The sequence below is a fragment of the Rhododendron vialii genome, chromosome 6a, assembly GCF_030253575.1.
Source record: "Rhododendron vialii isolate Sample 1 chromosome 6a, ASM3025357v1".
NCBI classification, from domain to species: Eukaryota; Viridiplantae; Streptophyta; class Magnoliopsida; order Ericales; family Ericaceae; genus Rhododendron; species Rhododendron vialii.
Genome location: NC_080562.1, coordinates 8,855,229 through 8,998,953, shown reverse-complemented (window position 1 = coordinate 8,998,953; position 143,725 = coordinate 8,855,229). Strand labels below are relative to the sequence as shown.

Below are 143,725 nucleotides of genomic sequence, written 5' to 3'. Positions count from 1 at the left end.
GGATGTCCCTTTGCCACTTCAGCCACCCCTCGGGGTTTCCGGGCATTTGGATACAACTATTGGTTGGGTAAAATAGGGTTCTTTTTTTCTTCTGTTGGGGCATTTGGTTGGTGGCCGGATTATTGGTGTGATTGTTTTAAAATTTTCACGTGAGTGATTTCAGAAATGATACCGACCAATATCATACCAACGGCCGCGCCGGGCCATCTCCGGCCACCAGACGGCCAATCCGAGCCGTCCAAAAATTTTAAAAAAAAAAAACCGAGTGGGCCTATGCAGGAATCAACGGCATCCGACATACTTAGGTACTCGATTCAAACACCCCATTTTTTCCGTTCATACATGTATATATATATATATATACACAAAAAAATAGGGTATTTAGATCAAGCACCCTATACACATCAAATGCCATTGATTCCCGCAAGGGCCCCCTTGTTTTTTTTTTTTAGAATTTTTGGACGGCTCGGATCGGCCGTTCGGTGGCTGGAGCTGGCCCGGCTCGGCCGTCGGTACAGTTGCGGTATGGAGACCGTCAGTCCCTATAGCACTACTTGAGTGATTTTTGCGCTCCTCTTTTGTCCGCTTGCCCTCGTTTCACGTGAAATGACAAAATTACTCCTTGCAAGTGAAGAGTGAATTAAGAAGCAAGGGTAGTTTAATAATTTCCCGTGAATAAAGACAAGAAGGGGTGCAAGAGATGGAAGGAGAGTGCAAAATCATTTTCGAGTGCCCCAACTGGATATAGTACAACACACGTGGGTCTTGATAAATCCTCATACTAGTAGTCCTGTAGGATCACAATTCACCGGCCTTGGTGTTTTCAGTAGTGTTTATGGGATACCGTTGATTATTATAACATGTGTTCTTTAGTTGAGTTTCTTGTTTAGACATGAATTTCCCTTTTCTTATAGCATCTCCAACCCATACTCCAAATCTCCCTCCATTCCTTCATTTTGGAGGAATTATGCATTCCAACCCATCCTTCATATTTACATCCATTTTGGAGGATTGATTTTCATCCTCCATTTTACTATTCATCCTTGTCATATCCCATTTTAATCATCAAATTGTTTTTGGTACATTTATATTTTGTAAAATTGGTACTAATCAAAATATTTACATTATCTTTAAAATAAGACCTATCTTGAGTATTTATTTATAGAAATAGAAATATGATAACTTGAATTTTGGAGAGAAAGTGATGAAGTTTGAGATTTGGAGTGAGTTTTTTAAAATATAGAGGAAGAAATAGAGTATTGGGTTGGAGTTGTTCTGAAAAGTAAAACCCTCTAAATCTACTTTTTTTTAATTATAAATGGTATTTTGATCCACCAAAATGAAGATTTGGAGGATGTTGAGTTGGAGAAAGATATGAATTTTTCTTCTTATTTTTTTGTGGAATTGAAGCTGAATCTATGACTGATTCTGTGCAAATTTACGGGATATAATTATATCGTCTCGTCTCTAGCTGCATATTTTATTTAAAAAAGCTGTTGTGTGCGTGAGTATGACCAGCTGTACTTGTTTTTATATTCAATAGGTAGAATCTTGGTGGTAGTCTTTGTTTATTATTTTGCAAGTTGGAATATTCATTTCCAGATATTTTCTTGCTTTTGTCGTGAAAAATAATTTCAACCTTCCAGCACATAACTACCATTCCTTTCACAGTATTTGGATTTGTTCTTTGCCCCTGTAATTGGTGGAAAGACAACAGGAAGATAAATGATATAGGGATTTATTATTTTCTGATTGAAAAATATATATAGGGATTTATAGCATTTTAAAGCATCTATATAATGGTTCTGAACTTGAATTCGATTCTTTCGTACAATATTAGGAGCCTCCAGTTGAGTTTGCATCATATCATGTCAATGTTCCATGGTTTTTGTTGAACTTGTACTGTAATTGCTATGTAAATTTGGTCTCTTTGTTGACTAGAACAATTCACGTGCAAGATTAAACTTGTTTGTGATCCGTGAAGCTTGTTTAATTTCTTGGTCACTTTCCATACTGGTCATCATCTGTTTCCATGGTCTTAGTTTCTGCCTTCTGGGTACAACGAAATTAAAAGTATCTCTGATTTACTTGTCTCCTTGTCATAGTTTGATTATAAGTTGTTCTGTTGGAAGTTACTGTGTTGTTTTACATTTAGCAGCTCATACTGGTTGTTTAGTATCCGCAAAGTTGAATTACTTGAATGTCTCCACTCTCCACCCTCCTGCCTAAGGCTTCTAAATAATGATTTTGGTGATTGAAATATTGAAGCAGTTGACCGAGTTCTTCCTCTGTTAATCTATTGGATGCAGTGAACTTGTGTTCTCTTGTCTTTGATATCACAGAAAAATGGCAGCCTGAATGGTATTGCGAAATTGAGACGTCATCATCACATGACATCCAAATAATGTTACTTTGCCATCACTTTTGGACCTTCAGTGAATTGTGCCTTATTGATGCATTATCAATGCTAACATAAATTTACATCCATGTTGATCCCACCCGTGTCTTCCATAAGCAGCTCATTCTGTAGATGATTGTATTCAATGCAGGAACAAGGGGATATTGTTCGTTGCTATTGACCAACACAGGCCCCTTTCAGACCAAGGCCCTTTTGACATTGTTCTACACAAGGTTAGTACTGATTTCATGTTTTTAATGACCTCCGTCCTGCTCTTGTGGTTTTGGGTGTTTCACTGAACTCTACCACAAAGGGTTACAATTCTCTCTCTCTCTCTCTCTCTCTCTCTCTCATGCTCGTGGTTATGGGTGTTTCACTGAACTCTACCACAAAGGGTTACAATGCGCTCGCTCTCTCTCTCTCTTGCGCGCATGCACACCCCAAAAACTGCCACAGGCATGGGCACACACAAGCCCGTGTACTTGCATGTTTTTTTTAACAGGCACATGATGCAGATACATTCAATCCATCAATGCAGCATCATCAATAAAATGTATTTTTTCTTTCTTGTTATCTGATGCAGTTATCGGGAAAGGAGTGGCGTCAGATTCTTGAGGTTGGTCCATTTAAACGTGTTTTTGTGTCTCCGTTTCTGCAAGATTTTAATTTGCTGAAATGGCTTAATATTTACCCAATGTTCGGTTAACACATCTGCGGTTTAACATGATACAATCTACTTTGCGATACATGGGCAGCTTGATCTAGTGCTGCTTAAACTCATTAATGTCTAACATAACTTCCAGACTGTTTGCTTGGTCCTCCTTCATGAATCATGACCTGATAACTAAGGTTGAAGCCTCGTGATTCAAGCAAGAGTGGACCTTTCTTCTTCTATGGCAATTTAGCTGATTCGTTCAGGTTTCTCCCTAGCATTTTCTTTTAAAAGATCCCTGGTATTTTTGAACGGGGTATTTTTTTCAAGGGACATAATGTTAACCATTCTGCTGAATGGGAGAGGGCTAACTTAACTTAGTTACTAAGATCTAGTTTTCCAGATACTACGGCCTCTCTGCAATTTGACCAGGCTCTTTGATTGCCTTCATCATTTTATATTGTTGGATTGCCAGATACAGCGACAACTGACAAGTTATTTGGTCATCCTTCATAATTTGCATGAGATTATTTTTTTTGGTAACAAGATTGAAGAGATGAGGAGGCTTTGTGTGAAAACGATCATCTTGCCTCTGTCATAGACTCATACAAAATAGAACATAATTTGTTATTTATTGTAGAGCACATTTATTTTTTAATGTGCTTATTAAAAAATGAATGATAATGCCTCTTCCTTTGGTGAGTAATAAATGTGCTTTAATGTAGTTTTTATTTCATGGTTTTGCATAATCATATTGACTCTAAATCTCCGCAATTGGAACCTTTACTTGCTGATCCAAAAAAAAAAAAATGGGACCTTTACTTGTTGAATCTGAAGTTGGGCGTACATTTGATTTCGTAGGGTTGTTGTGTTGGCCTTGTGGCATAGGCCTGTTACATTACAGTGTCACTTGTGTTTGAAATTTAGTGGATTTGCAAAATATGCGCTTTCTAGGATTTTACACGGCAATACCTTGTTAGTGATGGTGTTTTCATCGTCTGTGCTTGTAGCATTGACATGATATGTTTCTCAACTGATTTTTTGGGAAGCTAAACCAATGATTGCCTCGAAAAAAGAAAACCATAAACCATATAGAGTTGTTTACCCATAGTACTTTTCAGCAAATGTTTGCCCAAGATATGTATTTTTTACAAGTATAGATATATGCCTTACTGGTCCGTACTAGATGCAAGAGTTGCTTATCGATGAGCCCCATTTCCAACCATACAAATGGATGGCTGGATATTTAACTAATTGCTCTGTAATACTTGTGTTGCATGAATTACAACTGGATGGATTTCTTGATCTTCTCCCTCCCGTGTTAGCATGTTTTGCCTGGAATCATCTGTCTTGTCTCTTTTCTGTCAAGAAATATGATGTTCTATTCTTAGATGCTTCTGGTACTGCTATCTATGTGTATTTCTTTGTTTGCTATGTATTTCTTGTTGCATGTGAGATGTGTATTTGAAGACGGTCTTGGAGAAATTCCGTTTGACCAAAAAAAACAAGAAGAAGACGGTCTTAGAGAATATTAGCTGCATGTCGAAACGTGTGGCTTGAAGGGCAACATGGAATCTAAGATTCTAAGAGCCCTGTTTGGTATCACTTTCTGTTCCGATTTTCTTTTTTCTTTTTCTGTTCTCTTTCTTTTTTCTTTTCTTTTCTTTTCTTTTCTTTTTTTTTTTTTTTTGGGGGGGGGGGCCACAAAACAAATTTGGAAAGCTGATGCAGAAATGATTACCTTTATCGAACGTTGTTTTTATTTCTGGAGACACAAAAACAAAGCGAATAATAGAGAGAAAGAACTAGAATATAATACCAAGCAGACCCTACATTCCTACCTAATAAATTAGAGAATCATTTCTAGTCAGAAGTTTCACTTTGTGGCCTATAGCAGTTAGTGGCAAGTTGGTCTTAGACGTGTGGATTAGATTGTTTTCTAGCCATTGATCGCTAGTTATACTAGTTAGACATTCTTGCAATTTCTGGTTGAATTATTGAATAAGGTATTGATTTTGTTTCTTCACATTGAGGCCATCACTTGTCAATAATTTTATGCCCAAACATTCACGTTTTGATTCTTGTGATGTCATCTTCTTACTCTTGGTTGGCTTTATTTATAGGATTATCGGCAAACACATCCTGAAGTTACAGTTCTTGATCCACCAGATGCCATACAGCAAGTCCACAATCGTCAGTTCATGCTTCAGGAAGTTGCCGATCTGAACTTGTCTGATGCATATGGTAATTATTCTTGTGGATTTGTGCATAAATTGTTGAGATTTAACTTTTTTAACTTGCAATGAACTACTTCACAGGCACAGTTGGTGTTCCGAGGCAGTTGGTCATAAAAAAAGACCCAGCGTCCATCCCGGATGCAGTTAACAAAGCTGGGTTGAGGCTACCACTTGGTGTGTTTGCATTTAGCGTTGCTTATTCTTAACAAATTTTCTGTTTGCGTGGATGATATGCTCTTTAATCTCTGTTTGCATTTGTTATAGATTAGCATATCATCAAGCCATCACAAAGTAGTGACTAGTGCATTCAGAAACCTGTAATGAGATTACATATTTATGATTCTTATTTCTTTCCTGTGTGACATAGGTGTGTCTACTGTCTGCATCAGCATAATCAGTGGTTTACTTTTTCTGCCATCATCTAATAATTGAAAATCCATCTGTATCTCTTTTTCAGTTGCAAAGCCTTTGGTTGTCGATGGAAGTGCAAAATCACATGAACTGTCACTTGCTTATGATCAATACTCCCTCCGGATACTTGAACCTCCACTTGTTCTTCAAGAGTTTGTCAATCATGGTATACCAACTTCCATATGTTAACTTCCTTAATGGATATTGTTGTGACTGGTGTTCTTATACTGTGGAAGTGGCAATTTGGTGATCGTAGGGGGCGTTCTCTTCAAGGTTTACGTCGTTGGGGAAGCTATTAAGGTTGTGAGGCGATTCTCTTTGCCTGACGTTAGCAAACGTGAGCTATCAACAAATGCTGGTGTATTCCGCTTTCCAAGGGTTTCTTGTGCTGCAGCATCTGCTGATGATGCAGATCTGGACCCAGGAATTGGTGGTAAGTTCATCCCTTCTGAGAAACCCTACTTTTATTGTGTACATACTTTTGTAAACGCGCATGTGTGTGTGCTATTAGGGATAGGTTTGGGTCCTCGTGCCACAACACGTCCTTGTAAGGCTGCAGTTTAACAAAGCTTAGCAAAACTTTGTGTGGTATGGAGTTTTTTACCTTGAAGGCTTCAACTTTGAGTTGGTGGGTTCGACTTACCTATTGGCCTATGTTAAGGTCTTAAGAACTTGTGTTTCTTTTTTGTTGATTGAAGTGCCTCACCAATTTATTTTTTATTGCAGAGCTTCCACCACGACCTTTGCTTGAGAGACTTGCCAAGGAACTTCGTCGCCGACTGGTATTAATGCCTAACATTCTGTCTCCTGCACTTTGAGAATTTAACGGGTTTATTTGTAGCCTTGTAGGTTATAATTTTACACTATTTTCATGAAATTTTTTGTATTGTGATATTCTTCTTCTAGGGCCTTCGGCTATTCAACCTAGATATAATCAGAGAGCATGGGACCCGAGACCGCTTCTATGTTATCGACATCAACTATTTCCCTGGTAAGCAGTAATGCACTTTTCATCTCGATATTATGTCAATGTGACACTTGTGTTTTTTTCTTTGGTGTATAATTACTTCAATTCCCATTGGGAAGACTCAGCTCTATGTTCTTGTGGGTTTGCCATCTCTATTTCATCTTTATTCAGCTTCACTAATGCAATACTACGGCTTACCTTTATGACAGGATTTCTTCCTTATATTGTGGTTTAGAACAGAGTTTTTTGTGCTTACAGAAAAACTTAATTTTGCATTTTAATCTTGTTTGGCAAAACCAGAGCCAAAGTTTTCAAATTGTGAATTCAATGGTGATTTGAAACTAACTTCCTGTGAATCGTAGATTAAATTGAATCATGAAAACTTAGAAATCGGTCATATAACATACACTTGATGCCGTGATGGGTGCAAGTTTTGTTGACACTTTTCGAGGAAAAATTGTTTAAGAAACTGGTGAAGATCCTATTACATGCACTAATTGAATGAAACTCAAATAGAACAGAATCGGGAATTTTGAAGATCGGTCACGGTCGAAGGTAACTGATGGGTACAGGTTATGTTGATATTTTTCAGGAAAACTAAGAAAAATGGTTAATAGCCTGGTCTTGATCCTATTAGACAATAATCGCTTAGTGATTAACAAATTAGGCACTGGTATAGGTTAATTTTGTACAAAGTACCAACTCTTCCATGGAGGTATATTCCTGTTTTTTCACCAGAAAAAGAGGTAAAAAAAATTCCAAATGCAGATGTAAATTGTAATAATTTCAATAACAACATGAATCCTGAATTGTTAATCACAACTTGAATGGTAAAGTGCATCACAGAAGCAATCTGAAATTAATATCGTATGCAGGTTCATAACGTTTTTCAAGAATTGTGAATCAAGTCATGAATACTTTGATGTTGACAACCATGGACTACTCTATATATGGCTGTTAATTGATTTGTTGTTACTATGATGCAGGGTATGGGAAAATGCCAGAATATGAGCACATATTCACGGATTTCCTCCTCAGCCTGGTGCAAAGCAAGTACAAGAAACGTGCTGGTAAACCAGTTGAAGAGCCTGTGCGGTAGGGAAAAAGGTGCCATAATATCATGTGTTGCTCATCATGCTGACAAGTACATGCAGGAGAGCTTCCCATGCATATTTGGGATCCCCTACGGTATTGTCACTGCAATAGAGTTTAACCACCAAGTTCGGAGGATCCTCTACTACGCCTAGGGCACTGGAATGTGTATAGGTGTGTGCTTCCTTCGTCTACTTCTAATCTAGTGAGTAGCGGGTGGAATGTGTATGCAAACGTGCAGCAAATCACAATCCATCACTCCCTTCAGAATCTCCCATCGTTAAAAACAGTTCCTAGTTAATAATTTGTAGCTCCTAATAATTTGTTTTCTTTCTCCATTCTAGTACTTCCTTTGTTGTGTATTTCTTGCTTTGTGGTTTGTGCTGTTGGTGAATTCACACAGCCTCATTTTTTTTCAGATAGCTCACACATTCTTTGTCTCGCTTAGAAGTGACATTGTGTATATATTTGCAATTTGGATGGTGTTGATGCCTGTCTACTTAGGTCTGATTATTTCTGTAGTTGTATTGAGAAGATGTGCTTTGAGATGTGCCGTACTTCATAAGGAGACTTGTGTCGATAGGGTTCTTCCGGATGAGATGGAAACAGGTTTTGTAGCTCCTGTTTGAACGTCTAGACGACCCAATTGCCTAGGGGATGCATGGATCTAGAATTTCAGTAAGGTGAAGGAAATAGAAAAGTTTGAGGAGTTCACTGCACACAGCGGTTCGATCCTTCAACTTTATCATCTTCTTTTCCTTTGCAAAATCCTTTCTTTATCCATGGCAGAAAAGATCACAGGAGCATGCCTATACTAGCATATGGGGAGTTCCTAATTTGTCCTTTTGGTGGTTCTGGATTAAAAGAACAAAAACAAGAGGGTTTTGGTGGTTCTTTTCGGACTTAGGCTGGTGTGGCCATCCGGTGCTCTCTCAAAACCGAGGAATTTTTGGGTGCCGTGTGGGTACCATGTCACCTGGCCGACGTGGTGCCCGAGTAACACATCGGGCCGTCCAAAAGTGTATTGGACGGCCTCTCACCCTAACACTCTCTCCTCTCATTCCAACACTCTCTTCTCTTTCTCTCTTCAAATTCGAGCCGTCTAAAATCGAAATGGACGCCGAGTAGGCACCAAATGGTACCCTCTCAGCATTGAAAATCTTCACCTCAAAACCTAGCTTTGAGATGGTGTTTGTCAACTACTAAAAATTGATTGTCCGGAAGAATAGCATTGAAATGTCCTCAGCTAAAGCATTTCTCTGATTTTACTTTTTTTTTTCCAATGACCTAGCTCCTAACATTTCCGCATTTGACAAAGTGTGTGTTTCACTAACTAAAATAAGTACTTAAAAATAAAAACCTTGGTGGAATGGAGCCTTAAGGTCAGTTGTTCAGTAGCCCATGAATCAAAGCAAAGGAAAGTGATTACTTGCTCCTAGGGCTATCCCGATTTTTTTGGGGTCTAAGGCGAATTTTAAGGTTGGGTTTCTTACATACTTCTAAGAGCAAAAAAATAAACAATAAATCTATTTCAAAGAATATATATATATATATATATATATATATATTATAAAGTAGATTAAATTCCCGATGTAGTTATGATTTCAAGAACTTACAAATATCACTCTTGTTGCATTTTTGCAACAAAATAGTACAGTTCTAGTAATTACCCACTATAATCAACTTTTCCCGCGCTCTCCTTTGAAATAATTATGGGCCATTTGGGTTTGTTCTTAATGGACTGTATTTTTTAAGTGAATGGGCTTTTTTATACCTCTTATGATAGACTAAAAAATTTTGGGGTCCCTAATTTTTTTGGATTGGGAGACACTGCCAAGCAAGGGTGCTTGGCAGGGGTGCCGAGCGCATCTCGGCCCGTCCAAAAGTGTTTTGGACGGTCCGGATGTAAAGGTATCGAACGGATTTAAAAAAAAGAAAAGGAAAAGAAAAAAGATGTTTCGATTCGGGCCGTTGATTCCGAGATGAACGGTCGGATTGGCCGCTCAGCACCTGCTCGGCAGGGTCCCCGGGTCCCTAATTTTTGCCTTTCTCGCCTCCACTCAGGGATGCTCCTGGATTCAGGTTGTGTCTAATTGGTGGAAAAGTTAAGTTAAGTCAAGTCTCTGGTTTAATACCAACACATTTGAGGTACAGTGGCTAATTCTCAAAGAGGGAAAAAAAATTATTACAGTACTGTGGCCTTTTCCGCCATTTGAACGGACTCTAAAATAATGGTCCCATTAGGAATTTTCTGGGTGTGGGTTCTTTTCCAGAGAGGGGATTTTTTTTCCCCCATTGAAGAGAGAGAGAGAGAGAGAGAGAGAGAGGCATTTTAAACAAGGGAAAATAGAGTTGGGTTTTTTTTTTTTTTAAAACCTTAATACAAGCCAAAAAGCTGTTATTATCCCAATTGAGGTCGCGAGAAAAGTTGAAAAGGAAAGTAGTTTATTTTCCAATACAATAATGTAATGCAGTAGAGGGATTCGGTCTCGCTTTAATGATCGAAAATGTTCACTTCGTAGAACTCGTTGAGTAGAACAATTATACCAAATATCAGCTTGATTGGATAACATTAAGAGCCTAATTCGAACATTATTATCTTGAAACGAATGGATCCGAAATACTAGATTAAAATCCACTGTTTTTTGGTACACTTAATAATTTCAAGATAATAATGTTCAGATTAGGCACTTATTGATATCCGATCAAGCTGATTTTCGATACACTTGTTCTACTCAACAAGCTCTACGAAGTGAACGTTTCCGATCATCGAAGCAAGACCGGAGCGGAGACAATTTGCCCGCACAGCACGCTGCGCAGCACAGTCCCTCAGTCCGGAAATGGCCTAAAAGAGAAAGCACGGTGTCCTGTCAGTGTCAACTAGGGCTCATTCGACCCGTTGAGCTAAATAAGTCAACTAGCTTATTTTTTTGTTCTTATTTGTTAGTTTTTCGTTAATTTTTTGGGAATTATTACATCGTCATGACAAGAGGAATCTAAAAACTAAAAAATTACGATCGAAACCTAATTTTTTTGAATAAAGACAAAAAATAAGCTAATAAGCCAATTTTTTCGTCTTTATTAAAAAAATTTGGATTGCAATCATAATTTTTTTTACTTTTTACATTCCTCTCATCATGACGAGGCAATAATTCTCAAAAAATTGACGAAAAACTAACAAATATGAAGAAAAAAAATTGAATAAGGACAAAAAAATAAGCTTGTTGGCTTATTTAGCCGAACGGGGAATAAGCCATTTGGCTTATTTTTTATCTTTATTTAAATTTTTTTCGTATTTGTTAGTTTTTCGGCAATTTTTTGAGGATTATTGATTTGTCATGACGAGAGGAATCTAAAAAGTAAAAAATTAATATCGAAATCCAATTTTTTTGTGAATAAAGACAAAAAAATTGACTTATTGGCTTATTTTCGTCTTTTTTCAAAAAAAAAAAAGATTTTGATTATAATTTTTTTTACTTTTTAGATTTCTCTCGTCATGATAAGCAATAATTCTCAAAAAATCAACGAAAAACTAACAAATGTGGAAAAAATCGGCTAAATAAGTCACTTGGCTTATTCTTTTGTTCTTATTCAAATTTTTTTTTAACATTTGTTAGTTTTTCATCAATATTTTGGGAATTATTGCTTCGTCATGACAAAAGGAATCTAAAAAGTAAAAAATTAAAATCAAATACGAAAATATTGACTTATTGTCTTATTTTTGTCTTTATTCAAAAAATTAGGTTTCGATTGTAATTTTTTACTTTTTAGATTCCTCTTGTCATGACAAAGCAATAATTTCCAAAAAATTGATGTAAAACTAACAAATGAGAAAAAATATTGAATAAAGACAAAAAAAAATTGAATGATAATGAGTATGTTTGTTGAAATGGAATTGAATGATAAGATTATTAATATCATATGTGTTTCGCATGGGATAGGATTGGATTTTTTTTTATACATTTTCATTTTTACCCTTATGCAAAACTAATTTAATTTCGGGATGGATATTTTCCAGATCAAACCAATTTTCGAGAAAACAATAAGAACATTAAAAAAAAAAATTACATTATTTGGGTATATTTGGGTATTTTTCCTAAAGCAGAAAATGTATCAAAGCACTAGTGATTTCTGATTGTTTTTTATTTAAGCCAACCAATGACAGGGTATTCATGACCGGGTATATGCACGTTATATACGTTCTATATTCTGTCAATTATTTTTTTCTCTTGAAATTTCAGAAAGTTTTGGTGTAATTTTGGATATAGCAAAGTTCTGGGGTCTGTGGGCAATGTAATTTAAGCTTGTTGAAGGTAAAAATATTACAGAGGAAAATCTTCTGAATAAATGCCCATTTCGGAAGGTTTTAATTAAATTGTGAAGTGTTGGGGTTAACCTGCAGGTATTTTGGTCATTAGATGATTTAAGCAAGGTTATTTTTCGTATTTTTGCATTGGAAATTTGGAATGGTGTGGAGTGGACTATCGAGGGTATTTACAATAAAGTATTGGTAGTCCTTGGGATTGATAGTCATTGCCTAAGGGCTGATAAGATTATCAAACGGGGCCTAAATATTCAGATTTTTTTTTATCGGCAAACAAAAAAAATTATATATCATTGAAGATTATAGAATATTTCCAACCCATCTCTAAAAGTCTGAAATGGAGAATGAATGTGTCATATTGGAGGGAGATTCTGTAATTTATTCCCATTTTTAACACTTTATGAGAGAATTTACGAGGAACCCATCCTACTTTTAGTAATATTCGGAAATTAATGAGCCCTCGAGGTACTCAACTTCATACGTGGTTAACTTCCCGAACGCAGTATAAAATAATTGGGCGACCTAGTATTTGTTGGTGGTAGTTTAGAGGCGACCTAGTATTTGTTAGTAGTAGTTTAGAACCATGCTATATGTAGAAAAATATAATTTATTTTTTTCAATATTGCATATATCAATGGGGTTGGTGGAAGAATTAATTAGTTTAGTTTGCATCGAATTTAGAAGCTATTCGTAAGCCTAAACCCCAATCGTATCTGACGAGGCTCGAACCTTGGTTTTCCTTGTTGCAGGACCAAGAAGAAATAACCACTTGGTTACTATCCCTTGGTTACTATCCCTTTCTTGTGTGTAAATCTTCAAAATGGCATTATTATATGTGAAGAAGCCACGTGCAAGAAGGGTGAGGTGGCATGTAATGGGCCATCTCTTTATCGGTTTTTGTTGTTGATTTTTAAGATGATTATGACACCGACTTAAACTATTTTCATACTTTTGCGAATAAAAAATTGACTTTTCAGAATATCTTATTAAAAAATAAATATTTATTTCATATTTTTAAATTTAACAATAATATAAATAAAAAATGATTTTTTGATTTTTGTAACATCGTTCAAAAGATCTCAATGAGATCTATCAAATAAAATTCATATTGTTAGAAAATTTATTTGCGTAACCACATTATTTTTTAGCTTGAAATTCTCTTATTAAAAAATAAGTACTTATAATGGGTTCTATAACGAGGCCTAGTAATTTTGATCAGCCAAAGCAAATCGTTGTGCATTAAAAGCGGTTGGATTTGGAGGGGTGTACCTCAAAGCTATCTATTGATATATGAATTTGATTTCTATATTCCCTTAATTGATGCAAAAAAAAATTTTATCTTTTACCGGGTGAATTTAAGAAACAGTCTCTGCATGCATTTTTTACAAAATTCATGTTCCGTAAATTCACCCTCTAAAAGATGAAAGAAGAGTGTTTGCATCAATTAAGGAAGTGTAGAAATCAATTTCTTTGATATAATAGGAGATTAAATTTATCATTAATTTGGACCCAAATTACGAGTCAAAATAATAATGTGAAAAGTTATGCACTCATCTCGTAAAGAACAAGGCTAAAAGCTCCGTTCCGTAAAGATTTTATTTTTTCAAATACTTATTCTTTATTTTACGAGATAAATTATTCTCTCATAATATATTATCTTTAATTTAAAAGATAATTTGTAGAAGATGGGTTCGGCTGCTCTAATCATAGGACTTTTCTTTTTCTTTTTCACCATTTTTGTTACGGCACTCGTGAGGACCGGATCACGCTCAGCTGTATCCCACGACCGATAACGAACAATCTGGACGACCCACGTCTCAACGAACCAACGGCCCTTTTCCGTCACTCTCAAATTATCACCTGCACCCCAAGAAGTCTTCCATCGCTTTTCCTCTGATCGAAGCAGCTTACCAAATCAACGGCCCAAAACCCATCCAACCCCCCTCCGGTCCAACGCAGCTCCCATCTCCCACCGCTATCCACAATCCACGTGTAACGAACAAATGGATATACTTACGCCGGGATTCCAATCAAAGGGTCATGATATGAGCTGGCAAGACCAATTCCAGTTTAGTAGTGTATTTAAAAGATTACGAAAAGCATGGAGCAGAGCCTACGTTTCCGTTTGGTCCTCCTGGCAGATTATCGACAGCCTGTCCACAGCTGTTGTCCAACAGCTGTGTGTTCTTTTCTCCCAACTACCCTACTCTCCCTCCCCCAATAAAAAAAAAAAACTATCAGAGCTCCATGGACCATACATACTATACTATTTTGCACAGATCACGGTGTGGGACCTACTATGGGTTCTATACGAGTGATCCGAGTTGTTTATTAATTGTAAAATATTTTTTTGAGGGCCTCCGAGAGAAAACAGCTTAATCTGATGCTATAGGTGCTCGATCCAATTATTTGAATAAAAAATTAGATGATTGAATCGAATATCTATAGGTATTGGATTGAACTGATTTTTCATACCAAGCCTTTGCAAAAATATTTACATTTTATGAACGGTTCGGAGCATTTGTATGAGATCTGTGGTGGGCCTCACTCGGTGATGTGTGCACGATATGTGTTAAAAAAATCTGTGTCAAGAGACTTTCTCTAAACTATAGATACACCATTTTGCATACACCAAATGCATATCGCATTTTATGTTAACTCATCTAATTTTACACAAATTGTCGGAGTTTCTCGATTTTAATTAAAACGTATTTTAGAGGATTGATGTAAAAAATACGCTCAGTTGAATATCTATAACCAATATTCGACTGAGCTGATTTTACGTGAATCGTTAAAAAATATTTTAGACAAATTAAACGGCTTAGATTAGTTGTGTAAGTCCCCGAGGCCGCTCTCATACAATCTTGTGTGCAACTGACGGGAGTGTTCCAGTTTCTAAAAAAAAAACTTTTAATTTCAAGTTCAAAAATTATGTGTTTACGCAAATATTTTTTTTATCAATATGGGCCTTATTTGATAAATCTCATTGAAATCTTTTAAACGATGTAAAAAAAATTTAAAAATTATTTTTTAATATTTAATATTATATTTGAGCTTGAAATTATCCTTTTAAAAAAAAAAAAACGGAACGGCACCACTTCCCTCCTATCTAGAGCGAGAAAGGGGCAACAGCATCGATACATACAGAGAGAGAGAGAAACAAACAGACAAATAGATATATATATATAGAGAGAGAGAGAGAGAGAGAGAGAAAAAGAAGGTTTTCAGTTACCCAAACTCTCACCATCCCTCTGCAGATAATAACAGTTTTAGAGAGAGAAAGAGAGTAGCAGGACAACGAGACGATGATGAAGACAGTGCTGGCTTGTGGAGCCCCTCTGCGTTTTGCGCAACAGTTCATTTCCTTCTCCCAGCACGCATTCCTAGGTATTCCTCACGCACTACTTCCTTAAAACCCTCGCCACATTTCCACCCTCCCTCTCTCTCTAGACTCCCCCCCTTCTTCTCTCTCTCTGCGATCGATTTCGTTTTGAAGTTCTGAACCCCCGCGACGAGTTGACTCAACTGCGGGGGGTTGAAGTAAGCAAACACACAAACAATGGATCCGTGTCCGTTCGTGCGCATAACCGTATCCAACCTCGCCCTGAAGATCCCCGTCGCCTCGAAAGCCGCTCGCTCCGTCGTCCACCCCTCCTCCTCCCCGTGCTTCTGCAAGATCAAGCTCAAAACCTTCCCCCACCAAACCGCCGTCGTTCCGTACATCCCGCCGGAACACCACTCCCCGGACCACTCCCAAGCCCCCGCGGCATCCTTCCACCTCAGCAAGTCCGACCTCACGAAACTTGCCGGGAAATCTCTCTTCGCCGGAAAGCTTCACCTCAAGATCTACATCTACACGGGGCGGAGGGGGAGCACGTGCGGGGTGAACTCGGGGAAGCTGCTGGCGAAGGTGAGGGTGCCGTTGGACTTAACGGAAGCGGAGGCCAGGGCTTGCGTGTTTCACAACGGGTGGATTTCGGTGGGGAAGGACGTGAAGGGGCCGAGCGCTTCTCGATTCCATGTGAATGTGAAGGCGGAGCCTGATCCGAGGTTCGTGTTTCAGTTCGACGGGGAGCCCGAGTGTAGTCCTCAGGTGTTCCAGATCCAGGGGAGTATTCGGCAGCCGGTTTTCACTTGCAAGTTCAGCTTTCGAAGCAACGTTGATCGGAATCAAATATCCAGGTCAGTAAAATGTTCTTGTTTTCATTTCCTTGAAATGCTCTGTCTCTGTTGATTTCTGTTTATTCCAGTTTTCCTTTAGATTTTTAGTAATTAAATGTTACTACGTACTACGTACTATTTATTGTGTTTTGGTGTTCAAAAGTTGAGATGTTGAATTCCAGCTAGCTTTATCGTACAATTCCACCGTTTGTTTGCCGGGAAAAAGTTCGACGAAAAAATTTAACGTCTGAACTTTTGAACACTAAAGCTAGCTGGAATTGTACGATCTCCGTTTGAATTCCATTTTGAACACTGAACAGGAACATCTGAGCTTTACACTTGTTAGCCAAAAATAAAAGTTGGAAAAGCAGCGGCTTATCTGTTCTGCTTCTAATTCAACCTTCGTTCTGTCATTTCAATACGAAATCGTGAAACTTACTCTGTTTTAGACTACAGCCTGGTCACAAACTTCACTAGTAAAGGTTCAATTTAGATACCTAAATATATCATGTACTCCAAAAGGCAATACGGTTCCCCTTTCTATTTTTTAGGTAAAAAAGACAAATGTGTTTGGACTAATGGAATCGTCTGGTGGACATGAGTCTAACACAGTAAATATGCAGTTCGCATACATCGAATGGTTTCGGACTCATCAGGATTTGTGCATTTTGATGTGTTTGACATGTTCGTTGAAATTTTATTTGTCGCGTGCTAAGTGTTTAACCGAATAGGGTTGAATGTACCGTAATTAACTTAAATCCTTTGATTAAATTGTGCTAATCTTTCCAAATTTTGGTTCATGCAGATCGTTGCAATCCGAGGGCCACAGCTCAAGGGGGTGGTTAAGTTCATTCGGAAGCGAGCGCGAGAGACCGGGCAAAGAACGCAAGGGCTGGTCAATCACGGTCCACGACCTCTCCGGCTCGCCCGTCGCGGCCGCGTCGATGGTCACCCCCTTCGTCGCCTCCCCGGGTTCGGACCGCGTCTCCCGGTCCAACCCCGGCTGCTGGCTCATCCTCCGCCCCGGCGACAACACCTGGAAGCCTTGGGGCCGCCTCGAGGCCTGGCGCGAGCGCGGCGGCGCCCACGACGGCCTCGGCTACCGCTTCGAACTCATCCCCGACAACTCCGCGGCCGGCGTCGTTCTCGCCGAGTCCACCCTCAGCTCCACCAAAGGCGGCAAATTCGTCATAGACCCAGGCTCCGTATCATCCTCAACCAACGGGAGGTCGACACCTGTAAACGCCACGTCACCGGGGTGCAGCCCGAGGGGGAGCGGGGACTACGGGTACGGGCTGTGGCCGTATTGCTTGTACAGAGGGTTCGTGATGTCGGCCGACGTGGAAGGGGAGGGGAGCAAGTGCGGTAGACCCACGGTGGAGGTGGGCGTGCAGCACGTGAGCTGCACGGAGGACGCGGCGGCGTTCGTGGCCCTGGCGGCCGCGGTTGATCTGAGCATCGATGCGTGCAGGCTTTTCTCGCAGAAGCTGCGGAAAGAGCTCTGCCAGCCGCAAGAATTGTTGTTCTCGTGATGGGGTGGAAAATGCTTGGAATCTTTTCTTAAGGTTTTAGGAATCTTTGTTAACGTTGTGTTTGTTTGTTATCAGTACTGACAAACAAGTTTTTGCAGGGGTTTTTGTACAGTAGAGAGAGCGGGGAGAGGGGGATTGGCAAGGCACGCCTTGGTTTTAGTTGTGTGGCTTGTGTAATCTTTGTTTTTTTTTTTTGTTGCTACTACTAGTAGTAGTAGAGTAGTATTTTCTTGTAGGAGGGTGATTTTTGGTTAAAGTCTCGTTTCGTTAAAATTTTTATTTTGTGCGTATTATTCGCTTTAAGAGACAGGTCATTCTCTCATAATATATCATCTTTCATTCCCTTGGCGGAGCAGGGCTTAACCCCGTTGTTTTGTTTTTTGGATAATACTGTATTTGTAGGAAGCTGACTCTGGTTAAAGCGAAATTGAAATTGTTTAGGCTGAAAGTTGTTTGGAAGCTTTTCCTTATTTGTTGTTATGCGTTTGTTTGTTTGCTTTTTTTTTTTGTAATTCCTTCGTTTCTCTTGTGAAAAAAGCATTAATGCACTTTATCTCGAAATTTGGGTAAAATGCAGTTTCTGCTCCTGGGTTTTTATTAGGATCCAATTTGCACCCTTGCCAGGATGCCATCCAATTATTTGAGTCAAGTCCTTGTGTTTAAATCATTGGTCAATTTTTTTTTTTTTTTTTTGAACGGCTTAAGTTATTGGTCAATGAAGCAAATTCTTTCTTTTTTTTTTGGCAATGAACAAATGATTGAGTCAAGTCCTTGTGTTTAAATCGTTGGTCAAATTTTTTTTTTTTTTTGAACGGCTTAAGTTATTGGTCAATGAAGCAAATTCTTTCTTTTTTTGATGGCAATGAAGCACATTTGTTCATGTATCAAAATAGAGAAGATTCATGTTTGCGGTATATCTATGAAAACTAGCTTTACACTCACAGAGAACTGCAGAACGGAAGTCCAAAAATTCAAAAGCAAAAAGGCATTCGTACCTATGCATGTCGCTGATTTTATCATATTAACACTAATCGGGGAATTCAAAAGCAAAAAGGCATCAGTACCTATGCATGTGTCGCTAATTGTATCATATTAACACTAATTGGGGATAGCTGACGACCGTTTTAATTTGAAATTTATTTGCAAACTCGACACCTCATTTTAAAATTAGACTCTTCCTCTTTCTTTATTTTTTTTTCTATTAAATGAATCTAAGAACAGGGGAGTGTTTCTCAAAAGTTGTACAATTTGTGACAATTGATTATCGAAATTTAATGTCAAATTAATTGCTTAAAAAATAAAATATTTAAGCAATTGTAAAGTTGATTTATTTTGTCCTAAAATAGGAGTAAAGCGGTGTCAACCACACGAACACAATTGTTGAGATGAAAAAGTGGGTTCTTGTAAACTTATTTGTTTTCTTCGTTTTGTACATTTTGTTCATTTTTTTAAAAAATTTGTTAGTTTTGCATAATATTTTTGGATTAATCATCTGTTGTGATGAGAAGAGTCTTAAAAATAATAAAAAATTATGACCCAAAGCAAAACAAAGTTCACTAAAAAGAGAAAGTATCAAACTATCTTTTTTTTTTGTCTAAAATGTAATCTTAGCTGAACTTTTTTTCACCAGTTCATATTTTTGTACTTTTTTTATTTGTCTCGTCGAGACGAACTATGAATCCTAAAATTTACGACGAAAAACAAAGCAAAAAGTTACGAAAAGTAAAAAATAGTACTAAATAAATTCTTGGCAAATAAATTTACAAGAACGCAGCCTAAAATCAGACTTCTGAAACTTTTGCACAAAATACATGTACTCTAGTCTCTTTTTGCTTCATAATGACCTAGAAATGTAATTTAAAATAGAATCACTCGAAAGTCAGATGACCATGCAAGTAAAGGTGCAAAAGTATCGAAGGGTGGAAAATGTAATTTACGTCTACTTGAGGGATGTTCGGGATCCTGTTGGTATTAAAAAAAGGAGAGGTTGCTGCGGATTGGGTTAAGATATGTGCGTGCACGCAAGGCTTGATAACCGGCATTACAAATATCTTTTTTATAATCAGATGTCGGGCTAATTTGCACATACCTCGATCAGTTTCGGACCCCCGAAGTTAATAATCGAGAAAATCTCCAATTGCCTCAAGGTTTGAAATATGGTCTCCGTAAAATTCGAACGTATGATTTCATGGATGACAAACAATTAGTACTCCAGTTTTCTCATGTCCACTTAGAGGGTATTTTCAGTAGTGAATAAGTTTTGAGAAAGAATTTGTTACAATCAAGTTGTTTGCTATTTTCCAATATTGAATAAGTTGTTCAAAAGTGTGAAGTTATTTTCGGTAGTGAATAAGTTATAGATGGGTATGTGAGTGAAAAAATTATTGAGAAAAAAGTTGTTGATAAGTTGTTAGTTAGTATGAGTAACAAGTTAAAATGCCAAAAAGTTATTGATTAGTGTGAACAAGATGATAAAAATGTAAAAATGCCTACATTTTCCCCTCAAATTAGGAGCTTCTTTTATCTTCTTTTTTTGGCCAATCGATAGAAGAGATCATTTTATACCAGATATGAAGTACATAGTACAAGCCCGAGACACTACATCAATTTGTAATAGAGGTGAGCAAAAAATTCGTCAAACTGCGAATCCAGTCCAAACCAATTCAAGCCAAAAGGTTTTGTTTAGTTTTTTAGTAGTATGGTTTTGTCATAGTTTAAAAAAATTAGAATCCGCGTTATATGGTTTAGTTTGTGAATTCACGTTCACGGTTATGATTCCAAACCGATTTGAATCGTATAATATATATATATATATATATATATATATTGTTTAATTATGATTCACCAAATAAATATAGGAGCCTTAGTCAACTATTTCCCGATTTATTGATCTTATTAAATTCACCGCAATATTTAGTTTTTTTTCTTCCCTGCCAAGATAATTTAGACTAAACTTCCATATAAAACGATTCACAAACTCTTTCCTAATTTCCTATGATTATTTATTCATTATACATAAAAAGCATATTAGATCACCAAATCAGTCAACTTCCACGACCCAGTTCATAAGTTTCTATACATGAAAACCAATTCCAATATCTATTCCTATTATTCTTTCACTACCAAGACTAATTACCCTAATACTTTTTGAAGATAATAGTTTAGTTCAAAGCAAACCGTGATTTAAAATCGAAACCAATCCGCATTTTAATGGTTTGGATTGGTTTAGTTTTATGCCTTTTGTGGCTTGGTTTAGTTCTCCAATTTCACAATCCATATGTATTGGTTTGGTTCTTGGTTTACTATAAAATCGAACCAATTCGGACCATGCTCACTCCTAAATTGTAAGAGTCCACGAGATAACCAAGTCCAACAACTCAATCAATACGAGAAATAAACTCATTATAGGGTAGAAACAAATAAAAAAATAAAAAATCCTCTAAGAAAAGAACACTCACACGCAGATAGAAAGACCCGAACGCCTGACTTTTTAATGAGATACTACAAGAGTCTTAACCAACAGAGTAGTCCCAGTTGGTTTAGGAGCTTCTTTTATCTAATGGAGTAGTTTTGTTGTTATTGGTACTGGTTATTTAACGTGGATGATAGCTGTAAGGCTCTCTTTTTAATGTGGTGAGTTTGCATTAGTTGGCAATGGCATGATATAGGATCATCCCTCCTCCGTTAGGCCCTAGATAGCTGAGTCCATTAATTATCTTCTCTTCTGAGCTCTATTCATTTGACTATAGTAGAAGTAGCAGTAGTATTAATCACTACGGAGATTTGATATACTGGAAACTGTCGGCATGTGGTAGTTTTTGAACGCAGTTTCTGGAGATTTGGTGGGAAAAATCGAACGGGTGGAGTGTGGGGCCGTGAGTTGGTTGCGCGTGCATGGTTACGGGCCCAATTGGTTTTGATGATTTTGTGCCACCGCCTATGGCTTTGACGGGGACTGACCCGGATCGGAATCCTGTAGTGCGCTAAGCCAGTCTTTCATCTTAGCAATTATCAGTTCGGATTAAAAAAAAATTATTCACTATTTTGGAGGAGTTTTTATTTAATCCAAATTATTAGGAATACTTTTGGACGGCTGGGATTCTGGACCGAATCATCATATGGACATCAGCAAGGTTTATAATTTTGAGGAGTACTAGGGACAAAGAAAATTGGCAAAGAAAATATCCTTAAAGTGTACATGAACAGCTCAGATGGACTGTGAACAGCTCAGATGTACTGTACAGTGCATCTGAGCCGTTCATGTACACTTTAAGGGTATTTTCTTTGTCCATTTTCTTTGCACCAAACATTTCTCTATAATTTTATGCTGTGTTTGGATGGATTTTTGAGAATTTTTCAGTTTTGTTTTTGGGGTAATGAGGGGAAAGAGAAATAGAGTAATGATTGGAGATAGAGGTAATGAGTGGAGAGAGATAGAGAGAGAAATGAGAATAATAATTAAAGAGTGGAGAGAGAAATGAAAATAATGATTGAAAGTAGGGAAAATTTTATAAATGGTCCCTCTAGTTTGCACGAGTTCTCATTTTCGTCCCTCTAATATTAATTGTATCAATTTTAACCCTATAATTTTCATTCCATCTCAATTTCGTCCCTCTCCCTGACGCCGTCAATGAAACAAACGGAATTGAAGGGCAAAATTGTCATTTTCTCTCATAGAGGGACTAAATTGAGATTTTATGTAAACCAAAGGGACTATTTTTAAAATTATACATTTTACTTTCGTTTTTTGTAAATGAAATAAAAAAAAAACCATAAGTAATGTATTTAACAACTAAATTATTTTTGGAGAATTCTACCGTCAGCCCTGAAGGCTGACTATAGTGCTTTCCACGCACCATGAAAAGAGAGTCATACACATTTCCATATTTAATGCTTGGCAGGCTTGTCGGCTGATTTACCCGGTTAAAGCACAATGACCATGTTGGCCTTGTGCGTTCTCCACTTCCCCCTTAATTTTGACTTCCAAAATTCCAATTCATGTGCTGAACAAGCGTTCCTCCAAATAAATGACAGCTCGTCCCCAATTGAAAAAGGCAGTGGGCTAAAAGCCTCCGTTCCATAAAATTAGTCGAAACTACGTAAAATTTTTGAACTTAAAAATAATCACTCCTTCTGGTTTAACTTTTTAAGAGTAACTTTTAACTTTAGGCACAGTTTTCAATAAATCTTTTTTTCTATCTCTTTCCATTCATTACCACTTTAACTCTCCAAAATAACTTTCTAAAATATAAACCAAACAAAGCACTTAATGAAATAATTTTTGTATAATATAAATATTATTTAATAGATCTTGATGAGATATTCTGCACTTTGCAAAAAAAATTTAAAAGTTATTTCAATAAGTACATTATTTTTAAATTTGAAAATTTTACGTAATTTTGTATGGAACTAATGGGACATTGGGAGTAATAAAAAGTTTGTTAACACTGATGGTTTACGCCGATCTTGTACATATGTTTTTTGTGTGGCTCACCTCGGCTCCTCGGGTCCCGCAAAAATGATTAGAACAACTCATTTCTTAAAATGATTTTTTAAGTGTTTATGTGAAAACTCAACTGCATCAGATATCGGTATGTATTTTTTCAGAATTCTTAGGGTGAATCATTTTTTTCCCTACAAATATAAAAAAAAACCTACCGATATTCAATTGAATTAATTTTTTACAAGAACACCTCAAAAATTATTTTTATTAAAAATGAGCTGTTGGGATCATCAGATTGAGTTTATTTTTACAAGGACCCAAAACAAATCATTTTAAACAAAAATCAACAGCTCGAATTATTTTTGGAACCTGAAACGGGTCCAAAACACGTATGTACTCTATTTACTTATGTAGTTATGTGTAGGTACTACAACAATAACTCCACATGAAGGTCAAAAAGACAGATGCTACAGTCGCCTTCCTTTTCTTTCTTTTTTTTCCATCGTTCCATGTGGGGGCTCATTCTGAACCCCACAAAAATGCTGTACAAAAAATATCCATAAAATATTAATATAATTTTTTATGGGGTCCTATTAAAATCAGCTCCATTACAGGTCAAAAAACTAATTATGTGCCTTGCTAGTTGCTGCTGATGTTCGAAACACGAGATTTTTTTTATGACTTTGAAGCGTTGAATTGTTTAGTGTAAGATTCTATGGTTGTTCATATTTTTATGCATTTTGTGATTAATTTACAAAAGCAGGTAAGCCGATAAAAAAAAGAATAAAATAGGGGCAAAAATTAATCCCGAGGGGTTAGTTTGGTGGTTAAAGTCTAAGATTTATGATTTGTTTTTTCGTAAGGTTTTAGGTTCGAAACCCTCACAAATGCTATCAACTTCTTTAAGGGAAAATTCAGGACATATTTTAATAATTAATACCCGCCGATGATAAGATAAGAACATTTATTAATGTTGAAAATGTTCTTGGCGGTATTAATTATCAAAACACGTCATTGGCCGTCATTTTCTCCCTCTTTAATTGGGGTCAGTCCATACGAAACTGTGGGACTGAGTTTCCAAAATTAGTTGAGATACGCATAAGGTGACGTGGACACCTAAGTTATTTAAAAAAAAAAGGGCAAAAAGTAGCAACAAAATTTTAAAGGTATTATCCGTGAATATTAAAAAAAGAAGTAATCGTGAACTTGAAACAACAAAAAGTAGAGATGAAGTGCTAAGGGCAAAGTAGGCATTTAGGAAAAATATAAAGGACATCTGACATGTACAAAACTTAAAGTTCAGCCAAAGGAATGAGAATGCGACATGTGGAGGCATTGGTATTTCCCATCATCAACTCAATGGGTTGATTATAGAAGAACCGATTATTTTTTATTGGGTAATTGAACTATATTGAAAAAATTTATATTTCATTACACATTACAAAAATATTAAAAAATGCACAAATCAACCCCTTAGCTAATGTCTTTGTATCATCTTATAATCTCTTTATTTTTTCACCCGTTAAAAAAAATGTTCAAAATTCATGTTTATTTGTTATTTGAGTGATCTTATGAGTAAGTCCCAAAATAAATACACTTGTACCCATATTTTAATGTATTTGATCTCTTAATATTCAATAGTGTTTCATTGCCTAATTAAACACAATTACAAGATTTTTAAATACTACTGAACAACTTTTTCTTTTTAATCATGTGACAAAGAAAATAACGGGAGTGAAAATTCAATTGAAAAAAAAAATACAATACCAGGACATTTAACATAGGGGTTGCTTTTCGAATTTCCTCATTTTTTTTGTGATATATACAAGAAAAACTTTAAAAATTTTCAACATATTTTGATTTTCTATATGAAATGAGATGAGAAATATATTACATATGATGTATTTTAATTTATTTGCAAAAACAAAAGTAAAAAATAAAATTGTAGAAATAGTCCCTCTAGTTTGCATGAAATCTCAATTTAGTTCCTCTGTGAGGAGAAATGACAATTTTGTCCTCCAATTCCGTTTGTTTCATTAACGCCGTAAGCAAGAGGGACGAAATTGAGACATAATGCAAATTATAGGGCTAAAAGTAACACAATTAATACTAGAGGGACGAAAATGAGAATTCATGCAAACTAGAGGGACCATTTATAAAATTTACCCTTGAAAGTATGGATAATAAGTATTTTTTTGAGTTAAAAAAAATAATTTCAAAGTTATTATCCAAGCAAGGCATTATACATTGATTGGTCAAATGAAAGATCCCGGCATAGTGTTCATGGTAAGTTTATTTTGTTGGTCACCTAAGAGCTTTTTATTTACTCTCTCAAAATAGTTATGGGAATGGGATCGTTTGGGACTAGACTGCTGCTTTTTACTCTCTTGAATTAGGATGCTGGGAGCGTGCTGCACAGCTACGTGCTGTGCAGCGTGCTGCGCGGCCGTCGGTGCCCCCTTGCCGGCATCGGCCCGATGATCGGAGACGTCCACTGCGTAAAGCTCGTCGAGTACTATAAGTGTACCAAAAATCAACCCGATCAAATTTTGTTAAGTGCCTCATCGGAACACATATAACTTGGAAAAAAATGAATCCTAATGGATACGAAACATTGGATCAAAATCACTGAATCCATTCTTTTCGAATTATATGTGTTCCGATGAGACATTTAACGATATTTGATCGGGTTGATTTTTGGTACACTTGTAGTACTCGACGAGCTCTACGCAGTGTACGTCTCCGATCATCGGGCCGATGCCGGCAAGGCGGCACCGATAGCTGCACAGCACGCTCCCAGCATCCCTTGAATTAGTTAAAGTGATGGGACCGTTTGGGCTGTTTTGATGATCGATACCGGTAATGTTTTAGAGGTTGTATAGAATGCTTGTAGGGTTTTTATTTTTTATTTTTTTGATTAATTCAATAATCGAGACCGTTCATTTATTTAGAGTGGTGCTATTTGCACCGATAGGATTCCTACCGACGGCCGCGCGCAGCCGTCTCCGGCCATCGGACGGCCGATCCTATACATATATACACGAAAAATAGGGTGTCTAGATCAAACACCCTACACACATCGGATGCCGTTGATTCTTGCGTTGGGCCCCTCGGTTTTTTTTTTTAAAAATTTTTGGACGGCTCGGATAGGCCGTGTGGTGGCCGGAGACGGTCGCGCGCGGCCGTCGGTACGGTTTCCCTACACTTTTGGTCGGTACACATAGGATTTCCGATTTATTAAAGCATATTGGGAATTTTAAAAGGCCCCGTTTTCACTAAAGTTTTTATTTTTTAAGTATTTATTTTCTATTTTACGAGATATGTTATTTATCAAAATACATCACCTTTTAGTTAGTGAAAAATATGAACACACCGATATCGATTAACACATATCGCAACATATTTATCTTGAAATAAATGAGTTTTATGCCAATTAGTTTTTTGCACATAAATGTTTTTCGACGAGAGAATTCAGGGGGAAAAAATTGTAGACCAGGTTTGGGAAAAAAGAGACCGCTCGAGTAATCAGAAAAGTTTGAACCAAAAAATTGAAGAAATTAATAAATTTATTACTAGAATACTACTCCATTTTGTAAGAAATGCCAAACAAAGCTTTCAATGTGTATTTGGGTATTTAATGCATGTCTAGTCTTGGGGCTACAAGCGATGGTTAGTTTGGCCAACTCTAGGGATTCTATCAATGCTTTTTACCCGAAAATGAAGGTTAGAGGCCAGGAGGGAACATGAAGGTCTCTTTCGATGGTAGACACACACCAAATAGAAGTCATATGTCTTAAATTTCATTCCCATTAGTTCATATAGAGGAGTAAGGGAGATCGACGAGACCGACTTTGGGGTACTGATTTCGAGAGTACTGATAATGTAATGACGGAGTGTGGGATCCACACGAATAATTAGAACCTTTTATGAATTTCAGCTCAATAGGATATGTGAAAGTTGAAAGTGGTTGATTCAATTTTCTAACTTCTCATTTTAAAATTGAGGATTCTAAACATGTCGTAATGTAACTATTAACTCATTCGTTGTTTGCGACATGTGTTTATCAATAGAGAAAGAGTACAGTGGTGGGTCCAATTGACTTCTTTACTCTTAACACCTAGAGTTGGGTTTCTCCCATACTTAAGTCATACTTTTATCTAATTTATTGGATCATTCAAACCTAAGAAAATAAATTTGCCTTCAATTTTACTTACATTTACCCTTGATCACAAACGTTCATAACTAAGATGCTTCAAAAGTTGGCTGCCTGTATATTTGCCCAACCTCTCTTCAATGCTTTTGGTCTGATTTCAGAACACTATAAAAACCGGGGCCAGAAGAGAATTTGAGGCTTGTGCCTATATTTTAGCCCTCCTGTCAAACCACAGAGAGGCTGTAGTAGCTACTCTAGCCATATTTGTGATAGCTACCCAACCTAAAGGAGGAGTAGCATTTTTTTGAGTAAGCAAATGGTCCTTTTCAATGGTGGTACAAGAAAAGAAAAGTGATGACCATTAATTTTTGTCTGGTCTAAAAAATGGGGAGCCATTTTCGCATTTTCATATTGTTAACCGCACTTTTTGAAAATACAAAAATCACGTAATATTGATTTTCAATATAGTATTGATTTTCTCTTGAGAGTGCAGTTAACAATTTGGAGAGTACGAAAATCACTTTCCCAAAAAATTTGTATGGGAGTGATTTTCGCACTATGTTACCCGCACTCCGTTGGGAGTGTGAAAATCAAATTTATACAATAGAATAAAAATATATAATTAATGTTGGCACTCCACTTAGTTTGTCTTTAGTTGTTCAAAATACATATGACGACATGAAAATTAAAAGACAAATATTGTAGTGTGATTATCAATATTTGGAGTGTCAAAATCACTTTTCTAAAAAAAAAAAAAAACTTTGTTTGGGCCCGTATGGGAGCCTAATTATTTTTTCATTTTTCCATTTTGGATTGTGAGTTATTAATTTTGGATTATGGCTAGAATAAGTTATGAATCTGGTAGAGTGTTTGAGAGGTATGTGCAGAATAGATTTTGCAACAGAGTAGGTGTTTTTTTTGTCCTCTTATTTTCGGGTTAGGTTTTAGGTGTTGGGTCTTTCGCTTGTCTTTTTGATAGCTTTTATGGCTCTTGTGGTGTTGAGGAGTATTGTTTTTAGGTGTCTTTTTACTTTAAGGTGTGTTGCTTCGGTTGTTTTCTTGTCATCTTTTGGTGTTGGATCTCTTGGGTGGCGTTTTCGCAGGTGTGTTCGAGATCCATTTAATCTTTGTATCCTCTTCAAAGATTAATAAATTTTTTTGCTTTTTCAAAAAAATAAGTTATGAATCTGGTAGAGTGTCTGGAAGATATGTGCATAGCGTTTGAGAGGATAATGCTCAAAATAGATTATGAAATGAATATTTTGAGGATAATGCCCAAAATAGATTATGAATTTGAGAAGATAATCCAAAATGAGAATGAAAAAGCTTCTCTAAGACTGATTCTCAAATTGTGTCTCTAAACCGTAGCTTTCATAATACATTATGAGAGAATCCTTTCTCACAATATACCTCCCAAATGGAAAAAATTAGGAGAATATATGCACAATTTGCATGCCTCCCAAATAGGCCCAAAAACTAAGGTAGAGTGAATGTGTGTGCGAGAGCTTGAAAGCGTCTTTGAATCACATCTCAATCCCTTAAAATCTGCAAGAGCAAGAATTGAGAACGAAAGCGCATGGCATTTTGAGACTAAGGTTTAAATTCCCTCAAACATGTAAGAGAAAGAGCGAAAGTTCATTGACTTAATTTCAGCTGTGGTAAGCAAATACTACAATTAATCAGTGTGTTTGAATTGTATGAGAAAATTTGTGCTTGACATAACAACTACGTACGTAGTAGATGATGAAAAAAAGATGAATGTGTCTTGTTTGGCTAAATGATAATGAAAGCATGTGATGAGCATTTTTAAGGTATATGTATAGTACAGTATTAATTTTGTATTGGGTTTAGAAAAAGAAAGCTAAATTCATGTAAGCTCGTGACAATGCAAACTGTCTGTCAGAATTTGTCCAAATTACCTTTTTGTTTGAATCTTGGCATCCTATGCTGTATGAGGGTTTCCTAAGGCTAAGGGCATTGAGGAGATACCCAAATGTGTTTTCTTTTCCGATAAAAAAGAATAGAGAGAGACTGATCATGTCGTGCACATAAGCAGAATCTGTTGGAGTTTTAATCACCATGATTAGAATCGTTCATTATATATAGAGGTCGTTGAATTTTTTATTTTTTTTGGCATAAATAATTAACTGATCCCGTATCACGTTTGTTTTAAAAAAATGGATGCTCCATATGTTTAGAAAATACACTTTAAGACAAATTTATCTCAATCTTGGTGTTGCCGATTTCCAATTAATCTCCTTCTTTGAACATCTAAAGTGCTTATCGACTTCTATAAAATGAATAGTTTTGATCATGATGTTGAGATCTAGACTCAACCGAGGTGCATTACAATCCTGCAATGCGTTTAGTGCACTGAGAAGGACCCCAATTCTAGAAGTGAATTAAGCGATACTGCTCGAATACTATAATATGATGACACTTTTCATACTTATCCGATACTTAAAAAATTAATTTTCTTATATATTTAATTAGGAAGCATCAGATGGATTTAGCAATTAGCATACTCTACTTTTTAGATAATCATTGTCATGAAAATGACATTGTGATGTTTGCTCCATAAAATATGAGGATCAAGGTGTAGATTTTTTAAGAGAAAATTTCTAGATATATAAAAATCTTAGTTTTTGATGTTTTGATTACTTCCATTGTGGAAGAACAAAATTATAAGATGCAAGTAGTATGAAAGAGAATCCGTCAAATTAATGAATCTTTATTATGCCACACGTAGGGCAGACGCGATTTTCACTCTCTTCGTTTTTTTATAATTTCACTCTTTTTTGCATGTGTTATTATAACGTTACCTTTTCATGTTTGAACTTTATTACAGCTACATCAATCCCCGTATAAATAATCATGCAATTATAAATTTCAACAAAAAAAATAAGATTTTCTTTTCGCTCTTCTTTTTTGTGCCACCTACCCTCCGATCCCTCCATATTTTTATTTCCCTTCTTCTGTTCATTTCAATGTATGATGGAGTATACAGTTTTTTCACCTGTGATAGAGTGAACTCATAAAACACCTATGTTATAAATTTACATAAATAAAATGAAGAGTGAATAAGCGTAATCTTGTGAAAGAGGCTGTAGGAATTAATTCGAGGTGTGCACAAATTGACCGTGACATCTTGCATTATTCAAAAAAGAAGAAGGTGAATACAAGGAAAAAGAAAGAGGGAAAATCACCGCCCTTTCCTTTTATTTGCACACATACGTACTTCGAACTTGATTGGATATGGACTAAGGCTGCAAATGAACCGAACTGTTCACAAGCAGCTCATGGCAAGCTGAGCTCAAATTTTAGGCTCGTTTAGTAAATGAACCGAGTTCAACACTCAAAAGCTAAGCTCATTTGTGTAGACTCGGTATGTTTAAAGAGGCTTGTTAAATAAATTAACCTGACTCAGATCGTTAAGGGCTTGGCTGAGCTCGAGTTTTTGGCTTGCGACCCTTATAGTATATAATTAACCTGGCTTGGCTCGTTAAGGGCTCAACCAACCTTGAGTTTTTGACTCGTTATTTGTGAAGTAAATGAGCCAAGCTAAGCTAAACGAGCTGCCTTGGGCCGAACTCGAATTTTCAGCTTTGTCTAGTTTGCACCCCTAATATTTACCATCCATATTGGTTTGCCATGGCCCAGTCCAGACCATACTTGTTTGGATCTGGGCCCTCTTTCTTAACCCAAAACTCCGTATCCCGTCCGTGTCCACCCACTGGTACTTTACGAGTCAACTCCCCTTTCTGGGGTTTTTCACTGATGAGAGAGAGAGAGAGAGAGAGAGATGAAATTGCTAGGATGGTGGTTGATGGTGGTGGGTTCGCTTCGATTAGCGTCCGTTTGGTTCGGTTTCTTCGATATTTGGGCCCTACGACTCGCTGTTTTCTCCAAGACCCCAAGTGAGCACTCCCTCCTATATCCACACAATAGTACATTATATATCTACTCTGTACTGCGTATTTTAATACTTGTTTGTGGTATTCGCATTAGCTCTTGGGATTCTGAAATTTGTATAGATCCAATGCATAGATCTTTGTATTGCTCGAAGGGTTTTCTGACTTTGCTTCTATGTGCCGATTTAAGGGACAATATTTAAAATCCCTTTTGTGTTGGGAAAAAAGGATCTGAAACGGATAATGGGTGTTGAGCAATAATGGGTTTGTATTACTATGATGTTTGTTAATAAAAATTAGAGCAAACAAAGTGGGAATTAACTCATCTATATAGCTTGAGTGATGTTTGGTACTACTTCCATTCCTCTGATAAGACCATCTTTTGATCATGGTTGCCATAGATAAGTCAGGTTATCCGATTATAAAATCTTGCAGGCTGCTATTGCAGTAATTATTGTGACACAGGACTATGGACAATATGAGCAACGAATGGGGAAAAACTAGTTGTAAATGTTGCTTTGAAGCGACCACATTCCTGAGGTAGGGTGCTGCTGTGGTTGCTTTAAGTACATGGACGAATCGCATCGCGGAGTTATATAACTGCAATCGTGATTATACCTGGCTATAAACACTAAACAATATGTATATGAAGAGAAAAAAAATGCATCCATTTAGCATGAATGCTTGGAGGTGATAACTATCCTATGGTAGATTAGCCCGGGAAACACCAGTCTGATTTTTGCTTTTAGCCGATGGAGAATGGGTTTTTTTTACAGTGTGCTGGAAATAACAGCATTCAGAAACTTATAAATCAGTGGTCGTGCCAAATATCGATGGAGTTATTCTTTTTTGGCAAAAAAGAAAGATGCTTGTGCTAAATGTGGTCTATAAGTGTCATTTTTATGGTGTTGAGTTTCAACTAACTTTCTATTATCGTTCTTTATTCAAAATGTTTTCTAGTGACTGAAGTTCATGGAAGAACCTTTGGAGTATGGACCCTCTTGACTTGCACTCTTTGCTTTCTTTGTGCGTTCAACCTTGATAACAAGCCGCTATACTTGGCCACCTTCTTGTCGTTCATCTATGCTTTTGGACATTTCCTGACGGAATACCTAATTTATAAAACTATGGCAATTGCAAATTTGACGACTGTTGGCATCTTTGCAGGTATTACTTACTGACAAAATCTTGCAATCTTTCTCTTTAGCTTATATAGTCTTTCCTCTTGACATTCCAGATGTCTTTGATTTTATCAGTATGTGTTTCAATTACTCTGTATGCTTCTGCCTTCTGTGTTGAGTTGAAAATTTGGTTTTGGATGTCACACTCAATAAAGTCGCCAATATTGACTGCTGATCAACATAATCGATTCTGTTTCTTTTTCATTTTTTTTTCATTGGTTTTCATGACTGTAATCAAGTTTCATCATTCCAAGTCCTAATAACAAGCAATATATAATGTCGAGCTATGTAGCCCGACACAGACAGTGTCACAGGACACGAGACACATCAACTCTCAAAAAATGGAGACACGAACACTGCAGGTTAACAACTTTTTAATCAAAATTGTTTTAATCATTCATACATACCCTGTAGCCATAGAAGTTTATGTTTAGGGCGTTTATCAAATACATTATCCATTGATGATGTATGTCACTTCAACAGCTAGCTTTTGCAGTTGAATACTACCCAAGACCGTGTAACAGTTGGTGCTCCTGTGAACTTTTGGCAGCACACGTTTTCTCAACAATAGTTGCTATTTTGATTGGCACATCTACTCGTTAAAATATACTGCACCTGAACTATGGTATAGTAGTTTCTCCTCTCTCACTCCACCATAATCCTCTGACCAAAGCTGTAGGCTGCACTTCAAATGCCCCAAACTCCAATCTCCCACAGGGCTCAAACCTTGCCATGTGCTTTTGGATGGGCATAGGTACCATCCACTTTACCCATCATGGTGCTTTTGGATGGGCTCAAACCTTGCCGTGTGTTTGGATGAGTTTTTAAGAAATTTTTTTATGAGAGTAATGATTGGAAGTAGGGGTAATGAGTGGAGAGAAATAGAGAGAGAAATGAAAATTATGATTGGAGATAGGGGTAATGAGTGAGAGTAATGATTGAAAGTAGGGGTAATGAGTATTTTTTGAGTTAGATTTTTTTTTTTTCAAAAAAGGAAACGAACAAGGCAAATGGTCAGTGATTGTATCTTAATGTCCTATAAATCTAGATCTTAGTAATCTTTAATAATCACTGGATGATCACATGCTGTTAAACTTCTATCATCATTGCACAGGACAATGAAAATTACTCTAGCTATGCTTGGTTTATGGAAATTTAACAGACTTCATTTCATTCAGGCACATCCATCATATGGATGTTGTTGCGGTGGAACGCTCATCAGCGTATTGAGATCAAGCGTTCTTAAAAGAGAAGTGAAGCCCGCTGTGCTGTCTTTCCTTGCCTGAAAATTGAAACTGCTGAATTTCTGGTTGCTTGTTATTTTCCAAGCCCATTTTCGGGGCACACACTTATGAGTAGACAATTGTGTTTTGGTGGTCGAGCTTACGACAAAAACGTTGATACGACATTAATTTGCATTGGTCGCAGATGACTAGACGAGGTATTCCTCCTCAACTAGATTGCTAACCATGGATGTAATTCCAGTTTGGCCACAGTTTGTACTTCATTTGGAAGGATTTCTTTTAAGCTGCTAATTTGTTGGAACTTGGCATTGATCTACTCTTTGAGCTGAATCAGTTGGCTGTAAATTCGAAGTCATATGGCACAGTGCAGTAATTTTAGCTTTTGTTTAACCTTAATGAGTAGACTCGACCTGTCAATTTAGGTTATTGTTTGTAGGCAATTTCACTCATTGTTTTGATAATTTTATGATTTCATTGCATTAACCTAAGCCTGATAAACAAGCAAAGCTTCAACATCATTTTGAAGCTTGTAAAAATTTTCAAGCCAAACTTAAACAATTCATTGCTGGCTCTTTTAGCTTGTTTGTCAGACCTACTCGAAAGTATGGTTTTGGGACGGTTAATACAGTTGAAGGCCGTGGCTGAAAGATCTCCGACATACGTTACAATTGTTTTTTTTCTTCCTACGAATACAAATTTGTAGGGTTTCGCTTATGAAAAATGCAAGAACAAGTATCGTTTCCGACGCCTTTGTCTACTTGAACCTCCGGACATGTTTTTTCTTCTCAAACTGGCCTTCAGACAACTGGTCTTATTCAGCCCAGTATATGGCAAGATTCGAGTCCCGGAATTACACTCTTGTTTTGCAGTCTCATTAAGCTGAAGGGCCAAATCCAAGTCCAAATTTGAATTCAAAAAATTACCTGTGGATTTAGAAAATCAAGACTTAATTTTCATTAAGAATGAACTCAATTTTTATTTACCTCTAAGGACAACATCATATGAAGATTACCCTTTTATTCACAATTTATTATCTTTTCAAAGTTTTCATCATTCCCTCCCACCTTCACCCCACAACCACTTCCGGCCGGTGACTATTTCCGGCGAAATTTCACTATTTCCAGCGACCACTCTAGCTAGTGACTTTTTTTGGTGAAATTTCACTACTTCAAAAAATTAGTGAATCTACTACTTAAATTTCACGGGTTTTCAAATTTCAAAATTTTTTGCTGGAGTTCAAATTTCACTAAATTTCATTGAGTGTAGATTTTACCTAGTGAATTGAGGGTGGCTGTGGTCGGCGGCTATTGTGGTGGTGTTATGGCAGTTTTCTTGCAGTGGCAACAGTGGGGTCTCTGTTGGGGGTCTTCGTATCAGTTCCAGTTGGTCTTGCCCGCGTTTCTCTTTTCTCTAGGTTGTCAACGACAGATCGAGGGTGAAGGGAGGTCTGGTCTCGACCTTGGGCCTGTCGGGGCGGTCGCTCCGGTCGTGGTGGTTTGTCCATGGGAGCAGTCTTCCTCTACGCTTGTTTTTGTTCGTTGTTCGATTACATGTATTTTATTGTGTAATGGTTTGTACTGAGATTTCGTTTGAGATCTCTCTGCTTTGTCCCGGACGGGATTCTCATATCGGCACCTCGTGCTGATTTGCGTTTGCAGAGTGTCCTAGGGTCTCGGATTAGGTAGTTTGGTACACTCTTAAATTTTGCGATTTAATCTTCGCCTTCGGGCTTGAATGAATTGACATTTTCAAAAAAAAAAATTCACTAATTTTGAAAAACTCTAATTTTCTATTAAAAAAAAAAAACCGGCTTGCGAACCCTTTGATCGTGAATTTTACTAGATTTCAAAACACACCAACACCCCCGGAAGGCAACTTGGAACTCCTGAATTCTAACCTCGTGAATTTCACTAACTTGGAATTTCACTAGCTTTGATACTACCTATCAGGATTAATCGATTGGGAAAAAAAGGGAAACAGAGGAACACCAATAAATCGGATGACCGAAAAATCATTCTTCATAGAAACAAAAACAGAGCATCGCGGATACTGTATCGGGGAGAGAGAGAGAGAGAGAGAGAGAGAGGTTTTTACGTTAACGGGTTCTGAATTCGTGAAAGCAATGCAAGTGGGTGTTAACTGCTTTAGGGGTATTTCGAGTAAAAAAGTAGTCAGATCCTTATCGATGCAAAATAGCGTTTCGGGTGGAGTTTGTGGGAACAATAATGCTAGTACCACAATAAGTGTATTAGGTCCGCAAATATGGACCGGCATGTCATTCTCCCATTTGAATTTCCGTTCGACTGAAAAAAAAAAAATCCAAGTCCAAATTCAAATTCTACCATGCCACGAGAAATATTGAATGGAACAAAAACATGCATAAAAATAATTGTGTAGATAAGCAATTCATTAAAAAAAAAAAAAAAAAAACTTAATGAGCAATTTTCAACTTGATATGTGTGAGTCTTTGTGACATTTTGTTGCAGTTGTAAGTGTGTGCCTTTTTTTGGGAATTGGCCAACATTATATAAGAAGCAAAAGGGCATTAAGGCGTTCATTTCAGCTTTTAAAGGGTATTTTAAAATTGGGCAAATTTCACTGACCTCCTCTGAGGTTTCTGACACATGCATAGACCACCCTTGAGGTTTCTGAAATATCACCGACTTCCCCTGCTTTTGCTGACAATACTAATATTGCCCCCTCCGTTACTTCACTGTTATAAAAGTTGACAGAAGCTGCTGATGTGTGATGATATCAGCATTCTATAGCAATACGATACCTATTTTATCCTTCCTTCTTCTCTCTCTCCCACCTCACAAAATCTCTTTTTCTTTCTTTTTTATTAGTTAAAAAAATTAACTAAATTGCGTCACCCAACCACTACATCTCTAATTCAATCAAATTTTGAGCTGACCCTTATGACTCACCTTTAGCCCAATCGAAAAAAAGAAAAACACAAACTCGTCCATGAGAAATCCGTTTCAAGAAAAAATTAATGTCCCCAACATTTCTACTTGGGAATCAAAATAAAATACCATAAAGTTAAAATTGGTGAAGTTTAGCTTTGATATTAGTGATGGAGTACTGTTTACACCATAATTTGGTAATTTAGTCTAATATGATCGACTGGGTCAAAATGTTACACGTGTCAGCACGTTTTAGACTAGTTCATTTAAATGCAATGTGAAGCCTATTAAGGAAAATCAAGTGGACTGATCGACGATTAATATTCAACTCCGGAACACGTTTCAGAGCATAAGTTACAGGTAGATCGTGGACAAGACAGTTAATACAGGCAGTTGAAGCAATTACAACATTGGGAATGTGTGAGATCATGGAGAAGTAACCGCCCAATTCAAACCAGAGGAGGGAATTCCATTTGATTTGAATTTCAAGTCGAAGCTACACACATTATAAATACAAAAATTGAAGACAGTTACAGACCCTAAATCAATCGCCCAAAGGCTTCTACTTTTATCTGTACTTTACATTTCTTGCTTTAGTAGTAGCTTGTAACGTAATTGTCTGTTCGATTGTGTTCCCACCGTCGATCGACTTCTATTCTAAAGAATAATAAAGTCCATTTTGTTATTCTTCTTTCATCTCCATTCACTTCATTAAGTTTGCTTCCAGAGAAGTCCTGAAATACGACAAGGAACCAAACTCCACCACCACAAATATCCACATTCCAGCACATACACACGCAACAACTCTTAGTCGATTCGTCGACTGCAAGTGAAAAAAAATAGACAAACAATTTTGACGCTCGAAGGAGGGCTCTTACTAATTTGGAAGTAATGGCACCGACAACAAGAAAGCAAGGCGACCGACCAACAGAGCCTCAGAATGAAGGCTTGGAAACCCAAAACGATGTGATACATTCTGAACAAAGGATGCCAGAGAATAGCCAAGGGAATGGCTTGAGTGCACCAACGGATATACAAAGCCTTTCTAGGCAGTTGGCACAGGTTTTGTCTAACCCAGAAGACGAAGCGGCACAAGAATTGATTACCCTGATGAGAAGGGTAGTTACACCTCCATCTATCATAGATGTTGATGCGAATGGTGTAGTCCATGAACAGTTGCATTCTGGTGATTTACCTAGACAGGCCCCTCAACAGGTATATTCAAACCCAACATTTGAATCAAATATAAATGTGCATAGTCGGCCATTTATAGGCCCAACTGCTCTACGATCCACAGTAAAGCCAACCAGTTTTTATCAGAATGTTCCATCTATATATGAAGTTGGATACAGTAGTGGGTATGGCCAAAATAATAATCTAAATCCTGGTCAGAATCCTCAGAATGGTTTCACAGGAGTCCATGTTATGAACAATGGTCAGCATATATACAGCACTGCACAAACTTTGCCAAATCATGGCAATTACACGTACCATACTATGCCAGCTGTGTCAAATAATGGAAATAATGGCCAATACGTTCACAATCTGCCAAATATTGGCAATGCTGACGGTCAGAATGTTCCTTTCACACAACCTCATGTACCAAATGTCCTTAGAGCCCCGGATCCCATAAATATTAATAGGGCACAAATATTGGAGGTCATCCAAGATGTGTACGGACCAGGGCTACGTAGAGTAGAGAAACCTATGTTTAGGAAGCCTTACCCACATTGGGTTGACAGTGTTCCTTTGCCAAGGGGGTACAAATTGCCTGAGTTATCACTTTTTAGTAGCACAGAGAACCAATCAACAATCGAGCATGTAGGCCGGTTTTGCCTTCAATTAGGCGAACTTGGTTCTGATGATGTTTTTAAATTGAAATTGTTTCCGCATTCGTTAACAAAAGCAGCATTCACGTGGTTCATAAGCTTACCTGCAAATTCTATCCATACATGGCAAGATATGGAAAAACAATTTCATGCTCAATACTTCAGGCACGAACCAGAGGTGTCAACCGCTGATTTGGCTAAGTTAAAATAAAAGCCAACTGAAACAACAGAACAGTTCTTGACTAGGTTTAAGAGATTAAGAAACCAGTGTCATTGTAATGTGCCAGAAACCGAGATAGTTCGAATAGCTCAGGATGGTCTCGAGTTTAACTTTAAAAAGCAGTTTAATGGATCTAATTTCAAAGATCTGTTTGAACTTTCTATGAGAGCATCTCAATTTGAAGCTATTCTCCAAGAAGAAGAACAATTAAAGAATATATCTTTGAGAACATATTACTAAGATGTAGAAGGGGATATTGAAATCGATGTAGCACAAGTTGTTGGAAAGTCCCCCATAATTTATGACACTTTGGTTAAGGCAGAAAAACCAATGAATATGCTTTCATCCCAACCCAATAGACATGGGGGGCAAGCAAATTATAGACAATATTCGTATGATTTAGCACAAGCTGACCAAATATTTGATGAACTGTTAAAACAAAAGTTTATCACCTTAAGTCCTGGGCATATTATTCCTTCTGATAAAGATAGAAAATGAAAAGAATATTGCAAATGGCACAATTCGTTTAGGCATAATACTAACAATTGTGTTACATTTCGGAATTGTGTACAGAATTTGATCCAAAAAGGGCTGCTGCAATATGCTAAAGGGGATAAGGACCCAATGGGTATTGAATCAAACCCTTTTCCAAAGATTGAAGTGAACATGGTGATAGCCGACCTGGCTAAAAGGCTGGGTTCTACTATTGCGAAACAGAAGCAAGGGGATGAAGATCAGATGCAGACTAAAGAAGAATCAGCAAAGTCTCATTCCTCTAGATTTCCAAATGATTACCTTTGTATCAAGTGCGGACACGAGATCCAGTATGGAGAAGCGATTATAGCAGAAAAGGAGCAGAAAAGTGCATTCTCCAAATCCAGAATAAGGTTCAACACAATGGGTGGAAACGATTTTCAAATATATGTTGGGGCTAAAATAATTTATGAAGGAATAGACCTAGGGCTTTTCAACAGGATAGAGTCAGAGCATTGTTATAGGCTAGATGATGGACCATTCTTATTCAGAGGACATCCATTGGTGCCTGCAAGGCCTGGGGTACCTTCTTGCCGAGACCTTGAAGCAGTGGGGTACCAATTTCCCAATCAAGGGAGATACCTCAATCAAAGGGGTGCTGGCTTCAGAAGAGGTATTGGACCACGAGGTGGAGGACCTTATGGACGTGGGTGGCACCAACCTAGGATGGTAATGCCGCCTAATCACGATCATGAGGATTGGAGCGCGCTTAATCACCTTAAATTCCCAGCAGATGGTTGGTATACCAAAGTTTCAAGTTCACAGAAGAGAAGACTTTAAAGGAAGTTTGCAGCCAGGGCTTATAGTGACCCATGGGATCATGTTTTCGAACCAAGAGAAAGATTGGAACCATCAAAGGTTTCAAACATGGTGTGGACTCAAGAGCAGGGAGAAACAAGTGGTCCGAAACAGCCAATTCTTAAGCATGGGGGGTAAGAAAGTAATGCTGAAGTTTCTTACCAGTCGACTGCTCAACCAAAGGGAAGAAAAGAGTTGAAGCAGAGCTTGAAGAAGAAGATGGAGGAATTCCAGAAACTCATGGAAGCTGTAACGACCCTGATTTTCAGTAAATAAAAATTTCGTTAAATATTTAAATTTTATTTTAATTACTTGGTATTACTTTTAAAAGTCCGTTTTAATTTCTTATAATCCGTCATAATTAGATTTAAGTCCTTAAAAATATTTTTCTTGACTAAGAGTCTTACGTGGCAATTAGAGTTAGCTCCCAACCGATTAGTTGGAGGAACCGGACCACCGATTCACCTAGTTACATTACCCTAACCCTAATTGGACCTTTTAGACCATCTTGAGCCTTATGAACCCCTCCAAACCCTAATTGAACTCTTAGACCTTTAGGGGTAATCATTATACCTCATGAATGATCATTAAAGCCCATACCTATCAACTTTATTTCTTTACCTATTGGTCCATAATTATTAGGGGAATTTTTATCCCTTGGTTAATAGACCTTTGACTTGCCAATAAGCATGACAAGACAAGTCATACAAAGGGAGTCATCATTTTGCTTCCAAAGGAAGCAAAACTAGCCATGTCATGCATGCAAACTTAGTTTTTAGCCATAAGCCTATTTCCTATTTGCCAACCCATTTCTAGTCAATTTTCTAGCATAGAATCCTAGCTTTTTATCATCCTAGACCTAGCTCTTATTACCCTAGATTTTGACTACAAACCTAGACTAGAATTGACCATACATGGAAGGCTATACCTTAGCCTAATCAAACCCTACCTTAGACTTGTAAGACTTGCCATGATTACCTAGATTTACCCTAGAAAGCATAAGATCCTAGTTAGTTTATAGCCTTAAGCCTAAAAAGATTGGACAAGATAAGACTTGGCATGCTTTCAAGCTTGATTGGACATGACAATGGAGCAAAGTCCATGGAAGAAAGGGGGGGGGGGGGGGGCGGGGGGCATAGAGGAGGGAGGGGGAGCTCAAGTTTTGGCTATAAATAGAGCCACCCTCATGCCATTCAACTCACACCTTCACTCCTTTGCTCTCACTTCTCTCTAGAAACCATTCCATTTTCCAGACAGCTTACTGCCCTTCACAAATCTTCATTTTTCTCCTGCTTAATGTAGTTTTTAGAGCCAACTCCTTTCAAGAAAGTTGTAGAGCACTTCAAGACCTTCAAGTTAGACCCAAGAACCACCCCAATCGGTGAAGAAATGATAAAGATATTGGCATCCAAAGTTCAGTAAAAAAATCTCGGATTTCCATTTCCTGACAGCATACTGTTTCTTTCTTTATCACCATTTTTCTCCTACCTAAAGTAGTTTCTAGGATCAACTTCCTTCACGAAAGTTGTAGAGCACTTCGAGAGCTTCAACTTCGACCCAAGAACGATCATATTCGGCAAAATATTAACCGAGTTACTGCCATTCAAAGTTTGGTCCAGATTTGCAAGTTTCACCGCCCGTAGAAAACTTCCAACTAGCTTATTCGGCCCCGACTAGTTTCGGATCAAGGTAGATAAATCTCTACTCATTCTCCCTTGTATAACTTTAGTTATTTTTGTCTATGATAAGGCAAGTTGAAGTATTAGAAGCAATTAGCAAGCTCGTTTTACTAATATGTTGAAATGCATGATAATTAGTAAATTTGCTTGATAAGAGTAATAAGAGCATGTTGAGTGTTTGATTTATGTTTACATATGTGATATGTCCTACCGCGGAGTCGTTACATGAAAATGAGACACAAAAATCAAGGAAGTAGAAACATGACGCCTAGGGTGTGTTAATGACAAGGTGTGTTTTGAAAAGGAGAAAAAGTTTTGAAACCCCAATGTGGCCAGACTTACCCATTTGTGGGAATGTGTGTGTGTGTTCCAATGGGAATCCGGGAAAAGCGGAACCATTGCGAGGTTGTGTGTGTTCCAATGGAGATCCGGAAAAGCGGAACCATTGTGAGGTTGTGTGTGTTCCAATGGAAATCCGGGAAAAGTGGAATCATTGTGAGGTTGTGTGCGTTCCCATGGAAACCCGGACCGGCGGAACCATGGTGAGGTATGGCTTGGTTATCCGCGGAGAGAAGCCAATACAAGATTTTGTGTGCCAATGGGAACCCGGTGCAGCGGAACCATTGTGAGGATACTCAGGAACCCGGAACGGCGGAACCGAGGTTGGGTGTGTTAAAAACTATTCTGGAAATGTTGATTTGGAAAAAGTAAAGTGAAAACAACGACACGGTCTACGATGAGTCACGTAGGAGAAACCAAGAGAATCATGGACACCTACGATAGCTTGAATAGCGAATGTGGATGTGTTATTGTTACTGTTTGTTGTATATGATTTATTATTTGTAAGTTATGGGTTAGCGGGTATGGGATTGTTCTACTTAGCTTTTATAGCTCATGGTGTAACCTTTGGTGACCCTGACATATTATATCGGTGGCGGCGCTGGTATAATGTGTCAGACTTTGTAGATGATCGAGGTGAGCTGTAGTTCTTGGAGGCCTTTGGAGCTGAAGAGCTGGCTCAGATGGAGGAACAGGCGGAGCTGTAGTTAAGAACCTTAGTTCCCTTCCCTTGTGTAATAAAGATGCTCTCATGAGAGTTATGATGTAATAATGAGCCAGACTCCATTTAAGTTTTCAATAAAATTGTCTATTTAACGTACCCAAAATTCGGAGCGTTACAGAAGCGGACGATGATGATCTTTTTGACGAAGGATCAGAACAAGAAGATCTCATCAAAGATGCTTCCCCGTCTCCACAGAAATCTGCAACATTTGGCGAAATTCTGGCCGCAATCCAATTCGGGTCAGTACCTATAAACTATCAGTGTAATATGATCTTAGTTCTGCCAAAGCAGTTCAAGGCGAAACCAAATCAGCCCATGAACTTGGCAGGTGATGTTGAGGATACCACTCAATCAATTGTGAAAATAATGGATAAAGAGAAACATCCTCAGTCACAGCCCATTAACATCAAGACGGATGAACGTGGAAATAGTATCGTAGTTCTTAGAACCCCTGATGATGCCTCAATAAGGCATTTGAAACCACTATATATCAAACTTCATATGAACGGCCAACCTATCTCGAAAGTGTTGGTCGACAATGGGGCAGTAGTCAACATTTTACCCTCTAGAATGCTGAAAGTCCTGAACAAACCAATGATGATTTGATCCCAACAGAAGTTACAGTTGGCAACTTCGCTGGAGGATGTTCTCCTGCTAAGGGGGTCATATCTTTGCAACTGCAAGTTGGGACTAGAAGGATGAATGCAACATTTTTTGTAATTGATTCTTCATCTAATTACAATGCCTTAATAGGCAGAGATTGGATCCATATAAATAGTTGTGTGCCATCTTCTTTGCATAAGGCTTTGATCTTTCTGAAGCAGGGAGAAGCAGCAGGAATGGAGGTCTTTTGGGCAGACCGACATCCATTCAAAGCGGAAACCAACAATATCGAAGCGGATCTCTACAACGAACATTTGTGGCCAACGAAGATAGAAGACTCAGAAGTCAGATCTACTCAAGTTGGGGTAACTGAGAGTCAATTCCTCACATACATTAAGGAAGGATTCCAGGAGTTGAGCAAAGATTTCACCAGGCCTAACATTATATCAAGGCCTGTCAAAGTGGACCAACAAGTTTTTAATGTTTAAAAACCTATTAAATACAGGAAGTGAAAAGTTGGCTACCGTTAAAGCCACTTTTAAGAGGTTATTTTCTTTTCTTGTTGACAGGAAGTTATAGGCAAATGAGCCTATTTCTTGTAATTGGGCTGAGTGTGTTTTCGATGATAGCCCACTAAACATGAAAGAATTAGGTTTAGCAGACTTGAAACCAGCACCGGCTAAGCTGGATGATGATGGGGCCCAGGTTAAGGATTCCACGGAAGAGGTAAACCTAGGAACTCCAGAAGATCCTAAGATCACATATATAAACGCTACTTTGCCTGACGAAATAAAGAAAAAGTTTTAAGTATTTGTTGTGTAAATTTAAAGATTGTTTTGCTTGGAGTTATGATGAAATGTCGGGTTTAAATAAATCTTTAGTTGAGCACAAGATACCTATAAAAGAGAATTATGTACCTTTCAAACAGGCACCCAAGAGAATGAAAGATGACGTTCTTCCTCAAGTCAAAAAAGAAATGGAACGTTTATTCGAAGCGAAGTTCATTCGACCGGTCAAATATGCTGAATGGGTTTCAAATGTGGTCCCAGTATTGAAAAAGAATGGGAAAGTTAGAGTTTGCGTTGATTTCAGAGATCTCAATACAGCATCACCAAAGGATGAATATCCAATGCCTGTTGCTGACTTGCTAGTCGATGCAACGGTAGGGTACCAAATGCTGTCCTTCATGGACGATAATGCCGGTTACAATCAAGTATATATAGCAGAAAAAGATACGCATAAAACAGCATTTAGATGTCCTGGGTACATAGGAACGTTCGAATGGGTGGTTATGGCTTTTGGATTAAAGAACGCAGGAGCAACTTATCAAAGAGTTATGAATTTGATTTTTCATGATTTTCTACATAAATTCTTAGAAGTTTATATAGATGACGTTGTGAAGTCAAATTCAATCGATGAGCACTTACATCATCTTGAACAGACTCTAGAAAGGATGAGGCGTTACAATTTAAAAATGAATCCCTTAAAATGTGCGTTTAGTGTTATACTAGGAAACTTTTTGGGATTCTTGGTGCATCAAAAAGGGATCGAAGTTGATAAAACTAAAGCTGATGCTATTTTGAAAGCACAAGCCCCAACCAATAAAGAAGAGCTCCAACAGTTCTTAGGAAAGATTAATTTTCTTCGAAGATTTATTGCCAATCTATCTGGAAAAACAATGGCATTCTCCCCGTTGTTAAAATTGAAGTCAGAAAAGGATTTCAAATGGGAACAAGAGCATCAGAAAGCTTTTGATATTTTAAAATAATCATTGGTGACGCCTCCTGTTCTGATGCCCCCAATAAATGGAAAACCACTGAAGCTATATATATCAGCGACACACTAATCAATTGCAAGTTTGTTAGCTCAGGATAATGAACAAGGCCGAGAGCAGTCAATTTACTACCTAAGAAGAAGGTTAAATGATTGTGAGGGTAGATATTCATGTGTTGAAAAGATTTGTTTGGCATTATATTTTTCAGCAATTAAATTGAGGCATTACCTTTTGCCAGCCAGGGTAAAGATCATTTCCCAAACAAATATAATAAAGTACATCTTGTCTAGGCCCATTTTAAGGGGAAGACAAGGGAAATGGATATTAGCCTTAATCGAGTATAACTTTGAATACGTGCCTCAAAAGGCAGTGAAAGGACAGGCTTTGGCCGATTTCCTATCTGAGCATCCAAATCTACCTTTGGAAGAAGATACCTTCGAGGTGCATTTTGTGGAGCTTAAACCTTGGAAATTATCTTTTGATGGTTCAAAAACAGACAATGGAGTTGGGGCAGGTGTTGTCTTGACATCTCCAAAAGGAGAAATGTTCCAGTTCTCTTTCCAACTCAATGAGAATAAAGTTCTAATAAACAATCAAGCAGAATACGAGGCCTTAATCATAGGCTTGGAAATAACAAAAGATTTGAATATACGATATTTGAAAGTCTCTGGGGATTCACAGTTGATCATTCGACAAATTACAGGGCATTATAAGTGTTATCACCCCTTATTGAATTTGCAGCTTGAAAAAGTTCGATGTCTTGCTCAAAACTTTGATGAGATACATTTTCAACATATTTTGAAACTTCAAAATGGTGAAGCCAATCAAATGGCTCAAGCAGCCTCAGGAGTTGAAATTCCTAAAGGGGACACTGAGAAAATAATCAGAATTCAAAAAAGGTTTTTACCCTTCTCAATGGAAAGGGAGAAGAACCGATTGGACGTATTAGTAATTGATGTTTCTGATGATTGGATGGTTCCAATAAAAAAACTATTTGATAAATCCTAATGAGAAAGCAGAAAGGATTGTCAAATGCAGATCCGTCAATTATGTTTTGCTAGGATGTGATTTGTATAGAAGAACTTCTGATGGCCTACTATTGTTGTGTGCCAGCAAAGACCAATCGATGAGAATCATGGGAGAGGTCCATGAAGGAACCTGTGGTGCCCATCAAGCTGGTGATAAAATGAGATGGTAAATTAAGAGACACGGATATTATTAGCCAACCATTCGGGCTGATTGCATTCAGTATGCTAAAGGCTGCCAGCAATGTCAAAAGCATGGACCTATTCAAAGGATACCTGCTCATCAATTGCAATCGATTATTAAACCTTGGCCGTTCAGTGGTTGGGCGGTCGATATGATAGGAGAAACCCACCCAGCATCTTCATTACAGCACCAATTTGTTGTAGTAGCTACTGATTATTTCACAAAATGGACAGAGGCAATACCTTTAAAAGGCGTTTCACAGAAACAAGTGATTGACTTTATTGAGGAATATCTTTTATGTAGATTTGGGATTCTTGAAACCATTACTGTTGATCAGGCATCCATATTCAATGGTAGAGAAGTTATCCAATATGCACAAAAGTATGGAATACAGATCTTGAATTCCATTCCGTACTATGCCCAAGCTAATGGGCAAGTCGAATCAACCAATAAAATTATAAAGAATACCTTGGTAAAGGTAATCGATGATAACCCAAGAGAATGACATGATCTGTTGCCTAAAGTGTTGTGGGCATATAGAACATCACAAAGAGAGAGTACTAGGGTAAATCCTTTTGAACTAGTTTACGGGCACGCAGCAGTTTTGCCAGTCGAAATTAATGTTCAATCGTTAAGGGTGGCATGTCATTATGATCCAAACTTGCAATATGAGGAGGCAATGTATTTGGACATCGATGGTTTGGAAGAAAAAAGGTTACATGCCCTGAACCAAATTCAAGCCCAAAAGAAAAGAGTGGAATGGGCTTACAACAAAAGAGTGAAACAAAAATCTTTTGCAGTCAGAGACTTAGTTTGGAAAACAATTCTTCCAATCGATTCAAAAAGAAAGAAGGGAAGATTTGGAAAATGGTCTCCAAATTGGGAAGGTCCTTTCCGTATTGCTCGAATCTTACGAGGAGGTGCATATCATTTAGAATCAATCGAAGGGGTTCTTCACGAAAGAACTATTAATGGTAAGTATTTAAAGCATTATTTTTCGTCTATGTGGGAAAACATGAGTTAAAACAAACATATTTATACCATAGTCAAAAGCTACCCATGGGTAGGGCAGCACTACAAGAGGCAGTCAATAAACAAAAAAAAAAGATCCCATGAAGGATCTAACAAAAAAAAAAAAAAGGAACCCAAAACGGGAACCTAGTAAAAAAAAGATCCCTGCAGGGACCTAACCACAAAAGAAAAAGATCTCAAACGAGATCTAGAAAGGAAAATACTAAAATCGACATCAGGACTACCCCACAAAAGAAGGCCTATTCTTTAGGCTGTAGGGGGATGAAAACAATTGATGCTTCGGATCAACTTGGATTGCTACGGCTTATTCGTGCCTTTTTACCGGAACCCTAATTCGTCGTCGGTACCCTAATCTGCAAAACAAACAAGGAATGAGTGCACCTTTGCCTCTTGTGGCAAAGGCCCTCCGATGCCAAAGTAAGTATCACGTACTATAGAAACCCTAATTATCAGTAGGAACAAGATTAGATCGTAGTAAACTGCGTACCTTTTGCCTCTAGGTTTACCTTATATTTATAGATTTGCGTATGCTTGCTGCCCAAGCATCCCTGTTACCCTAGGGTTCCTAACTCGTATAGGAAATCCTGGATATCTTGGATTCTCGTTCCCTTATCAGTTTATTACTAAAGAGTCCTTTTAAGACCCTTTTCCATAACTGGCTGAACATCCCATTCTCGTTGGGTATCTTTTCTAGATTATATTTCTTCGGGATCTCATTCCTTTTACGGGACATGACTTCTCTGGAATCTTCTAGAGTATTCCCTCTGCTCTCACTCTTTAATTGGAGCTCTTTCCTTGTTCGGCTATCTCGTAGCCGAACAAACTACCTGGACCTAGTTACTTTACGTGTAACTTGGTCCTTGTTTAACTATTTGGACCAATATAACGGTATGTCTCTTCTTGCCGTACAGTCAGTTTACGCCAATGACCTCTCATGCCATTTGTTCGTATCGCCGACCACCGCTCATGGTGGTTTAACCCGTGATCTCTCGTATCACGTGCTTGGTTATTACTTTATCTGTTCGGCAATACCTCCCAACATAGGCCATTCTTTCCACTGACCAGAGGTGCTAGCCATAGAGGACCTGATGTCAGCATGATCGATTGGAGGAGGCTTGTAGTCGATGGTGTCCCAATTTGCCATCACGAGTTTAATGGCAGACTCCATCTTCTACATACGAAGTGCCATACCCTCCACTCGATCGTGGATAACTTGAGTCTTTCGTTTACACTCGTTGTGATCTTCCATTAGAGCCCATGAGAGTTCAGTGGCTAACTGCTTGATGTGAACAGGAGTGATTTGGGCAGAAAGAGGAGTAGAAGAACTGTTGTTAGCCATTACGTAGAAACACAAGTGGTTGGATCCTGTACTCAGTGTTGGTATTTATAGGCCAAAGAAGGTCTAAAGACGTGGGTTGTGGGCAGTTGCCCCGAGGGAAAATTAAAAGACGTGACAACTGATAGGGGTACTGTGCACTCAATTGTTGTTTTCCAAGGTAAGGCGGTTAGTTTACTGCAGAACGACATCATTTGCTGTACTTAACCGTCATTAATTACTATGCATGTTCCCTAAAAGTAGAAGGGAAACGTCGCCATGAATCATGACGTGGTGATGCCATGATTATAGGCGCCCACGATCCAGATATATAGGGATCAAGAGTTTTGATCGTGTGAATTGCATTTAATTGTATGTAAGAGGGATACGAACCAATTATGTGGGTTTATTCCTTAATTTGAGCATTCACAAAATTTTGTAACGGGATAGTCATTCCGAACAAGAAGTAAGAGAAGGGCCATTGAAGGCCTAACACCCATTCGATTGTCATTCATAGTTTTTTGGCATGTCACCTGCTGAAAGGTAACAAAAAGCAAACAGTATTTACAATTTTGTACTGATAAAGCTAGTCGATGACTGCAAAACTAACATCAGTCACTCATGAAGAAAAGAAGACTTAAAAGCCTCTCATTTAGTTACAAGTTCATCACATTTAATTTTATTCCTTTGTAAGTCCTCACGAGCGGCGGAAACATGGACTGAAATTCCTTTGCCTTCTTCTGCTAGACGTTTGAAGTCCTTATCAAGTTGGTTTGCTGTTACAAGAAGATGTTCTTTCTTAGATTGCAATTGGCCTAGTCGATGTAACAATTCCCGTTCTTCCTGATCGATGGCCACAAGTCTCGACTTCAAAGTTGAAGCATCAGTATGCATAGTCGATAACTTAACCGTTAGGGTGGAAAGGTTACCAATCAACTCCTGCTTTTGGCTTATCTCTTTTTGATAATACCGAAAAAGGCTAATGTTTTCACCCAGTGATGATGCATAGTTTTCCAAAATAATTTGTTCCCTGAGGGGAAAGACATGCCTTTGAGACAAAGATTCAACACAGGCACTGAATTCTGTAGACTTCGCCATCATCAATTCTTCAAAAGGAAGTTGTAAGAAGTCAAAGAAACCTTGAATTTCTTTTTGAGTTTCTTCACTAAACTGGAGGAAAAAGAAGGAACTACTGGATTCTGAAACCTCAGTTAGAGATCGAAAGGCTTGAGAAGTCGACTCTATTTCTTTCATCAGATGGTCTAACGAATCACTTGAAGACTTAACCTGAGCCGAATTCTCCATGCCTACGGGATTTGTTGTAGCCTTGTTCACTGAACGAGGGGATGTATTTAAAGCAAGAGCCTTTGGAATACCTACAGGGTTAGGATTATTCACATCTGCTGGTGATATAACTTGATTACCAGAAGGACTAGAGGCTACATCTTCTGCACCCTGACCACCTCTTTTGTTAGGACTGGTTTGGGCAATGTGAACGGGACCCTCTAATGGTCCCTTCTTTTCCAACTCCTTTTCGTTTAGTGCTGGTGGAGCCTCTAAATTAGGCACATCCGTCATCCGAGGGGAAGCCAAATCCTCCATACTGTCACCCTGCTGATTCAAATCAATCTTGTGGGCTTGCTGAGAAGTTGGGTCAACAGTGGTTTTTCTGAGCTTTGGTTAAGCATCATGCCTAGGTTTAGCATTGGTTGAATCTAATTCAAGCTGGTTTGTTGTGTCAACGCATTGTTGGTTGGTATGTACATCAAGCTCAGTATCAACTGGCATCAAAACCGTGCCCTCACCAATTTGTAGAAGGGAATTGTCGTCCTGCAGCAAAGGATTTTCTTGATGTAGAAGTTTTTCCTGCAATTCTGGTAACCAATCAGCTTGATCCAAAGGATCTGATACTGCTGTATCGAAAAACTTGAATTGGTCAATCGCCAATTCAGTGTCAACCGTATTTCCTACTGAAAGGGAAGACTTCTGAATTTGTGAGGATTTCGAAGAATTTTCATCCTCCTCCATTTCTTCAAAGGCATTCACGATTTTTGTTCCCTTACCTTTCTGTAAAAGAAAGAAAAGATGAGAATATAAAGGCTTACGAAAGAGCATGAATCAATAGAGAAAAGGTGAAAGTGTACCCTTGGAGTCAATCCTTTATCACTCAAATTTTGTTTCTTGGTGTGCTTTCTCGTCGATTGCTTCGTTGGGGTAGAGACTTCGTCAACCTGTCTTTTGGGTCTATCAATGGAAAGGCTTTTAGAAACTTTCTGGCTCAGAACACCCGACTTGATTCTGAGAGTCTGCGTTCTTGGCCCGGTTTCAGAGTCCTTGATTGATTCTGCTTTTCTTTTCCTGGTATTCCCACTTGGTACAGATGATATGGGAATGACTACTTCTGCATGGGGCACAACGGCCTTGGAAGGCTCATCAGGCAGTCGAGCTGTTTCCTCTGCTAAGGAAACAATGTTAGTAGAAGAATAACTAATTGAATTGAAATCCAATGAACAGTTTTGCTTACCAGCCTTGTCCTAAAGATGGTTGTATTCCGGGTCAAGTTTGTACCGGCAATCCGAAAGTGAAGCACTGAAGTAAAGGGCTTTCATAGTCGACCACCATTCATCAAAGGCGAGCGAGGTCCCACCATTGGTCTTGAAATCAGTAAACTTAAAGGCTTTCACACGATGGTGAAAATTGCTAACCATCAAGGATATCATTTGCGAGTCCTTAGCCTTAATCGTTAGCCTGCTTAAAGCCATCTCAGCAATTTTTGGATAAACGAAAGGCATGGGAATGCCTTGTGAAAGGCCAAATTGTCTAGCAAATTGACAGGGAGAATAATTTTCAAAACTACAATTCCCAAAAGGAGTGTTATTCAGGGCAAAACCGACTGGGATAAGCCTTGGAAGGATGATGCTAGCCCAGAATAACCGCTTGGAATGTGTCATTTTCTCTACTAGTTGAGGAGAGGCTGATGGAATGTCCTCAAAATATGGCCTTAACCGAGACATATTCGAATTTACCGATTGGATAGAAAACATGCCAATTCTTTCTTTTATCTTCGTAGAAGAAAGTAAAATACCTTTGAAAGGATGATTCCTCTATTTGAGTCAGAAAACCTAAGAAATGTTCAGCATAGCTACGACATGTTTACAAGGCTTCATCTGATCGAAGAGGATTATTTAGCTTAGGTTTCAGTTGAGGAAAATATGCATACAACCAAGCTTGGAAAATCCAAAAAGGACCACCACAAGAGTCTGCTATCTTCTTGTCAACAAAGATAAACAGGCCTTTATATAAGGATCTTAGAATGAATGGAGCAAGGGCCAACCTTTTTACTTGAGCCAAACAAACGGCCAAATTGAGATATTCTTTGGTAACCCTAAGCCCAGGAACTACCATAAGAAATCTACAAATCCAAAATAGATAAAATGCAACTTTCTCATGGAAACAAGGTCCAAATGCTTTGGCTCTATAGTGAGTCTTTAACCATTTTGAATAACTAACCCCAGATGATGGAACAATAAACGGGGGATCATATGGATCAGGAGAAAGGAGAGCATTTACCTCACGGCCTAAGGAAGGAAGGCCAGTCAAATGAGAAATATCCAAAACTGTTGGAGATAATAAACCACAATGCAAAATTAGGGCATTGGATGATTTGGACCAGAAACAAGCGGCAGCGGTTAGAAGTTCAGAGTTCATTTCTAATGGAAATTGTGAGAGTTCGATTGTCTCACGAATTCCCATTATCTTCCAATCCTCGAAAAGAAACTTCATCATACTCCTTACCCAATCTACCCATCCCATTTCGACGGTATAAGGCCAGGAACGAAGGTAAGTGTTCTTACCCCAGCCTGACCATTCAAGCGTTGGAAGCTGTAGAAGAAATGGATCACGTTCCACCACAGGGTAAACTTCTGGAAGGCCATTCGGAATGGCCGACGAAAAAACTGGACCCAATATACAGTGAGAACTGACGTTATCGTCGAGAATCAGAACTTGGGTGTTCTGGTTAATTCCATTTCGGTACGAATTAGGAAATCGAAGAGAGTCCTCCGTTACTGACTCGGTAGTCGGATCTTCAACAGGATTGCTTGAAACCTTCAATTTGGATTTCGATGCCATTCGGGATTGGGCTGCTTCAGGGTTTTGGTGTGAGAAGAAACTCAAATTCGTGCCATAAAATTTAAAGTACTCTGCTTTATATAGGCGATGATTTACTAAGGGATTATTTACCCGAGTTAATCCTTAACTCAGGTAAATAGGGAGCATTGTTTACACCATAATTTGGTAATTTAGTCTAATATGATCGACTGGGTCAAAATGTTACACATGTCAGCACGTTTTAGACTAGTTCATTTAAATGCAATGTGAAGCCTATTAAGAAAAATCAAGTGGACTGATCGACGGTTAATATTCAACTCCGGAACACATTTCAGAGCATAAGTTACAGGCAGATCGTGGACAAGACAGTTAATACAGGTAGTTGAAACAATTACAACATTGGGAACGTGTGAGATCATGGAGAAGTAACCGCCCAATTCAAACCAAAGGAGGGAATTCCATTTGATTTGAATTTCAAGTCGAAGCTACACACATTATAAATACAAGAATTGAAGACAGTTACAGACCCCAATCAATCGCCCAAAGGCTTCTACTTTTATCTGTACTTTACATTTCTTGCTCTAGGAGTAGCTTGTAACGTAATTGTCTGTTCGATTGTGTTCCCACCGTCGATCGACTTTTATTCTGAAGAATAATAAAGTCCATTTTGTTATTCTTCTTTCATCTCCATTCACTTCATTAAGTTTGCTTCCAGAGAAGTCCTGAAATACGGCAAGGAACCAAACTCCACCACCACAAACACCCACATTTCAGCACACACACACGCAACAACTCTTAGTCGATTCGTCGACTGCAAGTGAAAAAAAATAGACAAACAAGTACCAAGAATTCATCGACGCATTTCCCAATTTTGGAAGCTACGTTTGATTTTCAACGGGCTTTGACTTGAATGATTTCAAAGCAAGATCGGTGGGTTGTGCCTTGTCACGGAGATTGGGGTGGTAGATGCGTATGAGTCTTTGCTTGTGCAAATTGAAAGAGGAAATCACCCGCGGCGACGAAATGAGGTGGGTGATTGGATTTACTTGTTTCTAAGTTCGGGAATAGAAAAATGAATGATGCAGGAATAGGAGAGACTGAGTTTGCTCAATTATAGTCCCAATTGTGTTGGACCTTTGTGCTGCGATTGCTCCACGTTGATACCCCCCTTAATATGGAAAAGCTCAATGAAAAGATATTACAAAAAAAAAAAACACCAGAGGGAGAGGAGAATGTGGTTATAGAGATTGGTTGCGTAATGCATGTGATAAAAATGTATACCATTACCGGTTGATATTGAAATAATGGTAGCGGAGGTGCTGGATGCCATTAGTCAAATAATAATGGTAAAATAAAGCCCAATAGGTTGTCTCAGTAGTTAAAACTAGACTTAGAGATTTACTACTCCTTCGTAAGATTACGGGTTCGGAATCTCTCAGGTGTTATCAACTCCTTTGGGGTTAGTCGATATGGAGTTTTGTTTTGGCTTTAATTGGGCTCTGTGCAAATGGGTGGTAGGATTGAACCCCCAAGGTTAGTTAAGATGCGTATAAACTAATCCAAATATCTGAATTATAAAAAAAAATGGTGGTAATAATAAAAAAATAATAGTAGATAGTGGCCCGGAGAAGTATTATGATTCTCTTTTCTATGCTAGTTTTCTCCATCAAGTTCATCTATTGGGCCATTCTTCCTAAATGTTTTGTTTAGTATTTTTTACTTTTTGTAAATTTTTATTGAGGGTTTTATCATAATTTTTAAGATTAATAGTCTGTCTCGACAAACATAATAAAAAAATGTCGACCGCAATTTGAAAAAACTCATAAGATAGTTAAAATATTAACAATGCTAGCTGTTTGGTATTTTTTTCGTCTCAATAAATTTTTTTATTTTTGTTGCTTTCGGTAATGACATTTTATTTTTTACTCATCTCGCCAAAAAGGATGATTAATCGAATCTAATGCAAATTCAAAAAGAGGGAAATGGGTTAAACATTTGCTTCAATTCTCTTAAGAAAACAACCAATTACTTCCGTTACGATGTGTATTTAGTTTTTGATCTGATGGATTCGTAATTACAATTGACTAATATTTGTGAAAGATAATATGAAAAAGTGCCCTGCACAATTACTCAGGCATTGTTATAGGGGGTATTCTGGTCTTTTAAACACATCAGTTAACGCCATCTGATGCAAGTTAACGACTGGGGGAGGGCTTGACATTGTCAGCAAAAGCAAGGGAGGTCAGTGATATTTCAGAAACCTCAGGGGAGGTCAGTGAAATTTGCCCTTTAAAATTTAATCCAAATATTTACCTTTAATTGAATATGTAAACGTAACTTTTTTACTCACTATTTTAGCAACGGGAAGAAAACAAAAATAAAAAATAAAAAATAAAAGAGAGAGAAGAAGAATAGGTACAACTTGCCGAACCCTAAGATGCTGCCAAGCGCATTTAGACCATCTATCTTGACAATTAATGGTTCAAATTAAAAATAAGCTCTTTCAAAAAAGAGTTAACCCCGGAAGAGTTTGTTTTTTAATCCGAAAAGCTGAAAAAGATGATTCGGATGCACAATGCATTCGCTTAACAGAGTGCTTGGTAGCGTCCCCGAATCTACAATTGGCACCCCTCCCTCAATTGGCAAGAAATATCGGAGTGTGTGGAATTGGTAACTACTGATACTGTGCGATGGGCGATTGACAGAAGAGGAAGTTTTACCATAAAAAGAACAGAACCCCATCATATCATGTCGGATTGTAGATAGATTGATGGATGGTGGAATAGAAATAGTACTCCACAAAAAACAGAGAAAGAAGAGATCAGAAAAAATTCCTACCATGAATAGACTTGTGAAGCTATTGAGCCTTGTCTATCACGTTTGCATCCCATTCTTTCTTTCAGTGCCATTTATTGAACTCAATTATCACCTCAGTTCATTCGAGAAAAGACACCGCAGTTCAGCTAAACTCAATTACTATGAGTACGTGTTTTAACCTGAACCGTCCAACATAATTTTGGTTGGCTCGGATGTGCTCCTCGAGCACCACGACGCTCTCGCCCTCAACTATTGCTCTTACAAATATAATGCATAGAGATATTCCTATAAGATTATTTGACGCTTATACTTGCGCCCATGCAATTCGCATTATGTAGTTTAGGTGTGCACAACTGATATGCCCCTAGCATCTCTCTTTGTATAACTTCTACTAATATTTTTTTTAATGATTTTAATGCTTTGTAATAATTCGAATTTACAGATTAAGAATCCAAACAAATTTTTGACAAGTTCAAGTGAAACCGTCAAGTATTAGGGTATAGTAGGTAGAGTGATTTACGAAAAAACTTGTTAACTCAAGTATTGCAGGGCACAATGTGTGAAGCCAGACTCCACACGCTTATGAGTAGATATGTACTTGAGTGTGTAAAATAGGTGTGGTTGTACCATTGTTCGTATGATATGTATCACCTTTGTCATCGTTTTGTCATACTCATTTATGAAAAGAATGAAGGGGCTTTGGACAAAGTTTATTAATGAAAACAACAATTACAAGCTCAAACCTTCAATCCGGTTTTGGGTTTGGAGGCTGGCGACGATCGACTGTGTTTACGACATGTGATAATAGCAACTCTCATTTTGCAATAGACGAGCTATACAGTAAATCCAAAATTTGAATTAAAGAACCCTTATCTCAGGACTTCGTTTTTTGACCATATAATCTTGGTACTTAGTGAACCTTTTTTTAGCCTAAATCTAAGTTTTGTAATGCGCGTGTGTTAGTATGCGTGAGCAAAAATGCAAGTGTACGTAAAATCTTTTAAGAACATTCTAAATCATACAGAATATTGTGAGAGCTAAAAATAAGAACTCAAAGCGCAATTTGACGGCCTCCATATCGGGTAAATTTGGTTATGGAATGCGGATTGCAATTCTTTCTTCTTGCCAATAAAAAAGTTCCATTCGAAATCGTACAAGAATTGGTTCGATTGCTCTAACTATGGCGAAATATTTGGAAGATGTAGCAGGTCTTTAGCACAATACTTTATCTTTGATTGGACTCAAAATGTAATTAGATAGATATGGAGTGTCTCGAGAGAATTGACTTTACATACGGAGAGTCCTAAGAACGATACACGTTATTCACTCCGTCCCAATTTATTTGTCAAATTGTCAAAATTTGTATCTTTCAAAAATATATTTATATCTTATATTTTATAATGTTTTTTATTTATTTATGATTTTGAAGATTTTGTATAATAAAATTAATTGAGATCTATCAAACAAAATTCATATTGCATATTAAAAATATTCAAATTAAAAATTATATATAATTTTTTTAAAGGTCAAATGTTTTCAAAAAGTCAGAAAAGAATAAACAAATTGGAACGGAGGAAGTACTTTTTAGTACTACAGAGTGAATTTCTCACCCAATACAAGAACACTATACGAAATTAACGGATTAGAGTCGGCTATTTTTTGACACGGAACACATGCAATTGTGACACGATATGATAACACAAAAAACTAAATAGATCGGGTTAGATTGAAAAAAATTCCCACACCACACGAGGCGCCCCTAATTCCAAACCCTTCTGATCAAGAAAGACGTACCATCACACGGGCCCTATTGGAACAGTGGGGTGGTGAGAGATGAGGTGTTTGTTTATGGCATCGAGGAGTCCTTTCTGGAATCTGAAATCATCTTGTTTGATACGCAAAATCAGAACCAGCACTGCGACCCTCTAACCAACCCCACTGACTCTTAAGGAGAGAGGGCAGTGGCCCCTTTGATGATTCCCCCAGTACTGCTCTCTCTCTCACATCACTCTTCTCCCTCTGCCATATTAATTGTAAAGATACTTATATGTACTGTCAGTCTCAAATGAGAGAGTCTGTATTTTAATTAAAATGTAGATTTTCTCATTTTTTTCATTTTCCGATCAATCCGAGTCGCTTAATGTATTCAGAACGTGATTTTAAGGGCACTTGCAAGAAATTGGCAAAAAAATGATCGGAAAGGGCTTCATCCGAGCAGTTTTTGTTTGAACCGTTCGATAAAAAATAAACAAAAACTGCTCGGATGAAGCCCTTCCCGATCATTTTTTTTCCTGACTCCTTCCGGATACTCTTAAAATCACGTTCTAAACACATTGAGCGGCTCGGATTATTGAAATTCGATCGGAAAAGGGAGGTCTGCATTTTATTAAAATGAAGCGATCCTCGTGAGAGCCAGACTGCTTACATGTGTGTGTATGTCGTCACAGTCCTGTATATCACTTCCAAAACCAATAATACATCCAGCAGTGCTACAGTCACCGACCTCGTGTGGGGTCCACTCTGGGCCCCCCACGAATGATCCGAGCCGCTCAATAATTTTTTTTTAAAAAACCGAGTGGGCCAAGTGAGAAATAAGCTCAATCCGATGTGCGTACGTGCTCGTTCCAAACTTTTATTTTTGAACGGCTCGGATCATCTGATTTTGGAACGGCTCGGATCGAGCACATACACACATCGGATTGAGCTTATTTCGCAAATGGCCCACTCAGTTTTTTTTAAAAAAAATTATTGAGCGGCTCGGATCATTCGTGCGGGGCCCGGAGTGGACCCCACACGGGGTCGGTGGCTGGTCACCGACCCTCCCGGTCGGTGACTGTAGTGTTTCTGTAATACATCTGATACATAAAACAAATTGTCCTATATATGTCTCTCCCTCCCTCCAGAGGCTACATGGTTTGCCAGCCTGTGTACGAATATATTTGGTGGGATTTACCTCTAAATGAAAATATATCTTATCGTAATACACATTTTAATCGTCATATCTTTTAAAATACGATATTCGTAATACACATCGTAATCGTCATATCTTATTATACGATATTCATGCCCCATTATTATCACACGAGGGGAAAAAATATCCATTTTAAAGATAAAGAAACGGAAAAAGTCATAAACCCTTCTTCTCCTTTTTTGGGAAAAACTCGATCCTCACAAAAAAATTACTGGATAAACAAAAAGACCGTTCGGATCGGGAAAGAAAAAAAAAACACAAAAAGGCAATTTCTAAAAAGTGTTGTAAAACAAGTGTTTTTTTTGGAAAAAAACTTAACTTTGACTTGACAATCGACACATTCTGACTATTTTTGCGGATGAAACTGGTTCACACTCATATATCTCCTTATTGTTTGTAGAATACGCAAATCATTTGGCAATTCGGTTACCAATTCTCGGTTACTATCTATTATTCCCTCTTTCCCATATTGTTTTTCCTTTTTGGAAACTCTTCCATACATTATTTATTTTTTACTCTACTTACACTAGTTTAAACATCTCTATCAATTTCAAAAACAATTATACTCAAAAGTAATTTATCTTCAATATATAAATAGCAAAAAATGTAATGAAGCACATATTGGGATGAATTGAGCCAGCTTGCGCGTACCTCAGACTAATTCCTACAGCCTCTCCCACGGCCGTTCACACGCTTACCCCGAGTGTATACCATAGCTTGTGATGGAAATTGGGAAAATCATGTTGAATTCAAAGGGTGGGCAAAAAAGGAAACCTTTTGGCAAAAATCATACATGAGATATTAATTGACCACTCTACGCACAAACATGCAAGAAAACCAGTTACATCTCTTTCCTTTCCTTTTTTTTTTTTTTTTTTTGACAAAAAAAGTAGGAAAAGAAAGGCAAAAAAATTAATTACAATGATCAGGGATCGAAAATGAAGTCCCCGCATTTGCACTTCCAGCAAATGGGCTTGTAGTTGGAGATATAATCGCCTCTCGAAGACGCAATTGAGCTTCTAATCGGAGTGGCATGCATGTTGTTATGGTTTCTGAGCAGGGGTACAATTGGAACTTGGATTGCTTCACAGTGCCCACAAGAACTGCACTTTCTATCACATCTCGGCGGCCTCGACCCTATCAACGCCCTTCTTCTGCCCACTCCGGCCACCGGCACAACCACCTTCTCTTCCCTAATTCCCTTCTGCAAATAAGAGACAAAAAAAGTGTGAAAATATTTGTAGATGATCATATATACTTCCTCAGTCCCTATTTTTTTAGTCTCAGTTGGCATGTTTTGCTATCCCAAAATATTGTCTCACTTCCTAACGAAAAGGATTATAGTTAATGAAAATTCTATTTTACCCTTCTACTACTTTAAATTTGTAGAACTCAATAAAATTTAAAAGGAAAATTCTAAAATCAATCCAATAGGTTGACAATAATAAGTGTGTGAATGTATATTAAAGGATATAAAAAATACATAGAAATACGTTTCCTGTTTTGTAATGTGCTTATCGTCAACCCACTAAGCTGACAATAGCAAGACCAAATTTAAAAAAACAATGATTGAAGGATATAATGAAAAAATATGGATATTAGACATGATTATGTTCTCTTATATGGTCGAAATCCTCAAAAAGAGACTAAAAATGGGAAGGGAGAGAGTACCAAAAAAGCACATGAAGCTTTAAATTAGACATAATAATGTGGTAGTGATGGCAATTTCGCTAGGATGAAGTTCACGAACACAACTTCCGGGAAACAATTGTGCTAGGAGTCGTCTGATGTATGTGAGCCCACGTATATCGCCCAGCTTTGATTGCAGTTGTGTTCGAAGTTTAGTTCTGAAATCTGTGTTTCTAGCATTGCTCATTTCACTAATGCTATGCGAACTGACAATTTTTAGCCAAAAAAAAAAAATGTGAGGTTGTATGATTTTCTGTCAATACCCATCAAAGGATATATAGAATAGAAGGAAACGGATTCTCTCCGGTAACTACGAACATGTTTTCAATAGTTACGGGAGATATCTCACAAGCACGGATTCTACAGAAAATTGACTGTAGAAAATCGTTGGACTGTTCGGGACAATTACTATGGACAATGCAGACGCTTAACCGATATCGCGAATAATGAAGAAGAGAAAACAGGTACAAGAAGAAGACATTAAGGGGAAGTTACCGGAGCATGGTCTACTTGAGAAGCAGAGTGAAAAAGCTTGGAAATTGTTCTACCTGCGGAAACGAAAATGTAAGGGGGGGGAAAAAATTCTCTGTATTTTTATAGATAAACGTTAAATTGAACCACTTGATTACCTTCAACCATGTATCCGGCGTTAGTCAAGCTCGATAAGATCAACAGAGAGATCAACGGAAAGATCAGCTTTTGATTTCTGTGGCAGCATCCACAATTTTGAGCCCAACCCATTTGTGAATACAGAGAGAGAGAGAGAGAGAGAGAGAGAGAGAGATGAAATGATTTCTATGGAGCTGGAGTGTTGGGTAGAAATGGGAATGAGCAGAAAGGGTTTATAAATCCAAAAAGAACAAAGAAAAAACAGAACAAAGAAAGTAGAAAAGGACTATGAGAGAGGGGAAAAAGTATGCAGAGAGATGAGAGTAGCTTTTGAAAATCAAATCTATGGACTTACGCTGTTTTAAATGATAGAGATAGAGATAGAAAAGAGGAGGGGCAAAAAGACTGGAGGCAGGGCTTTTTTCTCAAAACAGAGAGAAAGGAACTTAACAAGAGCCCAGAGAATGGGAAAATTTAACCTCTCTCGGCCTCGTTTCACGAACACGGCCACTGAGGAAAAGGCTACCTGTATGCGTACAGAAAAGCAAAAGGGAGTAATCACTGTTAGAAACTACTGCACCAGTAACCAACCTGATCTGAGAGAGGAAACGGGCAGAAAATACAAGCAAGAAATAGAACAAAAAACACTACTCTCTCTCTCTAGTGTCTAGGAGAAGAAATCCCAACGTGGAGACTGTGAAATTCAGATGATGGGGACGGCTGGTTTATAGGGCTATGGGGTTTTTTCTTTTTCCTCTTCTTTCATTTGTCACTCAAATTGTCCCCTCCACTTTTGTATCCCCTCTTCTTGTTGGGGCTAAAACATTCTTTCATTCCATATGTATTTTTTTTTATAACTGAGATGTGTTTACGCATATCTCAATAAGTTATGGTGATTATAAATCCAATCGTCCATTAGCAGGAGCCTAGACAGGTAAAACCTCGTATGAATTGGCTTCAAAAAAGTTAATAATATCTGGGAGATTTTAAAAATGAAATCTCAGAACTCCTGAGTTCCAGACCTTTATCACCGAGCCATTTCATTTTGTAGATGAGTTATATTATGTGAAGCTTAATATTCTATTTATAAACTTGAAGATACTAAAAAACAGTCTATTAAGCTGTCATATTAAGGTAGAACAAATACACTAAAATACTGGAGTAGTATTATGTAAAAGAAGTATCTATTAAAGTTTTGAAAGTTTAGTAAAAAGTGTATGATTCTTTTTCTTTAAATTTATCCACTATCCAGTAAACCGTCAATAAAAGGACCCTTTGAATATATCTTGTAGATCTCACTCTAGTGTTGACAAGGAACTCAGAGAGAGTAGTGTGAACTATCTTTTGTTAGGTGTTTAGTTCGGCTTTAATGCTCGTAGTTACTCATTGTTTTGAGCTTGTTGGACAATAAAATAGATTAACCATCGGCATATTTGTTTCGAAAACCGTACAAGGCATATCATCTTCTAAAACTAGCGATTCAACACCGTTCGTAACAGTCGTCGGTCATTTTATCTGTCCAAAATGATCAACTTTGTCGTTAGAAAAATAAGTTTTGATCTAATCTTCTCATTCGATATGTAATGAACATAATTCTTGACATGTTTTCTCAACAAATTTCTAAAAGTAATCCATGTCAAATATCAAAAAACTTTTAAAAAAACCCCAAAAATAAACCCAACAAACTCTCAAGTACTACTAGGCCCTCAAAAAAAATGATGAGGAGTACACCAGTCCAATTATTTTAGCTACACTTATCATGTGTGTGCGCACAAGCAATTTCAGTTGAGCACGCCAAATCTTTCACCCCCCAGAGAGAGAGAGAGAGAGAGTACTGCATCTGCATGTGTAGGTGGTACTCATGAATATTTTTTTCCCAGAAAGATGGTGGTGTCATTCTGGCTAGGCCTAGGGTTTACGTACGTAGCTATACTAGGCTGCAGTAGCACTAGCTAGCTGCTAGCTAGTTCCTCTGAAATGTGTTTTAAGAGAATTTTGGCTTGCTTATATATCTACTCAAACCCTCATCCTCTTTTAAGAAGCATAGTACTCCTCTGAATTTGATGAAGTACTTAGATAGGTTATAGATAGGTTATGAGCCCCACGTTAGAGCATGTACACCAACAAATGAAGTATGTATTTTAGTTATTCAATAATCTATTTGTTTCATTTACCTATTTAAAATTCTTTCAATTTCACATCAATCCTCTCTATTATTCTCCTTTTTCTTATAAACTATTATAAAATATTCCATTATTCAATTTGAGAGAGAGAGAGAGAGAGAGAGAGAGAGAAAGAAGAGAGGGAGGAGGTGAGAGAAACAATTGTTTAAGGGAATGTAGATGAACAGTGTCTCGGTATTAGTACCGAGCTGTTCCGTAAAAGCTATTTTACCTTGGCTTTTTGCTATTCTGGTGCAATTTGATTTTGTGGGTTTCCTTCTCTATTTTACCGAATATATCTCATATGCCGAGACTGATGTACTTGCTCTTAATGGGGTACGCATATACCAGTACACTTAAAGTAGCCGCGGTAACTGCGTGCTATGCACGGGATCCGTAATTATTAATTATGTAACAATTTTTACTTGCTTAAAACATAAATCGATGAGTAAAATTGTTACGATTTCTCCAACGTTTTTTTTTTTTAAGGAAATGGAAAAAAAAAAACATTACTACCTCGTGCACCTCACAAAGTAATGTGATTAATCAATAATTTTGATTGTTTACGGGTTCCACAAAATAAATAATGACAATTGTCAGTTGAGCATTCTGTCTAATTATAACACAAAAAAACAGCATTCTGTCTAATACATTACCATGGATCAGCCCTGCTATGAGCAGGGACAGTCCGCAGGGACAATCCGCAGAGACAAAAGCGTTTAGCTCCATTTTGGAGCCCGAAAAAATCTAGAAAAATATCCATAAATTTTTGAATATTATGTTATGGGGCCCTGTAAAAAATCAACTCCAGCGGATATCGGTAAGTATTACTTTTGGATTCGTAAGGGCTTTTCTAGATTTTTTCGGGATCCAAAATGGGGCCAAACACGTTTGTCTCTGCGTGGTTCTCTGCGGATTGTCCCTGCTGTTAGAATTTTTGAAAATTTAGTAAGTAAAATCCAACTTCTAAACACCACGCCCCGTTCCAGAATGGGTTTTAAGTATTTGTTTTCTAAGAAGGCAATTTCAAGCTCAAAAATAATGAGCTTAATGAAATTTAAAAATATGCAATATGGATCTTGTTTGAAAAATCTTGATGAGATCTTTTATACGGTGCAAAAAAAATCAAAAAATTATTTTTTATTTACATTATTTTTTAGTTTGAAAATGTGAAATAAGTACTTATTTTTTAAGAAGGTGTTCTGGAATGGACTCTGATGAGGCTTACTCAATTTGTCAAAAATTCTTTCATTTTACTAGGAGGTTAGGGGTACGGTGCGAATCTCTTCCACATGTGTGGGCGTGTTCTTTTCTTAGAGTATCTCCAATCCATTAGTCTCTATATATAACTCTATTTTAGAGACTCAAAATACTATTTTTAAATCAAAAAATAATTAAATTTAGAGCTTATTACTATTCATGCATACTCCAACCACAAATCTCCATTACCATCTCTATATTAAAAAAAATTCATAATTTCTTCAATTTCCCTCCAAAATCTACCAACATTCTTTCAAAATTCAAATTCCTATTTTTTGAAATTCTCACCAAATATATCTAATATTGATGTCAAATTAATGACATTTTCATTATCAATAGTACTACAAAAACTTTATAGAAATAACTTATATAATTTGAAAGTTATCCCATGAAGTGAAAAGTACAAATGGAGATGAGTTTCTATTTTAGTGCTGAGTCTCTGTATATAGAGATCTAAAATGAGGTCTCTATTTTAGGGATTGGGAAATCTTATAGTGCAAGGCCCTATAAGGCACCATGTAGGGCGTACACAGCCATCGATCTTGACAATGAATGGTTGAGATATGATTTTTAATTATGATCGGTAAGAATCATTTATTACCGAGTCATAAATTGATTTTTGATCTGGACCGTTAACGACTGTGCGTTGTACAACCCCTGTAGGACACTCTGCCCTAGAGGATCCCCGGGTCCTTATTTTAGAGCTCTAAAATAGAGATTGGTTGGAGTTTGTTTGATCTCTCTATATCTCTCAAAATATAGAGATATAGAGCTCGGTAGGAGATGCGAGGAGCTATTCCGTTCTTTCATTATTTCTTTCCTATGATGGACTTATTTTTTGTATTAATTGAGTTGTTGGGCTTGATTATCTCGTGGATCTTTACAATTGATTATCTCGAGGTGACAATTTACAACTTGACCCATGAATTCGCCCATATCCGCTCACTTATAACCCAATCCAACCCGTCTATGTTGTATAATGGGTTCATATCCGCTCACTCTTCCCTTTTAGTATTCGAGTATATTTTTTTTCCATTCCACTTTTTGATTTCGAAATTTGGGAGGGATTGGGATTGAAGTGAATTTGGATTGAACAATTGCAGAGTTAATTAATTTAATGGCAGAGATTGATTTTGGAGAACTGTGTGTCCTATCGCCGATGCATTTGAAGTGTAAACTGTCATGCCAAGTAAAGTAGACAGTCGGTTTCCATCACTTGCGATGACGACGATCGATTCTCGCGTGCTACGTTAGGATGTGAAGATCCCGGATCCCCATCCGAAGATCACCAGCTCTGCTTTTTCTCCCAGACTAGAGAGCACTAAACTTTTCATGACAGGAGACTGGAGTATCGTAACGGTCCGATCCAGCTGACTATGAATCTTTTTTTCGGTTCGAAATACTTAGCCTAAAAAGGTGTATATATACCTAAGAAGATAGCCATGATAATAATGTATACCAAACGAGACTTTAGCTCTCAATCAATGTAGGACTAAACGCTCTCAAACTCCCAAATCCGGAGTATTACAACTATCTCCAACCCAATCTCTTGAGACTCAAAAAACTCACAATTTTCAACCAAAAAGTGATTATAGGATAGTATCAATATCATCTCCAATTACAAGTTTTTATTTTATCTCTATATATATTCGAAACACCCATTCATTTCTTTCAATCTAGCACATCCAAAAGTGTTTTACTGGTCAGAAATATTTATTACCGGTCAAAGTTTAAAAACGTTTCTCAATCATTGATTGCCGAAACTAATGGCTGTAACTGCGCGGAGCCGTGAATATGATATCAGGTTAGATTGATTAGAGTAATTCAAAGGATAGAGAGCTATCGCGAAGCTCAAAAGCGGCGCGAGGACCTAGGGATCACAAGACAGCTCTTTCGCTCTATAAGAATCAGGAGATCACGGCTCCTCCGTAAATATGTTTTTCTCCATTTGCATATATGGAGACTGAAGACCCAATTTCACATTTTGTGCGAGGGCAAGTCTAACCAGAATCTTGTAGGACACCATACTACCCGGGGCCCTTTAATGCTTGGGTACCGTATCTGCTGAGTTTCACAAAAGAGGAGAAACCTTTTTACCTAACTGGGATTTTTGCAGTTTTGACAGGCTGGCCTTGCATTATCACTACCAGAATTTTAATGCTTGGGTACCAGGAAACTGCTCAAAACAAAGAAAAAGCCAAGGCCCAAGGGCATTGATCTACGAGCGCGAGTGATTATTCAGTGCTTTTATAGCACCGTCGTGTAAAGCTTTACGAGCATTTTCCTTTATATATTTATGTGAAAGCCAAGATCCGGGTATCATGTGGTGAGCAAAATCACTATCGGAAGTAAGTGAGCTATCTCAGCAATCAAGGTCCGGATTAAAATAGAACTTTTCCACGGAAGAAAATAAGAGTTTGATTTAAATCCGAACCATAAAAAATACTTTTAAATAGCTGAGATAATGTACTACATCCTGTAGTGACTTTGCTCACGACAGGATGTTCAGATCCACAAACTTAATGGTGGGCTCTATACAGATGTGGGGTGAAGAATACGGTGGTTGAGGAGCAAGTAATAATTTCCTTTACGAGGACACAACATATGTACACGTGCCACTTTGCATATAGGCCCTGCATATATCCGAGCTCAGATCATTTTCTATCCGCAGAAATGACTCCCACGTAGATTTTTATGCACATATTATGTACATACATTTTTTTGAGCTCAAATCGGGGTTCCACAAAATGATTCGAACCGCTTATTTTTTTAAAAATATTTTTTGGAGGGTTCCTGTAAAAAATCTGTTCCAACGGATATCGGTAAAAACTTTTTCAAAAATCGTAAGGCAACCACAAAAATGTATATGCATGATATGTGCACAAAAATATGTGCAAGTAACATTGTTGTTCTATCAATGATATTTTTTTGAAAGGAAATGATATTGACACCAAAAATTGATGCAAACACTCCCAAAAATAAAGGAATGTGACTTTGAAGTTACACTGATTTTGGAGTGCCTGCATCAATTTTTGGAATGCGAATATCATTTTCATTTTTGAACTGCATTTTCTATCAATATTCAAACCACCTCTTCTTACATCGGTGTAAAGATTAAGGGGAAAATTCAAAATACTCCCAACATTTATTCTAAATTTCAATTAGACTCCCAAACTTTCAAAAAAATCAATTTTACTCCTAACGTTATCTTCCGTTAATCAAAACGTCCCCTTCCGTTCAAATGACTTGAACAAAATCCGGATCGGTCCGCACCTCCCCTTTTCCGATCGAATTTCAATGATCCGAGCCGTTCAATGTGTTCAAAACGTGATTTTAGGAGTACTCGCAAGAAATCGATAAAAAAAGGAGACCAGAAAGGGCTTCATCTAAACAGTTTTTTATTGAATTGTTCAATAAAAAACTGCTCAAATCAAGCCCTTTCTAATCTTTTTTTTCTAATTTCTCAAAGGTACTTTTAAAATCACATTCTAAACACATTAAGTGGCTCAAATCATCAAAATTCGATTGGGACACTATTTAACGGAGCCTTTAACAAAATCCATTAGTCATTTGAATGGAATGAGTAGTTTTGATTAACGGAAAATAACGCTGGGAGTAAAATTGATTTTTTTTGTGAAAGTTTGAGTCTGATTGAAATTTAGCGTAGACGTTGGAGGTTATTTTGTAATTTTCCCAAAGATTAATTCATAAAAGGGAAACGATTTCTAGATTCATTTTTTTTAAAATTCTTTTGCATTCATTTTTCTATCGTTACTCACGTAAAATTAAAAGAACAATCAATAAGAACAATAAAAAGAGTGCATGAAAATAAAAATGGGGTTGAAAAAATCATTTTCCTTCAGGAAAAGAGAACATAGGCAAACATTAACACAACAGTTAACAAGCATTTTGCAGCTTGATTTTACACTTTACGTATACCTCTAGCTTGGCACTTTCAACCCTAATTAACACCCCTATGTGATCTGATTTTGACTCTCTACAACAGGGAAAATTACACAACCATTGCCCCTGGAACTTTTACAAATCTATGTAACTATGATTAATCTAATGACGACGCCGAGGCAACCATCAACATTGCCTCTGAAGCCCTATATGGATGGGCGCCGGCGGTCATGCATTTACAATTTCTCTTTTAAGGAAAGAAAAGAAGGAAAAAGAATGGTGGATTAATTTGGCGAATACTCATTTCTACAAGAGAAAATTGTCGACCATGTGTTGTATAACATCAGCTCCATCAGAATTCATGCAGGAGCTTTTAACCTGCATGGAGAGAATAGAAGAAAGAAATTGTCACTTACCGTAGAAATATTAAATCCAAGTCACGTTCTCCATTTGTTTACCAACTAAACGTTGTTCAATAATCCTCGATTACCAAGCAGTAACATCTATCAATAGAGACAAAATGTAGATGCTGAAGCTTAACATGCAAAGAGATAAAATGCGACGACTGGAAAGCAATTGGGTTGCTAACAAGGTAAGGCCGTAAGGGTGGTAACGACGAGAGTAAGAAGGAACTTGCCTGAATAGTAGTGTGTGCTAAAAACCTTTGTTTAGTTCCACGGAAGTCGACGTCAACCCTTTCCCAGCTCACTTTTGTGAGACCGCTGATCATTGCCTCTGCAATTTTTGTTGATTGACAAATGTTAAGTATTATGTAAGACATCAAATAATCAAGCATAAAATTTTTGTTCACATCTAGGGCACAGCATACCTAATCAAATTAAGGACAACAGGAATGAAATCATATGGAACACAATCCTTGGGTAATGAGAAGTTCCAAAATTTGATAGACCAAGTCATAGTAGACATTGAAAGCAGAGCAAGATGGCAATTTTATTCATTTTTTGAACAAATTTCTTCATTTTGGCACCTATTTTAGCAATTGCCTAGACATATCTCTTCCATTGGACATCCAACCGCTCTAGAAAGTTACTGTCCTAAACAAAGTTTCTATAACAAGTACAGGCACATAATATGCGTTTTCATCTCAAACGTTCAAAAAAGTAAGACATCTCAACCTTCAGGCACTTACCAAATAACAGGTTCTAATTGCAGTATATAAAACAACTAAAATGAACTTAACAAATTCATTTGGCAATAAGTTTATATGAGCTAAAAGTTCTCTGCTTTCAAATTCTTCAAATCTTTTTCATCGTGCTCAAATTCTTCCATCATCACATAAACTACCTTCCATTTTTTCTCATTTCCTTTCTTTTTTGCTTTTCTATTTTATGTGGGATGAATAACCTCGGTTAAGTTCAGTATCCGTAGGCTCCAAGGACATTTTCCCAAACGTGATTCACGGTAGTAACCTATGCACTCAAACTTTTCGAAAGTTCCTAGAAGAGAATGCGATTTTCCTTGGACTAACTTTTTCTTCAAGACACCCATAAATTGCACAAAAAATATCCATACAAATAACTTTTTACTAACTTTTGCAATTTCAGGAAAAAACTAAAAACACAACAGCATAACTTATAGGCCGTTTAGTTATCAGTTTGGCTTAGTTTTTTAAATGGGAAGTTATGCTCCTCAAGGATTTCTTTAACTTTGGGGTCAACAAAGTTCCTTCTAACGGAACTTTCCTCCACAAGCTTTTGTCAACAGCCTGGAAACATTAGTGCACAAACATGAACAACTTTGACGGTATCTTAGCCGCTTGAAACAAAAGAGCAACTCTAACAATCACTTCGAAGAATAAAATTAGTAACTAACCTTCCATGCTAATGGTCTTGCATCTATTGACTTGGGCCTCTAAAGACATTTCTTCTCCAGTGTTTGCTGCTTTTGCCTCCTCCACATTTATGATATGCGGGTATTTGTCACTTCTTGAAAGACTTTTCCGCTGAAACGGAAAACCATTCAGAACATTTTTGAAGACAATTCAGAAGGTACATTAAGCTTTAGAATTACCTTGGGAAGCTCACTTTGACGCCGCAATGATGATGTACTCCATCCAACAAGATCTATGAGGAGTTAAGTCCTTCACATAAGTTAGAGGATTGCAACAAGATCCTACGTCTAAATGTCTGACCATTTTACCTCCACTTTTTTCTTTGAGTGTAATAAGCACCAAATAAGAATTAAAAAGAAAACAAATAATACTGAAGGATACGGTCAAAACGTGCATTAGCGTAGGCGACACGACGCCTGAAGGACTGTAAAGCAGATCTGCAGATATAAGACATGGTTCGAAGGCAAGTTAATATCAGTCGCAGACACAAAAGAGATGATTTTGTCTGGAAATAACTAATTAAATTCGAGAGGGCTCACATGAATGGTAGACCATCACTATCGTTCGCCATCTGAACTAGAAGTGGAAGTTTTTCTTTACCACCGTCTCTTAAGAATAAATGGTTCCCAGATCTTCCAAAAAACCACGATGCACGAGAAACTACCTTCTCTAGGGTGTAAATGCCACAAAATGCTGGGGCCTGGAAACCACAAGACTCATAAAGATATAAGCACCATCAAAGCTTGCCAGGGTTTTTATTATTTTGTACTTTTGTGCTAAAGACCACACCTTTGCAGATCTAATGAAACATCGCCTTCTTTATCAGTCACTAGTGTACTTTGATTGAGTTTAAAAAAAAAAAAAAAAGATACCAAGGCTCGGACAATTAGAGAGCTGAAAAACTGGGGTCTTAGCAAACGAAGGACACTACTAATGAAAAATAATGACGCTCTAAGGCTTAAGCCTTATGCAACAACCACCATGGTACAGTCGTACAGATGTGAGATCAAAATTGGCTTTCACTAGCAAATCTCTCTTCTCCATGCATCACATCTCTGGGCGTATTTCTTAGATTACATACTAGGTATCAGTTAATTCGTTGTACTGATGACCTCACCATATGACTCAGGAATTTGAACCAGACAACTAGTTGAAAAATGTGTGAAAATCATGCCCAACTAATCCCTCGAAATCAGTTCATTTCTCTGTAAAAGGAATTGCAGAGCATCACCTCCTTAATTAAACATGTCACAAGTTTGATGAGGTTGAATTCAAAGCGTAATAAGACACAAAGTTGTAGACACTCCAATTTGGCCTAATGATTATTTCAAGTCCCACCTTGGGGACCATCCCGATGATGAATGGATACAGTGATTGTTGATTGATTTCTTGTAAACCTTACGACTTATGGTGAGTACTTTTAGCCAATTAGAGGACCCAATCCAAAGCCATATAGCCTTTCAGACAGAAATACAGAATTCTAGGAAAATCTATCTTTCGGCCGTAACATTGATCTCACGGCCTCAACTTCATTCTTTCACCCGTGAAACATGTTGCTTGAAAATCTCCCTGAGAGATTGATTCCTCGGCAGCCAGATCGATTCTTCAGCTGCCTAATCTATCCTTCGGCCGCCAGATCATCTATTTTCCAGATTATGGATTGTTCTGTCATACGTTTGATCCGATCTCCAAAACCCTAGCAGCCTTTTTCCGATGCGTTCGGGCTACGAAAGCAGATTCATTTAGAGATCTTCTAACCATATAATTCCTTATTGATTCATGCCATTTGATTGGCCGGAGTGAGTCACCAATTGCCTACATAAAGAGGCCTTAGGGTTCCGAAATTAATATTCAATTCCTCCATCTCATACCTCCAAGCTCTGCAAAAATCATCTCTCATATCCTCTCTAGAAAAGCCCTAAACCTTTGCGAGCAGCCGCATCCCGAGCGATTAAACCCCGAAGTACAAACCCTAATCCTAGGGTTTCGAGAAGAAGATCAGTCAATCACCCTCAATCTGAAGCAATCAAGCAATGAGGGATCAAGGTGGTGAGGCCTAGGGGCCTATGGTTTGATTCAACTTATGTTTTTATACTTTAATCGTAGTATTTTAATTCCTGATTAACTCTTTGTTTTGGTGTGAGGAAGAACATCGGCTGGGGAATCAATCCTTCGGCCGATACATCGATCCGGCGGGATTCCTCGGCCATGGCATCAATTCACCGGCCGAGGGATCTATTTGCTTGAACATATTTGTTTTCTGCTTATTCTAATGCATGCTTTCAATTATCGTACTGACTCACTTTATTAACTGTTAAAGGTTAAAAACCAGATTATGTGTTAGACTTAAATAAAGCAAATATACATTGTATGTCAAACGATTATGAGCCAATCTAACAACTGAGCAAACAGGGGTGCCTAACACCTTCCCCTTATTATACTCTTGGTTCCCGTACCCGGAATTTCTATCTATTTTTCTTAGTTTTAATAAACTAGGCGGTGACTCTATTTTGATGATAACCGTTATCGTGTGGCGATGTTCCTAGCCATGGGATTATTCACGATCTTGGTTTATGAAGTGGAATCAAACAAACATGATCGATCTGTATGGCGATGCCCCATTTGGGAGGTGTCTACAAAAGTGAAGGTAACAATGTTTACAAAGGTTTTTATAATGCGAGTCAAATTTAGATCATTCTTCAGAAGGTCCGGTGAAGAACTATGTTAGACATGCATTCTAATGAAGTTGCTTGACAGAAGAGCACGTCTTTTCGAGAAACATGTCTTCTAAAGATACAATACCACACACGGATATAGAAAAAGAAAAGGAAAGTTCCAATTCTGCTTAGAAACAGCTTGAATTAAACCCTCATTATACTAGCAGCCAAAAAGAGGACACACAATGAAACTAAAAACAGTAATCAATACCTGTTTATGGCCCCTTGAACCAAGATGAGGTGTTGCAAAGGTTATAAAATTCATGGGTTCCAGTCCAGCAATTTTGCCTTTAAATTTCTCTTCTGGCAATGAATCTTTAGATTCTTCACTTTTACATTCTCCAATTTGTTGAGAAGTTGTGTGTGTGATCACTCTATCATATAGCTTAGCAATAGCGTATCTTGCTATCAGGCCGCCAAGTGAATGACCTACAATAGATATCTTTTTAACGTATGGATGGCGCTCTATAACAGCTATAACCTGAAAGAAGTAAATGCTTGTTTAATTTCCTGCCAAGATAACTTCAACAATAAAAAAGCAGCAGAAATCACATCGAAACGGTCTCTAATTAAAACAATGGATAAAGGGAAGCAAAATGGTGAGAACAAGGAAATAGATCTATTACGCACCTCATCTGCCAACCTGTTTCCAGTTACATCAACCCCATGAAATGTCAAGGTCGAATAGTTGGTTTCACTACCTGGACATAAAACATAAGTTAAACACAATACATGCTAGTAACAGAAGGTCACCGCTCGTGAGGTACTGACACCAATTTAGAGGACTAAAACTCATTCCCTCAACAGAAAAAGCAACACCTGTTGTACACCAAAATTATCATCCTGTGCAACTTTCCTCAGGTCATTGTTTTTAAAAAAAAGATCCAAGAAAGTATGCATGAAGAAAATCTCAGACCACCAAGAAATCAAGCATCGACTACTTCCAAAACATGAAATGAGACAAAGAATGCTCATGTCAAACAATATAGGATGAAAACATTTGAGTAGTTAACTTGCATGAATATGGAGATGAGTATAGATACCTAAAGAGTAAAGACTAATGTTCTGTCAAAACAATATGAACAGCAAGAAACAAGCTACGGGTCACAGAACTCACAATGAACAATAACGTCTTGAGGATACCTCTTAATCAATTGTTTTGCAGCATATCTCCAATCCTGAGCACTGCAAAAGGAAGAACAATAAGGAAGAAACATAAATATCCACAGCTGCGCATGCGGTGATACTGTTCGAGCACAGCACATAAACATTTGACCATGCAACCAAGCAAGCAATTCAAAACTTTGATCACTGTAAATGACTGGATGACGTGCGACAAGAGAAGTAGAAAGATAACACCCCCATGTCTTAAACAACCAGGAAGAAAAATCCATATCTATATAAACTCACCATCCACCTGCATTTTTACAAAAGGCTCGGTTACACATTAATTAATCCCTAAGGTCTAGATAGAGAGCATGCCATTGATAATTTGTTTCACGTTCAGAAACTACGACATATTACATTAGCAAAATCGGAACGGGTCAGCCTTGTATGCAGTCTCTAAACAAGACTAGACCCTCCAGGTTGCATGCTGTGAGGTCAGGGCCTACCTCGATGATCCAACCCATTACTTGCAGTGCTTGATGAGCATCTCATTATCAAATTAAATACATTGATCATCGGTAACCACATGATTATATCAAATTTGTATGAGAAAAATAATACAGACATTTTTTTTGATCAACTTAATTTTCTACATGATGAACGGTTTCGATCAAGTGAGGACCTGAGTGGACCCTTAATGGTCAACTGGACGGTCTAGTCCCTTGAGCTGATTGAAGGCAAGTCTGAGCTGAAACGCAAACCAAAACTCGGATTCTCCTTAACTCAAACCAAAATCAGTTGGGGGAAAATAGCTCAATTTGCTTAAACTCAAACCAAAACCAGTTAATTTGGACCATAAATATGTGACAAACAATGTTTGCGATTCCCTCACCTCGAATTACTTGACATTTGAACAACACCTAATGCGGTTGGTTCCTTACGCTGCCTTCTAAAAGAGAGATCTTGAGTTCGGGTCCTCGTGTAGGAGGTGCTCGATTCCCGTAGTAACCACTACCAACTAACTCCTAACATCCTACCGTCTGGCGCCAAAAAAACATAGAATTAACCGTAGGGGGCTGGTCGAGTGGCATGAGCCAGCAACCCAACAGCCTGCCCCGACAAGTCATAAGGTCAAATCAGCCAAACGTTCTAAACCTCGGGCACTGGAAGTTTTTCCCTTCATTAACTTTAGGCCCCAATTAGTCGGGGTGCGTGCAAACTAGTCTAAACACCCGGTCATCCAAAAAGAAAATGACGAGATTTCAGTCACAGTTCCTAATCAGGTAAAACAGGAAAACAGAACCGAAAGGTTATTTTCACCCATCAACTGGTCGAATTTCAAGTAAATAAGCTATAATCATTTACCCGAGCACATCGTCAGCATTTCTCAAACGCACTATAACCGAAATCCTAACCTAAAAATCCTTACAAGAATCAGAGAGCTCGTGGAATTTGGAATCAGAGACTAGACTAACCTGCCAATGAGTCCGTTAACCATAATAACGAGGTGAGTCGGGGAGCGATTCTCTCCGGCCGAAACCGACTCCATAACGAGGTTGCCGCGGCCGTCCGGTCTCTCGACGGTCGGAACATCGTAGTCGTCCGATCTGAAGCATCCGAACTTCGGAATCAACGAACTCCTCCTCTTCCTAATAGCAATTTTCTCATTCTTCTTCTCAACGGTTTCTCCGTTTTCCTTCTTAACCTCGCCTGAATCCATTTTGCCCAGTTTTCTATCTTCCGTTTAGTCAGCTGTTTTCGAAGTTTTCTGTAACTCCACGGAAGACATCGTATATATACTACCGCTATAAATACATTTCAATATGTGTGTGTGTCTGAGAGAGAGAGAGTGATGGACTTTGTCGTCGGTCAAAGGAAGGGGTTTGGGGTCGGAAGCGTCATTGTTGGGAGAGGGAGAGAGAGAGAGAGAGAGAGAAGCTGGGACGATGGTTCGTCCCTCTAGAAACTCCTGGGACAAAAATGGAAAAAGATTGGTCTCGATGTCGTTATGAGTAGGGCAGCCATTGTGGCGGAGAAAGTGTTTCGCCATCACGAGACAGTGCTCAGCTGTTCATCTTAGCAATAAAGGGTTCATATTTTAACAGACTCTTCCTGGAAAAGGTGTTTTTCCCATTGAAGAGTCTTTTAACAAAAATCTTATTTTAACAAAATTTAACTATTGAAAACACTTTTAATTACTGCACAACCTGCACTATAGAGTTCACAGATTCACTCATTTATAGCAGTTAATAGAGGCTGGTATAGTAAACGACAGTGACGAACCAAATTTGAACATCTCGATACTAATTATAAATGAACCGAGCTCAAGCTAGGTTAATTTTGAGCAAGTCAACTCGGCTCTGCGTGACTCTTTTGCTGTCCTAGTTATATTCAAGTCTTATATGGTGGGGTGCAATTTTGTTTACCTATTAGAGAGTAGGGCCGTAAATTAACCGAGCAGTTCACGAGCTCGACTCGACATGACTCGTTTAATTTCAATAAAAGTTCGATTTGTTAAGGGAGACTCGACTCGACTAGTAAATGACTAAACTCGGCTCATTAAGGCTTGAGCTCAAGTCTTTTGCTTGTTTAGTAAACTAGCCGAGCTCGAACTCGAACTCGACAAAATTCAGCTCGGCTCGTTTACAGCTCTATGAACTGAGAGTGGATGGAGTGGGTGAGCATTACTTTTTCGCACCGAAAAGTTAGATGATTTAATCGAGCACCTATAGGTATCAGATTGAGCTCTATTTTTCGCGAAGGCCTTTGAAAAAATATTTTACATTTAATGAATGGCTCAGATCATTTGTATGGGACCTGTAGTGGACTTCATAACAAATTTGTGCATTTTTGCTGTGTGTAGCATTACTGCTATGGTAATGCTAAAAACAAACTACTGGGTTGTTTTTTTTTTTTTTTGTGGTACTTTGGAATATAACTACTGGGTAGTTAAGGTCATATATAATATGTGAAAATGTAAAAGAAGTATGTGAAAATGTATATTAGTGTAAACAACCCACTAGGTTTTTACACCTTTTTTAATAGTTTATATATGCACTTTTTTATTGTACTTATTTACGTAAATTTGAAACATTACTCTTTCACTTGTTCATTATTTTATTGTGCATTACCGTAAATTTATACTATGAATGAAGACAGAAGGGAAAAAAAAAGAGAAAAAAGGAGTACAAATGATAAAAATGGAAGTGTTATAAATCAGTTGCCTAATTTTAGGCAAAATACTTAGGCGTGTTCCACTAACTAAAACAAAGACTTATTTTTGAAATAAGTACTTATTTTTTAAAGTAAAGGTATTGTATTGTAAGAGAATAACCTGTCTCGTAAAGCAGAAAATATGTATTTAAAAAATATGAATCTTAACGGAACGGGACCTTAATTAGAACGACGTAAGTAATATATAGTTTATATCATTAGTCATTACTCTCTTTAGAATCATCTACAGTATTAATTACTATTATTACAAATGAAAATGGATTCTTAATTTTCTGTGTCGTCATGCGTGACATATATATTCATGCTCTAACATCATCATCCATGACTTGATAATTTGATATCTTATTAGATAGTCATCAATAGCTAGATTATATATATATATATATATATATATAGGAGTAGATAATCAAAGGTTCCCGAAGGTGTCTATTGTAGGGAGGAGTAATTTGTAACTACTAATTTTCAAAGTCACGACCAACGTGGACTTTTGAAAAGTCTAATTCGCAGGCTTCGCCTTGTTAGGATCTAAGCTTTTATTTTTGACGAGACAGAAAAACTGTAATCGGTTTTACAAATTATGATTCACACTCTCACTTTACCGCCTTCACGAAGGCCGCGGGTACATAATATGCAACAAGTGCGATAGTTAAACACTTTTAATGTTAAATAGTAAAAACATAGTAATAATTTATGTGAAATGTGAGTTACAGTTTTAATTACGGTCCCGCTGATAGGTGCCCATGGGGCATAGGGGTGGCAAACGGGCGGGTTTGGGTCAAATTGGGTAAGTTGTTAGTGGGTTGGGTCTTTAATGGGTCATTGACTCATTTAGACCCATTAACTATGAGTCTAATTACCCATACCCAATCCGACCCATTTATTTTAAAGCAAACCCGACCCACCCATTAACCCAATTACATATATACTAAAAATTATGATCGAAAAATTAGAAAAGTAAAAAAAAATTATGATCGAAACTCATAAATTTTTTCAAAAAGACAAGAATAAGTAATTTTTTTGTCTTATTGATTTTTTTTTTGTCTTCATTCAAAAAATTATAAGTTTCGATCAAATTTTTTTACTTTTCCGATTCTTCGCATCAAAACAAATTAATAAGTCACAAAAATATGACACAAAACAAAAAAAATGCAAAAAAATTTGAATAAGGACAAAAAAATAAGTCAATTTTTAAATCCAAACCCTTTGCGGGACTACCATGAGAGAAATTTATTCACGGCGGAGCACAATTTCACGGGTCCATTCGCGCAATTAATGGATGAGATGTGTTTTCAATTTTGACTGGTCAAAATAATTGTTACCGGTCACAATTGATTTTTAATTCGGACCATTCAAAATATTTTTGGACGCGTGTGATTTAGCACAAAACAATTGAATAAAAGAGAGAGAGAAGGCAATGCTCTTGGGGGTTCGGGGGGGCGGGGGAGAGAGAGAGAGAGAGAGAGAGAGAGAGAGAGGGAGCGGGGGGAGAGAGAGCGGGGGGGGGGGGGTGGGGGCGGGCGTATTCCTCCACTTTCCAATTGCAAAAGAGCCCAATTAAGAGATGAAATTTGGTGGGTTGCCTATTGGGTCATTTAAGTTGACCCAATTGATGCCCAATTATGACCCAACTAATAATGGGTTAGCTGAATTTGAACCCATTCTTACCCAACTAATAAATGGGTTGGGTTGGGTCTATTTTCTAATTGATGGGTTTGGGTTCAATTTGTCACCCCTAAGTTTGGGGCCCTACTTTATGGTGCTTTTAAACGCTTTAGATGCAATAAATATACTTAATCCATGAGTTGTGTTTATGGGTACTCACGAAACATTAATTTTCACCACTGTTTTCTAAATTACCCATAAATGTTTGTAATACTATTTTTTAATGACAATACTACCCTCATTTCCATTTAAAAATTAGGTAGGCGAAAGGTATTCAGTGCAAATGAAAAGATTACGTACAAATCTTGGCTTATTATTATTATTTTTTTCTACTGCAAAGAACAACCCAACAATGAGAGGGAAATGCTAGCTTTTGGATTTGGTGATATGACGAAGAAGCTCAGTTGGGTCAACCACATCAAAACAATAATCGGAATAAATAAAATCTAATATTAGAATGTCTTTATAATATGGGAAATTAATAATTGGATAATACTATCACAAACAATTAAATAAAAATTCAGGAGTTCCAATTTTTAACGTTTAAAAGAGCGGAAAAAAATTACAGTTGTATAACAACCGTATAAAACTCGGGCGAGATAACAAAAATAAAAATTGACCAAAACTCCAATTTCTAATACTTCGCAAAAATATAGGATTCAATCCTATGTCGCTCGAAGTAGCTTTCTTCATTTGTGAACCTGTGATGATATTTTCCTTCTCTAGACATGTAGTAAAATTGTGTTTGATACCTTTACACATTCTATAAGTCTTTGTTTGTTTTCCTCATTCCTTTCCTACTTTCGCTTGTTTTTTTGTCTAGATGACCTTTGAATGTGACAAGCTTGAGAATACAGTTTGTAACAACTTGAGCTTGAGATCGAACACGGTATGTGACAAGTTGAGAACACGGTATTATATATATATATATATATATATATACACACACACACACACACATAGAGTCAGTCTCAAATGAAGGAGTCCTTATTTTAGTTAAAATGCGGACCTTCTCATTTCTCCCATTTTCCGATCGAATTTCGATGATCCGAGCCGCTCAATGTGTTCAGAACGTGATTTTAAGGGTACCCACGAGAAATCGGCAAAAAAAATGACCGGGAAGGGCTTCATCCGAGCAGTTTTTGTTTGAACCGTTCGATAAAAAACAAACAAAAACTGCTCGGATGAAGCCCTTCCCGGTCATTTTTTTTTGCTGATTTCTAGCGAGTACCCTTAAAATCACGTTCTGAACACATTGAGCGGCTCGGATCATCGAAATTCAATCGGAAAAGGGAGGTCCGCATTTTATTAAAATAAGGTGGTCCTTACGGGAGACGGGCTGTGTGTGTGTATATATATATATATATATATATATATATATATATATATATATATATATTGAAACAGAATGTCAAAGACACAGAACAACTAAAGATTGCTCCACTCTTATATGGAAAGAAACTGCCAAACTAGCCGCAAGTGACGAGAGGAATCTAAAAAGTAAAAAAGTCATTTGGTTTATTTTTGTCTTTATTAAAAAAAGGTTTCGATCGTAATTTTTTACTTTTTTCTCGGCATGATGAAGCAATAATCCCTCAAAAATTGACGAAAAGCTAACAAATGCGAAAAAAATTTGAATAAAGACAAAAAAAATAAGGCATTCAGCTTATTTAGCCGAACAACCTAAGATCCATATGAAGAGTCAGACTCACATGTTGAACGAAAAATTTCCCTCCAAAATAATATTGTTTTTCTCACCTTAAAGAGTGAAGAATGGGAAGAGTCATATGGTCATTTTTGTCATTCAAAATATTGTTTGACTTCTTTTAATGGAGTAGTTTATAATCTCAATGTTTAGTAGAAGTTGGAATGAGTATAAAAAATGTAATTAAAACATTTAAAGTGCTCATAACTTATGCCTCAGGAGCACCTTGTAGCATTTGCCTTTTAACTATTGTCTTCTTTGTGCACTATATCCACGGTGGTCACATAAAACAAGTTAAAATGGCTATCCATGGCATTTAGTGAGACTTTCTTTACAACTTCCTTAGCAAGAATGCAAAGTTTCTCTTTATTTTATGTTGATTTCAAGGAATCTAAGTTTTTGTTTGGGTCTATTAATCGCTTCTTTCTCGTTCTTCATCTTTGTAATAGTAAAAAAAACATCTCTAGGGACTTCATATTCGATCAGAGTTCTATGAAAGTTTACACAACGCGCATCGGATGATAAGAGTCTCTATAGAGGAGAAAGACCTTATATATTTTAGCCTAACATATTCGGATACTCTTAAGACATCAATCATATGCGGTAAAAAACCCTCACTACTCATTACATGCATTTTTAAGTTGAAAATTTTCAGTTGTTTAAGAGCAAGTTCATCCATTGATGAAAAAATGGCATTGCCAAAGTTATTATTCCGCTTCGTGTATTATCAGAAAGTCAAAAGAAAATATCAGTGCTATTGCACTGGTTTGATGCTATTTTAGCTCAATCTCAAATTCAGACTATTGAATTAAACCTATTCATTATCCGATGAAATAAAATGAATTGGAGATTTGACAAATTTGGCATTTGCCAAATTGGATGCCATATTTCACACCAAGAATGGCATTGAGGTTGGCACCAAGGCGGAGAGGGTTTTACCTTTCTTGATGCCAAATTTTGGCATTGGCATGGGATTTGGTACATACACGTGTGGACTTGCTCTAAGATGCCAAATTTCTCAACCAAGTAAAGTGAATAACCTCCTTGTGGTAAGTGCAAAAATCAAGCTTCTAGACTCTTCACATGCAAAACAGGCAAAACCCAAGGGCTGACATATTGGTCACATGGAATCAATTTTGTCAAAAGTGGTTTCAATCGACCAACACCAACTTGTGGCCCCCTAGCTGGAGCCTGTCCCCACATTCTTAGAGTAGAAAGCAGTCCGGATTGAATCAATAAATTGAATCAGCACTGGAACTGTTTCAGGTAAGAATTTGGACTTAGTATTTAATAGAGTTCGAGGATTTGAAGTAAGGCAAAATTGACAGCATAACTAATTGATACCCCCCCACAAAGGGTTTCTTGCCTTTTTTCAGATTGTTTTGCTACAATATATGTTAAGTTTAGATCATGAATCTGTGGTGGAAACTTGAAATATGGAAACGAAAAGAGAAAAAGACACCGATAGAAAATTAGGGAAAGGACCTACGTTTGTGTTTGGTTGAAAATAAAGAACAAATGACAAACATGTCAACCAAGATTTCCCTCTTGTGTACATGGGTAACCTCACGGGATTTGACTAGACGTTAGGTTTTGACGAATGGCAAAGAGACAACGGGATTGGGAAGCGCCTAGGGTTTTGACTGAGGCTTTTGGTTGACAATGGATTTTTTCTGAGAGTGTCTAGGTAAGAAGACACCGAAGCGGTTAGGTTTTGGCGAAGGATAGGTCCCAATAGAAAAAGAAGGGAGAGAGGGGTTAGGATCATTTTTTTTTGTGTGGTAGTAGTTCGGAAAAGATTTTTGACAACCACCTAGTCAAACCAACATTTTCGCTAAATTGCCGAGTGCGCGTTGCATCAGACTATCTAGAGTCATTCATCAGTTTTATATTGTTATATAATGCCTTAACAGATTCATAATATCACTCTACACTTACCGTTCTATCCGTGTCTAACAGATTACATTTTTTCTTCTAATGTATATTACCTTGGACCGCTAGTTTAAGAGATTCAAGGGTGACTTACTTATCTTTGAGATGAGGCATCCAATCATATGTTTTGACATTTTAATTCAAAATTTACACTCCAAAACTGTGAACCAAACACAGTGATTGTAAATTTGGAAGTTGACCAGCTAAATAAAAATGAATGAGATTAAATTCTTTACATCGCCAGTGTAAATCCTCCAAATCAATTTTATTACGCCACGTTGCTATGTTTTATTGATTGTGACCACTGTTTTGCAACGTGGCGCGATGTAATTGATTTGAAAGAAATAAATATTTACACCGGCGGTGTAAATTTTTTTTTCTCAAAATGAATTTTCCAGTTGTTTTTGCCCGAATTTCGCTAAGACTGATTTCCAAGGCTCAAAGATAGCCCACTATTCCAGCGGGCCAAGGCCAATCCAGGATCAGAGTTTAATCCATGGCCCGTTAGAAAATCAGCAGTCTAATAGCCCGTTAAGAAATCATGTGAAGTGGGCAGCTTATTCCAAAACGGCCCAACAGTATTGCTCTAAATTAAGCTAGCTCTTGATGTACTATACTTTACGACAAAAAGAACAAAAAGAAGATACGATGACCTCACCGGAGCAACCCATGTCAAATCTCAAACAAGCCCGAACGAAATCATAGCACCCCGAGCGGTTCTCGACAAACCTTGCTGTGCCCTGAACCGCTGGTCTTCGTTCTCTGATTAGTTGAGCTTCAGTCAACTCACACACTACACCGAAAACCAGAAGCTAGCTGCCCGAACTGAAGAAGAAAATAGCCGGCAACCCATGTTGCCTCGAACCCCACAAGCGGCCGGATCCCACAAGCGACCGCGGAGATCCTACTCTTCGAACCTCACAAACGACCAAAAAATCCGACCACCGAGATCAGTCATCAGTGCCAGTAATCTTTGTGAAGTCACGTTACGTATTTACTATTTCCACCTATATTATTTTATTGCGCAACCTCCTAAAATCATGATAGAGTGAAGGACAAACCCTGTTTCTCCCTTTGATGAATGAAAGCTAAGCTAGTCTTCACCTAACCTAAGTATATTATTAATTGTAAATTAAGCTTCCCTGTAAAGATTATAAAGAAAGCAAGGTAGATGGAGAACGCATTTACAAGAATGTAGTAGCATCCCTAAAAACCCACAAACCTTTCATTTCAATTCAAGCATACAAGGGTTCACGAGGGCTTGGAGTCAAATTTTAACAAAAGAAGGGATTTGATTTCTTCTGGTGGATTACTCAAGAGTCCAGACCAAGTGGGATTATCTTTAAGTGAAGAGAAAAAGGTATGGACACAAGCTATTCGTAGGCTTCAATTGTACATTTCCAAAACCCAGAGGGGGTTTAGTATATAAATGAGAAAGCTATTGAATTGGTGCTTCAAGGGTCCAGTCTCTCCAACAAACCAGAGTCTCAGCAAATCACAGGTGTTCTTAAAAAAATGCAAAATGCTATGTTTTTGGTTATTCGGTTTCATACCCATTGGGATCACTCTAATCTAAGATGTTATTCTTGTTCCTGTGGTTATTTCAGGGATCCATGGGAGAAACTATGGAGCGCCCATCAGCAGGCAATGCCGAAAATTTGAACTCTGAGGTACGGTCTGTTTGGTTCCCCCACTTTGTGGGTTATCTTTAACTTTTTTCGTTGATGGGTATGCATGTATTGCTTCAAGATTGAGGTACCTGATTTTAGATGATTTGGTTAGAATTGGAAGTATGAAAAAATCAGCACACAAGGTTAATGGTTCAAATCTAGGACATATGTTTAAAAAAAATTTGGGCCACATTTGGGAGATTTTCATTGCATTTAGGCCACGAGCTCCTTGTCGCTATGCTTTTTTCATTTGTTTATATAAATCAGGTGTCCGGGTTCGCTTACGTTAACCATGCCTTTAGTAGGAGTCTAGGACTAAGTTGGGCTATGGCAGAAGTCCATGTGGAGGACTGTAATCGGATCTCACCCCCATCTACTTTTTTTTTTTTCCCGCTTTCCAGAAAATGAGAAAAGTCATGGAATCTAGAAGCCAAGAAATGTTGTGTCACCAAAAGAAGCTACTAAAATGTTGTTGGCAGTCTTGAACTCCGAAATATGCGCGTGACTGGTTAGTTAAGAGGTTCAATTTAGACTGTTATTGGGAATTATGCCACTGGTTCAGTTTTCGAAAGCAATGACTGTGAAAACATTAGGGAGTTTAGAACATTTTATCATTTGCTTGCGGTAGAGGTGAAGCCAACTAATGTGCACATACTCTCTTGATTGCAACAAAATCAGAAAGGTCAGAGATAGTCTGAGAGACAATTTCATTTTTCAACTTGCTCCATCTTTCGGCATTGTGGTCGTATCTCCTATCAACGTTTGGTGCTTGAACTAAAACCTTTCGTTCCACAGAGATCAGACGAAAACATGAACAACTCAAGGGGCAGTGTTGCTTCTAACATTATAGTGAACCATGATTTCTCTAGAGGGCTTGACTCATGGCATCCCAACTGCTGTCACGCGTTTGTAGTTTCCGCTGAGCCAGGCAGAAATCATGTTGTTGTTACCAATCGCAAGGAACCTTGGCAAGGATTAGAACAAGATATCTCAGGAAAAGTTACTGCGGGTCCGAACTACAGAGTTTGTGCTCGTGTTGGCATCTCAGGCCCTATTCAGAGCTCAGCTGTTGTCACGGCCACACTCAGACTAGAATTCCGCCATTCACCCACTACCTACATGTTCATTGGAAAGTAATCAAGTTTTTGTTTTCATTTTTGCTGTATGGCGTGTTTCACTATTTGTAAGGAAAAATTTCTTAAAGAGAATCACCATGTGCAGATCTTCTGTTTCGAAAGATGAGTGGAAAACATTGGAAGGCATGTTCCAACTTTCAACTTTGCCCGACCGCATTGTATTTTATTTGGAAGGGCCATCTCCTGGAATAGACCTACTCATAGAGTCCATAGTGATCTCTTGTCCCTACACGATCAAAACTGAAGTAAGTATATTATTCTCTAAGCCGTCCTCCGATATAATTGCTAACAAGCAGCAAAATGGGATCATGCATCGATTAGATTGAATTTGAAGATTAGGGTTGTTGACCATGTGGGTTAGGATGGTGAGGAATGATGAGAAAACAAAAGAAATGAGAATCTCACTGTTTTGGACGAATAAAGGATGCGAGATATGATCAGTATTGGTGACAGATGAAAGGAAATGATTCTTTTTGTGGGTCTTATTTGTTTTCACTTTTCATCATTGGTCACAAAAAATGGTGAGATTTGGTGAGATATCCTTTCTTTTCTTACTATTCCAAGCGATGTTCTACTTTCTTCAGCTACTAATGGACAATGGTTTTATGTCTTCATACAGACGTAAAGTTTCTACATGTATCTTCCTTTCTAATTTGATAGGATACAAGCACTCGATGCTTTGGCCCGGGAGATGAAAACATCATACTAAACCCCAACTTCGAGGATGGCATTAACAATTGGTCCGGAAGAGGCTGTAAGATTGTACTACATGACTCTATGGGAGATGGAAAAGTAATGCCAATGTCTGGAAAGTATTTTGCATCTGCAACGGAACGCACACAGATCTGGAATGGGATCCAACAGGAAATAACTTCAAGGGTCCAGCGAAAGCTTGCTTACGAAGTTACTGCCATGGTGCGAATATTCGGTAACAATGTCACTAGTGCAGTTGTACAGGCTACATTGTGGGTTCAGACCCCAGATCTCCGTGAGCAATACATAGGAATTGGCAAGTTAGTTTCTTCCACCTTATCTTAACAACTTAGATGAGATCTATTTTCCGATGTTTTTCTCTCCTTGGACAGAATTGATCAATAGGTTGTTTCTGATTTCTATATTTTCCGAACTCTAGTTCACATTCCGTGGTTTTCATATTGTTGTATGCTATATAGATCTACGGATCTAACTAGACACCTCTAAATAAAAATAGGGTTTTCTTTCTCTGGAAACTGCCTTTTGCTGAAATAGCTCGCTTCTTCTGAAGCTTGCAGGCAACAGACAAAGATTGGGTGCAGTTGCAGGGGAAATTTCTTATAAATGCTTCCCCCTCAAAGGTGGTAATTTCTTTGGAAGGTCCACCTCCTGGCACTGATATTCTCCTCAATAGCTTTGTTGTAAAGCATGCTGAGAAAGTCCCTCCTTCACCTCCACCAGTTATTGAGGTTGGTTAAATAAATGGATTCAGAAGCACAAGTTTTAGATGATTACACACTAATTTATCCCAAGAACTTAATGTTACCTCTATTTCTCGGTTCCCTCAGCACACTTAATAGATACAGAATTTTTCTTTAAGGTATGAATTAATTTTCTTTTGTTGCAGAATCCGGCTTTTGGTGTTAACATTATTACCAACAGCAACCTTTATGATGGCACCACCCAGTGGTTTCCCCTTGGTAGTTGCAGTTTAAGTGTTCAAAGCGGATCACCACATATACTTCCTCCGATGGCAAGAGATTCTCTAGGAGACCACGAGCCCCTAAGTGGTCGCTACATTCTTGTGACCAATCGCACCCAAACGTGGATGGGTCCCGCTCAGATGATCACTGATAAACTGCAGCTTTATTTGACATACCAGGTATCCGCATGGGTACACATTGGTTCTGCGGCAAGCAGACCCCAAACTGTGAGCGTTGCACTTAAGGTGGATAACCAGTGGGTTAACGGGGTTCAAGTTGAGGTTAATGGTGACACGTGGCATGAAATTGGTGGGTCTTTTAGAATCGAGAAGAAACCAGATAAGGTGATGGTTTGTGTGCAAGGTCCTGCTTCAGGTGTTGACGTGATGCTAGCTGGACTCCAAATTTTCCCAGTTGACCACCAGGCAAGGTTCAGACATTTGAAGAGGCAGACAAATAAGGTAATTGCTCGACATGTTTTTTGTTTTTTATGCTTTCTGTTGAAATGGCATTTTCGACTAGAAATGAGAAGTCACCAAAGTGCCTCATGACTTAATCATTTTTGTTAAAGCATCCAACTCAAAACCAATTGGCAATGAGTGCAAAGGCTGCCCAGGCTCATATACTAGTTTTGGACGTTATAATTAACCAATGTGGGACAAACTCTAACACTCCCACACACGTGCGACTCCTGACTCGCACGCGGGGAGGGAAACAACGGATCAATAACATAGGGACCACAATGAAACAAGGTGCATGTAAGGCACAAACAATGGGGCAAACAATGGCAGTAAAGTTAGATGGGAAGAACTATTCTGTTTGGCGATTCCACTTTCAGTTCTTTGTTGAAGGGAAAGGTTTATGGGGTTTCGTTGATGGATCAGAAATCCCACCTGATGCATCTAAAGCTAAAGATGAGGCAGCTAAAGCAGCGGCGATACAGGCGGCGGCTCAATGGCGGGTGAACAATGCTAAAGTTGTATCATGGATTTTGGGCTCTGTGAATACCAATATTGGGATTCCGATGCGAGGACTTCGAACAGCGAAAGAGATGTGGGATTATCTAGAGAAAGTCTACCAACAATCAAACCTCGCTCGTAAGTTTCAGATCGAGTATGATATGTTTAGCTATGAACAAGGTGAGAAAACTATACAGGAATTTTATGCTGGTTTCATGGACTTGTGGTCTGAATATGAGTTTGTCAACATGGGCAATATGACCACAGCTTGTTGTATTCAAAATCTGAAGACCATTTATGATGAAAGGAAAGTGATGCAATTCTTGATGAAATTGCGATCAGATTATGAAAATATCCGGGGTAATATTTTAAACCGTGGTACACTACCAACCATGGATATGGTTTTAGGGGAACTTCTTCGAGAGGAGACAAGAATAGCAACACAAGCCATTCTAGAAGGGAAAAGGACTGTTGAGTCAGTTTTTGTTGCAAAACAAGGCTTCGGAAAACCGTTTCAAAGGGATTTGTCCAAAACTCAGTGTTTTGAATGCAAGGAGTTTGGCCATGTGGTATCGCACTGTAAAAAGAAGAATGTATGTGTTTATTGTAAACAGCCTGGGCATATTATAACTGAGTGTGTTGAAGTTCAACAGAAAGGGGGCAAAAATTTCAACCGAAAGAAATCTAATCACCAAGCTTATCATGTTGCTGGTGTTACATCTGATGGGTCCAATACTGATGTGAAACTGGGCATGGCTTCTCCCACAGGCTTGCAGAATGGGGCACCGATTAATGATGACATTCGAAATTTGGTACAAAGCTCTGTTTCTTCCGCTATTTCCTCTGCTTTCTCAGCCATTGGCTTGTCTGGTAAGAACTCTCACCTCTCTCCCATAATAAACCCTCTTTGGATAATTGACTCGGGTGCATCCAACCATATGACTGGCATACACACAAGTCCATCTTCCACCAAACCTTATACTGGAAACACACATATCCTTGCAGCAAATGGCGAAAAATTAGACATTATTGGGACTAATAACCTCTCCATGTCTGTTACTCCTAATTCTTCCCTTCGTTTACCAAATGTTTTCCTAGTTCCTAAGCTCACTTCTAATCTCATTTCTGTGGGTCAACTTGTTGATGATGATAACATCGTTTCTTTTTCTCGTGATGGATGTCTTATACAGGACCGTCGCACTGGGATGGTGAAGGGGAAGGGTCGTAGAATTGGTCGACTGTTTGCTCTGGAGTTTGAGAGGCCAAATTGTGATACTTGCCTATTTACTCATTCAGATTCAGATTTTTCTATTTCAAATAAACTTTGGCATATGTGGCACCGTAGACTTGGGCATCCAAATGCCAAAAAGCTAGATACTTTATTTTGTTCGGGTTCTTTGAAAGACAAAATTTCTTCCTTGAGTAGTATTAATAAATCTTGCATTAGTTGCTGTTTGAGTAAAAGCGTACATTTGCCTTTTCCCGTTCATAGTAATGTTAAAACTTCGCCGTTCGACTTGATTCATAGTGATGTTTGGGGTCCTTCTCCGGTTCTATCTAGATTGGGGTACAGATACTTTGTTTTGTTCATTGATGATTGTACTCGGTATACTTGGATTTACTTTATGCGTCATAAGTCTGAAGTATTCTCCCATTTCAAAACATTCTTATCCATGTGCCGGACTCAATTTGATACGACGGTGAAATATTATCATCCGACCAATCGGAAGATAAAAATTCTGCGTTCGGATTCAGGGGGAGAATACATGTTAACGGCGTTTCAAAATTTTTTGAAAACTGAAGGGATACAATCACAGCGAACTTGCCCCGATACCCCTGAACAAAATGGTGTTTCAGAAAGGAAAAACCGTCATATTTTAGATGTTGCGAGGACCCTGATCTCTGATTCCAACATACCTTCTACGTTTTGGGTCGAGGCTGTGTCAACAGCTGTATATCTAATCAATCGTCTTCCATCCTCGGTTTTGAAGGATATAACTCCCTATTCCTCTTTGTTTCGTAGTGTTCCTGACTATTCGCGATTACATGTATTTGGTTGTGTGTGTTTTGTTCATCTCCCAGCTCATGAAAGAACGAAAATATCTAAACAAGCTGCCATGTGTGTTTTTGTCGGATATAGTCCTGACCAAAAGGGTTTCCAATGTTATGATCCTCAACTTCGTCGCATTCGTGTCTCTCGTCATGTCATTTTTTTAGAAAGCATTTCATACTATGTTTCTATTGCTCGATCCTCTGAATCATCTCTCCCTATACTACCCGATTTTTCAGATCCTTGTGAGGATCCCATTTCAAGTTCTACTGCTGCCACAAAGCAGTTGGTTTACCAACGTCAGAGCAAACAAGGTCAACCTACCGCAACTTCTCTTCACCAACCGGAGCAAGGTCAGTCTTCTCCTTTCGAACTTGTAAGTTCTCCTCTCCATTCCTCTACTTTGGTTGAGCCCATTCCTTCTGAACCAGTTGTCTCTTTGCGACGGTCGACTCGTTCCACTCGTCCCCCGGACCGCCTCACTCTCCTTGCACATCACTCATTGTTTACTTCTTTGGATTCTATTGATATTCCTTCTTCTTACCAGCAAGCAGTTAACGAACCTTGTTGGAAAGAAGCGATGGATGCAGAGCTAAGTGCTTTACTTGAGAATGACACATGGGATATGGTCCCTTCCCCTCCTAACACTTCTATTATTGGCAGTAAGTGGGTTTTTTCTGTTAAGCTAAATTCTGATGGTAGCATTGAAAGATACAAGGCTAGACTTGTTGCACAGGGTTATAAACAGGAGTATGGTATTGATTATGAAGAAACATTTGCTCCCGTCGCAAAAATGACCTCTGTACGTCTTCTTGTAGCTCTTTCTTCTGTGCGCAAGTGGCCTATCTTTCAAATGGATGTGAAAAATGCATTTCTCCATGGCCATTTGAAAGAAACTGTCTACATGAAACCTCCTCCGGGCTACTCTCATGATAAGTCCACGGTTTGTCAGCTGAAAAAGTCATTATATGGTCTAAAACAAGCTCCAAGAGCGTGGTTTGAGCGGTTTCGAAAGGTTATTCTTGATGCGGGGTACACACAAAGTAGTTATGACTACTCATTGTTCACCCGCAATTCTTCACAGGGAATTACGATTCTTTTGTTGTATGTTGATGACATCCTTATCACTGGTGATGATATCGTGGGTATTGAGAACTTGAAACATCTTCTTTGTCGATCATTTAAGATGAAGGATTTAGGACGATTGACGTACTTTCTTGGCTTAGAAGTTCAAGACTCCAATTATGGGTATAGTATTAATCAGAGGAAATACACCATGGACTTGATTAAGTTTGCAAATCTGACTGATGGAAAATGTGTTGATACCCCCATGGAGGTGAATGTCAAGTTCAAACGTGATGATGGTAAACGGCTTTCGGATCCAACTACTTACCGTCAGCTTGTCGGTCGTCTTATTTACCTTACTATGACTCGGCCGGATATTTGTTATGCAGTCAACATAGTTAGTCAATTTGTTTCTAATCCGTGTCAGGTCCATCTTACTGCCGTTCATCGAATTATTCGTTATCTTCGAGGAACTGTATTAAGAGGACTATTCTTTCCTTCCCACTCCTCTACCCAGTTACGAGCCTATGCTGATGCTGATTGGGCTGGTTGCCCTGACACTCGTCGCTCTACTACTGGTTGGTGCGTGTTTCTTGGTGATTCACTTATCTCTTGGAAATGCAAGAAACAACCCACAGTTTCTAAGTCCTCAGCAGAAGCCGAGTATAGAGCAATGTCTTCATCTTGTGGTGAGATCACATGGCTTAGGGGACTTATGCAAGAACTAGGAATGCCCATTCAGACTCCAACGCCCCTATATGCTGATAATGTTAGTGCTGTTCGTATTGCATCTAATCCGGTATTTCACGAACGTACAAAGCATATTGAAGTGGATTGCCATTTTATTCGTGATAAATACCTAGATGGTGAGATTACACTACCCCATGTTGCCTCCCAAAACCAACTAGCTGACATATTTACCAAGGCAATGACTCGAGCTCGACATGAATATCTTCTGGACAAACTGATGCTCCTTACGCAGCCTCAGTTTGAGGGGGAGTGTAGAAACTAGTATTGGGGTCTTATTGTATTTACTGTATTCCTGTAGTCTTATTGTATTTATTGTATTCTTGTAGGGTCTTTATGTTATTGTACAAATCGTTAACCCTAATATAAATACCGTAGCTTTACTGGGTGGCTGTATTCGATACACCCATTACGTTTCTTTCACAGCTTTTTCTCATCCTACGTCATGTCTTCTATTGTGCTGTGAACGACTTTACAATGCCTCCAAATGACTTTTCTTTCCGCGGTTGACTTTATGTTATCGGGCTCAAGTCTTTTGTAAAATGTTTTACTTCAACATATATATCTTTTGCTTTAGAAAAAAAAAGAAAACTGGGAACGTAACTAAGCACCATTGGTACGATTAGTCCCTTGACAAATTGGAAGCTTCTTTACTCTAGCAAGAGTTCTCTTTTTTGTATGCAGATACGCAAGCGCGATGTCATCTTGAAATTCTCCGGATCAGACTCAAGCAGTCTGGTAGGCACGATTGTGGATGTAAAACAAACGCAAAATAGTTTCCCCATTGGCGCATGTGTGAATAGAACAAACATAGACAACGAAGACTTTGTCAATTTCTTCACGAAACATTTCAACTGGGCTGTTTTTGGAAATGAGCTGAAGTGGTACTGGACGGAGCCACAACAAGGAAACTTCAAATACAAAGACGCTGACGACATCTTGACCTTATGTCAGAGCCACAACATGGAAGTCCGTGGCCACTGCATCTTCTGGGAAGTGGAAAACATGGTTCAATCATGGGTAAAATCTTTAAGCACAAATGACTTGAGGACAGCTGTTCAAAACCGTCTAAACGGCCTCCTCACGCGATACAAAGGGAAGTTCAAACACTATGACGTGAACAATGAGATGCTTCACGGATCCTTTTATCAAGACCACCTGGGTAAAGACATACGCGCAAACATGTTCAAAACCGCAAACCAACTGGATCCCACTGCGACCCTGTTCGTGAACGATTACAACGTCGAGAACGGATGCGACATTCGATCCTCCCCTGAGAAGTACATTGAACACATCCTCGATCTTCAAGAACAGGGAGCCCCAGTGGGGGGAGTTGGAATTCAAGGACACATAGATAGCCCGGTGGGTCCCATCGTCTGTTCTGCACTGGACAAGTTGGGTATTCTCGGTCTTCCGATATGGTTCACTGAGCTCGACGTGTCGTCTGTTAACGAGTACGTTAGGGCGGATGATTTGGAAGTTATGCTTCGCGAAGCGTTTGCTCATCCGGCGGTGGAGGGAGTAATGTTGTGGGGGTTTTGGGAGCTTTTTACATTTCGGAAGAATTCCCATTTGGTGAATGCCGAAGGGGACGTGAATGAAGCCGGCAGGAGGCTTCTTTCACTTAAGCAAGAGTGGTTGTCTGATGCTCAGGGGCATATCGATGAACAAGGTCAGGTAGAGTTCAGAGGGTTCCCAGGGAGCTATGAAGTGGAAATTGTTGGCGTCTCAACGAAGGTTTCCAAAACATTTGTTGTCGACAAGGGCGAGTCTCCTCTGGTGGTATCTATCAATCTATAGTTTGTGAAAAGAGAAGATGTTATACTGGTTGGTTGGTGACCTTACAATTACTACACTTGTAAATGAAAAATGTTTGATCTCTTGATTTACCATTGTAAATTTTAAGCAAAGGAATAATAACATGGTCCTCTCTGTTTATGTCGTTCTGTTGACAGAACTATTTTTGTTAGCCCTTTAGGAGGTTTCAATTACTAGCATTGCGATATGCCAACTGATTTTGTTTCATGAAGTAACCTTTTTTCTTTTTAGTAGTTGATAAATGTGGCATATAGTTAGGGATGGCCATTTCGTCCGACCCGTCCGTAAACGATCCGATCCCTCCCTGAACGGATCGGTAATTTGGAAATCTGTTATGGGAATTGGGTAGAATATGGGGATTTTTTTTGAAAATTTTCAGAGATCGGGTAGCAGGAGGGGACAGACATATCCCTGCCCCGAATCCGTTCCCCGTTTGCTCCCCGCACCATCCCCGATTCCCTGAAATATAAGTACACATTTTAGTAGTATTACTTGCTATATTTTTCTACGGTTACTTCTCATTCCTACTCCCAGTTCCCACTTTTTCAAAGCCACACACACATTTTGTGCTCTACTACTCTCTGTTGTTTGGTTGCTTGTAGTATAAACAAATTTGTGCTCATTTTACTTTAGAGTTGTAAAAAATTTCTTTTTTACTTCAGCTTCAGCCTTCAGCTATAAAGTCCTTAAAGTTCTGCATCTTATTTTGAATCTTTTATTCATTAAAAGTTTCTTTTTTGCTCTCTGTTGTTGAGAAAATATGTTTCTTTTTTCTTTTACTAAAAACTTTGGATCCCAAATTCCAGCGGGGATCCCCGTTCCCCATTTGGGGCAGGGATGAAGGGAAAAAACAAATCCCCATTGGGGATGGAGGCGGGGACGTAGAAGGGCTTTGAGGATCAGGAACGGGGATAGTACTCTTCCGCTCCGATCTGTCCCCATTGCCAACCCTCCATATAGTATCTAATTTGCTTTAGAAATCGTATCATGTATCTCTATGAAAATCTGTCACAATCTATTCCAGGCCTTCTGGACCTGGCGCATACAGGTGAGCTTGATTCTGCCTGAAAGTTGGTTGGTGGTCAAATGAGCTCATCTATAGAATTTGTGTGCCACAAGACAAAGGACCAAATAGTGAGGAAACTATAAGAAGTTTCGGGGCTTTAGCATCATCAGCAGTCTGACACGTGTTAAATATGTGAAAAAACACTTTGATCCCATACCATATAAGACACTATACCAAGTTAATGACGCTACAATATTCTCTTCACGTTTGTTTTTTTTTTTGATAATCATCTTCACGTTTGTTTGATTGAGGTATATATGGTCTTTAATTCTAATTGTGAACTACTGACCCTCTGGAATATTTTAAATGAAAACGAAGAAAGGTTATGAGCACATACGGGAATGAGGTCTCCAAGCCTGTCTTATCTGATGCTTTCCGACTTTGATTTGGAGGCATCGCTCCATGGCATAACATTCCTTGTGTTCTTCGATGTTCGGAGACATAGGGTGATGCTATTTTAGTAGTAATAAAAATTTGCTGAGAGTAGCTACTTTATACATACTTTGTCAAAGGATAGGTTTGTTTCTGGGCCCTCGCCACCTGTACTCCCATCGATTGGGGATCACATGCTTGATACTATTGCGTTCTAATTAATGATATCTTCCATAGCAGGTGTGTTTCGTTTCGTGTTCTTGATTTAGAATCAGGTGTTTTGTTTGTCTTTCCTAGTGATGTATGGTATGGCAATTACATGACACAATGCAAGTTGGCATGGAGCTAGATCATTCAAGATACATGATTATTAAGTATGGCATCTACATTTGGCATCACAGTCAGAAGAAATAAGTCACCTTCTCCATGTTGAGCCGATAAGGGGGATAGTACTGTACATGTGGTAAACGTGGATGAATTTGTTACTTGTATACTAAATTGCCTGGTTAGTTTTTCCATGTTCTGGATTTGCCTAGCTGTGAAAGAAATAAAGAAGTATAATCTCTTTCCTATTCGAGTACTTTTGTTTTTCCTTTTGTTTTTCTGTTGGATGGAAGGAAAACTACCCATTATTGGAATTAAGTGTAAGGATGCTTGCATGCAATTGCAGCTGTAGACAGTTGTGAAAAAAGGGATTGTTTGTGGGAAAATGATTTTGGCAATTTTCATTTAGTCATTGGCATTTCACTTTTTGTCTTTATCCTGTGTGGAATTACCAAATTACCCTTTATTTTGTTAGTGTTCATCCAATTTAAAGGGTATTGTTGTAATTTCAAATAGGCAAAAGACAAAAAGTGGAGTGCAAATAACTAAAAGTGCCAAAATCAATTTCTTTGTGTAGTACTATGATTAACTGTCAATTCTAGATGAGGGTGGTTCACACAGTGGATACACATGCATGGCAATATTCATCAGAATCACCCTAGATCGAGAAATAGACAAAGCAATTTCTCTTTCTTTTATCCAAAATATATAATCCAAGGAGCATTCCATCAAGCTCTATCTCTGCAGATGGAACCTATTCATGTATTTTATATATGAATGAGCAGTGGAGCTGCTGCAGTTCCTATTCTTGTTGTTCTAGATCCACCTAAATAATTGGGAGAGTGTCAAATAGAACATAATATGCTGCTTCTAGCTTACCGAGCAGGAAAAAAACCTCAAAAACCTAATATGCTTGTTGGACATCTCTAGTTCATATTATCCTGTTAAGAAACTCATCTTTGATTTAATGTGTTTTCTCCCATGTACTTTATGTAGTCAATATCAAAACCATAGTGTTGATTTATGCTTCAAAATTGAATGTTTAGTACTCAAAAAGTACTACTGCTATTGGCGGGGCAAGATACAATTGATGAGCCTAATGCTTCCATTGCTTTCTTTGTAGATCTACTTGGAGAAGAGAATATTTGAAGGCAGGAAGAGATAAAATAGGGGAATTTAGTTTTCCTTCCTACTTTTTTTTTTTTTTTTGGCCTTTGGTCTTACAATTTCTTGTATCTTTCCTTACTGTATGTCTGTATCTTCAAACTAAATAAAAGAAGGGAATATTCTTTTCCTATGATTTCCTCTTTGCTTTTTCTTTCCTTCCCAGACTTCCAAACACAGATTAAGTTTCAGATTACATAAATGAAGTGACTTATTTTTGGCACCACTTGGATATAATTGGACGTTTTTGCATGTCATCTCCCTAGCTGAAATTGAAATTCGTAAGGTTTCCCCTACACCAAATAGTGAAAGAAACAAATCTTCCATTGTTGGCGTGCATTCCATTTCCACTTACTCTTATGTATACACTATTTTTCTTTTTATCAAAATAGATACGAGTATGTTTGTTGGAATAGTCTAGTTGTACTTGTACCTATTTTGAAGCATATCCATAGAAGTGCTTTTAACGCGCTTTAAGAAGCTCTTGTGATTAGTGGAATTTCCTCTGTTAATAAAGAAACGAGGCAAAGCATAATTTAATGAAATCTCCAAAAAAGAAAAAAAGAAATATAATTGGCACATAATGCCTATCCTACTTATAGATTACTTGTACCATTTTTTTATAAGTAGCACAATATTTATTGATGAATGAAAGCAAGATTACGTGTACCATTTTTTTGATAAGTAGCACAATATTTTTTTTTTTTGGTACTTCGAAATATTATAAGTAGCACAATATTTATTGATGAATGAAAGCTAATATTCACCTAACCCAAGAATTATTGTAAAGAAAGCCTCCTTGTAACTGAAAAGATTAAAGATTATAAAGAAAGCAAGGTATACGAAATATTTATATTTATTTGAATGTAATAAGCTATGGAAACTTATATATCTTTCATTTCAATTTAAGCATACAAGGGTTCACTAGGGCTTATCCAATCTGAAAGCCTAAGTTATCCGGATCACCAAAGCAAAAATTTAAGCTTGGAGTCAGTTTTTGACAGGGTTTTGATTTCTTGCAGGGGTACCCTTAATCTGGTTTTTGAATTACTCCTACAAAGTGGGATTTTCTTAAAAGTGAAGGGAAAATGGTCTTACCTGTAAGGATGTGATGTCAGAGGGGTTTGATTGGTTGGTGGGTTTTGATGAACCCAAGCAAATTCGTAAACTTTAATTGTAAATTTCCAGAATCCAGAGGGGGTTTTTAGTATATAAATGAGGAAGCTATTGACTTGGTGCTTCAAGGGTCGAGTCTCTCCAACAAATCGGAGTCAAAGCAAATCACAGGTGCTCTTCAAAAATGAGTTGTTTTTCGTTATTCGGTGTCATACCCATTTGGGATGAGTCTGATTTCAGAAGTTTTTCTTGTTCCTGTGGTTGTTTCAGGGATCCATGGGAGAAACTATGGAGGACCCATCAACAAGCAATGCCGAAAACTTTAACTCTGAGGTTCGGTCTGTTTGGTTCCGTTTTATTTTCACTTTCTCGTTCTTTGGTATCTTTCATTGCTTCAAGATTTAGGTACCTGATTTGTTATGATTAATTAAAAGTTGAAAATGGAAAAGACCAGCACACGAGAGACTGTTGGTATAGAGTCTTAAAGGACATGTGTTCATAGTTTTTTGGGCCACATTTGGGTGTTCACATTGGGTTTAGGTCACCAGCTCCTTCTCTCTATGCTTCTTTTTTCTTCCTATCAAGTGTTCGGGCCAGCTTACATTGACTATGCCTTTGGTCGGACTAAGTTGTGTTACGCTAGAAATCGGAGTGTCATCGAATCCCCTGGTGCCGTCTATGCCCCCTTTGATCAATTATACTCCGGGATGGTTAGTTACCATATGTTGGTCGTTCTGTCTACCTTTCTTTTTTTTTTTTCGCTTTCCAGGAAATGAGAGAAGTCATTGAGTTTAGATAGCAGTAAATGTTGTTAGTGTCAACAAAAGAAGGAACTTTAAATGTTGTTGGCATTCATGAACTTAGAAATATGCGCATGACTGGTTATAAAAGAGGTTCAATTTAGACTGTTACTAGGAATTATGCCAGTGGTTCAGTTTTCGAAAGCAATGACTGTGAAAACATTAGGGAAGTTAGAACGTTTTAGCATTTGCTTGCTGAACAGGTGAAGCCAATTAATGTGCATGTAGTACTCTGATTGCTATAAAATCCTTGTGTGGATTTTTGGAAAGTGGAAACAAATCAGAAAGGTCAGAGATAAAGTCAGAGAGACAATTTTCATCTTTCAACTTGCTCCATCTTTCAGCATTGAGGTCATATCTCATATCAACGTTTGGTGCTTGAACTAAAACCTTTCGCTCCACAGAGATCAGACGGAAACATGAACAACTCAAGGGGCAGCATTGCTTCTAACATTATAGTGAACCATGACTTCTCTAGAGGGCTTGATTCATGGCACCCCAACTGCTGTCAAGCGTTTGTAGTTTCCGCCGAGCCAGGCAGAAATCATGCTGTTGTTACCAATCGCAAGGAACATTGGCAAGGATTAGAACAAGATATCTCTGGTAAAGTTTCTGTGGGTCCCACCTACAGCGTTTCTGCTCGTGTTTGCATCTCAGACCCTATTCAGAGCTCAGCTGTTGTCACGGCCACACTCAAACTAGAATTCCACCATTCACCCACTACCTACAAGTTCATTGGAAAGTAATCAAAATTTCGTTTTCTTTTTTGCTGTATGGCGTGTTTCACTATTTGTAATAAAAGACTTTTTAAAGAGAATCACCATGTGCAGATCTTCTGTTTCGAAAGATAAGTGGGAAACATTGGAAGGCAAGTTCCAACTGTCAACTTTGCCTGACCGGGTTATATTTTACTTGGAAGGGCCCTCTCCTGGAATAGACCTACTCATAGAGTCCATAGTGATCTCTTGTCCCAGTATGATCAGAAGTGTAGTAAGTATATTGTCTGAACCCTTTCCTATTTATTTGAGTTTGATGATTTCCATGGTTCTAGAAAGCGTGAGTTGGGCGGCGGAGGGGCGCCTAGCCAACTAGTTGCCAACTAGACATTATTTGTATTTTTTTTTGAAAATAATTCCCCCTTCCCATAGTTTTGAGTAAGTAGAACATCATAAGTAGAACAAAACATCAAATAAAATCAAAATGTAATCATCTAATATTCATCCATCTATCCATCAAAACCAAATATATTAATGTGTAGTTTTGCACCCATAAACTATCTTTTAGTGGTTGACTCTTCATCATTGAACATTTCATCAAAGTGAACATTTGCTATGCCGCTTCCTTCCTTTTAGTCATTATTTTTATTTTACTAGAGGTTTGATTGCTGAGAGATCTCAGAAGAGATCACATTTATTTTTTGGTAAAATAACACTTGACACCCTTATATTATTTCATATTTAGACAACCAAATAAAAAAAAATTAAAAATATACTCGTTGACTAGTCCCCGCCTACCGACTAATGTCGCCTAGTCAAATTATCCCGCCTGCCCATCAATCACTGACTAATCCTGCCTAGCGGCTGACTAATCATCCCGCTGCCCAACGTAACGCCTAGGACCCTAGTTGAGGCAGCATACCACTACCTAGTGCCTAGGCGCCGCCTAGGCTGACTTTTAGAACACTGAATTGATTGCTCGCCAGAAAAATGTGATCATGTGTCGGTTAGAAGATTATGGTTTTCATACAAGGTTTCTTCGGTAAATAATGCAGTGTACTAGAGTTTTATCTTCTTCTACATCACATAATGGTATGTGCATGTGTATCTTCCTTTCTGATTTGATAGGATACTCGGGCCGGATGTTTTGCTTCTGGAGATGAAAATATCATACTTAACCCTAAATTTGAGGATGGCCTTAACAATTGGTCTGGAAGAGGCTGCAAGATTGCTTTACATGACTCCATGGGAGACGGGAAAATAATGCCAATGTCTGGAAAGTTCTTTGCATCAGCAACAGAACGCACGCAGAACTGGAATGGGATTCAGCAGGAGATAAGTGGAAGAGTGCAGCGAAAGCTTGCTTATGAGGTTACCGCCGTAGTTCGAATATTTGGTAACAATGTCAGCAGTTCAGATGTCCGGGCTACGTTGTGGGTTCAGACACCAGATTCCCGCGAACAATACATAGGCATTGCCAAGTTAGTTTCTTCCACCTTATCTTAGGATATTACTTTGATAATTGGTGGTCTATACTGTGGTCTCCTTCGACTTTGTGCTGTCTCTATGGGATAATTCGTCTTTAATTTGTATCTGTCCAAATTGTATTCTACAATCTCTGGCTTTCATACTGATATATATCAGATAGTCTAAGATTTGCAAGTTCTGCAATTTTTGAAGGCTGTCGTTACTACTTGTCCAAAATCCTTTTTGATTGTTGAAGTTACTACCTTGCTTTTGTACTTGGAATCTTTGTGTCTAGGCATTCGACTTCAATATTTTGTTTTTTGTTGAATTTTTCCTGTCTACCCATTTAACTTTTTTTAGTTCAGATAGATATGGGACATTTCTTACGGTATTATTTTGATTTGCTAGAATATTGGGTTCTTTCTTATTGAGTACTCACAACTTGGTTGATGTAGGAAGTTTCCTTTTGTAAGTAGCTGTTTTCTTATATAGCTCGCAGGCAACAGACAAAGATTGGGTACAGTTGCAGGGGAAATTTCTTATTAATGCTTCCCCATCGAAGGTGGTAGTTTATTTAGAAGGCCCACCTCCTGGTACAGATATTCTCCTCAATAGCTTAATTGTAAAGCATGCTGAGAAAGTGCCTCCTTCACCTCCACCTGTTATTGAGGTTGGTTGACTATGAGATTCAAAATCATAAGTTTTATATATTTATACACTTTTATTCCAAAATTTTAGTGCTATCACCAGATTTGGTTGTTTCCCTAAGCGCACTTCATAAATACAAAAACTTACTCTTTGTGGATCTGAATAGATTTTCTTTTGTTGCAGAATCCAGCTTTTGGGGTTAACATAGTCACCAACAGCAGCCTTTATGATGGCACCAACCAGTGGTTTCCCCTTGGTAGTTGCACTTTAAGCGTTAAAATGGGATCACCACATATACTTCCTCCAATGGCAAGAGATTCCCTTGGACCCCACGAGCCCCTAAGTGGTCGCTACATTCTTGTGACCAATCGCACCCAAACGTGGATGGGTCCCGCTCAGATGATCACTGATAAACTGCAGCTTTATTTGACATACCAAGTATCCGCATGGGTACGAATTGGTTCTGGGGCAAGCGGACCCCAAAACGTGGGTGTTGCACTTGGTGTGGACAACCAGTGGGTCAACGGGGGTCAAGTTGAGATTAATGGTAACACATGGCATGAAATTGCCGGGTCTTTCAGAATTGAGAAGAAACCAGATAAGGTGATGGTTTATGTGCAAGGTCCTGCTTCGGGTGTTGACGTGATGCTTGCGGGACTCCAAATTTTCCCAGTTGACCGACAGGCAAGGTTCAGACATTTGAAGAGGCAGACAGATGAGGTACTTTCTAGACATGGTTTTATTTTTGTGTTTTATGCGTTGTGTTGAAGTAGGATTTTAGACTAGGAATGAGAAGTCACCAAAGTGCCTTGTGACTTCATAATTTTGAGCCCCTTGGAAAGTCTCCACACTATTAACTCTTTCCAATATTTAGTTTTTGAAAGTCTACAAACGTTTGAATATATTGCAAGAAGGAAGTTATGTTAGTCAGACTCGGGTGCGGGTGTGAATCTAGGTGTTGGACTCATACTGTACTTTTGCAAGCTCGCTGTTATTCAGTTTCCAAAGCTTCTTTTTTTTTGTAAAAATTTAGTTTATTAAGGAGCAAAAAAGAAGAATTGTATCCTTCAAATTGCAAGTTACATGTTTCCATAAAAATGAAGGTGAAATGAGTATCTTCTTTCCACAGATAACTTATTGGTATCCGGCTCGTTTGTTTTGATATATGTTTTACTTGAACATCCATAGTGTTTGATAGCCAGGAAGGTAATGAAGCACCATTGCTCTGATCAGTTACCCTTACAAATTGGAAGGTTTATTATCTGATTGAGTGTGTTCTGTCATGAGTTGGCGAATTAAGTTGTATTAAGATCGAATCTTTTTTGCTGTTTTTAAAATTGTTTGAGACCATTCTCTTCTTAATTTACTTGAGCAAAAATTTCTCTTTTTTGCATGCAGATACGCAAACGCGATGTCATCTTGAAATTCTCCGGATCAGACTCGAGCAGCCTGGTAGGCACGTTTGTGAAAGTAAGACAAACGCAAAATAGTTTCCCCATTGGGGCATGTGTTAATAGAACAAACATAGACAACGAAGACTTCGTCAATTTCTTTGTGAAACATTTCAACTGGACTGTTTTTGGAAATGAGCTGAAGTGGTACTGGACGGAGGCACAACAAGGAAACTTCAACTACAAAGACGCCGATGACATCTTGACCTTATGTCAGAGCCACAACATTGAAGCCCGTGGCCACTGCATCTTCTGGGAAGTGGATGATGCGGTTCAATCGTGGGTAAAATCTTTAAGCACCGATGACTTGAGGACTGCAGTTCAAAACCGTCTAAACGGCCTCCTCACCCGATACAAAGGGAAGTTCAAACACTACGACGTGAACAACGAGATGCTTCACGGATCCTTTTTTCAGGGCCACCTGGGTAAAGACATACGTGCAAATATGTTCAAAACAGCAAACCAACTGGATCCCACCGCAACCCTGTTCGTGAACGATTACCACGTCGAGGACGGATGCGACACTCGATCCTCCCCGGAAAAGTATATTGAGCAAATCCTTGATCTTCAAGAACAAGGAGCCCCGGTTGGAGGAATTGGAATTCAAGGACACATAGATAGCCCGGTGGGTCCCATTGTTCGTTCTGCATTGGATAAGTTGGGTATTCTCGGTCTTCCGATATGGTTCACTGAGCTCGACGTGTCGTCAGTTAACGAGTATGTTAGGGGGGATGATTTGGAAGTTATGCTTCGTGAAGTGTTTGCTCATCCGGCGGTAGAGGGAGTTATGTTGTGGGGGTTTTGGGAGCTTTTTATGAGTCGGGAGAATTCACATTTGGTCAATGCCGAAGGGGATGTGAACGAAGCCGGTAGGAGGCTCCTATATCTTAAACAAGAGTGGATGTCTCGTGCTCATGGGCATATCGATGAAAAATGTCAATTAGAGTTTAGGGGGTTCCCAGGGAGCTATGAAGTGGAGATTGTTGGTGTTTCAAAGAAGGTTTCCAAAACATTTGTTGTCGACAAGGGCGAGTCTCCTCTGGTGGTATCTATCAATCTATAGTTTGTGAAAAGAGAAGATGTATTGGTTGGTGACTTTCCAATTCCTACGTTCTTGTTAATGAAAAATGCTCGATCTGTTGATTTACCATTGTAAATTTAAGCAAAGTAATAAACACATGGTCTTCTCTATCTGTGTTGTTCTGTTTAACAGAACTGGTTTTGTTTATGATTCATCACTCTGATACGGTGGAAAGTTTAAAAAAAAAAAAAAAAAAACTAGATTTTAAACTCCCGCGGTTCGTTTAACCCAAGCATTAAGCTAGGAATTCCAGCCACTGGAATGGTGAAATACCAACTGATATTGTAATAGATATATAACCCTTCTCTGGACAGTCGATAAGTGCGGCGCGCTGGGATCATACAAGCCATTAAACTTCACAGTGCCATATAGTGTCTATATTGTTTTACAAGTCCGTATAATCCATGCCTTCTGGTGCATACAGGTAGGCTTGATTCTGCATATGAGAGTTGATTCTGCATACAGGTGCATACACAAATTCTGTAGAATTTGTGTGCCACAAGACAAAGGATCAAGGACAAAATTTTGAGGAGATGCATCCTAACCACCTCTTCCCGCTATAATTTTTTTCGGTTATCACTCAAAATACTAATGTGAAGCTAAAAAAGGTCGCAAAAAAAAGGGACGCGTTAACACAGGTACCCTGAACTGAATCCAGAATTTTTTTGCATGAGATGAGGTTAATATTCCTAGGGTATACTATTCAAACGCAATCTTCAACAATAGTCTTGGGCATGGAGATCATTCAAGCTGCGTGTTTACCATTTCTGGCATCTGCAATTGTAAAGGATCAATGCATCTCGCACTCCGTATTGTGTGATAAACATGGGAGAACCTGGTTTTATATCGGATTCTAAATGCTTGAATCTTGATTGTTGATGGCTCGTTAACTGTATGATAGTTGCAGTCATTACAGAACGAAGTATGTGGTTGCTTTTCCTATTCAGTGTTCCCCTAGCTATATCAACACTATATTCATCAGAAAGACTCTGCACACATCTGGACACAGATTTGTCCGAAACAGTTGGATGGATGTGAGCTTCCTTGTGGGGTTCACGTTTGTTGGACAGTTCTAGACACATCTCTATTCGAATTTGTGCACATAAGCAGATTTGTCCGAAACAGTTGGATGGGGGTGAGCTTCCTTGTCGTCTTGTGGGGTTCACGTTTGTTGGACGGTTCTGGACACATCTCTATTCGAATCTGTGTACACAAAGTCTCTTTAAATAGCATTGCTCATGTTCATAATAAGCATGCTTAATTCTTACATATTATGTGTAGTGGGCCGAAATATCCGAAGGTTCAAAAGGATCAAAGAGATGATATCACTGTGGATTCATCGTTCAATTGTCTCAGTTCATCTATGAGTCAACACGCATCTTGACGCTTCACATCACGTATTTGTCGAATGATAGATGTACCTCTGAGCATCTTGCCGAGCTTCATAAGAGTAACCGAACATTGGATACTATCTTCGTTCGGAAAGAATCGCTATCGCTCGGTGATGTCCTATCACTCGATAATTCTTCCATTGTTCGTTTGACACTATTTACCCTCGGAAGGACTTTTGTTATCCGATTATGTGTCTGTTCGGTATATCGTTTGGAAACCGCCTTTGTGGAACCTTCTAGAAGCTTCTGATGAAAGTGGGTTGTCTTCTCTGATAACCGAGATGACATCTCTGATTGACGTGACTTGTCTGACATTGACAAACGCGACTCTGCAATATCCAAGAAATGGCGTTCATTAAATGCTCCTGACATGTGACGTCACCCGAATGTAACAGAGCACGTGGGTTGCAGAACCAACCTCACCTGTGCAACACTCTACATTTTTGCCTATAAATAGAGGAGTGGCCCTTCCCATGAAAGGATCTGATTTTTTTCCCTGAACTACTCTCTTCTTTCTTCTCCACTCACTGACTTGTTCGTCGGAGCATCTTCCCTGAGGAACTCCCCCCCCCTCCGGTTCTGCAGGTACAAAGATCAACTCAGCACTTCCACAGTCCATCAAAAGAAAGAAAAAGGTTCAAGAAGATCACGGTGAAATCAGCCCCCCACATTATGGAACTTTTGTTTTTTCCTTTTTTCGTTTTCTCTTTGATGGATAGTACTTTTCCCCGAGCAAAGGCGCATGTCGAGTATTTAGCGAATTCTTTCATCAACAAACAACAATCTAGAAAAATGCAATGTGCCCATCCATTCTATTTTCTGAAAATAATAAGGCGTGGAAGAGAATTTCTGTATATTGAATTGAATTGAAATACGGGTACAAGGAATATATATACAATCTTTCTAAGCCTATTCTAGGACAATACTAATTTACTGCTACAATTAAGGATGGCCCACTAATTGTGGGATCTAATACAAGAAAGTTAAATTACTTCAATTACACGATATGATTTCCAACACTCTCCTTCAAGTTGGAGAATGAATGTTGTGAAGTCCCAACTTGCGACTCAAGTGATTGAAGCTATCTCCTCCCAAGGCTTTCGTAAATATGTCAAGGAATATAGATTGGAAAAACTTCACCAATGTGCAGCTTCTCTCTCACAATGTGAATCAATTTCAATATGTTTCGTTCTTTCGTGATAAACTGGATTTGCCGCTATATGCAATGCAGCTTGATTATCACAATGCAAAGGAGCAGGGCCTTTTTGTTTGACTCTTAAATCTTGCAATATATAGCGCAACCATGTAATTTCAAGGCATGTGAAATACCATCTGATATTGAAATACCAACTGATATTGTTGGACGGTTCTGGACACATCTCTATTCAAATCTATGCACATAAGTCTCTTTAAATAGCATTGCTCATATTCATAATAAGCATGCTTAATTCTTACATATTATGGAACTTTTGTTTTTTCCTTTTTTGTTCTCTTCGATGGATAGTACTTTTCCCCGAGCAAAGGCGCATGTTGAGTATTTAGCCTATTCTTTCATCAACAAACAACAATCTAGAAAATGCAATGTGCCCATCCATTCTATTTTCGTCATGCATCATTCAGAGTTTAGATGACGAATCACGTAATCTCAACATACTGAAAGACCTATTTTTGATGTTAATCCTATCCTATTATTAGGTGAAAGCTAGCCTTCACCCGTTCACCTTTTATAAAGATGAAAAAAAACTCTCGAGATATAGGCCCAAGTCGTACAACCAATTGCTTCTCGAGTTGCATTATCAGGAGGATACCTTATATAGCAAATAAATATACTAAAAAGGTGGACAATCACCAACACAACATTACGTAGGTAGATGAAGGGTGTGTCAAATTATTTTTTAAAGACTAGCAAGTCTTCAGACTCTTCACCTAACCTACGAAAGAGTGATGTCTCCTTGCAATTGAAAACTTCAAAAGCAAGTTCTAGAAAATAACGTACTTGATGGAGTACGTCCCAATTTAGTTGTCTATTTATTGAGTTTTGTTTATCAAGTCAAGTTGACTTCAAAAAGTTGTTTTTGTGCCCTTCTCTTTAAATTAAAGCAACAAAAAACCAGAGTGAATGTTTTTGTGCAAGATGCAAGCTTAAGAATCACGAGTATGACCCTCCAAGCGTATGTTTTGGCCCACAATTTCTGCCCTGTATATGGTATCTTCAAAATCACAGATTTGTGCCATACAAAGTGAAATTAGGGTAAATTCAGGTATAATCAAAAGTTCAGATGAAAACATATCCTCCCAAAGTGACCGGGACAAAAACTTGACCTACACTAGGGGAGGACTAATAAGAGTACAGAGATATATATACAGTTCACAATAAAAGAAAATTTATTACAGTAGATGGCTTCAAGGTTGGGTTTCACTTAAAAAGTTTAGTTCATTTATTGACTTATTGAGGTTCAAAAAGTTGGTAGGTTTGGCCAAAAAAGTTGGCTTATAATTGTATGTCTTTTTAGCCGGTCGGTTGGATGAACGGTGGAGGAATGTTGAAATGACAATTTTACCCCCCGTTTGTAAATCATAGTCTCATACCCCCCCCACCCCCCCCCCCCCCCCCCCCCCCCCCCAACCAAAGGGTATTTTGAAATTTTAGCAATACACAATTTGGAGGGAAATGAAAGAAGGCAATTAAAAAGTAGCCAAACCTGGAAACTTTTTTGCTACATGATTATGGCTGAAAAAGCCAATAAGTCAAAGGGATTTGATTTTGGCACTCCACTTATAGCCAGTGACACTCCATTTTTTATTTTGCAATCTCACACGATCAAGATACAAAATGGAGTGTTAATGACTAAAACTGGAGTGCCAAAATTAATTTTCATAATAAGTCAATAAGTTCACTTAACTAGTTAAGCCAAACCCACCCTGATTTGAAATTCTCTAATTTGGCGAGAACGGTGAACCAAACAAACAAAGTGCTACTCCTCCTCCTAGTCTTTCCCCGAAACACAGGTACCTTCGAGTGCAGTGCTCTTTTTGTCACGCACTGTTCATTCTTTATACTTATTCGTAATTTCTACGATTGAAGTTGTTTTGCTTGAGCCTATTGAGAACCCATTAGCAGCAAGCAATGTCGAAAACTCACTCGGAGGTACGGTTTGTTTGATTCCGTTGCTTTTTGTATAATCTTTCTTTCTTGTATGCCTACTTATTAATTTTTGTAGGTGAATCTTCTATTAATTTTTCTTGTATGTCGTTTTCGTACCAAAAATATAATTTACTTATAAAACAATGAATTAACAATTATCCCCAATAATAGGAGTGTAGTTAAGCGGGGAGTAAAAAGCTAAGTTAAAGTACTTCCAATTAATAGGGACTAGCAGTGGAAAGAAGGGACTAGGGTTTCGATTCAACCTCCCCTTGTATAATTGTGGCGAAGCCTAGGGTTTCATTCAACTTGTAACCAGACCACCATTAAGCTAGCCGTTCCTATAGATAATTCTCAAAAATATTCTCAAGACTTGTACTCCGTATAGGCTACTCAACACGGCACGGATCGTCTCACTGGATTTAACCAACGGCATAACCCGTCTCATGCCGTATAGTCTCTCTCAAAGCCTATTTCGGAAAACATTGATAACCATTAATTGTATGACAGTATTTAGTATTGTGAATATAAATATGATATGAAGATTGAACGAATAAAAACTTTCATAAAAATTATGAACTATCCAAGTCACACAATCACAAGTCGAAGAAATATCCCTAAAAGTCTATACAATCATACTACTTGGAGAGGCCCTAGCCGAAGAAGTTTAGCTGATCAGGGAGTTGGTCTTCGTGTAGCTTGGATTGGATCTGGTTCACACAGGACTACTACCCGCAAGCAGGGTTCGAACCCGCGACCGTATATTAAAAAATTTTCAGCCTCACACCTTAGCCATCTTGGCTACCACCTTGGTGTTTGATACTCAAGACAGTATATTAAAAAAATTTGAATTGAAACTTGCAAGTTATCTCAAGTGATTTCTTGTTTTCCACGTTCCCTTAAATACTACTAGTAATGTACTGCAATGATATTCAAAATGTGCAAAAAAATATTGAACTGATCGGACTACATCAATTTTTTTTTGCCAAATTGAAGGATAATCTGATTTTGTCAAGAAAATGTGGAACGGGTGTGTGCAATTACCTAGTTTTTCCTTTTCGATCAACTTCACTATTTATGAATTACTTCATGAAAGTGAACAACTAGTTCTGATAAAACCAAATTAAGACCCCTGTGCCCAACTTAAATCCCTGAATTTCCAATGCTCCGTCATTGGGCATACGTATTCTAAATTTCCAGTGCTCCAAATAATGAGTGGTTAATCGACTTGCCTCAGCGGGACTTACCACCCCAAGATCACAGGGTCGATTCCCCTCGACAATGGTTCATCCTTGAGGCCACCTCACCTCACGCAAATGTGTACAAAGAGCTATGGGAAGGGTTGAAAAGATTAGTTCAGTTCATCGGGACACTCTTCATTCACTACTCAAAAAAAAAAACTCCCATAGAGATGTCACTGCTATTTTATTTCTTTTGAGGGGATGCCATTTTTCGCTTCCTCACTCCATCGAGAAATTTCAAGCATGGAGACTTGGAGTTTACAAAGCTGGTTTTATTTCTTTCGAGCCCATTGCTATCTATGCTTTTTACAAAGCTGGTTTACTTCACTTCTGAGAGCCCACCACGACAACTTGGTGCATTGCTATATTCTGCTTTGTGTTATTGTTGGGAGATTTGGAGTTTTGCTAATTTTCTCTTTCCTTTGGCTTTTATGCATCTGCTATGTATCATGACTCATGACAAGTACTTTGTCTCACAACGTTGTAAAGATTAAAAAAAGGGAATAAGTTGGTCACGTCTGTCATTTAAAAAAAAGGAAGATTGCTTTTGGGGATAGACTTTCCAATAAACAAAACTCCATTTGGTGACTCTTTTGATTAGAATTCATTCTATGATCAATCAGGCATAGTACTCCTTGGGTTTGTATCTCCGTTTAGTTCACTTCTCCCTACCACACAACTTTCTTGTCGCACAACAAACAATGGTTGGTGGGGAAATCTTTCTCTCCGCTTTCATCCAGGTGTTGTTCGAGAAGTTGGCTTCCCGAGATCTGTGGAACTTCGCACTGAAGAAGCAAATTCGCACTCAGCTAGCGAAATGGAGCAGAATGTTGGAACAAATCGAGGCGCTGCTTGCAGATGCTGAGGATAAGCAAATGACTAATCAAAGGGGTATCACACTCTGGCTGGAGGATCTCGAGGACTTGGCTTACGATCTCGATGATGTACTGGACGAGTTTGCCACTGAAGCCCTGCAGCGAAAGATGATGGAAGAGCCTCGAGCTAGCGCCAGCAAGGTACATGCCTTCATACCTACTTGCTGTGTGAGTTTCAATCCAAGTACTCTAGTGTCTGGTTCTAGTATGAGCTCCAAGATCAAGGACATCACTAACAGATTGCAAGATCTTTTTGATCGAAGAATTGGGCTTGGCTTGCAAAATGTTCCTGTAGAGAGGTCTGTTAAAGCTCCACAAAGACCTCCCACCTCATCTTTGATTCATGAACCTTCTTTATATGGGGGGGATGGGGATAAAAGGGCGATAATAGAGTTGCTTCTAACTGATCAATTGAGTAATGGAAAGGTTGGTGTAGTTCCCATTGTGGGTATGGGAGGGTTCGGTAAGACCACCCTTGCTCAGATGGTCTACAACGATGAAATGGTAGAAAAGCATTTTGAGATGAAAGCATGGGTTTGTGTCTCTCAAGCGTTTGACATTGTGGGAGTGACAAAAGCAATCCTCGAGTCTGTCACCTTTCAGACTTGTGATTTTAAAGCCTTGGATGTAGTTCAAGTTCTATTGAAAAAGGCTTTGGATGGGAGGAAGTTCTTGATTGTTCTAGATGATGTCTGGAACAAAAACCATGATGATTGGAGCAATTTAAAGAGTCCTTTCAATGATGGGGCCTCGGGAAGTAAATTTATGGTGACAACGCGTAACAGGGATGTTGCATTGATGATGACCGGAACCGGTAAATATCATTCTCTAAAGAGACTATCAAAGGAGGATTGCTGGTCGGTGTTTGCACAACATGCATTTGGGAATAGGAGTATTGATGAAAATCCAAATCTGGTTTCCATCGGTCAAAAGATCGTGGAAAAATGTGGAGGGTTGCCTTTGGCTGCGAGGACACTTGGTGGCCTTCTACGGTCTAAATTGACAAATGATGAATGGGAACGAGTATTAAATAGTGAAATGTGGAGTTATCAGACGAGGAAAGTGAGATTCTTCCAGCTTTGAGATTAAGCTACTATCACCTCCCTTCACATTTGAAAAAGTGTTTTGCCTATTGTTCTATATTGCCAAAGGATTACGAATTTGAAGAGATGGAACTAGTGCTCTGGTGGTCGACAGAAGGCTTAATTGAAAAGCCCACTGGACAAAAGCAAATGGAAGATCTTGGATGTGAGTACTTTCGAGAATTACTATCGAGGTCATTTTTTCAACCATCAAGTAGTGATGAAGTCTCACTATTTGTTAGGCATGACCTCATCAATGAATTGGCTCAGTTTGTTGCAAGAAGAGTTTGTTTTAGGATGGAGGATAAGCTAAAAGACAATGACAGGGGTGAAAATATCTCTAAAGCTCGCCATTCATCCTACACACATGGTTATCTGGATGGCATAAAAAAGTTTGAGCCCTTACATAAAGCCAAAAATCTGCGGACTTTTTTACCTTTGGGATTGGGAGATCGATCAAAGTTCACATCAAACTCCTACTTGAGCAGCGATGTTGCCCTCCATTTGTTGCCAAATCTTAGACGTCTACGGGTGCTTAGTTTGAGAAGATATCGAATCTATGAACTTTCGAGTTTGATTGGAGATTTGAAACATGTGAGATTCCTTGACCTTTCATGTGCCTTGATTGACACCTTACCAGAATCAATATCTGCTCTCTACAACCTACAAACGCTAATATTGAGATATTGTAAAAATCTCAAGAAGTTGCCTCCAACGACTGGTAACCTAATTAACTTGCGTCACCTCGATGTTACTGGTGCAGACTCGTTAGAAGAAATGCCACCAAAAATAGGTAAATTAACAAGTCTCCAAACATTATCAAACTTTATTGTTAGCAAAGGCAATGGGTCTGCGATAAATGAGTTGGCCTACTTGATTCATCTTAGAGGAACACTTTGTATATCAGGGTTGGAGCATGTAGCCGATGCTCGGGATGCTGCGAGGGCCAACTTGAAGGATAAACAAGGCTTAGAGATACTATTGATGAAATGGAGTAACTCAGATAATTCTCAAAATGAAAGTGTTGAATTAGAAGTGCTTGACATGCTTAGACCTCACAGAAGTTGAAAGAGCTTACCATTAGCGGTTACCATAGCCTAAAATTTCCGACTTGGGTTGGAAATTCTTCATTCTCTAACATGGTCTATTTGAAGATTCTAAATTGTGAAAAATGCATTTCATTGCCAACTTTGGGTCAATTACCCTCACTTACAAAGCTTCACATTCGAGGGATGAAAGCAGTGGAAAATGTTGGACTCGAGTTCAATGGGTCGGGATGCTCAAATCCTTTTCCATCTTTAGAGGTTTTAACCTTTGTGGACATGCCCGAATGGAAAGATTGGTCTCCTTTTGGAGTGGAGGAGAGAGCTCAAGCATTTGCTCGCCTGGCAGAGCTCTCAATTAAAAGGTGTCCCAAGCTTTTGCAAAAATTGCCTAGCAATCTTCCTTGCTTAAGAAAGCTCGGTATTGAAGAGTGCCTGTTGTTGGTGGGTGCATGGGTTCCAAGCCAAACATAATTGAATGAAGCGAGCTCGCTGACTTACCTGAGAGTTGAAAATATACAGGGTCTCACATGGCTAGCCAGTTGGTTTTTCCAAGGGCTGTTGACTCGACTCCAAGAACTCAAAATCTTTAGTTGTACAGAACTCAAATCATTGTGGAAGAGTGAAGTTAGAATACACCACCGTCTCCCTGCCCTCCGACGTTTGCAGGTTGAAGGCTGCCCCCAACTTATTTCCTTGTTTGAAGAAGAAGAAGGGCTACAGCAGCATGAAGAGCTGCCTCACTTAATGATGCTGGAGTATTTGGAAATAGAAGATTGTGAAAAGCTGGAGAAGCTTCCACGAGGGTTGCACAACCTCAAATGTCTTCAGAAACTAATCCTTGATAGTTGTCCATGTCTCATCTCTTTTCCAAAGAAAGGTTTGCCTCCTACGCTAAGAATACTGGATATTTATAAATGGGAAGCTCTGCGGTCCCTACCTGATCAGTTGGAGATGTTGAATAGTCTAGAGCAATTGAAAGTTCGAAAGTGTCCATGGCAAAAAAACTTCAGTTGTTCCAGAACTAGGCTACCACCCACTCTCAAAGAATTGGAGATTAAAGAATGTGGAGATGTAGAGTCAATACTAGCAGAGGAAGGGATGAAAATCGATTGTCCATCTCTTGAATCTGTTATAATAAGGGGATGTGAGCGCCTCAAATCCTTGCCTGATGTAATGCAAACTAATAACGATGGATGTCTCAGGAGTCTCAGTCAATTGCACATAACAAACTGTGATAATGTAGAGTCTGTTCCAGAAGGATGGTTCACCGCAACCAATCTGAGAGAATTGTGTATCCTCAGTTGCAAGAAACTCAAGCATCTGCCACACCATGCCTACGAAAACAACCTCACTTGTCTTCATGACCTGCGAGTAGATAGCTGTGCTGCTGCGGCTACAGGACTCGTACCCTACATTCTCAAGGAAGAGAGTTCTTCCTCCTACTCGTACTACTTCACCAACCTTACTTTCCTTAGATTGCACAATGTTGACATGGGGGGGGGGGGAAGCCCCCATCAGAGTGGAGTTTGCACAAATTGTCCTTTCTCACAAAGCTCCACCTTGAAGAATATGGTTGGGCATCATTTCCACCGAAAGAAACGACACAGTGGTTGCCCCCTTCTCTGCTCAGGCTGTATATCAGACATTTTCTAAATCTGGAGAAGCTATCTTGCAAGGACTTTCAAAACCTCCCCTCTCTTGAAAAACTTGAATTCCGTAACTGCCCCAAGCTCACGACTATTACAGAGCTAGGGCAGCTTACCTCACTTTCGGAACTGTGGATCGAGGATTGCCCTAACCTCACATGCCAGTTGCCTCCCTCGCTTTTGTGGTTGGAGATGAAGAATTGTCCCTTGCTGAAGCAGCGGTGTGAAAAGGGGAAAGGCCAATATTGGCCCCTCATTTCTCATATTCCTCAAGTCAACATAGACGACAAGGATGTCTTTGACCCAAGCAGCTAATGGCATTTCCCTGGTGAGCTACAGTATTAATTCCTTCCATAGATTCAAAACATAAATATATCCATCTTGGCCTTTTTAAAAAATGTAGTATATATATATATATATAGGAATTTTCAAGTGAAGGATCCCTCATTTTGTTAAAATGAGGGACTTTCATTTCCCGATCAAATTTTGAAAATCCGAACCGTTCAATGTGTGTAGAACGTAATTTTAAGGGTCCCCGCAAGAAATCAGCAAAAAAAATAATCGGGAAGGGCGTCAGCCGAGCAGTTTTTTTTGAACCGTTCAATGAAAACTGCTCGGATGAAGCTCTTCTCGGTCATTTTTTTTGCTGATTTCTCACGGGGACCCTTAAAATCACATTCTGATCACTTTGAGCGGCTCGGATCATCGAAATTCAATCGGGAAGGGGAGTCCCGCATTTTAATAAAATGAGAGATCCCTTACCGGAACTTAACTCTATATATATATATATACATATAGAGGAATTTTCAAGTGAGGGATCCATCATTTTGTTAAAATGAGGGACTTTCATTTCCCCGATCAAATTTTGAAAATCCGAACCGTTCAATGTGTGCAGAACGTAATTTTAAGGGTCCCTGCGAGAAATCAGCAAAAAAAAAGACCGGGAAGGGCATCATCCGAGCAGTTTTTTTTGAACCGTTCAACGAAAACTGCTCGGATGAAGCCCTTCCCGGTCATTTTTTTTGCTGATTTCTCACGGGGACACTTAAAAATCACGTTCTGATCACTTTGAGCGGCTCGGATCATCGAAATTCAATCGGAAAGGGGAGTCCCACATTTTAATAAAATGAGGGATCCCTCACCGGAACCTAACTAACTATATATATATATATCTTGGCTTGTTTCAACGACTAATTTGGGAAATACACGTGTTGCATAGTTGACCCTCTCCTACCACAAACCACACTGTATTTACACACACACACAGATTGTATATACAGTCCACAGCCATATACCAATCGATAATGATTTTCACTCTCTATTTTGATCCTTACTCTGTAAATTTTTTAACCCTTCGTGTTTCAAGTACTAATGAAACAATACACAGTTGTGTAATTTGATGTAGAGTGAAAAAATGGAGACTCTATATGTTTAAATAAAGATATGTGAAGTGTGATTTCTTATTATATGGAAACTGAAAGTGGTGGAAAGTGAGGTGATAGAAACTAAAGTGACAAAGTAAAAGAAATATATATTCTCTCTTCTATGCGTTTGCTTGAAATTAAAACTTTTGTAAGAATGTTGCAAGAAGATATTATAGTTGTTGAACTACTCTAAACATGAATATGGATCATGATACAAATTAAAGTGACAGCTATGGGTCTAATGGGAAATCTCGCAAGAGTTGGCAACCTTTACTAGAAAATAAAACTTTTTAAAACTTTTGTAAGAATGTTGCAAGAAGATATTATAGTTGTTGAACTACTCTAAACATGAATATGGATCATGATACAAATTAAAGTGACAGCTATGGGTCTAATGGGAAATCTCGCAAGAGTTGGCAACCTTTACTAGAAAATAAAACTTTTTTTGTTGTACATATACATATTTTTAGCAAGAAAGTGAAAGCTACGTAACCATACTTGAATGAATTTGAACAAAAAAAATTACTTTTTCGTACTTGTATTTTTGCACTGTTGCAATTATGAGAGGTGGAAACTGTGTATGTTTCTTCCTTAAGGCGATTTTCTCAAGATGTACTTTACAACAAGAGGAAGGGAGACGATATTCAATTCTTTCAAACTTTTGATACAGTAATTTCTTTTTCCGTCCAAGTGTACTATCTAATTACTGTCAAAATCCTGAATTTTATGAACATCCACTAGTAGAAATTTTAAAAAATTGGTGGGAGGTCCACTATAGCATGTTTGTAACCCACTAGGTCCACTGATCAAGTTTCTGACCCACTAAGCCCACTAATATATATTTTGTAAAGCCTAAAGTCCACTACATTTAAAAAGAGAAATAGTGCCTGGCAGAATTACCCTTCCATTCAAATCTTATCCGTTTAGCCCATTATCCTCCCATTATCCCTTCTACTTTTGAAATCACGCCAATCACGACAGCAGTTACGTTGGAATTTGCATCAGTTCACATTTAACGTTAGATATTTACATTTTACATTATATATTCATACATCAGCTCACATTTAACATTCTATACTTATTCACACATGACAGAAGATCAAATATAACATTATATGCTCGTTCATCAGTTCACATATAACGTTAGATACTTACATTTTACGTTATATACTCATTCATCAGCGCACATTTAACGTTATATACTCATTCATCAGCTCATATTTAACGTTATATACTCATTCACACATGACGAAAGATCACATATAACATTGTATACTCGTTAGCTTGAAATATAAAAAGAGGCTAAGCGAATGTACAGCCTACATGGGGCATACCCCAGGAGGTAAGGGAAAAAAAAAAGGGACAAAGATTGAGAAAATTGATGAATGCCAAGTGGCTACATTGATCTAAGCCAATGGCTACATTGATCTTGACTACTTGGAACAGCAGAATGAAGCACACGAATTATCTTCAATACAGTACGGTCTTTGCTGGTATCATACCAAACAGATGCCGAACATCAGCTTGTTGATGAGAAGGCAGGAGTAGCAATTGTAGAACCGAAATCTCTTGCATGATGTTACAAGACTTCCTTGAACACAACTGCATTCCACGCAGTGACTTGCAGTGATAGCATAGCTTCCATTTGGCACACTCAGACCATAATCCGAGGCATATTGTGGAAAAGTAGACGCACAAGCTGTAATGTAATGCATCATGGCCAACCATTGGCCCATAAGGAAAAAAATCAGATACCATGAATTAACAGATTTCGAAACTAAGAACACTTACTGATATGTTACTTTCTAAGAAAATAAAATCACGTCTAACAGGGTTCTCTAACACCAATCAACATAATCGCAGCTTTGAAAATGAAATAGTGATAAACAAACCCCATAACAATGATACAAGTATCATGATCATGAATCAACAAGGTTAAACCCAAAATTAGTAGCAGCATCACTAGCATGCTCCTTTCCATGATACCTTTCCAAGATACAGGTATATTTCAAGTGGGTTTTCCCTGAATCAGGAACACTACAAGAAATCGAACAAAATCACATCAAAGCTAACAAAAGAAATGACTTATAGTTGAAGTTCAGCAATACAACACCATTGCCCTTGAACGAGGCTTCTATAATTCCAGATAACCCATAATATGCAACAAAAACCCAAACCCATACTCATACACAAATTCTACTTGCAAGAAGAAGCTGTAACCATATATATATATAACCATATATACCAAAAGTGGGCTTTTAGTTCCATGTCTGTTACACAATCAAAATTAAACCCTAATTTTACCAATCACCAACCTAGCAAATATATATAACCATATATACCCAGAGTGGGCTTTTAGTTCCATCTCTGTTACACAATCAAAATCCTAACTTTACCAATCACCAACCTAGCAAATATATATAACCATATATATCCAAAGTTCACTTTTACTTTTCTAAGAAACATACCGAACGGAAGAGATTGACGGCAATGGGGATGAACCGAAGGGTTTTGACGGCGACGAGGATGCAGAATGACGGCGACTAGCGCACCTTTTGGTGAACGACGAAGATCGTCTGACTTAGACGACAAAGAACGCCGACGACAAATGGTAGGCGATCGAGGAATGGAGGAGCAAAGCGTCTCGTTTTTCTTCCTCTGATTCATTTTCGGTCGAAGAACGCCGACGAGTGGGGAGGGGGTGAGGGGTTTTGAGAGGGGAGACGAAGTAGGCCGACGAGTCTCGTTCTCGGTTGAAGAACGCCCGACGAGTCTCGTTCGTAATGGGAAATCGTCTGGTTTCTCACGAAGAATCTGGTTCATCTGGAAAGGGGGGGGGGGGGGAGGGGGGGAGTGGGGAGGGGTTTTTGTAAGGGGTGAAATTGAGGAAAAAACGAAAATGGAGAAAATTACGGGGCCAATTTTTTTTTTTTAAATCAGGGGTATATTAGACTAACTAGGGTTATAGAATTTAGAAGTGGACTTAGGAGGTTACAGAATTTAGAAGTGGACTTAGTGGGTTTGGAAAGTGGTATAGTGGACTTGGAAAAAATTCTCCCTAGAAATTTTTGCATAAACTTTATAGCATGGGATTTGGGCTTATTTTTGTAGTTTTTCTTTCATGCACAACAATGTCGGACGCTTGGATGGCAGACAAGAGTAGTGAAAGGGCACGTATTGATTGTCTTTTGCATAAAGTCGCGGAGCATTTTTATTTATCTAGTCTAAATTTTCCTTGTGAATCTGTCAGTGAATGTGACGAATTATGAATTCCTCTTAGATTTATCCGAAGCTTGTGTCATCTTTTTTACAGCCTTTCAGCTGATACATTTTTCGCAACAACTGCTAGAGGTTTGACATGGTGAATTTCCAGATTGTGGTGCTCTCAAATTCTGTTCAGAGTTCAGGATGTGCTTGATTGGATGGTCAAAATAAATTTACGTTTGTGTACTTGTGAGCCACTAGATTTCAAGTCTCGTAGCTAGTGACAGAACTATTGAGTTAAATTGTTTGTGTTGTGTCTAAAGGCCTTTGTTTCTATCGTTCTTCCTACTTTCCTTACCCCAACAATCCTCATTTGTGAATCCTCCTCCATTTATTAGGTATCATTGTTAATCCCCATGTATCAAAACGTAATTTTTGAATAATGCCATGTTGCGACGCCTGTGTTTCGTATTTATACAAATTTTGAGAATATTTTTTATCAATTTTTTGTGTTCATAAATGTTTTACTACTACTGGTTTGGTGGGCTGGTATTACCCGTGATATATATTCCCAATGTGTATCTTGAGAGTCTTACACTAATATAACGAGTTTCATTTTTTTTTTTTTTTTGGGGGGGGGGGGGGGGAAGTAAATTTATTTATCACTGTAGGGGTTCGATTTGACGGGACCTTAACCTGAATTAGTATTCCTCCTCCGTTGCTCCGTTCCCCTGGCTCTGAACCTGCAAAAAGTCACTAGGGCTGGAATAGCCCAGTGACCCTCCGACGATCAAGTTAGATCTCAGAGGAGGATATAGATCTAGGGTTAGGGATAAATGGCCTACCTCTTTAGGTTAGAATCCCTTTGTATTTATAGACCTAGGTTTACTTGTCCTCCAAGTTAGCGCGTGAAGGATACGCTCAGGTAACCTTCTCGGATGACATTATAGATGACGCACTAGATAAGGCGGTTACGGAGCACAAGGCCAGACCTGGCCCAGATGACTCTATCTGCCACGTATCGCTCTTGATCACCTTTTGCTATGCTACATTCTTTCAAGAGACCTTAACGGAATGCTTGCTTCGGTAATAAACCGAAGCGTTAACAGGAGACTTGATACCGAGCGAGTAAATAGAAGGATATACGCTGTGGCCCGTCTGTACAATCCTATAGACCGTGCCAATATGAGACCTCGGTTAATGGTGGTCTGGTCAAATTACCGAGGCCATGACCGAAGCCTCCACAATAGCCCCTCAAGCCCCTGGAGCCTTGTACCCCTGCTTCAGGGTCTTGACCTCATTACATGAAATATCAGGCCTTGATCTCCTTTTTTTAGAGAACTACCGGAGAGTAAGCTTGCCTCGGTAGATCCCGCTTTACCTGCGCCAGAGACGAGAGCCACGTGTCAGCAGTTGCCGAGGTCTCAGAATAGAAAGGCTGTCTCGGCACGTGCCATGTCAGTTGATTGGTACGAAACGTCGCTTCGGTGACACGCGTCATTACGCCTAAGGTTTGAATATCCGGCGCCTGTCGTCGATGCAGAGCCCCTGTTGTTGGCCGTCCGATGATAACACGCGTCGAAGATCTGACGACTCAGTGCATAACTCTTCGTTTCCCGCGCAGCCCTCCATCTCTCCCACTATAAATAGGAAAGACAGAGGTGAGACGATTGTTTTTCCTCTGCTTCTGAAAACGAACCGCCGCCGCCGTCTGTTTCCAGCTTTCAATCGAGATTTTGAGCGTTTTGGACGCGGATCTCGATACGAAACCCAGGTATGACGATCTTCAGTTGCTGGTTTTCATGTTTTGATCATTTTTTTCAAGTTTTCTTCCCTTTAATCCACATTCCTTACGCGTTGTGGTTGTACCGCCGTTCGCCGCTGTTCGTCCTGCGGCGGCGCTGGGCGTTTCCAGCATTTTGTTCTTAGCTTTCCCGAGGTCTGAATTCAACCCGAGGGCCATATTCATCCCGAGGCCAATCTTCAATCCGAGACCATAGAAACAACCACTGGCCTTGGAGACCTTTCTCGGGGAAGGGTCCCCAGAAATATACCGAGGAGCGATGACCATTTCGTCCCTATTTGCTAGGTCATGTTGCTTTTCCCTGGGCATATAGCTAACGGGCTTTTGCACACATCTTTTTTTTTGCTAGGTAGGGGCGAATGGTTGTTGAAGTCTCCTCGGACAGTTCCAGTAGCTCTTCTTCTGCCAACTTTGAGGAAATCTTTGAGGAGTGTCGCGCCCAGGCTTTTTACCGAATTCCATTGGACGTTATTGAGCCTTCGGACCCTCTTAGAGCTTCACGTCCCGTCACAGCCTTCATTCCTTAGGAGATGGAGACCCCTAGTACCTCGGGACACAGACCGGGCCCATTCGTCGATGCCCCCGAAGAGGTTCGGGGACGAAGGAGGCCGATGAGGCTGTGTCCCTATCTGAACCAGTACTTCAATGGGACCTCGGCTACCTGCGCCGAGTTCAAAAGGGTTTACAGCATCCCTCCAGACGTAGAGGTTTGGCTGCTTCCTAACAACAACCCTAAGACCCTTCCTCACCGCCCAGGGGAGTTGATTTTTCCCTTGATGGCAATCACTGAGGGAGGGATTAGATTCCCCCTTCATCAATTTGTCCAACGAGTTCTCCAAACCCTCTCTCTTACCTCCTCCCAGCTCACGGTAAACTCCTACCGAATCATCATAAGCGTTATTGAGCTAAGGAGGCAGTTCAACCTTACCTTTGGGGTCGAGGAACCGATACTACCTCTCGTGCAGGACGAGATATGACACGTTCCTTGTCGACCGTCTTCCCGACTCCGAGGAGTGGGCAAACATTTACGTCTCGGTGACCGAAAATTATATGTTCGGGCCCGGGGAGAATGCAGATACCACTACCAGGGTGCAATTTGGGACCGGGGCTCCTGGTTGGTAGAAATTACTCTTCGGTAGATACTTTGTATGTTTTTGTTATGCCCTGTGTACTTATACTGATCCCTTGTTTTGGTTTTGCCTTGCAGCTGAGGGGATTGTTCAAGAGCTTTGGGAGAGAGCTAACCGGGCCCGGATTACAACGGCCTACGCCATTTCCATCACTAGTCGGTACGCTCCGGAACAGCTCGGGTACGTCTCAACTTACACGGGCTTTTTAAAGAAGAAGCCGAGGCAGCAAGGGGTCCCGAGGGCAGGCCGAGGACTAGGCAGAGGGAGAGGACGAGGGGAGAGGGGAAGAGGAGAGGGCGCGACCGAGACCGAGGAGAGTAACTTCGGACCTCGGGGCATCCTTCGCGAGGAAATTGACCGAGTTACTCCAGAGAGAACCGGGCTGAGTGAGGAGATGGCGGGCCCTGGAACTCGCGAGGTGCTGAATCTCAGGTGCCGGAGGCCGGCTGGTCGGGGCAGGGGAACAGTCCCCGGTACGCCTGGCGCCGGGACTTCAAGGGCGACTCCTGTTTCACCACAGGAGCCCCCGGAGAAGAGGACTCGGCGTGTGGGGGGAGACGGAGAAGGGGGAGATTAGGAGACCATCTTGATTGAGGAAGAGCAGGGAAAACCCGGAGGGGGGATCGGTGGAGTGGAAGAAGGCTCCTGGGTCAATTCGAGGGAACTCCCCTGGGCTCCGGAGTTCCGCCACTTCGCCGGTCGCCAGATCCACCACGCCGACAGTGTCAAGAACCTCGGTGTGGCCTTCGGGATGCTCTGAGGGAGCATTCTTCCGAGGGATGCCCGGGCTGTCACGGGCTTGACCGAGGACGTCACGGCCGAGATAGCTCAGGCCCTTTTCAATGTAAGTTAATGGTTTGCGTCCCGTTCTTTTCAATCTGAATGTTTGCACTTGGTGAATCTTTTTTGCTCTTTGTTTGCAGGCGGGAGCTCGGGCATTGGCTATCAATAACCGATGTAAGGCGCAAGAGAAGGAGACCGAGAAGCTGAGTCGGGAGCTAGCTCGGAAGGAGGAAGACCTCAAGCTGGCTCGAGAGACTTGCGAGCTCTACCTGGCGGACTTCTAGAGGTGCGACAGGGAGAGGGTGCAGGCAGAAGGCAGGGCCGCCAAGGCCGAGGAGAATGCCCGCACCTTGAGAGTCACTCGGGCCGCAGAGGTTGACTTTCCAAGGAAAAGAGGCTACGATGAAGGTTGGGACGCAGCCGGAGTAGAATATAAGAAGCAGGTTCGGGAGATCGAAGCCGAGCTGCATCGGGACCATTTCTTAGACGGCCTTCGGTATGGCCATGAAGCTTTGGTGAGGAGGCTCAATCTCCCTGAAGACTCCGATCTCCGAACACTTCCCGAGGCGCCTCCCGAGGAGCTTGTCCTGCCTGAGGAGGAGGAAGAGGTGGTGGAACCCGTGTCCGAGGATCAAAATCCCGGGAACCCCGCCGATCCAAATGCCCCAGCTCCTGAGGACCAGTTCGACCCCAACGCTCATGCTTAGAATAGTGTCCTTTCCCTTTATTTTTGAGATTTCATGTCTTTTGATTTTATAGCTTTGACTGGACGGCTCCGGCCATTTGGAGTTTGCCGTTCCAGGACTTGTAAATATTTGATATAAAAGCTGTACCTTTTGGTTTATGATTTGATGCTATAACTCGTGAAGCTTTGTGAATGAATGCTTTTTTCCTGAATGTATGAAATGTTTGTATGATTGATTTGCTGCTTGGGTGATTATGCCCCTGCTTCGGTGAGATTTGAAGAGTTGTAAAATAAATTTAACCGAAACATTGACCGAAGCAGTTAGTTGCCAAGTAAACAAATTTAACCGAAACATTAGCCACATTCAGGGGAAGTGACTTGATCCGAAGCCCCTGCTTCAGGATGGTGCTGCTTGGGGACGTAGGCCGAAGTCGCGAAAGGATATGGCCTCGGCCACAGGTCGGGACGCAGCGAGTCCGAGCAGTGAAAGACTTTTGGTGAGTCGGTATAAGGGGCTCGGGAGTAAGCCGAGTATCCTTAAAGCGAGTGACCAGAAGTCCAAACGACCGAAGAGGCCGGGGCGACTTAGTGGGAATTTTGTCCGAAGGAATTACCTACGGGAGAACAATATCCCTGAAGTCGTTGTAAAACAGTCCGGGCAAGAGCGAACCGAGTGTAAGAAATTGAAACAGCAAAGGGTACACGTAGTGCGTAAGGGGGAAATTCTCATTTAAACTTGGAGTGTTGTCACTACATAAGCAAGTTGCCTCTGCTTCTTAAAAGAAAATACAACATAAAAGAGATGAATTGGACTTTGGTAACTGAGTACTATCCATAGAACTTCTTCAGGTTGTTTGCATTCCATGATTTAGCAATGGGGGAACCATCTAGCTTCTCCAATTTGTAGTTTCCTGAGCCGAGGTGTTTGAGAACTCGGTAGGGGCCCTCCCAGTTGGGCATTAGCTTTCGCTTTTTGGACTTTTCCACCACTTTTTTCCAGACGAGATCGTCAGGTTTGAACGACCTAAGGCGAACGCTTCGGTTGTAGCCTTTTGCAACCTCCTGTTGGTAGGATGCGAGCTTGATCCTTGCGTTGTCACGTTCCTCTTCGGCTAAGTCGAGGTCCGAAGCAATGCTGTTGTTGTTGACCAACTCATCAAAGTTTTCTGTACGCATTGTTGGGAGTCCGACTTGGAGAGGGATGACCGCCTCCATTCCGAATGCCAAGGAGAAAGGAGTGCGACCAGTGGATCGCCGGGGCGTAGTACGGTAGCCCCAGAGTATCCTGGGTAGCTCTTCGGCCCACTTTCCTCGGCGTGACTCGAGTCGTCGCTTAAGTCCAGATGAAATTGCCTTGTTTGCAGCCTCGGCCTGTCCGTTACCCTGGGGGTAAGCCGGAGTGGATGTGTCCTATCTGATGCCGTACTCATCTAATAGGGCTCGGTATTTCTGTCCAATAAACTGCCTTCCGTTGTCTGTAATAATGGCGAAAAGAACACCGAAGCGTGAAATGATATTTCACCAAACGAAACGAATGATGTCTGTTTCTTCAATAGTTACCCAAGGTTCGGTCTCGACCCATTTTGAGAAATAGTCTGTGGCTGTTAGGAGGAACTTAAATCCTCCTGGGGCAACAGGGAGCTTACCGACGATATCCATGCCCCATTGGGAGAAGGGCCAAGGGCTTGTGAGGGGACTAAGATCTCGAGCTGGCTGGTGGATGATCGGGGCGAACATTTGACAGTTTTTGCAGCGTTTGACGAATTCTTCAGAATCCTTCTTCATTGTCAGCCACCAATATCCTTGGGAAATGGCTCGGTGAGCGAGGGACCGACCGCCGGAGTGGCAGCCGCTGTCGCCAAAGTGGAGCTCTTCAATGATGCCCTGTACTTGGTGTGGGTGTGCAACCAATAGATATGGACCGGTAAATGATCTTCGGTAGAGCTTCCCGTTTGGATTGAGCCAGAAGAGAGCGGCCTTGTTTCGGAGTCGGTGAGCCTCCTTTTTGTTAGTGGGAAGGGAATCGTCTCGAAGGTAAAGGACAATTTCGTCCATCCAGCTCGGGCCAAGCTCTATGTTGAGTACCTCCTTATCTAGCACTTCAAGCTCGAAACTGGGCTTGTCAATGGAATTGAAGGAGATGGAGCGGTGTCCTGTAAACGAGCATGCCGAAGCGAGTCCTGCAAGGGCGTCGGCGTCGGCGTTTTGTTCCCTGGAGATATGCTCGACTCTGATTGCTTTGAAGCGTTTGATGAGCTGGACTGCGGCGCTGAGGTAGGTACGCATGCGGTCATCCCGAGCTTCATATTCCTCTGAGAGTTGGTTAACCACCAATTGGGAGTCGCTGTAAACCACGAGTTCTTCGATGCCAATGGCTTCGGCAGTCTTGAGTCCGGAGATTAGTGCTTCATATTCGGCCTCGTTGTTAGAGGCTGGAAAGTTGATGGATAGTGAGCTTTCGTGCAGGACACCGGAGGGCGAGAGAAGAACGACGCCTGCTGCTGCGCCTCGGCTGTTGGAGGCGCCATCAACGTACATTTTCCAAACATCGCCGTGAAAAAGCTGCCAGGCTGTGCTAGGGTTGGCCTGGAGTACTGCCTCGGTGTTCGGGATGGGAGCCGAAGCGAGTGTAGTGGGCGGCGTAAGCTCGGCGATGAAGTCGGCCTGCACCTGAGCTTTTATTGTTGTCCGAGGCTGAAAGTGGATTTCAAAATTGGCAAGCTCAACGGCCCATTGTGAGATTCGGTTGAAGAGATCTGTCTTTCGGATGAGGGACTTGAGAGGATATTCGGTAAGGACGATGATGCGGTGTGACTAGAAGTAAGGAGCGAGCTTCCTGGAAGCTGAGATGAGGGCAAGAATGAGCTTTTCTAGCGGTAGATAACGTGTCTCGGCGGGAGTCATTGTTTTACTGGAGTAATAGATTGGCTGGTGTTCCCGATCCTCCTGGCGGACGAGGACCGAGCTTACAGCGTGTGGAGAGACAGCTAGGTAGAGGAACAAGTCTTCCTGGTCCCAAGGGGTGACGAGGAGTGGAGCCCTAGAAATATACTCCTTTAGTCGTTGGAGGGCTCGGTCGCAGTCTTCTGTCCAATTGAAGCTCCGTCGGCTGCCTTTTAAAAGTGCGAAGAATGGCTGGCATTTATCCGAAGAACGGCTTATAAACCGATTCAGGGCTGCGGCCATACCGGTCAAACGCTGAACATCACGCTTGTTGTGGGGAGCCGAGAGTTGATTAATAGCGCGAATCTGGGAAGGATCGGCCTCAATACCGCGTCGGGAGACGAGGTGGCCAAGAAATTTGCCAGAGCTGACACCGAAGACGCACTTCTCGGCATTGAGGCAGAGCTTGTGGTTCTTGAGTATCTCAAAGACTTCGGCGAGGTGAGTTAGATGATCGCCGGCGCGCAAACTTTTGACCACCATGTCGTCGATGTAAGCCAGCATACTGTCGCCTAGCAACCGTTCGAACATCTTGGTTATCATTCGCTGAAAAGTGGCCCCGGCATTTTTTAAACCGAAGGGCATAACAAGGTACCCGAAGATGCCATGGGGGGTGATGAAGGCCGTGTTCTCGACGTCGCCTTCGCTCATGGCAATCTAGTGGTAGCCCCGATAGGCATCCAAGAAGCTTAGTCGCTCGTGTCCGGAGGTGGCGTCGACGAGCTGGTCGATACGAGGGAGGGGAAAGAAGTCCTTTGGGCAGGCGTCGTTGAGGTTTGAGTAATCGACGCATACCCGTCATTTGCCATTCTTTTTCTTGACTACGACGATGTTGGCCAGCCACTGGGGATACTGGACTTCTCTGATTGCCCCTGCGTTTAGGAGTCGGTTGACCTCTTCAATAACGGCCTCGGAATGAACAGGAGAAGATCGTCGTGCCTTCTATATGATCGGGCGTTTGGCTCGGTCTATGTTGAGCTCGTGGCAAATGAAGGAGGGATCGACCCCGGGCATCTCATATGGGGTCCAAGCGAACACTTCGATGTTCTTGTGAAGAAAAGTTACCGTGTCATTCCGATCAGTATCACTAAGTGAGGAACTAACAAGGAAGAAACGGGAACCATCTTCGGTTATTGGGATGGTGGCCACGTCTTCTATGGTTTTGTCGTTGGGGGGTCTACCGACGTCCTCCAAAACTGGGGCCTCGGGGACTTCAATGAGATTAACCCGGGAGGTCTGTTTGTTACTTCGGACGGCGTTGATGTAGCATTTCTTGGCCGCAGCTTGATCTCCATACAAGTCTTCCTGGTGCCAGTGAGTGCCAATGAAACAGACCACTTGGTGATAGGTGGAGGCAATCGCTTTAAGCCTATGCAACCAGGTGCGTCCGACAATTGCGTTGTAAGGGCCAGGGACGTCAACTACCACAAATTCCATTTCAAGAGTCACCGGACCGGCGCGGACAGGAAGAGTGATCAAGCCGATGGGCCAGATAGGAGCTCCGTTGAAGCCGATAAGAGGAACTTCGGAGGGACGGAGGTCAGTGTCGGGAATCTTCAGATCCTTGAACAGAGAGTAGTACATGACTTCGGTCGAGCTGCCCTGGTCTACGAGGACGCGACGGACGTTGAAAGTTTCGACGCGTAGCGTGACCACGAGGGCGTCGTTGTGGGGAAGCTGGATGCGGTCGAGATCCTTCTCGGTAAATGTTATCGTCCATTTGGAACCGTCATCGGTTCTGGGGCGTTTTGGTTCGGGACCGACTAACATGACCTGCTTGGAGGAGGAGGCTTCGTTCAACTCGGCCCGGATGATGCGAGCGGCCTCAGGGTTTAGGGGACCGTGTATGACGTGGATCGCCTGGACTTCTTCCTCGGTGTTTGTTTCGGTCCGTTGTGCCCGAGCCGTCGTCTTCTCGTGATCGATGAAGTTGCCGAGGTGGCCACCCGCAACAAGCTGTTCCAAGTAGGCCTTGAAGGGCTTGCATGCCGTGGTGAAGTGACCCTGCTCGTTGTGGTAACTGCATCGGACGATGGGATTCTTGATTTTCCCATTTTCGGTTCCTAGCTTTTGATTTGGGAAGGAGAAAAAAGGCTGATCCTTCACTTGATCAATGATCCTGTAGATAGGAATGGTGAAAACGGTTTTCTCGGCGTTGAAATCACTTGGGTTTGGTCCTCTTCTCTGCGATTGCTTGATGGTATTGACCTGTTTCTTTGGTGTGGGACAGGTGCGGGGACCGGTGTGGATACCGAGGTGTTTAACGTCTTTGAACTCGTAGGCTTCCCGATGCCTCTCTCCGCCTTGGACTCGATGAGCTGACACCAACCCTCAATACGAATCATAAGGTCTTTCATAGAGTTTGGCTTATGTCGAGCGAGGTCGTCATAGACTTGCTCGTCTTGGGAGGTGAGACCGAGCTTGAATCCTCAGGCAGAGATGACGCCGTCGCAACCCTCTATCTCATTGAATAGTTCCCAGTAACGGCCGGCGTACTGCTAAAGCGTTTCGTCGTTCCTCTTGCGGAGGGCCAAGAGGGAATCGATCTCCTTCTCGTGCTTATTGCTTGTTACGAACCGGGCCATGAAGGCATCACAGAGGGAATCGAACGAGGAAATTGACCGAGCCGGGAGTTGATTAAACCAGGTGAGGCCTAGGTTGCCGAGGCTTGCAGGAAACACTTTGCATAAGAAGGCATCGTCCGAGGGTTCGTTCCGAAGAAACAGGGACATGACAAGCTTGTACTAAACCAAATGAGTGTACGCCTCGGTCTTGCCGTCGTATTTGGCAAACTTGGGTTGGGTGAATCCCTTGGGGGGGTAACCGAGTCGATCTCTCTCGTAAAGGGGGAGGTCGTGAGTCGTGTAAGTCGTGCATCACGATGAGGTCGGATCGAACGGTCGAGACCGTCTGGACGCTCGGTCGCTGTACGTTTTTTGGGGACAAGTTTGTCCAATCGTTCATATTCCTTTCTCTTTGGATCAATACTAACCGATTTCCTGGGAAAGCGCTCTTGGCGGTGATGGCGGTAGCTGTCCCGAGAGGAAGGCTCGAGGCGCTCAGTGATCGGGCTCCTGCTGTGTGCGCCGCCGAGGTTCGTGACGATGGGGCTTCTGGCTCCGGGGCCCCTCAGGCGCTCGCGGTATCCCCTGGTCTGGATCTCCACAAGGCCGTCATCTCCCCTGGCTGCCCTTGTGAGGCTAGGGGTAGATTCCCGGCCTGTCTTGCCCACTTGGACTGAGTGAGTTAAGGAGGCAAAGACGCTCCCACCACAGAGCCTCTCGAAGGCCGATGGTCTTCTTCGAAGTTGCACGGGGGAGCGGGAGCGGTCCCTAAGCGACGTGTCTTTTGGGGCTCGAGTGTCCGCTGCTCTTGGTGACTCGAGACAATCCTTGACTAAGGGGCAGGGTCTATGTTCTAGCAGGTGACCGACTTCGTGACTGCAAGGGGGGGTGTGACAGTCCTTCCTTCCGCCGCGACTCCCAGAGGAATGAGACGGGGAGACTTGGAGGAGGTGTTTGATCTCCGCCAACTCATTCCGGACGTGTCTGTCGCGCTCCATTACCGTCGTGAGATCGTCGATTTTTCGCTCAAGATGGCGGATGTAGGAGTGGAGCTAGGAGGATGGGCCTGTGTCTGGAACTGACGGTCCGGCGCCAATTCCGACGGATACATGGGTCTTTCCTAGGGCGGTTGCTCCGCCGGAAGCCAGGCTGTGGTCCACGAGGGAACCGAGCCCGTGGGCGGTACCACCGTGATGCGCGTCGTCGATCTCAACCATGTTTGATTCAGGAACGCTGAACGGAGCAGAAAGGGGGAAGTGGATGTTGAAAGAGTGGCTAGATCCCCAGCAGAGTCGCCAATTGTAGGGGTTCGATTTGACGAGACCTTGACCTGAATTAGTATTCCTCCTCCGTTGCTCCGTTCCCCTAGCTCTGAACCTGCAACAAGTCACTAGGGCTGGAATAGCCCAGTGACCCTCCGACGATCAAGTTAGATCTCAAAGGAGGATATAGATCTAGGGCTAGGGATAGATGGCCTACCTCTTTAGGTTAGAATCCTTTTGTATTTATAGACCTAGGTTTACTTGTCCTCCAAGTTAGCGCGTGAAGGATACGCTCAGGTAACCGTCTCGGATGACATCATAGATGACGCACTGGATAAGACGGTTACGGAGCACATGGCCAGACCTGACCCAGATGACCCTATCTGCCACGTATCGCTCTTGGTCACCTTTTGCTATGCTACATTCTTTCAAGAGACCTTAACGGAATGCTTGCTTCGGTAATAAACCGAAGCGTTAACAAGAGACTTGATACCGAGCAAGTAAATAAAAGGATATACGCTGTGGCCCGTCTGTACAATCCTATAGACCGTGCCAATATGAGACCTCGGTTAACGGTGGTCTGATCAAATTACCGAGGCCATGACCGAAGCCTCCACAATCACCACAAAACTGCGGGAAGGAGTGTTTGTCTCGCATCTTGGAATGGGAATTGTTTGTCCATACTTCGGATTTGCATTGTGGTCCTTCACAGGTTGTGAATATTGGGTGGGTTCCTCCATCTACGGGGTATTTTAAATTATATGCGGATGGGGCTCGTAATTCGGGTGTCCTAACTACAACAGGAGGGCTTATTCGGGATGATTTTGGTAATTGGGTTCGTGGATTCCATAGAGTTATGCCTTGTTCGGATGGAGATTTGAAATTTTTTTGGATTTGTAACTCTGTTTTGGGGGCAGAACTATGGTCTCTTAGAGATGGTCTGAAGATGGCTTCGGATCTTCATTTCTTTGGACTTGAAGTGGAAATGGATGCGTTGCAGGCCATAGCTCTATTGCACTCTCACCAGTTTGATCACCATCCTCTTAGCTCTATTATTCGTGATTAAAGACAACATTTGGAGATGTGCATGGTCTGTGAGGTTTGCCATGTTAGGCGGGACGCAAAGGTGCAGATGGGCTAGCGAAGAAGTCTTTTGATTTATGTAATCAAGTTTATGTTTCTTTAGTCGAACCTCCTGTGTTTATTTTGCGACAATTAGCTGATGATTCTGTAGGGGTTACATGCCCCAAAACAGTTTATGTTTGAGTTTTTATAATATCGTTTGTTTCACCCAAAAAAAAACTGCGCGAAGCTACAAAATCATGTTATGAACATGGTAAAATTTTACACCGGAAGTTACGAATTCAAAGCGATTCAAAAAGTTGCGTATACACACCAAAAATATGTATGTTGCTTACCGTACGGAATGCAATGCGCCTGTCCATTCTTTTACATGATCAGCAATGAACCATCCATTAATTGTTAATTTGTTATGGCGACGATTGACAAACCACATAATCTCGAAATATTGGAAGTTATCCCATGTGCCTCATCCGAGTGGATAAGCTCATCCATCCCCCTTGCTATGCGCCCATCCAATCGGGACATATCTCAAGCTTTTCTAGTAAAATAATTAGGCGTGCCCAATGAGTCAACAGAACCGCACAAACCGAACCGCCCGCGAACCTACCTAAGATACGGTACGAATGGATACAGATTAATGTATGAATTTTGGCGGGTCGTGTTTGGTTCAGTTTGGGCAGTTTTCTAATATAGGAACTACCCAAACCTCAACCGAACCGGACCACATTCATAGACGGGTGTGGATGAAAAAAAAATGACAAACTGCGGCAAGTGATTCGTCGGTTTCAAAACCGATCCAAAACCTTGGATTCAATTAAAGCATAGTGTAAAGGTTCATTATCCAACCTGAAAAACACGCATTGAAGGAAGGCAAGAGCAGAGACAAGCTTGGAGTCCAATTTTGAGAAAGAAATATACCTTTGTGATTGGATTACCTTAACTGGTGTTTGTCAAAAGCGTTTGATTGGTTGGCGGTTGCGATGAACCGGCCGCACTTTTCTTGACTTTAATTAAGATTTTCAACGATTATTATAAGATTTTCAACGATTATTATTTATTAGTATAAGATTTCCAGGATAACCTTGATGTGGTGTTTGGGTTACCCCGTCAAGAAGGAATATCCGAAGACCAAAAACGTAACATCAGTGTTATGTCACAAAGATTTCCAAAACCCGGAAAAATATAAAGAAATGGATACCTATATTTTCAAACCTTAATCTGGTGTTTGTCAAAAGCGTTTGATTGGTTGGCGGTTGCAATGAACGGGCCCGCGCTCTTCTTGACTTTAATTAAGATTTTCAACGATTATTAGTAGTATAAGATTTCCAGGATATATAACCTTGATGTGGTGTTTGGGTTACCCCGTCAAGAAGGAATATCCGAAGATTATGTCACAAAGATTTTCAAAACCCGGAAAGATATAAAGAAATGGATACATATATTTAATTTCAAACCTTAATCTGGTGTTTGTCAAAAGCGTTTGATTGGTTGACAGTTGTGATGAACGGGCCCGCGCTTTTCTTGACTTTAATTAAGATTTTCAACGATTATTAGTATAAGATTTTCAGGATAACCTTGATGTGGTGTTTGGGTTACCCCGTCAAGAAGGAATATCCGAAGATTATGTCACAAAGATTTCCAAAATCCGGAAAGATATAAAGAAATGGATACATATATTTTCAACACTAAGAAGTGTGCGGCTACATTGTATTACTGGTAATATTTTCATCTTCTTTTTTCGGGCACGGAAGCACATTAACAGAGTTACAACTTGCCTTGGAGTCTGTCAAATCAAAACAAGGTGAGTCACCTTGTTTGGTTCAACATTTTGAAAGTTATTTTTGATGTAATGAGTGGAGAAAGATAGAGAGAAAAAGGTATTGAGAAATGTGTAAAGAGAAAAATGAGATAAGATGAGAGTTGAACCAAACAAGGTGATTCGTTTTTGCTACGTCTCCCACGTGGCCATTGTTTACTAGTCCACGCCGATGACATTATTGACATCACCATACTTTTTTTTTTGATCCGCGGACATCACCATACTTGACCTTTTAGCTAAAACGAAACCTTAGCAAAATCTAATCCAGGCAGGTGACATTATAAATGTACCAAGGGGTACATGGACTTATTAGCGAGAGTACGTTGTGAGGAAGAAACAAAGATTTACGGGGCGAAAGCAAAAAAATTAGGGCACCGGAGGTAAGCCATGGTTCAACTATCCTTAAGCGAGGGAGCGAGGTTAGAGGTGTTAGTTTACATATTTTATCCATCTCATATTGTATTTGTATAAGGGAAATGATATTGGCACTCCAAAAATTGATGCATGCACTTCAAAATTAGTGTAATTCCGAAGCCACTTATCATAATAGAACCTCTCTCACGCGTATATAGGTACTAGAGATTACCCGTGCCTGAAGGCACGGCTCGAAATCGGTATTCAACTCATATCCAATTTTGAAGGCCAAGGCCCCATTCGCAAAATTCATACTACGCAAACAAAAAATAATAGCTCAAGTATTTTCACCGGTTAACTTGAATTAGCACATAAACAAACTAACAAACTAATAGTTGTAGCACCTGTACCTGAAGACACTTATCGCCAACCATTTAAATTCAAAGCGAATTCGACCACACTACAAATTATAGATCATAACTGGCAAAACCCAATTGCAATCACAAAATCCACTTTAAACTTAACGATAATATAGCAGCATCTAGCGTTTATTCATCAAGTCTTCTAAAATCAAGAAAATGTTAAACATAATCAGCCTTTCAATTGAATATAAAAATGTAATTTCATGTAACGCCCCGATTTTTGAAAATAAAATCGGATGTTTTAAATATTAGTAAATTAGAGGCCGGTCCTGTTTTTTAGGCTCGGTTTGATCCCAACCCTGAATATTATTTCCAAAGCTACTTAGGTTCGGTTACTTTACTTAATGACCTTTCTGTCCACAAAGATCCTGTCCACAAATAAAATAGAAAATTAGAAGCCGCCCCTGTTTTTTAGGTTCGGTTTGAACCCAACCCTAAAATATTTTCCCGAACCTGCACAGGCTCGGTTATTTACAACCTGACTTTTATACCCTCAATCCAACCACGCTCCTTCAAAACCAGAGCCACGATCTTCCCACAAATCCCACCGATGCCAATCTCTCCCTCTCTACCTCTTCCTCTCCAACGCCAACCTTCCTATCTGACGGATCCTTTGTCGTCGACCAGTCCTGCTACGTTCAATTCGACGAACGCTGAAAAATAGCCATCCATGGCAGACGCAGCTCCAAACGTGGTTGAACAGCGCGATTCTCCGACAAGACAGCCAAGAAACCGACCCCATGCTCGACGGCCCCAACCAGATCCCCGCCGTCGTTGACGTCATCATCGACTCTGAGAAGCACATCAACAACCACCACCACGACTACTAGCTACTCCCTCCTCTAGATCAACCCTCGCGCTACCCAACGCTCCGACCTTGAGCTCGTCAAGAAGCACTACACCGTCTCGCCTTAATTCCACCCCGACAAGAACCGCTTCGGCATCTCTGACGCCACCTTCCGCCTCGTCGCCAAGGCCTGAGCGGTGCTCTCTGACTCCGTCAAGAAGCTCAGCTTTGACAACGAGCTGAAATTTCTACTCCAAGGTCAATCCGGTCCCCACCGTCATGAAGAAGAACAATGTATGTAAACAGTGAATGAAAGTGATTTTCTAATATGAGCAAGCCACATACGCTCTTTTCTTTTTCTTTTCTTTTATACGAACAATATGTGAACAGTGATTTTCACATAGCCCCAGTTATTAGCAAGCCCAACATGCACAATGATTTTCTAATGAACATCTTGATCTGTTCACATAACCGAAAATACACAATTCATTCATATGAACGGACTATGAGAACTGCGTAATGGATTATGTGAACTGTGTATGGACTATATAGAATGCTGTGAGAACTGTGTATTTTTCTATGAAAATTGTATAATTTCTATGAAAACTGTGTATTTTTCTATGCGAATTGTCTATGAGAATTGTATTTTTTCTATGAGAATTGTGATTTTTCTGTGAGAACTATCTATGAGAACTGTGTATTTTCTATGAGAACAGTGTATTGTTCATGAGAATTGTCTATGAGAACTGTGTTTTTTCTATGAAAACTATGTATTTTCTATGAGATCTGTGTATTGTCTATGAGAACTGTCTATAAGAACTATGTATTTTCTATGAGAATTGTGTATTTTAGTGTGTGATGAAGCTATTTGAATTATGTATTTTTCAATTCTCATAGTTCAGCTCACATAGCCGAGCAGTTATTATAAAACTGACTATGAGAATTGGCAATTCTCATAGCTAGTTCACATAGCCAAGGGTATTTTTTCCCAAAGTTATTTGAGTAATTGAATTGTAATCAGTGTATAGCAAGGTTTTGGCGCACATAAAGCTAACTAAAAATTCAATTCTAAATCAATTTATTACCTATGTGAACTATTACTTTTTTAAGACATGGTGGTGAGAACATTTATAACTGTATTTAATTTTGATTACCTTTTTTGTTTTTGTTCAATTTTTATTCATGTGTGTATTTCTATGAGAACTGTGTATTATATATGAGAACTGTCTATGAGAACCGTGTATTTTCTATTGGAACATTGTATTTTTCTATGAGAACTATGTATTTTTCTATGAGAATTGTATATTTTTTATGAGAACTGTGTATTGTCCACAACAATTATCTATGAGAATTGTGTATTTTCTATGAGAATTGAGTATTGTTCATGAGAACTGTGTATTTTTTATGATGACTACATATTTTCTATGAGAACTGTGTATTAAGTGTATGGTGAGACTATTTGAACTGTATATTTTCAGTTCATATAGCCATTTTCACATAGTTCTCATAGAACTGACTATGAGAATTGACAGTTTTCATAACCAGTTCACATAGCTAAGGGTAAGAACTGTGTATTTTATATGAGAACATTGTATTTTTCTATGAGAACTGTGTATTTTCTATGGAAACATTGTATTTTTCTATGAGAACTGTGTATTTTTCTATAAGAACTGTGTATTTTTCTAAGAGAATTGTATATTTTTTATGAGAACTGTATATTGTTCATGACAACTATCTATGAGAACTATGTATTTTCTATGAGAATTGAGTATTATACATGAAAACTGTGTATTTTCTATGAGAACTGTTTATTTAAGTGTGTGGTAAGACTATTTGAACGGTGTATTTTTCAGTTCACATAGTTATTTCATATAATTCTCATAGAACTGACTATGAGAATTGACAGTTCTCATAGCCAGTTCTCATAGCCAATGATATTTTTGTCCGAAACAATTTTCATAAAGACAGTTTACATAGGAACGGTTCTCGTAGAAATAATTCTCATAGACAGTTCTCATGGATGCAATTATCATAGAAACAGTTCTCATAGAGAGTTCTCATAGAAAATGATATTTTTTTTAATTTTACATAATTTCATATTCAATATGGATCTTGTTTGGTAGATATCGTCGAATAGGTTCCAAAAATATAATTTTTTTAAAAAATGAATAGCTACAACAAAAGATATTACTTTTTGAAATTTAAACAATGTTTTAATGGTGCACCAATACTCATGGAGCATTGGATAATTTTTCTATCCTAAATGCTCTCTAGTTCAGTGCGCTGCTGCACGTGAAGGGGCATAGTTGGAATAAAAAATATAAATAATTGTGCAGGACTAAATTAAGTCCGAACCTAATTTTTAGGACCGGCCTAAAAATTCCCCCAAATAAAAAGTAAAAACTGAACTCTCTTCTCTCTCTCTAAACCACTCACAGCAACCTCCTCGACAAACGTACACCTCTCTTTGTCCCTCCACCGATGGAGTAGCTCCGGCTACCGCCGTCGCCAGTTGTTTCCTCTTCGATAATGTCGCACACCTGGTGCACCTCCGCCACATCTTCAATGGAGGTCGGCGAGACCATGATCGCCAACTGGAGCTCCCTGAGTCAAGATTTGAATCTGTCGCAGCCTCAGCGGCAATGATGACGATCTGAATCCACCGCCGATCACAACTGCCAGAGTTTTGAAAGCGTCGCAAGCGTCAAGGAGACTCGATTTTGAATAAGTATCGATCTCGATCCGATTTTAATTTCAACCGATTTCAACCAATTAGAAATGTACAGAGAGAAGTGGCGGTCCAACCAGAGCCTATGTAATGTCTTTTAATTGCACCTTTGTTCTTTGGAATTCAGAAGCAACGCAAATTGAAAAGGAAACAATTCCAAGAGATGTGATGATGACAGAGAGGATTGTTGTGGAAACAGAATGGATTTGTTCCATGTAGGTGTTTTTCTATGTGAATTATGTTGTGAATTTTGTAAATTGTGAATTTTAATATGTGTTGGAGTTATGTGAACTGTGCGGTGGATTATGTGAACTGTTTGTGATGAGGCTACGTGAACTGTTTATTTTTTTGTATGCGGTGGGCCATGTGAACTGTTTATTTTAGTGTGTGGTGAGTCTATGTGAATTGTGCGGTAACTATGTGAATTGCATATATGAACTATTTATTTTAGTACATGGTGAGGCTATATAAATTGCATAGGTAAAATGATTATTGCATATGTGAACTATTTATTTTAGTATAGTAGAGTTCGCCTTTGCCGGCGCCAACGAATGAGTACGCTTTCTCCCTTGATCTTAAGTACCGATTTCTTGTTGCCATGGTTGATGATTGAGAGTGAAAAGATGGACGACAAATGAGGAGTTTTCGGATCTATTCGGCAATGGTGAGAGGGCTCGAACCTTCGTCTTGTCTCCTGATTTTTACGCTGGTCAGTTCTCATAGAATTGACTATGAGAATTGGCAGTTCTCATAACTCAGTTCATATAGCTAGTTTTTTATGAGAACTCTCTGAGAACTGAGCAGTTCTCATAGAACTAACTATGAGATTTGACAGTTAAAAATTCAATTCTAAATCAATTTATTTCTTATGTGAACTATTACTTTTTTACTTTGACTAATTTTTTAAGACATGACGGTGAGAGTAGTACGCATGTGTGTAATTAGAGGTTTATCGTCTTCTAATTTGTTAACATCCAGGTGTGCAAGGCATCTCTTTGTATATCGATGTACGCATGTGTGTAATTTGGAGCGGAATTGAGAGTAGTACAACTTAAAAAAGGGAAGTGCATGTGTGTATTTTTTAGGAAAATTGTCTATGAGAACTAGTTCACATAGCCAGTTCATATAGTCCAGATCTCATAACTAGTTCACAAAGCTAGTTCTCTATGAGAATAGTCTATTCTCATATAATTGACTATGAAAATTGGCAGTTCTCATAGAACTAACTATGAGAATTGACAGTTCACATAGCCAGTTATCTATGAGAACTGAGTAGTTCTCATAGAACTGATTATGAGACTTGGCAATTAAAAATTCAATTTTAAATCAATTTATTTCCTATGTGAACTATTATTTTTTTACTTTGATTACTTTTTTTAAGACATGGCAGTAAAAACATTTATGACTATATTTGATTTTGATTACCTTTTTATTTTTTGTTCAATTTTTGTTCGTGTGTGTATTTTCTATGAGAACTGTATATTTTTCTATGACAACTGTGTGTTGTTCATGAGAACTGTCTATGAGAACTGTGTATTTTTCTATGAGAATTGCGTATTTTTTATGAGAATTATATATTGTCCATGAGAACTGTCTATTAGAACCATATATTTTTTAGCAGTTCACATAGCCAGCTCTTATAACTCAGTTCACATAGCCAGATTCTATGAGAACTGTGTATTATTCATGAGAACTGTCTATGAGAATTGAGTATTTTTCTATGAGAACTGTGTATTATCTATGAGAACTGTCTATTAGAACCATATATTTTTTATGAGAACTATATATATTTTATGAAAACTGTGTATTTTAGTGTGTGATAAGACTATGTGAACTGTGTATTTTTCAGTTCACATAGCCAGTTTACATAGTCCAGTTCTCATAACCAGTTCACAAAGCTAGTTCTCTATGAGAACAGTCACTTCTCATAGCCAATTCTCATAGAAGTGACTATGAAAACTGGCAGTTCTCATAGAACTGACTATGAGAATTGACAGTTCTCATAGCCAGTTCATATAACTAAGGGTATTTTTGTCCGAAACAGTTTTCATAGGGACAGTTCTCATAGAAATAGTTTTCATAGACAATTCTCATAGAAATAGTTCTCATAGAATTTTAGCAAATGGTATTTTTTTAATCTTTCATAATTTCATATTCAATATGGATCTTGTTTAGTAGATATCGTCGAGTAGGTTCCAAAAATATAATTTTTTTAAAAAATGAATATCTACAACAAAAGATATGACTTTTTGAAATTTAAACAATGTTTTAATAGTGCACCGGTGATCATGGAGCATTGGATAATTTTTCTATACTAGATGCTCTCTAGTTCTGTGCGCTGATGCGCGTGAAGAGGCAAGGTTGAAATAAAAAATACAAATAATTGTACAGGACTAAATGAAGACCGAGCCTAAGTTTTTGGGCCGGCATAAAAATTCCCCTTTAAATATTGATTTCTAAAAATTTATTGAATTAAAATTCAAAATCCAAACCGGATAATTCACCCTAAAGTCTCATCTATTACAAATTATCGTAGAAATACTGAAAATAGTCCTTGTGGTAATAAACTAAACAAAATAACAGAGCCAACTTCTAAGTTTGATACGGATCCCAAGCATAATCTGGCTCAGCTCCCACCTCTGGGTTCTCTTCAGCATAAAACTGTTCACCTTCGGGATTTGGTGTCTCTTCTTGATTATCTGCAAAATCTGGCACGGAAGCCAGGCAATCCGTACTTGAGTGAACAAGTTCACCCCGTAGTATAATCCAACCCAACTACCCTTCTTACTTTACAGTTAGCATGCAGCAGGATAATAATAGTGCGAAAAAGTAATACAGAGCTTGTTCCACATAAATCAGTTCATTACTATCCATTAGCTTGAGGTGAAATCTAAGATCTCCTCCGCGGGATCTTTCCTCCCTCAACCGCTAGCCATGCTCGATCCCTTGAGGTCACTTCCCTTTGCTGTCGCAGATGCATCTAAGTTATGTACCGAGTATGCATCCCAATAACTACAACAAGGGGAAAGCTTATCATGCCTGAATCACAACTAGGGTTCGCCTATCTTATATACCACTTCACCATCATCACTGGACACACGCCAGTTTATCAAATCATCACTGGACACACGCCAGCACTGGACACACGCCAGTTTATCAATTCATCACTGGACACACGCCAGTTTATCAATACATCACTGGACACACGCCAGTCTCAATCTCATCACAAATCTCAACATCACGCCTGCAGGCAATCTAGAAATAAAACTTTCCAATTCATCCATTATCTAGTATCGTCTAGGTGAAGTCTACTCGCATACCACCTCATGTCTCTAGGGTCCAATCTATCACTCAAATCGATGCAATATACAACAAATCAATAATAATTAAAACAATTAATAAACAATGTAATCACGCAACTTATTATGAACGGGCCGTTGCCCTTAATCTTGCATAGTCACAATGTCAACGATAAAGTAAGAGTTTTAAAAGGAATTTAAAAGGAAAATTTTCCAGGCTTTTATTAATTAATTCTAAGATAATAGATTAATTAAAAACTAATTAAATGCATTAATTGGATAAAAATATTGAAACATTTATCATGACTTTAATAAGAGTCCTAAAGGTCCTATGCAACCACTGGAGTGTCAACAGTTGGGTTCGGAGGGTCACGGGATTTATTTAAATAAAGACGTTAAATAAAGAGACCGAAAGTGAAGTAAATAGATAATAAATAATTTACAAAATAAAATATGTTACGGTTAACAAAATTTCATCTTCAGAATATAGAGAGTCGAAGTAAATTATTCGGGCATTTATAATAACGTTTATAAGGTCGTAAAGAATTTTTAATTGAAAACACTGTAAAAATAATAATAAATAGTAAATTAAATAAAAAAATATGCAATTAATAAGATAACATCTTTGAGGTGTGAGGAATCAAGGAAAAATAGTTTGGGTGTTAAAAATATTATTTGAAAGGTCGCAAATATTTTTCGTTTGTAAACTTTGATAGATAACGAACAAATAATTTAATAAATAGATAATTAAATAAAAAAAATGTGATCTTAACAAGTTATGATCTTTGGAGTGTGAAAAGTCTAGGAAAAATAGTTCGGGGGTCGAAAACGATGTTCGGAAGGTCGAAAAGTCGATTCGAAATGAAACAGAACCTGCCGCAAGGTTTGACCGAGTCAACCTTGCGGCTGAGCAGCGAACCGCAACCTCAAGCCTGGTTCTTGCAGCCCGAAGGTTGCGGCCACAAGGTCGCATCCAGATTCGGTTTTCTTGGTTTTTCGTCACGGTTTTGATGCATGGGTTCGTTCGGGCTATTGGGTTACGCATAAAAACAATAAATATAGTTAGAGGAGTGTTTGGAATGGATTATAATACCTTGAATCGGATCGAATTGATTTAAAATCGAAACTTGAATTTTTGGAAAGATGACTTCGGTTTTGGCGATCGGGGAATCTTGGGCTCGAATTGAACGGTGCTTGGGGGTGCTTGGGGTTGAGGGAAGTGATCGGAATGATCAATTCGGGTTTCGGTTGGCTTTGGAATGCAAACCCACATTTCTCTCTCTTTCTTTCTCTCTCTAGAACTTCATGGATTGGAGTTCGATTTTTCTCCGATTTCTCTCTCTCTCTGGACTGGTGGGGCGTGGGAAATTTTGTGGTATACCCTAGGGTCGGACTAATGGGGTATATATAAGAGAATTTATTTGATAAAAGTGATAAAATTGCGTTTTAATGGAATTCTAACTCTTGGCTTGAGATGGACGAAAAAGAATGGAGATGTGATCAGGGAGAGGGAGTAGAGTCTGAGTAGAAGAGGGAGAGGTTGAAGGAATTTCGTAATATGCATGCATGCAATTAAAAAAAATAAAATAGGATAATTAGAATAGGATAATTATGTTTGTATAAATATATCCTATTAAAGAATAATTAATTTTTATTATCAATAATACTAATTATATGATATTATTATTAATAAAAATATCGGGTTGTGATGAGCACCCAATATTGTAAATATTTGGTGCGACTAGTCCCATTTTATGTTATTTTAACTTGCATTTATTTAGCTTTTATTTGATACTGCACGTAAGGTAGGTTTTTGTGTGTTTCAGGTAATTCGTATAAATAAGGCGCGTTTGAACGCCAAGGAATGCTCCGGATGCTTCCAAGTACCCGAAGACCCTGTCGGCCCCTTAAAAATCTGTCTAAGTATGGAAAAATGACTTTTTGAAAAAGTATCGATTTTCGAGATTAAAAATGGCGGTAATTGATCATTGAATTTTTCTAAGAGTAAGTACAAAGTTACAAGGTTTTATTTGAAGAGTAAGGTCATGTTTTGATCCATTTTCTCTTGAGAAAAATGCGCAGTTTTCCATTTTACACTAAAAGTGGGGGGTTGACATTTTGATTTAAATGGAATCTTGAAATTCTAGTAATGCCATTGTTTCCAAATGGGGGGTACTTTCTTATTTTCATTAAATAAATTAAAGTAAAGGAAAGGTAAAAGAAAGGTTTAAAATGTAGCCTTTACTTAAGTTTAGAGAATAAAAATAAGATGCTGAAGAGCTGTGAAGTGCTGAGAGCTGTTTGCTGAAGTTGAAGCCAACCTGAAATCTGCAGTTTTGCAAAATGTTATCGACAACATCCTCAATGGTATCGATACCGTTTGTCCCTTTTTGATCCAGAAGTTGTCCAGACCCAAGGGTAGTGATACCTCTTCCATTTGTTATCGATACCAGTCTTCTCCGGGGGAATATTTGAGTGATGTTATCGATACCCTTTTGATAGGTATCGATAACTTTGGTCTCCTGCAGATATTTTTACTGCTTTTTGAACTTTCCATTTATGGAATACTTGCCACTTTTGGCAAGTTCAGGGATATTTTGTGGAGAGAAAATGCTGAGTTGTATAAATACTCTTCTCTCTCTCTCTCTTAAAGAAGTAAGTAGTTAGCTTAGGATAGTTTTTCTCCATTGTTGTGCTTTCAAGCTTTTGTCTTTAATTTGTCAAGAACTCAAGTAAGTATTTGGTTTCGTTTAATTTGTCGTGTATTAATGTTGTAGCTACGGACTAGATTCTTCTTTAAATCAAGTTTATTTTCATTTCTATCGGTTAATCATGTTTTCTTCCTTTAGCATGTTTTCTAGTCTTTTCCTTAGATGTGAGTAGTCATTTAGGCTTGGCCATGGGGTGAATAACACTTTGTGACTTTGGTTAATCTTGCCTTTCTCAACTTAAGACTTGAGGTTTGGTTTGGAAATGTGAGTGGTTCGCCTTTTATGTAACAAAACTTGTCGATGTTAACCTCTGGTGATCATATGGTCGCTCATATGGTTCCGTGAGCTATGTCTCGCCTCGTGTTTGCCAAAAGAACCAAAAAACTTGCTCGCTTTCCAAACCATGCTTCTAGTTCTTGACCTTGATATTTAGTTTGAATGCAAGTCTTGGCGTTGTTAATCTCCGGTGATCATGTGCTCGCTCACATGGTTCCGTGAGCTATGTCACGCCTTGTGTTAAGCTTGTTGTTCAAATTCTATGTTAAGTCTAACCATTTTCATAGCTAAATCTTC

At 39.2% G+C, this 143,725-nt stretch overlaps 7 protein-coding genes across 15 annotated transcripts in view; 5 read left to right on the top strand and 2 right to left on the bottom strand.

Annotated features, from left to right (window-relative positions):
* The window catches only part of LOC131329216 (inositol-tetrakisphosphate 1-kinase 3-like), a 9,160-nt gene extending 916 nt beyond the window's left edge, over positions 1-8,244 (top strand). The window contains exons 1-10 of one of the 3 annotated variants that reach the window (XM_058362303.1): positions 2,554-2,631; positions 2,982-3,014; positions 3,202-3,316; positions 5,174-5,294; positions 5,369-5,461; positions 5,745-5,864; positions 5,955-6,131; positions 6,425-6,480; positions 6,605-6,689; positions 7,652-8,244. In XM_058362303.1, coding sequence (XP_058218286.1) covers positions 5,252-5,294; positions 5,369-5,461; positions 5,745-5,864; positions 5,955-6,131; positions 6,425-6,480; positions 6,605-6,689; positions 7,652-7,764 — 687 coding nt within the window. In that variant the 5' untranslated portion in view covers positions 2,554-2,631; positions 2,982-3,014; positions 3,202-3,316; positions 5,174-5,251 and the 3' untranslated portion in view covers positions 7,765-8,244. Of the gene's footprint in view, positions 1-2,549; positions 2,632-2,981; positions 3,015-3,201; positions 3,317-5,173; positions 5,295-5,368; positions 5,462-5,744; positions 5,865-5,954; positions 6,132-6,209; positions 6,327-6,424; positions 6,481-6,604; positions 6,690-7,651 lie in introns of those variants that run through there. The other 2 variants (XR_009200692.1, XM_058362302.1) reach the window with 2 other exon arrangements.
* Positions 8,245-15,279: 7,035 nt separating this feature from the next.
* Positions 15,280-18,224, top strand: LOC131329573 (uncharacterized). The gene is made up of 2 exons (XM_058362778.1): positions 15,280-16,263; positions 17,048-18,224. Exons 1-2 carry the CDS (start codon positions 15,641-15,643, stop codon positions 17,772-17,774), a joined length of 1,350 nt encoding a protein of 449 aa, XP_058218761.1. The 5' UTR covers positions 15,280-15,640; the 3' UTR covers positions 17,775-18,224.
* A 12,870-nt stretch (positions 18,225-31,094) lies between these two features.
* Positions 31,095-34,102, top strand: LOC131330294 (ergosterol biosynthetic protein 28-like). The gene is made up of 3 exons (XM_058363835.1): positions 31,095-31,287; positions 32,242-32,448; positions 33,641-34,102. The coding sequence occupies exons 1-3, from the start codon at positions 31,173-31,175 to the stop codon at positions 33,706-33,708; spliced, it is 390 nt and encodes a 129-aa protein (XP_058219818.1). The 5' UTR covers positions 31,095-31,172; the 3' UTR covers positions 33,709-34,102.
* A 25,239-nt stretch (positions 34,103-59,341) lies between these two features.
* Positions 59,342-61,674, bottom strand: LOC131329266 (EPIDERMAL PATTERNING FACTOR-like protein 2). Its single transcript, XM_058362362.1, has 3 exons — positions 60,885-61,674; positions 60,751-60,803; positions 59,342-59,770 (listed from the first exon to the last, which is right to left on the bottom strand). Exons 1-3 carry the CDS (start codon positions 60,994-60,996, stop codon positions 59,492-59,494), a joined length of 444 nt encoding a protein of 147 aa, XP_058218345.1. The 5' UTR covers positions 60,997-61,674; the 3' UTR covers positions 59,342-59,491.
* A 6,447-nt stretch (positions 61,675-68,121) lies between these two features.
* Positions 68,122-75,933, bottom strand: LOC131330150 (uncharacterized). 2 transcript variants are annotated; one of them, XR_009200982.1, is made up of 11 exons: positions 75,341-75,849; positions 73,876-73,943; positions 73,389-73,459; positions 72,970-73,239; positions 70,581-70,741; positions 70,423-70,478; positions 70,221-70,273; positions 70,023-70,152; positions 68,827-68,924; positions 68,427-68,567; positions 68,122-68,383 (listed from the first exon to the last, which is right to left on the bottom strand). XR_009200982.1 is itself a non-coding variant. In XM_058363644.1 (10 exons), the coding sequence occupies exons 1-10, from the start codon at positions 75,583-75,585 to the stop codon at positions 68,496-68,498; spliced, it is 1,224 nt and encodes a 407-aa protein (XP_058219627.1). In that variant the 5' UTR covers positions 75,586-75,933; the 3' UTR covers positions 68,122-68,495. The 2 variants fall into 2 exon arrangements, 1 of the variants encoding a protein (XP_058219627.1); XM_058363644.1 differs by having other exon boundaries at positions 68,122-68,567; positions 75,341-75,933.
* Positions 75,934-83,023: 7,090 nt separating this feature from the next.
* On the top strand, positions 83,024-103,831 carry LOC131328259 (endo-1,4-beta-xylanase 1-like). 5 transcript variants are annotated; one of them, XM_058361216.1, is made up of 8 exons: positions 83,024-83,899; positions 84,006-84,068; positions 84,864-85,201; positions 85,290-85,449; positions 85,865-86,217; positions 86,469-86,646; positions 86,805-87,341; positions 92,386-93,639. In XM_058361216.1, the coding sequence occupies exons 1-8, from the start codon at positions 83,828-83,830 to the stop codon at positions 93,499-93,501; spliced, it is 2,817 nt and encodes a 938-aa protein (XP_058217199.1). In that variant the 5' UTR covers positions 83,024-83,827; the 3' UTR covers positions 93,502-93,639. The 5 variants fall into 5 exon arrangements, with proteins under 5 accessions (XP_058217199.1, XP_058217197.1, XP_058217198.1 ...); XM_058361214.1 differs by lacking the exons at positions 85,290-85,449; positions 85,865-86,217; positions 86,469-86,646; positions 86,805-87,341; positions 92,386-93,639 and adding exons at positions 99,192-99,351; positions 100,206-100,558; positions 101,037-101,214; positions 101,376-101,912; positions 102,591-103,831 and having other exon boundaries at positions 83,042-83,899; XM_058361215.1 differs by lacking the exons at positions 84,864-85,201; positions 85,290-85,449; positions 85,865-86,217; ... (1 more) ...; positions 86,805-87,341; positions 92,386-93,639 and adding exons at positions 98,766-99,103; positions 99,192-99,351; positions 100,206-100,558; ... (1 more) ...; positions 101,376-101,912; positions 102,591-103,831 and having other exon boundaries at positions 83,043-83,899.
* Positions 103,832-108,215: 4,384 nt separating this feature from the next.
* On the top strand, positions 108,216-119,409 carry LOC131330330 (putative disease resistance RPP13-like protein 1). 2 transcript variants are annotated; one of them, XR_009201084.1, is made up of 2 exons: positions 108,216-108,263; positions 118,888-119,409. XR_009201084.1 is itself a non-coding variant. In XM_058363876.1 (2 exons), the coding sequence occupies exon 1, from the start codon at positions 110,203-110,205 to the stop codon at positions 111,457-111,459; it is 1,257 nt and encodes a 418-aa protein (XP_058219859.1). In that variant the 5' UTR covers positions 109,086-110,202; the 3' UTR covers positions 111,460-114,478; positions 118,888-119,409. The 2 variants fall into 2 exon arrangements, 1 of the variants encoding a protein (XP_058219859.1); XM_058363876.1 differs by lacking the exon at positions 108,216-108,263 and adding an exon at positions 109,086-114,478.
* The last annotated feature ends 24,316 nt before the right edge of the window (positions 119,410-143,725 follow it).

Excerpts from the sequence above, each read along its gene's own strand:
- LOC131329573 (XM_058362778.1), top strand. The coding sequence starts at position 15,641 with ATGGATCCGTGTCCGTTCGTGCGCATAACCGTATCCAACCTCGCCCTG. Across the intron at positions 16,264-17,047 it reads GATCGGAATCAAATATCCAG|ATCGTTGCAATCCGAGGGCC; the intron begins GTCAGTAAAATG and ends TGGTTCATGCAG.
- LOC131330294 (XM_058363835.1), top strand. The coding sequence starts at position 31,173 with ATGAAATTGCTAGGATGGTGGTTGATGGTGGTGGGTTCGCTTCGATTA. Across the intron at positions 31,288-32,241 it reads TGTTTTCTCCAAGACCCCAA|TGACTGAAGTTCATGGAAGA; the intron begins GTGAGCACTCCC and ends AATGTTTTCTAG. Across the intron at positions 32,449-33,640 it reads GACTGTTGGCATCTTTGCAG|GCACATCCATCATATGGATG; the intron begins GTATTACTTACT and ends CATTTCATTCAG.
- LOC131329266 (XM_058362362.1), bottom strand. The coding sequence starts at position 60,996 with ATGGGTTGGGCTCAAAATTGTGGATGCTGCCACAGAAATCAAAAGCTG. Across the intron at positions 60,804-60,884 it reads CGCCGGATACATGGTTGAAG|GTAGAACAATTTCCAAGCTT; the intron begins GTAATCAAGTGG and ends TCGTTTCCGCAG. Across the intron at positions 59,771-60,750 it reads CTCAAGTAGACCATGCTCCG|AAGGGAATTAGGGAAGAGAA; the intron begins GTAACTTCCCCT and ends TCTTATTTGCAG.
- LOC131330150 (XM_058363644.1), bottom strand. The coding sequence starts at position 75,585 with ATGGATTCAGGCGAGGTTAAGAAGGAAAACGGAGAAACCGTTGAGAAG. Across the intron at positions 73,460-73,875 it reads TCAAGACGTTATTGTTCATT|GTAGTGAAACCAACTATTCG; the intron begins GTGAGTTCTGTG and ends TTTTATGTCCAG. Across the intron at positions 70,274-70,422 it reads CGCTAATGCACGTTTTGACC|ATCTTGTTGGATGGAGTACA; the intron begins GTATCCTTCAGT and ends AACTCCTCATAG.
- LOC131328259 (XM_058361214.1), top strand. The coding sequence starts at position 83,828 with ATGAGAAAGCTATTGAATTGGTGCTTCAAGGGTCCAGTCTCTCCAACA. Across the intron at positions 85,202-99,191 it reads ACCTACATGTTCATTGGAAA|ATCTTCTGTTTCGAAAGATA; the intron begins GTAATCAAGTTT and ends CACCATGTGCAG. Across the intron at positions 101,215-101,375 it reads CACCTCCACCTGTTATTGAG|AATCCAGCTTTTGGGGTTAA; the intron begins GTTGGTTGACTA and ends CTTTTGTTGCAG.
- LOC131330330 (XM_058363876.1), top strand. The coding sequence starts at position 110,203 with ATGGTTGGTGGGGAAATCTTTCTCTCCGCTTTCATCCAGGTGTTGTTC.